Here is a 144,179-nt window from a genome sequence, read left to right on the forward strand (position 1 = left end):
TTAAGTAAAAACGCAGTGCACTTTGAAAGCAGCGATGCCGACGCGACGCGACGCTCGCAGCCAGCGCTAAAACAGAGCAGCAGCAGCAGCAGCTACTGCTACTGAGAAACAACCAACGAAGGCAAATAAAACTGAATTACATACAAATGCATTTTGTTTCAAAGCAGCAAAACTGAACAACAACAAGTGCAAAAGATAACTATGACAGTGAAGCTCAAGGCGATGTACGAGCATATGTATGTATGTATGTATGTATGTATTCATATAGTGAAACAAACTTACAAATGTACAGCGCAGTCAACGCTAGCGTCAGCGTTAGCAGTAGACGGAAATACCATACCAACGATGACGAACTTAAAAACTACGCACAAGCACAAGCAGAGCAACAACAATAAAACACGGCACGAAAAACAAACAAACAAGCAAGCAAGGCAGAGCGGTTGAGCATGCGGGCGGAGGAGAGCGCGGGCGAGTAAGTAAGAGAGCAAATTAATGGCAATATAGCGAGCGGAGTGGAGGCAGCACCTGCTTTGGCACACACCACTATCCCCCTCCTACTCCCGCAAAACCGCTGCTCGTGCACACTGACGAACGTTCAGATAACGAGCAAACAAAACTAAACAAAAACAAATACATACAATAACTAAGCAAATGGCAGTTTCAGGCAAAAAACATTTGTACTTTTTTTTTCATAACATATCAAGCTTTCGAAATTTTACTACGACGTAGTAGAAATTCTTTGTATATTTTTGGAGATTTTTTTATTGGCGCGCTGCGTTTTTGTGCTGCTCTCGTTCGTTCAACTTTGCCACTGCGGCGCCGCCGCAGCCGACACCCGCAGTCGCTATCAGCCCTGCTGAAGATATCCAAAATATAAAACCTGAACCGCTCCTGTCTACTTGTTTGTTTAATTTTTTGCCATTTCTGCTTCACATTTTATTTGTTTGTTTGACTCGCTGCGCATGTGTTAGTGCCAAGAAGCAACTAGCGTTTCAAGCGAGGGGCGGCACGAGAGTTGTCGGAAAGTGAAACGAGTCACATGTAATATGTGCGTGGAGGAAACTGTTTATTGTATAATTATATTATATAAATTTAAATAAAAACATTTATTCCATATGGAACGTATCATAATAAAAAGAATATTATTGAAGAAGAAATTCGATTAGACATCGACTTTTAGTTTTCACAAGTGTTGTAGCCATCCTCGTTTTTGTGTTTTGGCGCGTACTCAAATCGTCTGTTGTTGTTGCTGCTGCCTCTGTTGTTGTTGTTTTTTAAGCATGACAAAGCACCGTACAATTTCACAACAGCAACTTCATAATGATGTTCGGCTTGTTTTTCCACGAAACAACTGTTTACCGAACGTGGCTGCCTCTGCCGCAGCCAACGCCAGCAGCGCTGCCGCAGTGCATACATACATACATATGCGAAGCATTTGTGCGTTGTGCTCATTTCATTCAAACGGACAACGAGAAATTTCATTTCAATACGCAGCCAGTCTCAGTCGCTGTCGCAGTCGCAGCCGCGGTTGCAGTCGCAGTCACAGTAGTCGTTGTCGCATGGGTTCGTTACAAATCGATTTCAATAAGTTTGTCAGTGTTTGTCGGGAAAAAGCAAGGCACAGTTCAGACCTCAGACGTTAGCAGACGTTCGTGACGAGCGGTTGTAACGGAAAGTTTACGTTTATTTTGGATATCACGCGCGCGCGTCGTCTACAGCTGAAGAAAGTAACGGGTAAACGGAGTAAACAAGTGCGTGCGTGCAAGCAAGGGCGAGGCGAAATGCAATAAACATAGCAGCAGCCGCCCTCTCAGCTGAATGTTTGCTAAACAAATAACGGAATAAAAACAAATTCACAGTGGTACAAGTGTGCTCACTACGCACCGTGTGGCCAAAATCTTAGAAACATGTGCAAACTATTTCAAATTGTGTAAATACACATGCAAAAAAAAAAAGTACGCGCGAGTATTTTCAAAACATACAAAAATATTCTTAATAATATGCTATAATATTATTAGCTTGGCTTGAATGTGTGAGTGTGGTGCGTATTTACACATATGTATATATGTTTTTTGTTTTTATTTTGTATTTTTATGCGCGCCTTGAAATGTATTTTTAAGTTTTTGTGCTGATTTTTATGTTATTTACTTTTTGCGTTTTGTTTTCGCCTCTATTAGTATTTATTTATTTGTATTTTATTTTTTGTATTCGAGAACATTAAGTGGAAACGTTTGTCGCGTAAATTTGTATGCAAATTTCAAAAATAGTTTTTGGATTAGTTTCGAAATAAAAATACATCCCCACAAATACGACAATTATTTATACATACATACATATGTATGAACATATTGTCTTATAATTAGAACTCACGCATACAATGTTTGAAGACTGTGTCAAATGGAAAAACACTTGACTTCTATGGCAACTTGCAAGAAAAAACCAAATTACCTTTTAATTAACTGAATTCTTGAGAAATCAACCATAACAACATGATGTGCACACAAATGGCAAATATCTGGTTTATGCAAATGTATTTTGTGGAAAATCCAGTGTGATAAACACCAAAGCAAATAAACAACAACAAAAGTGACCGCAAAATTCCCAATAAATCCCTCAAAACTGTGCTATTTGAAAGGCAATAACAAGGCCGCCAAATACAATGAATAACATTTTAAAAATTTTCATAAAGCATGTTTCAAAAAGATTTAATAAAAGAATGCATTTCTATCGGGTAAACTTCAAATTACAAAATTTTGTTGATTTTTTCCATCAAAATAAAAGTTTAAAGTTTTCTTTACATTCGAGTTTATTCCAGAATCGACTTGACTTATTTACAAATGAATTATGGCCATGTGTGAATGCTTCTTTTGAGTCCTTCACGCGTGCGCAGCCTAAAACTTTGAATGCTTTAGTCTAATTGAAACACCCTGTAGTTCGTATCCACATACATATGCATGAGTTAGTGCTAAAATTCAATGCAATAATTTCGCAAAGACAAAAAGTACGCCTGTTGAGCAAATTGAATTTCTCTGAATGCGTGAACTACCCGAAAAGCTAAACAAAATCTAAAAATAACAAATAAAATGTGTCGCAGTGCAAAATAAACATGAAGAGAAAAGAAGTTTATAAAAAAGAAACAAAAGAAGAGTAAAAACAAACTAATGTTAAAGCGCGTAAGAGCGCAGTGCACTTGATGTGTTCCCCCTCACTCTTTTCACACATATGTACATACAGCTATTTCTATATGTGTGTGTGTAAGTGCAGTCGGCTTACCGTTATGATTCAGTCAGCTTTTTGCGCAGATTGCTGCGCAAATTGTTCTAAACAAAAGCAAATTACTAAACAATTTATTAAATGAATTGCAATGTATGCTTAAAATATACATAGTATGTATATTAGAACCAAAACTGTCTCCGAGAACATCGTACGGCGACCAGGAAGCACTCACTCGCTGCGACAAAGATTGATGCGAGAGCGAGATAGCAAGATATGCAGCCTACGCATGTGCGCGAGTGTAACGGAGCACATGTGTGTGTGTAAAATAAGCTTCCGTATATTGTGAATGGCGAGACTGTTATCGATGTTGTTGTTGTTATTATTTTCTAGTACGACTTGTGACATTTGCACACGCGTTTTTCACAGCGCAAAGAATTTTCTTTTGTGTTTTTTGCAAATATTGCGACATACGGAAAGTCATTTCACAATTGTTAAGAACCTGTACGAGAAAAGTGCTCCATCAATTAAAACGGTGCAGTTTTTCCAGACTTACATACATTCATATCTATGTATGATGTACGTACAGATGTATTATATGTACATATATAGAAATGCATTTCCTACAATGCGCTAAGTGCCCCTGACCTACGCATTATACAAACTTATTAAATTATGCTACTGATCTATATAGATGATAATGAGATCTTATCATCTTCAAAGCTTATTGCATCATTTCATTTAGAATACGATGTAACAATAATAATCAACTACATAAGTTTTAATATGGTCGTAAATAGCAATGATTATAACGTATTAAATACCGTTTTGATCGCTTATTTTTAATGTAATGCAATTTATTACGTATTATTTGATCTTACTTAAAATTGAATTTATTAATCCGTTGATTAAAAATCGACGATTTGGCCTCAAGTCAGAAATGAAATCAAATGAAAATGTGAGACATAAGACTTACCCGTGTACAGATTCACCAAAACTAAAGTCACAATCAAAATACGTGAATGAAATATACAAACAGACGATAGCACAATTTCATCAGGGTACTCAAAAATACATTTGCCAAGATCACATTCAACTTATCTAAAGACGTTAAGTGTTCAGATAAAGTTTACGGTAAACATACATATAGTACGAAGTATTTATAGATAGCAAACGACATTGTGACTGTCACTATTTAAACATAGAAGACCAAATTAAGGTGTTTTTTTTGTATTAAGTTGGAGCCTTTTCTTGAGGATGATACGCAAAAAAAAAACAATGGAATTGAGGGAGAGAGCAGGGGAAATGCAAATTAATTTACAACTTGGCTATAGCCAACGAATGAGAGCTGAAAGCTATTTTAGCATGATGATGAACTTGGACAAACATGTGGTCAACACGCTCCGGTTTATCACATAAAAATACCGCTGGAGGTTTAGCACCTAAATGCGAGAAACCGAATCAAATAATTAGAAAATACTTCAAACAGTGACTCACTCGTTGTTATCTGTATGAATGAATGTGTGTGTGTGTGCCCTAAACAAGCGAATAAATACAGTAGACTTTTGATGTTGAATATATCGAAATATTCTACTTAACGACAGGTGTTATTTATCGAACGTCTACTGTGTTTAAATTTTTAGTAATTTAATTTAACAGTATTAGGCAAAATCAATAACCGAACTTCTCGTTACTTTATGCTTGCAGTGCCAAAACGACGTGAAGGCAAGAGAATCAAACCAGAAAATGTTGATTGAGTGCATTTTGCAACACATTCCCCGATCATAAGACGAACACAAACGGCATAAAAAGCAAAGCTAAATCAGAATCAAAACAAACTGCCAAAAGGAAAGCTGGTCGTTAGAGGCAAGCAGGCAGCCACCCACCAACCAAGCTAAACAGTAGCGAGCGGAGTTTGAAGGTAACGAGTGTGAGCAGACGAGCGAGATACAGCTACAGCAAATGAACTACACCCAAGAGAGCGTTGTTGCAGCAGCCGTTGCAGCCGCCAATCAGCATCATCTCCAAGCACATCAGCATCAACACATTATCCCATTGCCCAACTACAGCGGCCCGTCGGCGTTGGGTTCAGGCGCTGGCAGTGGCAGCAACGCTGGCAGCGGAGTCGGTGGCGGGGGCGATAGCTCACCCAAAATCATGGAATGGACCAACGACGATGCACTGGAGTTGATCGAACAATATCGTTGCCACACTGAGCTATGGAATCGAGCCGATCCCAAGTACAAGGACAAGTTGTGTCGCTTTCGCGCCTGGTCGGAAATCGCCGATCGCTTTGGCTGCAGCAAGGCCGAGGTGGAGCGCAAGATGAACGTGCTGCTGACACAGTATCGACGCGAGAAGCACAAAATGTTCGTCAAACTCTATCAGGGCATACAGCCCAATCCGTCCAAGTGGTACGCCTTCAAGCGCTTCGACTTTATGGAAGCTGGCGGTGGCAGCTTGAGCGGACCGGTGGCCACGTCAGTTGCCGGTTCCGCAGCGCTCAACGGGCTAAATGGATTGGCTGCTGCAGCAGCCGCCTACGAGAGCAGCACTGTCAACGCCGCCGCCAACAGTGGCGCTGGTCTCCACCATCCCTTGGGGGGCGGAGGCACTACAACAACAACATCTAGAGCAGCAACGCCCGCATCGCAGCACAGACGCATCAAGACCAAAGAGCTCAAATATTTTGGCGCGGTGAGTAAGCAAAGCAAAAAATAAAACGAATGCGTAATCGTTATTCGTATGACCGACGCGCGATAGACAACAGCGAAGGGGGGCGGAGGTGTGGAGACAATGGCGGTGACAAACAACAACGACAGCCGTAGCGTTGACTAGCCAAACAAACAAACATACATACGTATGTATGTATGTGCGCTTAACCCTTTGTTAACCAAAGATTGTTTCAAGAGGAATTTCATCTTGGGTATTTCAGATTTACATTTATTTATTGCAACGAATAAGTATATGCACTTTATAATAATATTTGCCAAAGCAAAATACACTAAGTTGCACTTTCATTAAAATGATGAAATGCTCACTTTGCCTTGCATCAGAGCAGAGCGAGCGGATGAGCTTTTGTGACTTTGGGGTGTTAAATGAAATCAAAACAAGCGCAAAGTTAACTGTGCTTGTCGCAGAGAGAAAGAGAGACCAGCAAACCATGTGCGCAAGTGACTTGCTGTTTTTAACGATTGTATGTGCATACATACATATGTATGTGCATATGTATGTACATATAGTAGCAAAGAGTAAGTGAGAGCGTGCTGCTCTTTTCGTATGTCAGTGTGTGTGCGTTTTTGTTATTGACGATCAAAACAGAATTAAAATTTTACGCATAAATTTTTCTTAGAAATTTGCAGTTGTGTGCGTGAGGCATTGGCCTGAGCGCAAATGTGTGTGTGTGTGTGTGTGTGTCTGTTTGTTTGTGCGTGTGTGTGAGTTGTTTTTCTTTGCGCGTTGTCGTTGTCGCGCCAAGCAAAGCGAGCTTGACTGACTGAGTTTGTAGGTGTTAAAGCGGCCAGCGGGAGTAGAGAGCTGAGCAACACGAGTCGCCCGCTGCCCTGACATTTCGTCGCCGTTATTTGGCGCTCTCGCTCACACACATAAGATTTGGTTTGCCCCCGCGCCCTCCGGTTGCTCTGGTTTTGTCTGTGATGAAATGTTTGTTTTGCACGGCGAAATGCGCGTAGCACTTGCCAATAGTGTCGTTGTTACTGTTGCTCTTGCTGCTGCTGCTTCAGCTGTTGTTGTTGTTGATGTTGTTGTTGTTATTGTAATGTTTTGTTTTGTGGTTGCCCAGCACCAACCTCACCGCTCTGCTCCAAAGTACACAGACACTGCGTACATGCATACATAGATACATATATGTATATGTTATTGTTTGTGTGTGTGTGATTGTGATTCGTTTGCTGTACGTTTTCGCTCGGTGCGCTTTGTTTTTACTTTAGCTACAGAGCTTTTCACTTGTTCTGCTGCTGCCGCTGTCGCTGCCGCTGCGCTGTTGTTGCTGTTTGTCAGACTTATCATAACAAAATGCCAGGCTCTGGCGCTGGCTCCACTGCCACCACCACCGCTGCCGCTGCTTTTGTTTTCATTTGCTTTTGCTGTTGTTTCTAGAAAATAAATTAAATTTTGTGCGCAAATAATATGAAACTTTGCTAGCGACTAACTGTGTGCTAGTGTGTGGGCGGCGGGCGTGGTAAGCAATGCGTGCAAATCTCGTGCATTTTGTTTTGAAGCCAGGCCAAAGATTTATGTCTCTTTACCTGTGTGGCTTTTAGTTACCCCCCCCCCCCCACTCCCTATCACTTTAGCTGCCCTTGCAAGTTTGGCCAACTTGACTGCACTTTAACTGTTGTTGTTGGTTCTCTCATGAGCTGTCTGCGTCATTATTATTTGCGTGTGCAGGTAGCGCCACCCAAATGTCCGTGTGTGTGTGTGTGTGTGTGTACATATCTTTGGTCTTATTTTGCAATTGTGTTTTTCTGTGGTATTTTCTCCAAGACAGCAAATAACAACTTTGTTTTCTGCTGCTGCTTCTTCTTCTTCTGCCTTGGCAGCTCACGTCGCGTAGTGTGCTGCGGTTACGGGCGACGTCGAGTGACGTCGACTGCAGCCTGCAGCCACCAGTGCCGCCGCCACACGCATTGACTGCGCATTTGGCTACACTCCTCCCACAACTGGCCCCTACACCTCGCAGCCCCTCTCTCCTTCTCTACCTCTCGTTTGTTTGTGTTTATAAAATGCGCGGCTGTTTCCTATTGTTGTTGTAGCTGACAGCTACTGCCCTTGTTGTTGTTATTTTTGTAATTCGCATGGTTTTGTTTTCTCGCTCTCGCTCTTTTTGCTTGCACCCGCTTTAGCTGGAACTGCAAAAGTGCAAGGCAAATAAGACGGCAAAGTAGCTGCGACGCCGACGTCAGCTGAGACGCTGGCGTTTGTTTTTGTTTACTCATTCATTGTAAAGTTGTTTAGAGCCGTGTGCGCAGCGTTGCTAGCTCGACTGCAGCTACGAACTCCACTGGTGGGGCGGAACTGAGAGAGTGGGGGGTACCACACGTGGTCGGACAATTGGGGTTTGTTGCTTGCAAAAGTTACGCAAGAATTTTGAGTTTCTGGCTTTGTATCACGGCTGAAAAGGCTTAAGCTATGAGAAATACACAATAATTATTTATTAGGAATCGAAGGTGTTACGGAAATTTTAAGTAATTGTCCAAATTAGTGTAGGAGTATCAGTCATGCATAACAGAACAAAAAAATATGACTAAAAAATAACTGATTGATAATTCAATTTAAAAACTATTCCTAAATCAAGCAATGAAAGAAGTTTAGATTGTATTAAAAGATATGAAATTATTTAAAGAGATTGCAATTACTCGGGGATTGGGGACAAGTTAATCAGAGCTACCTTTAGATCAGAATTTCCAAATGTGTTGTCAAGAGACAACTCTACCACTTGTCAACATACAAAACATATACACAAACATATCATCGGAAAGCTGTTAATTTTACAACTTGCCTCCACTCTTTCTCGCTCTCTCCTCTGTAGAGTTGTGGGTAAATCCCCCTATCGGGACCAGGCACTGCGGGGAAAAACAAAAACAGACAACTAAAAAAAAACAACGCAAATGCTGCTCATTCACATTTACGCGACGTGTGACGACGTTGACGTCGCAGTCGCAGTCGCTGTCAACGCTGCGGTTTGCATGCAGTTTCATTAATGTTAGTGTATCTGCTTTAGTGTGTATGTGTGAAAACATTTGCGTGAGCAGCTCGCGATTGTCGCTGGAGTTTAAGGTAAGGCCCTGCTGGTAGAAGCGGGAGTAGGCGGGGGTGTTTGTTGTAGGGCATAGCGAAATAGTAAAAGGAGTAGCTAATGCATACAAGCATACATTTTGTACACATGCAGTAAATGTGCGTGTGTGTGTGTTATTTATTCATTGGATTGGATGATAATCAGTTTGTTTACATTTTTCAGTTGCACACACTTATAGTGGGTCCGTGTGTGTGTGTGTGCGAAAGAGATGGCGAGGCTTTTGTTTTTTTGGTGGGGCTGTCTGTTTTATTTTATTTGCCTTAACAAAATAATAATACAGACACGCAAACAATTCAAACAATATACACACATCCAAACATATGTACATATGTATGTATGTATGTTATGTACATATACAATGGCCCCGAATGCGTAAACAACACAGTCAAAGCAGCTGCAGCAATAACAATAAAGAAATGACGGCAAAACAGCGACAACAACAACAAGCAAGGCCCCCGACAGTTGTTTTTGTCAATTGTAGAAACTTCTAGGCGCCACAGCTACACACATACATACATATGTACACTACGGAAGACGAATTTCTTCCAGAGCGCGCATTATAAAAAAAAAAAAAACAAAGAGAGCGCCAAGAGCAAAAGCTCATTGGCTGATCGTGTTGACGTCACATAAAGTGGGGTAGGTTTCGCGTAAAAGCGTCACACCATGCAATTACATGACATGGACATAAAAAAAAAAATATACATACATATGCACATATTTACATACCAACATAGAATAATAATGTCCGTTGTAAATTCGTTTCTCTCTTTCTGCCCTCTCGCTTACAAGAATTGCTGCGCGGCGCTCTTTGCTGCTTTAGCTGCGCGCGCTTCTCGTCGACTCTCAATTTGTTTAGCTCTCGCGTCGCTGCTTTTTCAAAACATTTTTACTACGCCGCTAGAATGTTGTTTTTTTTTATTTCGGACAATTTGCGTTTCGTTGTCGTCGTCATCGCGTCGTGCCAGAGCTCTAAAACTACGAAAGCAGTGTAGAAATTTCAGTTAGTTTCAAACATTTGTAACAAAATTTGAGTTATGCATTACAATAATAGCAATATCAGCAAAAACAGCAGTAGCGGCAACTTTGGAGCGCCAACATTACAACAACGAGAACAGCAGCAGCAAGCGACAGCGGCAGCATCAAAAACAAATGTATGAACTAGTATACGCAAACATATGTATGTATGTATAGCATGTATGTATGTATGTATGAATATTCAGTATGTACCTGTCTGCTATCAAAGCTTTGCTCTTCCTCAACACTTTTTACATACATAGACAAATAAATACATACATACATGCATATATATTTATATATGTATGTGTGCGTTCAACACCCAGCTTGAGCTTTGTTAATTTGTTTTGATCGGTTCTCGTGGTGTGACTGTCATTTTGGCCGCAATTCAAACCGGGCTCGTTTCACGTTTATTTGTTTATGCTAAATTTTTCACCAAGACTTGAAATATGTATAAAAATCCATACATATAGTATATATTAATTGCCAATTTGATTACATTTGCTTATTAAATTTAAGCATGTTTTTGCATATGCTTAAGCACACCGCTACGAAACCTACTTCCCCATCCCCCAATTCTTACTCTCGCTGATATAACTAAAAAAAAAAACAACAGCTAGGGGCGCTTGACCGACATCGGAATGTTGATCAGGTGCTCGATCTGAATCAATAGCTAAATGGGTTCGATAAAGTCTTCTTAAAGTTTTATAAATTATTAGCTTTATCATCGCTGCTCAAACAAAAAGCATCGACATATTTAAGTAACAAAGCAATCTTTTTCGAATACTTATCAAATCAAAATGTTTTTAACTTTAGAGAATGCAAAAGGTAAATTGGGATGCTGAGAGTTTAATATGCATTCCTTGTTTTGGCATCATTAAATTTGCACGGTTATAGAAAATAAACCTCATAAAGTATATAATTTCTTGATCAGCAAGGCATGCTGAGTCAACTGAGTCATGTCTATTTATCCATCCATTTGGATAAGCTTCATAATCTCAGAGAATAAGAGCTAGATACTCCTATTTCGGAAGCAGATCGAATTCTTATTTATCGAATTTGATTTAAATTCATTACATATAAACTTTAGCATGCTCTCGACCGATGCTGAAAATTTTACTCCAATCGAATTGATAACTCATAATCTTTCTCCATTTGGGTATCTTAGAACAGTTCTGATGGTTTGCGAAGTCAATCCACAATCTTTTTTTTTTTTTTTTATTTATTTAAGGCATTTACGAGTGTCTATAGAAAAAACAGCTTAAGTTTTAGTACATTAAATTTGCTAGATTTCGAAATTCCATTCCGAAGATAGCTTGATTACGAAATAGTATAGATCGATGGAAATCATCTTCTTAAATGGACTAACAGAGTTTGGATACAGAGTTTGCTTTTGCAATCAATCATTTCAACGCGTACAAATTGTATTCAATTCCATCTTGCTTCGTTTCTTATTCTAATACAATATAATACAATATAGTATAATCCTGCAAAACCTAGTGTGTGTGAATTCACCGAAAGCTTTTTAGTGAAGAAATCAGCAACAAAATCACCAATTGCTATCAGTAGTTTACTGAAGAGCAAGAAGTAAAATATGAGTTTATGATTGCCGATAGTCGACAATCGAAAGATTATGAATTTGTGGAATTCGTGTTTCACACTTTGGGAGAGTTACATTTCTGTTTTGGGGCTTATCAGTCCATAAAAGCTGCGTCATAATGCTGATATGGTGATTTGAGTGTTTTCCCATAGATTGTGCGTGCTACACTTTGAACTTAAGTCATGGCTAATGAATATTCTTGATTTTGCTTGCAGATGGGCCTCAATATACCAATGCTGATAGCTAGCAGTCAAACAATGGACAACTGGAACACGGCGGGCCAATATTCACCACCTATAGGTGGCGCTGGTGGAGGCGCAGGAGGACCGGGAGGAGGGGCCAATGCTCAACAGCTGCGAGTGCCAATGCCCATGGCCTATGCAAGTGGCGGCGGCGGGGGTAGCAGCAGCAGCGATTTTCAACCCAGTCCGCACAAGACAATGGACACGTCGGACAATGAGGATAATAACAACAGAACTGAGGCAACCGCTGCGGCTCTGGGTCAGCTGGCGGCCAAGGTGGAGCGACGTTCGCCGTTGTCCTGTAACACGGGCGGCTGCAGCAGCAGCGTGGAAGGCGGCATGGGAGGTGGGGAGAGCACTAACAACGAGAGCATAAACATCGAACGCGACCCGGCGGCTTTGGTGACAACAGCACTAAGCGAAGCAGGTTCAAGTCCCATACCCAACACCAACATGCATGAGGCGCACAAGAATCACCTGCGACAAACGAGTCCAGCGTCGGTGCGTGCAGTGACGCCACGTCAAGCGCACGAGCAACTGCATCATGGTCATCATGCGCTACCTTCGCAACAGCAGCAGCAGCAGCCGGCGCATCAGCATGCCCACCACTCCGAGGACTTGGATATTAAGCAGGAGCTTGTGGATTACTTTCATGCCGCTCCGGGTGGTGGTGGTGGTGCACCAGCGCCACCGGACACACATCGTTCCTACAGCTCGGCGGGTGAGGAGAGTCGCATGCAGCTGGAAATGGCTCAGGATTTGCGTGTGGCCCAGGCCAAGGCCACCTTGGGCGGCTTTGTCCTGCCGCCGCGTTGCAGCAGCGCTCAGCTGACGAGTATGCCGCTCAACATGCGCAAACTGAGTCCTGGTCATATGCTCATGAATACGCTGCTCAACTCCAGGGAGAGCATGTCGGATGCCGATGGCGATGTGGACAACGACGAAGCCACCGAATCGGCCGCCAGTCCGGGCCACATCAAGAGCAGCGTCTCGGCCCAGGCAGCTTCAGCGGCAGCGCTCTATGCCGAGAGTCTTAATCGCGATGATTTCGATTTTGTCGGCTCGAACGTCTCGATGAAATTGCGCACCATGGATCGCACGCAGCGCATCATTGCCGAGAAGCTCATTAGTGAGGTGCTCTACTATGGACAGTTCAACGAGCTGGAGCGCACGGCGCGCATTCAGCCTAAGTGACAGTGTCGCCTCAAGAAGTGGACGGGCATGGGCGCTAGGATGGGTGCGGGTACGGGTACGGGTAAGGGTATGGGCGTCGGTATGAGAGTGGATATGGCATCGGGAGCTGGTGTTACAGCTGGACTGGCGTTGGCTTGGCACATGGCAAATAGACCTAACGAAATTCCATTGTAAAAATGAAATAGAAGACGGTCTGGAATAGCAAACCACAGCAGCAGCAGCAACAGTAACAACAGACAGTACAATTTTTATATATGTATATGTAATAGTTGGTCAGAGACATATATATAGTCCTACAATTTGTACAAATCAGAGAGGGGGCCTAGTTACTTAGAGATCCGAAAACGGTTTGGAGTCAAGACAGCATAACTATAAGCCAGAGCTATAAAAGAACACAATCATTCATTCAAATCGAATCGAATCGCATTTTAAATCAATGCAATTTTAAAAGTAAAGTAGTTGGAGTTAGATTGGAATCGAGCTTGCATTGATTTACAGCCCTGCAAACTAAAACTAAGAATGAAAAAACAAAAGTTACTCGCTGTTCTGCTTTCAGGCTGTTCAAGTGTTTCATCTTCAATATTACAAAATAGCTAATAGCATTATAAACAATACATACATAGGGTTAGTGTGGGTCGGTAACGGCATACCTGAGACATCTAACTAAACGGAATCTCAGTATTATTTATAAAATACAAATATATAGAATACCATTGAATGAGGGATACACACACACACACACTCATATATACATACATACTACACACTACAGGGAAGCATTTGCCATGCTTAGTTTTAGAAGCGCTCCGAAATCCATACTGTCCACTTCGATGCACCACGTTGGGCGCCAAGAACTACTAAAGACATTGTGAGGCACGCTTACAAATTTGATCAACTTAGAACATTGCAGCTTATATACAGCCTACACCTTATACTATACACTATATAGTTTGTAGTTTTTACAGTGTGTATGTTTCTTAAATGTATGTAAACAATAACACAAGAAGTAAAATAATTATATATCATTGTACCTTATTTGGAAACAGAAATGTTTTTTAGTCAATTAAGTCTGGTCGTCAAATTACCAACACCAATCAACACCGCAACTGAAACCAACCAACCAACAAATATAAATATAAAACTACATTAAATATATGTATATGTATATAATAAATGTATAAATACAAAATAAGCAACTATATACATAAATGTCAGCGTCACTAGTTTGTTAAAAAAGAAAAGAAAACAAAAAACCAACAGCAACATCAACAAACCAACAAAAAACATAAAATACATTATTATAAATAAATATTACTGTTAATTTTTTGCGTGCAAGTTTTTTTTAGGTAATGATTTTTGCATAATATTTAAGTAGTTTTATTTTTATATGCAGAGCAAAAAGAATACCTAAAACGAAAAACATTAAATTAATTTATACAAAAACAAATTATAAAATGGACAAACAACAACATAAAATGGACAAATTAGTCATTTAAATGAGAGAGAATGAGTAAGATGAAAGCTGATAATAATTATTGTTATCTTTATCGTGTAAATACATATAGCTATATCTTCATAATGACGATGATGATGATGATGATGATGATGATAATTATGTGCAGAGCTGCTTTTGCTGCTGCTGCATTTTTAGCCTAAGCGACAACATGTCCAAAGGGAAAAACAAAAGTCAAAACAATTTATGTTAAAAAATATGAAAACAAAAAAAAAACGAAGGAAAAATACGAACTTAGCAAAAAATTATTGGTTGTCAATACTATATATGTGCATTTTGTGAAATGCAAATGGAATTTGGTTTTGTGAATCTGCAAAAAGCTAAAAACGCAAATAAATGTGTACCTATTTGTCTGACAAGCACTGTATGCATTTTCTTTTCCTAACTGGTGTACAAGTTGGTTATCTGTTCATCCCACAGGTAAGGAAGCATATTTAATTTTATTCAATTTGTTGTATGACTATCTAAATAATGTAGATATTTATATTAGTAGGTCACAGATGGTTTCAAAGTCGCCGATAATTTCCACAGGGAGGTCGTTTGGAAGGTTAGGTTTCCTGTTCTGTTTATTGCAAATAGAATCAACCTAATTTCATGTTTGTGCACCAGATATTCAAGCTCGTTGAATTCTCCTGATTTGATTTTTGTGATTTTTATTTTTCGTAGCATTTGGCTTGACTTATATATTCAATGAATTGATTACTGGGTTTTCCCCAGGACTCCGGTGGCTGTCTCCGTATTTTTTTGGTTTTGTTCTAATATCCAATTTAGTGTTAAAAACTGGATATCTTTGTTTTGTTTCAAATCCCATTACTTTCAATTTCCTCATTGCAGCTTTTTAGGCTGCTTCTATCTTCGTTATTCCTCTGTCCGAAAAGCGTAACTCCGTCCAATCATATCTATATACTTATAATGCTAAAATGGAAAAATAAAGCCAGCTGCCGATTTGAACAGTCATACCCAGAAAGTATACATACATATTAGAAAGTTTAGAGCACTAACCAAGTCTAAATTAAAGTCTTAGCCATCCACCGCTGAGAAGGGTAAAGATCTCGATCGATAGAAATCGATGCATTTTCTACTCAATTTAACTAGCAAGTAAGATCAGAAAGAGATTATAATATGATATTTTCATAAATGAGAGTTAACGTAGCTGGCGTAGCCAGCGGACTGGAGAGTGACCGCCCTTTTGTTATATATAGAATACATTTTTTAATTTAAAGGATTAATTTCAATAACTGAAACTGATATAAGACAGAAAGTAAATTGTATTCTACAGAAAATCTAAACGGCGGGCCAAATATTTAATGCGAAAAACTGAGTGTTAACGGAGCATGCGAAGCGGCTGGACTTGATAATATATGTAGATCTCATAATTGAATAAAAGGTCTGTATATTTAAAATGAGTTATTGAGAGACTACAACTTTTGGTAGGTTGATATCGTGTTTTCAAGACTAGGTTGATATCTTGGTTTGTTAAAGCACAAGTCTATTTATATTTACATAACAGCTTTGGTTATTGTAAATTTTTTAGTTAATAGAAAATAGTAAACTACCTTTTAGTAGTATATGTCCAGTCTCGTGCTGAGATATGGTCTGTTTTTTATGGTCCAGTATGTTCATCTATTTTTACTGCAAATACTGTAACGATATTGGGTATGATATAGATATGTGACGATCTTGTTCGCCACAAACTAATTTTTGAAAAGCTCTACAAATTAAACTCCAAGGAGTTCCATAAGGAGCTATGCAATTAATTATAATCGAAGTCTCCATAGTGCAAGCTTGCTACGGGCTATGTGGAAAATTAAATTTTTATATTTCCGAAGTTACTTATCCGATCGCGCTCTAATTTCCATCAAGGCTGGAGCTAGTGTGTATCTGAAAACTTGAAATTGAAAAGTTCCGCTTAATATTGTGGGAGTAAATGGTTAATGAAGGAAATCCAAATTTAAAAAATATCAAATTTAACATATAACAAGCATGATTTCCTTAGTCAATGGGTCAATCAACACTTCAGCCACTCCACCTTGCATGCTTCAGCTGGCGATATGTTAAATGACTTTATGAAATATAATCAAAAATAAAAAAAAAATAATAAAAATAAAAAACGTTGTTGATTAGGTACAAGGTACATATTGTCGCCAAAAGTAACAAGTGGACAGGTTAAAGTTGGGCGCCACCAACCATTTAAATACACTTTGACTAGGGTATCGCAGCAAACACACGCATGCTACTCACAAACACACACACACACAAACACCAACGCGTCAAGCAGCTCGTATTCGCTAGTTCAGCGTCAGGCAGCGACGCCGCTCTTGCGTCCGGCAGCGACGTTTGAATGGCGCGTCAGCACGTGTACCCCCCGCTGTTATATTGAAAATTGAAATGTGAATAATTCCTAAGTTATTTGACCGATCGTTTTGAAATTTTCACAATCGGTCGAAACCATGATTAGGCAATTTGATTTATTTCAGATTTTTAAAGATTTTTCTACTGCCTTATATGTTTGTTTGTTTTTTTCGATTTGCGGGGGAGAGGGGAGGAAATAGAAAAAAAATAAAATAAAAGCGTTCGGGTTTGGATATAGGAGCACCTATATACCAAATTGGTTACTCTAGCTCTTAATAGTTGCTTAAATACACAGACACTCATACAGACGGAAAGACGGACATGGCTATATCGACTCGCTCGTCGAGCTGATCAAGAATAAATAACTTTATGGGTCTGCCACGCCTCCTTCTCCTGAAACTACAAATTTAGTTGTATATTTATATACCCACTTTTTCCATTTTTTACAAAAATGTCAAAGTGTATAAAAATAATGTTTATCGGGGATGAACAAATTTGTATTAAATTTCACAAATAATAGTTACTTCTAGAGATATCAGAAACTTGTAAAACTTAAAAAACTTCTACCCGCACTCAAACATGCTACTTTTGTTGTTATAGTAATCGGCCATTGTTTACCACATAACGAGCGGAAGAGCGATGTATTAAATTTTCGATTTAAATTGCATTTTTACCAATATTCTTCCGAATAGGTATTACCATCCATTTTACTGTCATCTTTAAAACAACATTGTGTTCTCCCAAAGATATTATTTTCCTGAATTTCCTAAAAGCCTAGGGCTTTACTTACGGGCTTTCAGTTCTTTGTTTGGTCCCGGGGTCGAACAAAAAGACGCTTCATTTCATTCATCCTCTGGCTTCTAGAATAAACGGGCAGGCAGACGAGCATATATAGCCATAGCGATTCAGTTTGTCTTGCTGATTAAGAATATATTTATTTTATGGATTCTGCTACGCTTTCCTCTCCCTATTCCATATAAAAATGTCAAAGTGTAAAAAAGGGATTCCTAAATAATATTTAACAGTTCGTAAGTATAGGTATAGAAAAATGTACTATGATAGCACTATTACTCTTTCTTAACATTGCTAACAATGTAGGATTTTATTTTCATATTTTAAAATTCTCAAATCAAATAGTAAAAAAAAAATAAAAATATTTGAATTACGTACAAAAACACAAAAAAATGGACATGATTTGACTCATGATCTTCAGATATTTTACAAATTGCTTACAGAAAGTACCTGTTGGGCCAAATACAAAAAAATATTCAAAAACAATACACGATTCCCATTTGCAAAAATAATCATATTTACTGTATTACTTAATTTCAACAATTCTCAATAATAAATCATTTGATATCATGCCTACGTATATAAATTATAGAACACATATGCTGTTAGTTACATAATATTCAATCTATATATTTTTGTTTCAAACTATGTTTAGTGTTTGACGATTGGATGTTTCTCTTTTTAAATACAGTGTTTTTATTGGTTTGCTTAAAGTATTGTTCCAACTTAAGAGTTAAACTTATGTGTACCGATGAGGTTACAAATAAAGGCAACGGCTTATTTCAAACTCAACTAATTGTTAACCCTTCGGAAACACACACACTCATAATGCTAAAAAGCCCAGACTCAGATCGGCAACAGCATCTATGTAATTTTAAATTTATTAAGTTATGTATAAAGTTAGTATTTGGTATTGTTTTGAAATGCCAAAATTGAAAGCAACACGCCCCACAACAAAATATTTCCTGGGAATAAACGATGTTTTTTTTACATTTTCTCTTTCGGGGGGAACTAACTCATGTCGAGAAGATTTCAGCAACGGGATTTGCGGGACAAAACAATATTTGTGTGCGTGCGTGTGTGTGTCTGTGAGTGTGTAAAACATACAATGACTACTGATTTGTGCGTCTGGTCTGGATGAGTCATTGCCTTCTCAGTTCAGGGTATACAGGCTGCGGGCCGACTTAATATTCGAAGTTGAAGGAGGCATTGCGACCGTTGAATTGGAAGAACGAGCGGAACATCTGGTTGGGATCGAAATCAGCTGGCGTAAGAAAGAAAAGAAAGAGTAAAAATATTTTCCATAAAAATGTATTAATGTGAGAACTAACCTTGCTCTTGATCTTCTATGTCCTGACCGCTGTCATAGCGTTGCTTCTTTCGCGTATCCGACAATATGGCATAGGCCTCTCCAATCTCCTTGAACTTGAGCTCCTCATCCTTGCGCTCCTCGGCGCTGCTATTGGCATGTCTGTCTGGATGATGCACCAATGCCTTTTTACGATAGGCCTTCTTGATTTCATCCTCTGAGGCGTTGCGCGCAATGCCCAATATTTTGTAGTAATCCTTGCGCTTCGACTTCTTGAGCGCAAACTTGGCATCACGCAACAGTCGCTTAATCTCTGGCGTCTTCTCCAGCTGAAGCGCCGTCTCATAGTCTGCCACCGCCTCCTCGAACTTCTCCAAATCATTGTAGCAGCGTGCGCGCAGCAGAATCGCCTTCAAGTAGTGCGCATTCAGTTCCAGCACACGATTGCAGTCGACCACCGCCTCTCGTAGCTGGTGAACGCGCGTGTTTACCAGAGCTCGATTATAAAGCAGCTTTGAGTTTATGTCCTTATTGAGTTCATCAATCTTCAACGCATCCGTGTACACAACGTGCGCCTCGCGATAGCGTCCCGACTTGAACAGCATATTGCCATTCTCCTTCATTTCCTTGAGCTGTTTGCACTTGCTGCGCATCAGCTTGGACTTCTGGTGATCGGGATCAAGCTGCAAGGCGCGCTCGAAGTGCAATATGCCCTTCTCCAGATTGTCTGTATAGTAGAGGCACAGGCCGCGCAGATAGATAGCGTCCGCCGAGGTGCTATCCACTACCATGACGCTCACAGCAATGTCCAGCGCCTCGTCGCAACGTCCCAGGTAGGCCAAGCATTCGCCTTTCAACAGTCGATATCTGTAAAATGGACAAACAGCGTTAATAAAAGGATTCGTGTCTCTCTCTTTGCTTCTCCCTCGCACACTAACCGCAAGCAGCCCGGGGCAATCTTGAGTGCGCTGTCCAAGTAAAATACCATATTGCGATAGGCTTGTGTGTCGTAGTTGCTCTGTATGGTGTTCTCCAGTTGTCGCAGCTTTAGCACCTGCTCATGCTCACTCTTCAGCGCCGTGCTCTGCGAGTTCAGCTCGGCCACGCATTTCACCGCCTGCTCGGCGCCAATTATGTCGCCCAGAGCCAGACAGCACTTGGCCACACGTACGTACGCCTTCTCGAAGGCCGGGTCCAGGCGTATGGCATGACGGGCATCCGTCAAGGCACTCTTGTAGTTGAGCAGCATCATGTAGCAGGCGGCGCGATTGCCGTAGTATGCCGCCGAGTCCGGGCATAGCGATATCGCATCCGAATACAGCTTGAGCGCATTCTGGTAGTTCTGTGCCTTATATTGGTCGTTGCCCAGTTTCTTTTTCTCTTCAGCAATGCTGCAGGCGATATATTCGAAAGGAGAACAGATGTTAAGTATGCAACCAATGACAGTTATTTTTATTTTTAATTTTCAATGCACATGTCTTTTGATGTTTCCCCCGAGAAATGGCACAACATAAAGCTACAGCAAGTAATCCGCTTTACAAGATGTTGCGTCACAGTGGAGCGGGTTTCCACCCAAAGAACAATATTCAGCAATATTGACTCATGGGGCTTCAAGAGACTTTAAATGTTACAATAAAACTGAAGACGATGACGACATTGATAATATCTATGTACAATTAATTAATACTGTGATTCTTAAGACATAGAATATAATATAGAAGAATAAACTGAATGTAAGGCTGCTTAAAATTACAAACTTTAGATACAATAAGTATTGAAATATTGATTATAATAATTAGAAAATCTTGGTAATAGTTCAAAAGAGCTTTTTTTGTTGAGTGTCTTGAAATACAAATGTTAAGAGTTTATATTTGTAACAAAACCTGAATATTTTTGAAATACAAATATGGTAAATTAATCAATAAATCGTACTTTAAAACTTGTCACTGTAACGATTTCTGGTGAAACTGTATTCGACTTCAAATATATATATTTATTTATACTTTAAATCGTAGAGTTATCTTCGATGAACTAATCTTTAATCCACTGTAAGCTAGAAAATAGGTTTGGTCCCAGTGCAACAACCTGGCGCCATCAAATGGGTCAAGAAATTCTAGGAGACGTTGCTGACAACAATAAAAACTTTTTGTGTGGACAACGACCACAAATTGGGCGACACTAATGCGCCACTAATGCCAAGGCATGGATGAAAGAAATTCAACACCCACCCGCCCACTTGGAGCCGCACAAGAGTGTTTACTGTAGCCCAAGCATAACAAATGCAGCTGGTTATTTATTTGCTTTCTATGCTTTTGTTCTGTTGCATTCAAATGCATATTCTTGAAATATTAGTGGGTGGCTCTGAAAGCTTTCTGTGGATTCCTGGGGGCTGGGGATGGATCTGGGCGAAGTAGAAGTCATTAGGTAAATGTGGTAATTGCGTGTGACCTAGAAGCGCTGCTTAGTAGACAAAAGCCTGGCTTATAAATTACAACCGACAAATAAAGATTTTTTCTACACAACGAACGAACAAAACAAAACAGAAGCAAACCAGCAAAAATGTTTGTTGGCATTTTTTCAAGCGTCGCTTGGTAGGAAAAACAAAATAAACTTTTAATTGCTGCCATAACTTGGTCGCGGCATGTGGCCAAAATTCTCCAAATTGAGGGCACTAGTGGGGAGTGAAATGAGTCTGACTGTCTGTACTTCAGTCAACAGCAGTTTGCATAACAATTAGAGAAACCAAGAGCGCCATGAAAGTCAAATTCTCGCCTGATTGGGAAGCATTTAGTAAACCAGAAAGTAGGCAACGTGAATTTACAGTCTGCAGTGGAAGTAAACACACACACACACTCACACACACACACACACACAAATAAATATAACAAGTGGGCACAACCAACTTTGATATACACTTTGACAGGCTATGTCGACTCTCTTTGTTTTGCTGATCAAGAATATATACACTTTGTGTGGTCTGCTACGCTTCCTTCTCTCTGTTACATAGATTTGCACAACTTCGTGATTCCCTCTTCCATTTTTTATAAAAACTGTCAAAGTGTATAAAAAGCCAGAAAACTGTTTTTTAAATTAGCTAGGGCAAGCAAACCGAAAATTGCAGTAAATAGAAGCTCTTTCAGCTTTTGACTACGTGAATAAAATGAAACTGAAAGCGTGGGCGAAACAAACAAAATAAAGCTCGCTAAAAAGAAATACGTATGCAAATCCAGCAGGTGAGTGTGTATAGGTGTGTCTGTGTGTGTGTTGCTTCGGGTCACAAGGCGAGTTCAATGCGCGATAAGCTTACTATAACGAGTTGCAGTCAATGTTTGGTGCAGGACTTTCGTCCTTTCGAGAGGAGAGTGTGTGAGAAGCTGCCCTCATGAATATGCAAGCATTTATCTTAGAAGTCTACGACTAGCACTGTGGGCCAATGAGTCGTTTTTCAGTCATTTATTACAAATCGATCTTCAAATTGTGTTTCTTTATTTAATGAAACTGTGGGAAGCAATTTCGTATTTATAAGAATTATTTTCAAGCGCAGTTATTTAATTAAAATGTTACCTATAGCACGCCAAAATATAAGCCCCTTACTGCTTAGCTAAATAATTTAATATTTATATACAACAGAAGTCAAATTTGATTCTTTGATAATAAAACATTTTTTAAAAATTTGTAGTATTTCTTTTTTAAATTTAATGCTTTTTAAATACTATAAAAACACTGGGAAAGTGTCAAATGTTACTCTTAACTTTACGAAAATTAGAAAATGAACTCATTAGTTCCATAGTGCACATGTGTATTTAAAAATTTACTTTGAATGGAAGTATTGGGCTTATGGTTTTTGTGGTGGTGATTGAAAGTTAGGCAAACCAATTGCGACTAGGTAATTTAATTAAAATTAAGCTCAAATGTAAGCTTTGGATGAATGCATGAGGAAGGGAAACTTCAAGGGCTGGGAACTTCAATTCAATTCGCATTTAATATCTATCTATCTATCTAGCGAATGTTTGACACTGATTGAGAATAGACTGACAGCAGCATCCTAGAAGTTCAGTGAATGTCGAGTCGACCTACCGTGGCAGAAATGTGAATTCTTCCGAAGTCATGTACAGTTTATTCGGCATTCAGCGTCAGTTTTGATTTTCGAGGCTTCTGATGTTTTGACGGTATATTGGAGGAGTCCATAAATACAGTTAGGAACACACGACAGACTTTGACTTTGCATCACAATCACATCACAAACTAATTGTTGCACAGTCTTTAACACGTTTCTAAAAATGTATTATGTCTTTAGGGAGTTCACTGCCTATTTTGTTTTATATATAAAACTACAAAAAGTTATAAAAAAAAACCCGCGGCTGTTGCCGTTGCCGTTGCTGGTGGTCTCGAACAGCCAACGGAAGCGACTGATGTTGATGCTGCTATTGCCCCAACGCCGTTGCAAGCGGTGGCAGCTGCTCTGCGATGATTTCAAATGCAGCGGCACGTTTTGTCACTGCGGTCGGGCTGCATCGACATCGAGAGCTGCGTTCGGCTGCCTGGTCGTTTACTTTTGGCACGCACTATGCCAGTGAGACTTTCAACGGCGTAGAGAGAGCGCGCGAGAGTCGATGACGTAGGCAATAACAAAGAGAGAGCAGCAGCTACTTGTGCATGCATTTCAGAGTGTGGAGTGTGCCCAGCATGTGGTGGCGGTGGTCAAAGCGAGCATTGAAAGTCTTTAAATAAGTGTTGATCAATTTTCTGTCTTAAGATGGAATTACGAATTTCAATACTAATTTCATATTTGGGCAAAACAATTAATGCTACTCAATAATTTAAATCTAGGATTTGCAGTTTTGGCACCAATGGTCCCAAATATTTTGCAGAAACTTTAAATATATTTATATTGTAATTATCAAATCTCTAGTAGGAATGGTCAAAAGTGTGTTTTCAATATTCTGCTAAATTTTGTCACATTGATTAATTTAAGGGGTATAAGAAAAGCTTTATTCCTTCATATACTGAGGACATGTGTAAAAAATGTAGATCCACATCGAATTATTTGCTTCCTATACATATTGATTGGAAATATGTTGCAAATGCTTTAAGCATTAAAAATAAATCTCAAACGGACTTAATAAAGGAATCGATATTTTCGCAACTTTTGTTCACTATTAGTTTAATGATTGTAATTATATTAGACTATGAAGCTGATGATGTTAGATACTCTAGTTCAAGTAGTGTATTGATTGCTTTGTCAAGCACTGCAACAAGCTTAAAAAGGGCGCTGGATGTGGCGGACATGACCTGCCTCAATTGAAATTGCTTGATGACAAGGTCCACAACAGCACACACACACAAACAGAAGAGAGAGAGGGAGAGAGGGAGAAAGGAAGGAGACAACACCATAGTAGTAAATTGGTGGGCGGCGCTGCAAATACAAAAAGCGGAAATGCGTGGCAACATAATCGCGCCAAGTACAAGCGTACGCTCTCTCCCGTCTGATCTGATTCGTCGTCCGTCTGTCGTTAAATGGGCGGAGCAACTTAAACGTGATATACACTCTGGACAAAAGTCTTACCACATAGACAGGTATTATAATGTTAACGAACCCCAATGAAAGTGTCACATTGTTTATGCCAATTAAAGGCAGAGCGTCTGAGAGCGACAGAGATAGATACAAAAGAGCGAGAGAGTGTCACATTATGCACTTTGAGCCATTGTCTGACAAGCTCTAGTGCAAACAATATGAAATACTTAATTGATTTCTGCTCGACAGACAGTTTATGTTCTATTGACACTTGCCCAGCAATTGAATTTATATGGAAAGTGGAATGGAGGGGCAGGGGGCCCGGGCCCGTCCCTTGCTTGGGGTCGTTGTCTCCAACACACAATTGAAATGGCTGTGCGCTATTTATGGTGCACACCTAATAATAAATAAAATAAAATACTTGTGTGCATATTTATCCACCACGACAACAAAAATATCTGCGTATGCCACGTGCTCTCGATTTGCTTTTTTCAATGCAACTGAGTGCCTAATTTTGCAGCCATATAAAATTTATAGCTAGCTAACATAAGCATAAGCATTTAACACAATTTACATTGCCACAGTTGTTAAATTATATGCATTGTTAATCTTTAACTGCCTAAAACTATAAAACATAAAATGTCGCCGACTAAAATTAAAGCCCACGCAACTAAGGTATACACTTTAGCGTAGAGTCAAGTTTACATTTAAATTGTAGTAAAATTACATAAATATTTTGATTATTTGTGTTCATCCTTAAAATGTACCGAAGCATTGTTTTGAATATAATGAAGTGCAAGAATTGAAATAGAATAGAGAATAGACCAGGGACCATTAAAACACCACACCTCGAATAAATGGTGGAAAACGTTTTTAAAGTATATAACCATGCTCAAATGCACATGTGTATATATATATATATATATGTAAGTTTAAGTGTACGCAATGAAAATTGCAGTGGCACTTTTATGTTGTCAACAGCTGCAACGTGCAACATTTTTGGAATACAAATTTTTGTATTATATGCACATAGCTGTAGTTTTGCCTGTGGTTTCGTTTCAGCGACCTGAATGCGCCACTGGCATTACAAATAAAAAGAGCTGAGAGCAATAATTTAAAAAGCGCACATGGCTGTAGAAAAGTCAGCGCCAAAGACAAACTACAAACTGTTTTGTTGAGAAATAAAATTATTTAGGCTATTAGAAGTGAGAAGGAGAGGAGGAGCGACAATAGCCCATGCGATGAAAAATCGAAAAGCAAACACAAAATTTTTTACTTCCACGAACTCGATCTTTCTTATCAAGTAAGCTATTAATTAAGGTATATTATTTATTTTTAAAGCAAGATAAATAAGAAAGTTTGTTTGTTCATCAATGAATTGTCAAAATTCAGTTTAAAACAAATAAAAGCGAATGAATAGTATTTAAAATGTTGTATAATCGAAAAGAATTGCAATGGTAACTTAGCCCAAAATAAATATGTAGATATGCGATTAAACACACACACAAGCAACTAACATATATACACACACATGTGTGCGCAAGTCCGAAAGTTCGTTCGTATCTAGAATTCTTGTGGTTTATTTTAATGAATTCTCTATATATTTCTTTGTACTCTGTACACAAACCTTATGTACTAGATATAAAATAAAAGCATGCTGACAATTATTTACAAATATAAACTGCGGTGAAATAAAAGCAACAAGTTGATAACTTACTATAACATTTTGCGACAATTTTCCTTTACGGCCCTTTATGGGAATAAAAGGACTCTCGAACTGCCGCCTTGCTTTTAGATTAAGGCACGTTGCACTTTGTTACAAATTCATAAAACGTTTTAAGTACTTGAAACAAATCGTTGTTTTTGTATAAGATGTAATATAAGCAGCTAAACCTAAAATTTTGATTTTAGTATTTGACAAATAACTCAACACTCGCCCGACAGACACTGAGAGAGACAGAGAAAGAGAGAGCAAGAAATAAAGTTAACACGAGAGCGCAGTGAACAATTTAAAATACAATAAAACGACATTTAAACTGTGTGGGGCTTAGCCGATAAGAGCTGAATAACATTTTATAGCAATCTGATTAATTACATATCCCACACACTTGGCCGATAAACAACAACGCAGACGATGCGCTCAACCAAACTGCACGACAATGAAACGAAAACGCACTGCGAGTGCAGAAACTGCACCGACATGTGCGACGACGAGCGACGATCGCTGAGAGCGAATTCGACAGTCGAAGAGAGCGAGAGTGCAACGAAAGCTTTTTTGCTGTGCTGGGTGCGCTTTGAAGAGCGTAAGCTCCACTATAAAATGAAATGGAACAACTTCGATAGAGAAATGGAAATCTGTCTGCATCTTAGTTTGTATACATTGAGATTATTAATGGTCGATACTTTTATTAAAACAAACATTTAAAACTGCAGTATAAATATTCTTTTTATTCTCAATATTTCCAAATGATTGCAGTTGATGATTGGTGAATTCATCTATGAAAAGCATGCAGGGAGTTGACCAATACTAATTTATCAACAATTCAAGCTTAATTAATGTATCGCCATTTTGTTCAGATATTCGAGGACCACGTTAATGTTTTCAATTAAAAAACAATGCAGGCGCGTGTTGATGAATTTAGTGGTGTGAATCGGTTAGTGGCACCAATTTTTAGTATGGGTAACGGTGGGTTAAAGAAAGTTAGTGAGAGTTACAATGAGTATTACAAATTACTGCAGGATAATTAAGCATATAATATTATCTCCATAGAATAAATCCATCTTGTTATTGTTAGTAACCTCTTCATCATGACGAAAAAGACGTACACTCTCTTCTTCTTCCTCTAATGAGCCATAGCTACCCAAATGTAAGAATTGTTATTCTTTATAATAAGTTTTCTAAATTTGTTCATTATCGCTAAAGCCATGCAGTCTCCTATCGTACATAGACGACTTATCGACTGTACGAAAAAATTAACAGAACGCATATCTTTCTACCCTTAATTTGTTTAAGTGTGCAGGGTTTGTTAATTTTTTTTTTAAATTAATTTTTTTTTATGAACTTCTAGACTTGATCTTTGTCGATGGTAAAATATTAAACATATCCACGCCGAGACATATAAATATAGTACAATATATTGATGATTTGTAGTCACTACAGCACCCTCTAACTGTGAAAGTGTCCGCAACCGGATCGACCAGCAGCACTCATCTGAACATAAGAGTGGTACTAGTAAATCAAGTGGCAGATAAGCGACGACAGTAATAGCTGACAGCTGCTTAAGCTTTCAGATATGCCACATGATACAGTTACAGTTATCGTTGCAAGCGCGACAAGTTGCAGGTGTGGTAATGTGCACTGCAATTGAAACTGAAGCGATAATGCTGTGATGAAAGCAACAAAGAAAGTTTGAAAGTAAAGCCGCTCATCGAAAATAGACTAGACTTTGCATATGTTTGGTACGCAGAAAAAAGGGTGAGAATTCCCTAATCTTGTAACATTCTTGATCTGCTGAGAGTCAACCTCTTATTGATGCTGAGAGTTCAATTTTAATTTTAATTTTCTGTACTGAGTTAGTTACCTAAGCCGGCAAATTACGCAATTCCAATAAAAACCAGACTGCACATATAAGTAGATCCAAAACCCACAACATCCGTCAAAGTAGCTTTAATTGAAAGACAGATCAAGAAGCTTTTGTGGGTGATGATGTTATGATGAGCGCATAACATAACAAGATGGATAAATAATTGAAAAATAACAAACAATAGAACATTAAACTAGAAATTCAAATACAACAAAATCTGCATGGCAGTCGCAACCTTCAAGCCGTAGTTGAATCGGTTTTAAGCGAAATTGAGGTCGCGTTTATTGAATAATTGTACTGAATTGAATAAATGTGGGCTGTGAGGTTCGCTGAACTTCACTCAAATTGATTGATGAACAATTTGCTGTCGATGGTAAATAGGACTCGCACGAATTAACAAAGAAATTAATAAATAATTTGTCATAGAAACCAATTGGTGTTTTCCATTTTGGTTTGAGTTTACAAACTGGTTGGGTTTCCAGCTAAGAGTTGACTCATATTATACTCAAAATTAACCAATAATAAACGAGTTTCCTTTATCTAATACGCAACGATACGATCGAACAGACTCTAGGTCGGGGCACTGTGGAATTGCTGCGTTAAATTCTGGCAAAATTTAAAAATAAATAATAACCAAAGCGCAGCTGTTAACATCCAAATCGCCCACTGTGCGCTGTTAAACGAGACTGGGACAAATGGAAGATACGCTGCTTTAGTATTATGACTCAGCTCAGTCAAGAGAAATTGGCTTGCTCGGGTCTTTTAGGCCTTGAATGCGATCGAATTGAAATTAGTTAAGTGCGTGTGGGCCAACAGACAATGCTAAATTTTGCCTCAAAACAAATTGAAATGTTTTTTTGTTTTATTTGCGCTTTGTGAATTGGAGCGTGACATTCGAAGTTCAGCGAACTTTTAATAGATTTTTTAAGCATTTTCGATGTCAAGGGTTCAGTGCAAAATGAACTGGATTTGAGTGCATGAGTCAACTAGTTCATATCGAAGCTAATTCTAGTCAAACTGTAAAATAACAAAGAAATATTTATAATTTTTGCTCCGATTTATTTTATGCTCAATACATGTAAACGTATGTGTGTATTAAAAAGTAGTTTGCCATTTAAGTAAATAAGCCTAATTAGGTAGCAACAAGTTTGTTGTCTGTTTGCTTGTTTGTTTTTGTCACCAGGTGGAGTCGCATTTAGAACACGGAAACTTTAGCAAAAGGTAAACATGTATGCATTTATATTGATTGCAATGTTCGATTTATATATAGTATACATATATAGGAAGAAAGTTAATGATGCGTTGCAAAATAAATATAACCTTATGAACAGTGTAATTCGAATTTAAATGAGATCCATTGGAACTGCTAGAAAAAAATGTTTTGCTTGCAGTGAAATTTAAAATTTAACGCTATCAAGCAATAAAACACATACACACACACACACACACATACAAGCAAAGAGCAAAGCAAATTGAAAATAAAACTTGTTTGTGCCAAGAACAATTCGCAGAGTAGAAACAAGTTGGGGCACGCGGTCGGCGAGAGTGAAGAGGGAGGGAAGGGGAGGGAAGGCAAGCGGTTGCTGTTTTGTTTCTGCTGCAGTTTGGGCGTGTATCTGTAGGTGCGTTGGTGTCGTTGGCAACGAAGATTGCCCCTGACCATGGCAGGTAAAAAAACGTCAGAGGCAACGATTATATAAAAAAGCTCCCACTGGCGCTAACTAGCTGTATGTATGTATGTAAATACACAGACAGGGCACACGTGTGTATACACTTTGGTTATCAACATGAAGATTTGATAAGTTCGTTCCATCTGTTCAATACACAATTGCCGAAGGGTTGGGACTGGGGGGGGTTTACTTACGTTTGCGCGTCCTTGGGCACAATCAGCTCAGCATCATCGGTGTTCATTTCTAGTATATCTGGGATATCCACTTCCATTTCTGAGGTTGATGAGTTGTCTTCGCGTTCGCTGTCGCTTATTTCAATGACGTCTTCCATTCGCATTTGATAACAATTGAAGGACTGATGCTTAGCTAACGACGGGGCGTGTGATATTCCAACTTGTGTATTTCGCAATTTCTCCTCTGAATCACAATTTTGTTGCTTGCTGTGTTTTCTGTTTGCTCACACGTTAGCGGCTTGTCTTTTTTGTTTCCCTCGTTTTAGCCACACGTCTGGAGTCGATTGTGCGAGCCAGAAATGTATTTACTGCTGCACAAGCAAACTATTTGCCAAATTAATAAATAGCCCGAAAATTTTGACCCGACAATGTCAGCCAGCGTGCGTTTAAAGTGAACGACAATGTGATTGTTTTAACAATTGCTTTTCTTGATTTTATTCTTTGGCGAACGAAAAACAAAAAGAGAATTCGAAAATATCGAGTCACTATCGATAGTGGTACAATCGATATTTCACATTTTAATTGATAATTGAATTAAATTGACTGAAAATAATAATATTTTCGATGTAAAATATGAAGGCAATTTTTTGTTTAAACAACTGCAAATTTATGATAACTATATTTCAATAATATGTTGTGAGTAGTATACTAAGATATTTCAGCCGTTAGCGTAAGCGAGATGCAAGTATATCAACAATGTCAACTCAGTGTCATCTACAGAAACCAGGGCTTCCAGTAAAATATTGGTATCACAGCCAACTTCACTTTAAATAAATTCAATGGCGCGAAATTCAAAATACCTGCTCCAGCAGCTCTTCAGAGAGAAACAACATGTTCGACTTGGACTTTGAGATGATTAATAGTATAAATACAATTGATTGATTTTTTATTATTTATATAGTTAATTCATTTAATAACTTTTTATTAGCAGTTAATTAGTCTCGTTAAAAATTCGTTTTAAATAAATCTTTCATATCGTATATATTTTTAATATTAAAATGGAAATTAAATTGACTTTTTCTTACAAATTATATAAGATTAACTAAATTAATTAACATTACATTACATGAACATTAGACTTTTCAATACCCCTCTAATAATCTACCAAAAAATTTTAAAATTTGATAAAATTTTTGTGATAACTGGATAACTTTGCAATTTTGTTGGATTTAAAATATAAGAAATGTTTTCAAAGCAAGACGGTACATTATTAGATATGAATATGAAAATATACATAAAAAAAATATACATATAAATTTTTTGTTTTAAATTTATTTTTCGAATTTAAATACGAATACTCATCAATTTTTTTTAGACCCGGGTTAACCATTAAAACAATATTATTTTAAATATGTCTTAGAAGCTTTTGACTAAAAGAAAATGCGTTAAATATATATGTGTAAAATATGTTAAAAATTAAGGGACACCCTAATGTCGCCCTACATGTATAAATACAAATTTACTTGACATAGAATAACATATGTACCAAACTCAATAGTTAGTTAAATAGTTAGACATTTCATATTGTATTTGTTTACATTACATTACTTTTTGTTAAAATATATTTTATCTATTTAGTAAAATGAATTGATACAGTTTTTTAAAAGTATGCTGATTTTTAGAATAATATTCTCAATCCAAGTTGAATATCCAAAAAAAAAAAGCTGGAAACCCCAATTAGGGTCGATACTATTGTAATTGTTATTTTCATTTAAAATTTTAAAATATCTATTTGTGGAAATTTCTACACATGTACATACATATTAGAATTAGAATTTTCGCATGCCAAATACCTAAGAATAAAATAAATATAATTATTTTTATTTTGATAAGTTTATATTATAATTCTTAGAATTTATTGAATCTCAACATTTACTTTATATTTGTATAGATATACGTAAATACAATACTAAACTACAACCTTTTTTGTTTGTTTTTAAAGCAATATTGTCGATTGCTTAAATACAGAATTAAATTTGTGATGGATACACGAAATACCTCAGATTTTAAAGTATAAATTATTCTTAAATTAGTATATGTATTTATCTTTATTTTTAATTGATTGTATTTTAATTCTTTACAGCATTAATTATATATTTGAATATATAAATGTGGCTATATATGGATAAATATATTAATATCGACGTCTAAAGGTACGTATGTATTTGTATATAAGTATTGTACGAAAATATATATATATATATATACTCAAAAGAGAGAACAAAAAAATAAGATAAGCAGAGAACGATTTCCGATTGGTTGTGCCAAATGAAATTGCAAAAGAAACACAAACACAGAACAGAAAGAAATGCCACGAGGAGCAAATAATAGAAAACGAGAAAATACACATACATATAATACATACATATTTATTTATATATACATATGTGTATATGTACATATGTCCAAAGATGCCAAAAGGTGCGACAACGACAAGCAGCATTTGGTCTGCTATATTATGGGAGCAGACACACATACAAACAAACATTCGTACACACACACATGTGCGTATATATACAACTGTAACTATTAACGCCCCGGGCCAGCCCCAAAGGCTGACATTCGTTCTCTTAGTGTGCGCCATCCATATCCATCCCCCAGCTCCAGATCCAGCTCCAGTGCGAATCCCAACCCCACCCGACAGATTTAAAAGGCTGGCAGGAGTGAGAGTGAGCGAGATGGCAGCGGCCCAAAACTGTTGCCGCACTGCTCAGAATCGAAGCAAAAAATTGCAAGAAATATAAATACAATGCGACGACCGAAGACGAAATGGAGAAATTGAAACGAATGAGAAACGAAAAGGAAAACGGTTGACAAACCCACAAATAGCATAAAAAAAACTTTGCTTTGCTTTGCACTCACTGCAGATGAGACGGCCATTGAAACGGGGCAGCAGCAGCTGTCTCGCTCGCGCAGCCAAAAGTTTAGTTAAATGATGAGCCGATGGTGTGGGCGTTAAAGAGGAGACGCTCCTATGGGTGGTGGTAGGGGGAGGGCTGATTGAACGTAGGTTGAGTGTGGCGCCCTCCCAAAAAAAGTTTGTCATTTACTTTTTTAATTGAAATTAAAATGCTTTTCCAATAAGAAAATGCGCGCTCTGCAGCAAACGAAAATAAAGCAAAAGAAACGCGCACTAAGCAGCTGCGCAAACGCTGGCGTCCGTCCTTCGGTCCGTCCGCCCGGGCACACGAAGTTTTTTGCAAATGCATTGCATTTATTTTAATTTACTTTGGCACAAAACGAAAAAAAAATAAAAAGCAAAAAGAAGTCAGGCAGGCAGGCAGCCAACGAACAGAAATGCAAAACAATTGTCATTTGTTTATATAAGCGGCGGCCATTGGAGTGAGTGAGTCGTTGGATCGTGCGCGCTCTCTCTCTCTCTCTCTCACACAAACACGCACACAGTCACACAATGCAAATATGTAAATGCTGACGCTCACTCATGTTTATTGGTTGCAGGCCACCTGCTCTGTCCGTGTGTGTGTGTTTATGTGAGTGTGTTTGTGCGAGAGTGTGAGCGAGAGCGAGAACGAGAGAGCGCGAGCGTTTGCGCCAGCAAGAGAGGGAACGACTGCTAAGTGAAACGAAATGAAATTGAAACGCAAATGAAATGAATTCGTCGCAATCAAAAAACGCCAGGCAAACGAAATGAAAAAATAAATAAAATAAAACTGTGTGTATGTAACAACAACAATATTGTGTAGGGCAGTCAGCAGTCGGCAGCGACGCAGCGTCAGCGTTGACGCTGGCGTTTTGATTGCCGGGCAGTGGGAGTGAGCGAGCACTGAATAAGAGAGTTTCTGTTTCAGTGTGTGTGTGAATCGTTCTGGTTCTGTCTGTTCTGTTTCTGTGTGTTTCATTTCATTTCATTTGTTTGTTTTTGTTTGCATTTTATTACGTTTGTCATTGTGTTTTCGGGGTTGCAGTTATACAGTTGGACAGCCAGCACACAATCATACACAAGACACACACACATACAGTGGCGGCAATGGTATACCACTCCCACTTTTTGCTTGTATTGGTGTACAATTCAAACGGCATAACATTGTATAATACATATCGTTTCGGGGTTTGCACAATCGCAGATACAGATACACTCACACACACACGCTCATTGTTGTTGGGGGCTGCTGCTGCCACAACTTCTGCTGCTGTTGCTGTTGCTGCTGCTGCTGCCGTGGACGTCGTCGAGGTAAGGTCTCTGGCTCGCGCTCTCTGGCAACGAAACGAAACACATTTGGCTCGCCTTTCATTACGAATTTGTCATTCGAAGGCAAAGGTAATGCAATAAAAATTTTGCGCGCGCATTTCCCATTTTTCGCACCGCCTCGCCTCGCGACGACGACTGACAATCGGTATAACGAGCATGAACCTCGGTATATAACGGCACTAGGCGTTTCTCATTGCTGTGGGTGGCTTAAAAAAATAACACTCGAATTCTATATGTGCACGTGTGCTTCTCTCTTCTGAGTGGGAGTGAGTGCTTTCTCTCGCTCGCTCGCTCATTCGCGCTTAAGCAATTGAAGTGTGGGAGTGAGTGACGATTCCCATTCGAATGCAATTCGTTTCGTTGATTTCTCGAATTCGCAGCAGCAGTCGGCGTCGTCGTCGTCGTCGTGCAGCCCAACAGCAGCAGCAGCAGCAGCAGTAGTCGTAGAGCTAACTGCAGCCCCAAAAGCTCAGTGACACGCCGTCGGTACGGTAACGAGTAACGGTGTGTTGAGTTGCGTTGCGTCTTCTCTCTCTCGCTGTCCGATTGGCGCTTCCCTCATTCGGTGTCGTATCGCAATCGCAGTCGCAATCGCAAATTCTGATTTGTGCAAAAGATGCACGCGTATTCTATTGAAAATGCCTTGAAAACGCAACTTCAATTTAGTTGAATTGTGAATGCAATTGAAGCAAGTTCAAGTAAACTATCAATCGAATTAATAGTAATTGTAAGATTAACAAAATTATACTTGCAAAAACCAAATACGCGAGTGTTATGAGAATTCAATTCAAAGTGTTGTGGTTTATTTAAATTTTAATTTGCTTGAGGTAAATTAACAAACTAAAAGTGTACAGAATGAAACGAAATTTATAGATTTTACATTTGCAATGCATAATTGGAAGTTGTAATAAAATTTGTTCGAATCATACTTTGAATAAAATTTTTCTATAATTTTATTTTGCACTAAGCTTGTTTCTTAAATAGGTTAAAAAAGGAATGCTTCGATTAAATTTTAGACTAAATCGAGAATTAGAAAGAACATTCCGATGCTGTCGCGTTTCGAATCTTCTTATTCATATCTTAAATAAATTGAACAATTTCACAGATTTAATGAAAATAGCTTCCATTTCATAGTTAGTTTACTAAACAATTTGCATAAAATAATAGCTTGGGTCCAAAATACACAATTAAAAATGAATTAAAAGTTCATTAATTATAATCTACGCGCTTACTCTTTTTCGCAGTGAAATCGAAACATGAAATTAACGCGCCATTAAATCAAAAAAATACACGAAAATAACAACAAATAATTAAACAAAACGCAGACAAAAGGCTAAACTACAAAAATTTTGTGTGCTGACCAAATGTCGAAGCATGGATTCTGTTAATGCCAAAAACCAATCGGCGACAAGTGAATACAGTGAACAGCAAACAGATGAACAGCCAATAAGCAAGAGCAATATTAACAACAACAACAACAATATAAACAACAACAATTCGTTGGCAATCAACCACAATCATTTGAGCTTCAGTCTTAACCAAAAGTTCTTGGCTGGTGGCAACATGAACACGACAGCAATGTTGATGCATCACAATCACAGTCATCACCAGCAACAGCAACAGCAGCAGCAGCAACAGCAGCAGCAGCAACGCGACGGCAGCAACAGTTCACGCGGCGCTGGTGACGAGCGTCCAAATGGACGCAACTCACACACAGGCAATGGACGCGGCTCCAGCTCGCCCCCCAGCAGTCCGACCAGACATGGCAGCGTAGTTAGTCCCAGTCCGGTCAGCTCACTGAATCACTCGATGATGGCCCAAATGCAGCAACAACAACAGCAGCAGCAGCAACAACAGCATCATCATCAGCTGAGTCCGCCGCCGCATGTAGGTGGCGCCCTGCCCACGGGCTTGGCGCCACGCATGCCACATGGACTGCCACCGCATTCACTGGGACTGCTCAACTCGCTGCAGATGATGCACCATGCCTCGTCGCCGCTGGAGCTGATGGCAGCGGCGCACCACCATGTGCCGCCGCGCTCCTACAACTCGCCGCCGCCCATCTCCACCTCGGACCCCAGCGCCAACGAGTGCAAGCTGGTGGAGTACCGCGGCCAGAAGGTCGCCGCCTTCATCATTAGCAATGAGACAATGCTCTGCCTGCCGCAGGCTTTCGAGCTCTTCCTCAAGCATCTGGTGGGCGGCCTGCATACGGTCTACACGAAGCTCAAGCGGCTGGACATAGTGCCGCTGGTTTGCAATGTAGAGCAGGTGCGCATTCTACGTGGCCTGGGCGCCATCCAGCCGGGCGTCAATCGCTGCAAGCTGCTTAGCTGCAAGGACTTTGATGTACTCTACAGGGACTGCACCACTGCCAGGTACGAATTCGCGCAAGTGCAAAATTTTGCTCATTTCCTGTTTCCGTTTAGCGCACACACACACACACACACACACAGCCCATTGCGTGAGCTAGCCACGCCTCCGCCCTGGTCCTCGCACTCGCCCCAGCCCCGGCCCACGCACTTGCAATGTAAATAGTTTTCGTAATCGACTCAATATCGAGATATCGATCGATGCGCTCGCCTCGCCTCCAACTAATCAAAAGAACTTTTCTCTCTGTTGACATTTGGCGGAAATACGCAATGCAAAAGTAAATGCAATGCCAGCCCACCCGCCCCCTTTGATTGCTCACTTGTTCAATCTCTTGTTAGCTACACGCGCGCCAAACAGACCGAACAGACTGCGTAAATTTCAAAAACGTTTCTAACTATAGTTGGCCAACAGTTTTTCAGCCTCTCCATTGCTCCACAATTGTTGTAGTTAGTTTTCTAAGCGGAAAAGCATTCGACGTGTGTGGTGCCTTGTCAAGAGCGTTTCCGTTCCAGCGGAAAAAACAACAGCGCGAAATAGTCGGAACCCCTTTTTGTAAACTCTATAAATAGCCGATATAGTTTAGCAAAGGTTAGCATTGGTAACAAGTAGCATTTAATTTGCGAATTTGAATTGGGATCAACTTGCACATATTTTTGGTATTTTTCAATTACAATTTATATATATTTAAAAAAAACAACAAAAATAATTGCATAGTCAAATCAAAATTTAGTTGCAATACTTAAACCAAACAAACTAAAAGTTATTAAGCCAAATTAGTCCCAATCCTTGCAATAAATGTTAAGTGTGTTTAACACTCCCAAACATATATTTTTGTAGGTATTTTTAAAGAATATTCAATTAATTAATCTTAAGGACTTTTTCGTAATCATATTTTCTTCATTGTCTTCTTCATTGTCGATATTTTTGAGGTCTAAACTAATAAGCAGAATAAAAGATTAATTCTCTATTTTATTTCATATATATATTTTTTTTTTGTATTTTATTTGAAGAAAAATTCTTTATGTTTTTTGTTTATTATTTTTAAGCTGTGAATCACTTTCGATTAAATGTCACTTCAATTTAATTTCTCTGTTTCTCACATCAATACGCGGAATAATTTGACGAGTGATTTTTGTGGTACCCCTGACTTATTCTACGATGACAACTTAATTTTTGAGGTTTCGAATTTGTTAATTAGCATTATCATGGGCTAAGTGAAGAATCCGAGAATGAATCTGGAAGTATTTTGGAATATAGAAGTCGTGTGTAAGCTTAGCTTAAATTATTCTTAATTATTCACTGCCTAGAGATCGGTTAGAGCTATTCCGAGGAATAATTGAGAGCCATCTAGTTAATTATAGAAAGACTGTTCCCAAAAGTGCGCACACCCATGCAGGACCATGCATGCTGACCAAAGTTTCAAAGTGGTTCCGAGTTATGCAGAAAACAAAGGGATTGGAAGTACATGCAACCAACTGAAAACTGAAAAACAGTTAAAAATGCGGTTAAACCTATTATTAGCTTGAAAGACTTGCGCTAAATTGAAACAAGTAGAGAATTGAGCGCTGACAGAGACCGAAAAATAAAACCCAATGCCCACATGTAAGCACATGTATGTTATATATATATATATATATATAGCTATATAGAGTGGAGCAAAAAGGGTAAACGCAAAAAACCGCTAAAGGCAGTTGGCAAATTTTTAGAGCCTGCTCCGTGGTCCGTGGTCCGGGGTCCGGTAGGTAGTTGCACCCCACTGCGTGTGCTCACTGAGACCTGGGGTAATTACAAACTGTTGTTGGGTTCTTGAGGAGCAGAGAGGGGCAAATGGTGGGCAAGGGTTAGGGCGTGTGCATTTTCACACCCGCTTGCCCGCCATGCGTCGTCCCATAACTGAAGCATTTTTCCCGCTGTTTGCCCCGTATTATATTTCATGTTTCCTTGCCTTGTTTCTCTCCCTTACCCTCTCCCTCCTCCTCTCTCTCGCTCTGTCGTTTAACAAATGTTATTGTTTCCATTTTTGCGTATAATACTTCACTTGTCTCTTATTCTTCTCTTTTTAATTGCAGATGCCTATCGATCAAGCCGCCAGAGAGGTAAACACACAAGTATAATACAAAAAAAATATATATAAAAAACTATGGCAATTTGCTGAAATCCAAAATCGATCGCATCAGAGCTGTGCACTTGAGAGTTTTTAGAGCGAAAACAAAACGAAAAAAAAATGAATTTTGTTAATCAATTAATTTTGACTAAATGCGGAAATGCCCACAGCCACGACCACCAAAAAAAAAAAAAAAACACAGCAGCAAGACAACAAATAGAGCGTGTCAATGGAATTTTCAGTGTGAGCTTTTTGGGCTTGTTAAGGATCATGGAGGATGCAGGAACTGAGCTCTGTTGAGTATTTGTGTTAAATGTTGTGCGGGGCTTTTCACTCTAAAAAACACTCTTAAGCGCTCAAATACGTTTTGTTTTTGTTAAGTTGCAATAATTTTTTTTATTATATTTGTTTGCCTCTTGTTGGTTTTCTTTTCTTCTGGGGGCTTGCTCAAGAGCTTTCTGTACCTTTGTATATAATTTTTCTGTTTTTTATGTGTGTGTTGCAATTAAAGACGCTGACAATCTGACAGTCAGTCAGTCAATCAGCCAGTCAGTCTGTCAGTTTACCTCAGTCAATTGGTTTTGGCAACGCATTAGCTGCAGTTCGCAATAAATTGAATTTGATATTTGCCGTCAGCTCGGCTGTCTGCTCGTTGCCCCCAAGAGTTGCAACAAGGTGTTGTGCCACACCTTTCAACTAAGGATTGAAGCATTTAGTTCGACTCCAAGTGAAATATGCAAATTGAAAGTGCAGCTGAGTTGCTTTTTTTTATTTGTGTTATCATCTAAAGGAATTGCAACAATTAAATGCATGAAATTGATTACAAATTACTTGACATAAATTACGACAGCGCCACTGATTCAACATGTGCATGTTTGTCTATAATTTATGCCAAAAAAAAAAATCAACAATCGTCAATTGTTTTATAGCTTGTGGCAAATGACAGCTTGGCAAATTTGAAATCAACTTGAATAATTGAGCTTGCCGGTTGCCAAGCTTGTTATAAATTGCGAAAATATTGTTTTTAAATTCTTTGTTTTAAATACATTGCAAACTCAACACAAGATTAATAATGTTTTCCAAATCGATTTTAACATGCAGATCCGGCTAGCTTTCTATTTAATATTTAATTTTAATCAAAAAACAAAAACTTGCAAATTTTACAGTTTGGCGCTCTGCAAGGTGTGAGTTTCATTTTATTAATTATTATTGTTGTTGTTGTTGTTGTGCGATTTGCATTTTGCAAATGCTACTTAATTGAGTGTAACCAAACAACAAAAGCAACATTGTTGTAAATATTATTAAAATGTAGCAACAATAGATCAATTTATTTTTATAATAAATAATTACAGAGACCCCAAATTAAAAAAGAAATACATACACATCTATTTGAAAGCCAAATGCAACTGGCATTCCCTCTCAGCAGCATCACTGCCCGAGGAGAATGACGCGCGGCAAGTGAAGTGGCTGCCACATCGGCAACTAGTCGCAAGTCGCAAGTAGCAGTAGCAACAAAAAGTGTAGATACCAACAAACGACGTAGCATGCTTGTAATTTTGTATGCGAACTAAATGAGTTATTAGCACGCCAATTGAAAATTGAAGTGAGCAAAAAGTAGAAACACATTCAAACCAACATAAAGCAGCCAACAACACAACACAACACAACACAACAACAACAACAAACAGCAGCAACCAGCAACAACGACAAGCGACATACATGAGCTCCAAAGTCGCAGACAAAAATTATAGTCATGCCTAGAAAAAAACTAACCGAATTCTTTAATTAACCAGTGCTGACTGCGCTTGCATTTGTTATTTACTCATATTAATGTTGTTCTTCTTATTGTTGCTTCACTTGAGAAGAAAAAGCACAAGGAGTGCTCAAAATTTGTGGGTGGCATTCCAAATTATTTTTGACTTCCATACGTTCACAATAAAATCTTTTAAAGACTACTTTTGATAATCGAAAGTATTCGACAGAATGCACAAGTGATAGTACAGATATTTTCCTTAGTATACAACTATACAACTCTGATTTTCCGTATACATAGTTTAGTGGCTGATAATAATTTGATGATAGAATTTTACTATATTAATTTCTGCTTAACTGGTCTGTAAGAAACATTGATTTTCAAACTTTTTTCCCTTCTTTCGCAATTGTTTTAAAATCGATTTAATAAACTTTTCATACATATATTTAAATCGATAATAAACCTTTCACACATAATAAACTCTTTTCATATAATGAATTGAACCGAATTTTGTCAAACATCGTTATGATTATCTTTATCGGGGCCTAAGTTAGCCACTTATTTAATTTAATTATTTTTTTTTTTTATTTTTTTAAAGCACATATAACTTATAACAATACTACTATTATTCTGAACTACGACTCACTGGTGAGCAGACAGTTATCAATCACCAGCGTTGCTTACCCCATCGTTTACCGTTACATAAAAAACATTGGTGAAATTAGCATGGAGATGTTATGACATCCAGCATATGGTCAGTAGGTCATTTATTGGTGTCATCAGTAAATTTACCAACAAAATTCCTTATTTTAAAAATCTAGAATTCGAGTATGTCATTCCTTGTAATGCAGTAGTATTTGCAAATTTACTGCTCATTGATCGAACCACCAATTGGTAGCTGCCGCTTTGAAGGGCACTAACGAACTCATGGCACAGTTTAGATCAACTCGGCAATGTAAACACTTTAGTCGCCCTTTGGCGAAGCGAATACAATTGGCAATGTTCATTGTGAATGCAGCTTGTTTACAATTCACAATTCACAATTGTTGTTGCCCAGCGGTTCGTTTTGTGCATTCTGCTCTAGCCACAATTCGCTGAGCTCGAACCCACAATTAGCATAGGAGCGTAAGCCTATCTTTAATGCCATGTCATTTGTGCATTTGCATGTCGCTTTACAATGCACTCTCGAGTTGGCTCCGACTCCGAGTCCCGAGTCCCGAGTCCAGTTGCGTATAGAGTTGCATGCAAATGCGATTGGGACTGCGATTGCTGAACTTGTGAACTGTCTTTTGAACTGTGGCGCCTTTTGGGACCCCGACCCCGGCCTACTCCCAAAATGTGGCATGAAGGTCCAGTGGGCTGTCTAATAGTTGGCTGGCATGCAATCGAGTTGTAAAAATCAATTACGAATGTCGATTCAATTAAAAGCTGGAATCTCTCAGCTGCCAACGACTTTGGCTTGCATAATTGAAATATGGAGATTTTGCTGGCACTTAATTGCTGCATTGATTCAACTGCAATCAAATGCAACGTGCAACGCGTAAGGTGGCAACGTGGCCATAAATTTAATTGATTTGCCAATTTGCGAAAGCGACAAACGCACACACACACACACACACTCACACAATTCGCCAATTGGCCCCCAAGGCAGTGGGTTAAGGCTCTGAGCTCTGAAGACAGGAACAGAGACAGAGACAGAGCGAGAGAGGGAGAGAGTCTCAGCTTGTGTGCTGACAAATGTTGGCAACGCCTCACGCGCGCAATTGCAATTGCAGCTATGTTGATGGCCTTATACAAGAGACGCCTGCCCCACTGAAGTGGCACATTTAGCACACATTTTGTTGCATATTTTGACTCGGCCGAACGTTTGTGCCACAAGTCAATAATTAACAGCTTCGGCTATCCCTTGATTATATTGAAATGAACTCGAACTCGACTCGACTCAGCTGCAGCTGCAAACAGGTTAACTCGCTCTCGACCGGTTTTCTTTTCTTTTGCTTTGCTCCTTTTTAGTTTGCCTTTTGTCTTTTGGCCGACTAAACGTCCCATACGCTTGTGGTTTGGGTCCTTCTGTCGAAATTTGGAATCAAATCTTCTATTGATACACTTGAGACTATCTTAGCTTGTGAGTCAAGAAACTAAACGAAGCTTAGTCGTTAATAAGCAACTAAACAATTTAATGCTAGACTGTTGGACTAGCTAACAAAGTGGAGATGTTAATCAAAAGCAGAATTATGGATGACAGATTTCAAGGAAACCCAATTTCATAGCAAACTCAAACAAGACAAATTGTGTGCATATTAGAGTGTGTGTGTGTGTGTGTGTGTGTGTGTGTGTGGACTTTTCATCACTCATGAAGCACGACATTCAACTGACAGAACTTTTCCAATGAAAGTTGTTAGCGCGCCCGCTCACTCATGCTATCTCGCTTCCACTCACGCCCTGTCCTTATCGCAGTCAGGTGTATTTTGTTCTGTTGTTGTTGTGTTGTTGTTGTAGTTTTCATAGTTGTAAATTCATTAGGTTGTGACTGACTGACACTAACACGAGTGTTTTGCACGTCATAGACGGTAACGACCTTCCGCTTGTTGTTCCAAAATAAGAAAAACACTTTCGCTGGCATTACAGCCACAACTTTTTTATTTGCATACACTTTGAAATGGAGCAGGGTATCATGATTTTGTGGGAATGCATGTAACAGGGAGAAGATTGCATTTGCAGTCTTGCTCAGATAGATAAGCTTAGTCGATTGCATCATGCTCGTCTGTACGTATGTATGAGCAACAAGCTCTCAGAGATTACAAAAGTTAGAGACACCAAATTTGGCATCTAGATACTTCTATGTCCGGCCCAAACTATGTTTGATTCTCCTTCCCTCTACTCCACTCCCGCTAGATGGCGCTGCAGCTCAAACTTGCTTGCACTACTAGTGGTGGGCGTGTCAAAGTGTATTATGAAGCTGGCCGTGCCAAGCTTTACTACGCTTCGGCTTTTTTGCATTTGCTTATGAGTCAGAGGCTCTGGGCTGGTGCCTAACCCGCCTAGGCCAAGCACACAAGTAGGTTATTGTTGTCGGAGGCACAATTAAATCTGTGGCGTTTTCTTTTACATGCAAATATTTATATTTACCATCATATTTGTTGTTGAAATAACTGTAAATATTTGGCATGCTCTGAGCTCTGAGCTCTGACTCCACGCCCCACGCCCCACGCACAATTATAAATTGTTCAATCCATGCTACCTGTATTTATTTGCCTTCAACGCTGTTTGCCGCCCTCAAACACTGAATCGAGCATAATTTATTTTTTGTTTTTAATTGTCTTGGCTCACTTGAGTAATGTTTGCTGATGTGGCTGCTATTGCTACCGCTAGTTTCTCAGTATTTGCTGCAGACGCAGACGTAGCTAGAGTTACCTTTTCTATTTGTATCTTTATCTTGTTTGTCATTGCTTCCCGCTGTGCTTAGAACGTCAAGTATTTGCCCAAGTCTTATTTAAATATTTGAAAAGCAAATAGCTGCAATTGCAGGCATAAATTACTGGAAAAAAATAGTTCTAGTTTTAGATACTAATTTAACCATTTTATTTGCTCCTGTACTACTTTAATGACAGATAATTACAATTGCAAGACATTTACGAGCAGCAGCCCATGGGGGGCCGTCTACGAACAAAAGCTAATTAACGTTCTAATTCGTGCTAGGAATGGGCAGTAGCAGATCTTAATAAACAATTGCTCAGGAACTATGAATGGCATGAATTGCGAAATGAACTTGAATAAAATACAAAATCATATTATCATATAAGTTCATTAATTAACTCTCTAAAGTTATTTTAATATATGTACAGCATATTAGTTTTCAAAAGGCTTTGCCTTTGTTAAAAAGCATTTTCGAAGAGATCTTAGTTCTAATAATAATAATAATAGAACTAATATCTGTGTATCATCGAAGTCCCCAAATAATTCTAACCTAATCTTTATTTTAGTCGTATATTTTCACAAAATCTGCTCACCTAGTTAAAGATCAAGAACAAATTTGTATAAACGGTTCCAAATTTGTATGGGTGTATATTATACGTATACAGGGTTAACCTTTGTACCTAACTTACTTAAATTGGTGGATATGGAAAGTCTATTATTGATTATAAATAATAGGATTGAACACAAAGCAACTTCTTATAAGATTTGCCTTTATATACAGATTTGCAACATATACAAATTCTAGCCAAATCGGTGACCCCATCCGCGAGGTGTCTCCTCGATAGATTTAGAATCAGCTGGGTAGCCTGATCAACGACTATATAGACATATTCTCTATGGGGTCTGCCTCGCCTGTATTTAACTAAATTATAAACTCCCTTTATACCATTTACAGTTGCCCTGAAAACTCTCAAGTAAGGAGTACGACTTAGTACTATATCTTTTATCATATAAAACTAACAAACTATGCGGCACAATATACAGACAGACTTTATTTATAAAAAATACATATAATTGCTTTAAGCCTATTTGGTCTGAGCTCTAAGTGTGCTTTAGCATATTGATACTGATACCAAGACAATTGTCATTGCTTTCAACCCAACAGTAACTCTCTGCAATTCCGCAGTTCCAGACCGGGTAGACCGCCCAAACGTGGCCCCGTTGGGCTGTCGCTGCCGCCCACGCATCTCTCACAGCATCCGCAGTTGAAGAAGCATCGCCTGGACAATGGTGACTATGCATATGAGAATGGCCATATTAGTGGTAAGTAAAACAAGAAATTTTCTCACAATACCAAAGGCCAAGGGCGCCGCCACAGCCACGGCCACGACCATAAATACAATTGCCAATTGGCCAAGAAACGCACTTGAAATGATAATGAAAACATTTGCGAACAAAAAACCACAAGCAAAAGAAGTAGAAGAGGAATTCGCTTGCTTTGGGTATCGCTGGCTTCAAAAATTTTCAATTCGCTGCTCGTTGCGGGCCAATGGCATTGTTGATGCCTTGATTATAAGTTAGCCCACAACGGATACAGATACATTCAGAGTTACAGATACACAATGCATACAATTGTCGATCTCTTCGAAATTCCCAGCTTGAAAATCACAGCTCGCCGCAGCTCGCAGCTCGCAGCTCACAACTCACAGCTCGCAACTCGGATAAATGGCCATTTGTTGAAGCCGCTGAAGCAATCAAAGCGAAAACGTTATAAGTTCCAAGCCAAGCCATGTGATTTGTACAGGAAATCGCATTCGAGTCTCGACTTCGACTTCGACTTCGGAGTCGGACTTGTAAACTTATGACTGCTTGTTGTAGTTGCCTGAGCTGCCATTGTAATTATGTTTAAGTACATTGCTTACAAAGATACGAGCAAGAAAAAAGTAATTTTCAGCTAAGATTTAATTGATTTTGTTTTTGTATTGTAGCTTGTGTGTTTTTCATATGCCAATAGGCAGCACTATGATTTGCTGATGCCTCTCGACAATATCAGTCACGCCCTGGACACTTACCTATTTCTATTAATGCGTAATATCATAAAACATAAAACATTTCATGTTCTTTCTACAGAACTAGACGCCGCCGGCGCCTTTGGAAGATCTCTCTTTAAAGTCTTTCTCATTTTCGCCAAGTCATTCTCGCACAGGGAAGAGAGTATTAAGGGGCGTTGATTTTTGAATGATATTGCACTATTCACACATATAGACACACAAATGCAACTGCAACTATTAGTTAATTGCATTTGCGGCACTTTAAGCGCTCAACATTCTTATTGACAACAACAACAACATATAATTGCATTTCATATATTTTGCATTTACATTAAATCAAATTATGGAATTTAGTGACGCTCTGCACGCATTAAAGAGCACACAAATTGCATGTTTCCCTCTGTATGTGTGTGTGTGTGTGCCTAGGCAAACAAATGGCTGCCGCAAATACTGTTGTTATATATTAACACATAGATATGTATACATATATATATATGATATATATATGTATGTATATCGGCAGCAAAAGCAGCTGTGGCGTGTTTTGTATTTTTAGTTTTTGTGTTTAGTCTGCGCGTGCAGACAATAGACTCTCTATATATACACACACACACACACACACACACACACACACACACACACACATGTTTTTGTATTTGCATCTGTAGGCATACAAACAGGTGGCAAACGGAATGTAAAGCTTATGTTAGAGTAGAGCTATAATTTGAACAGCATTTTACATATTTTGATACTTAACTTAAAATTGGATTCAAAAGTTATTCAAAATCTAATTTCAATTTCATTGGAAAGTATTTTTCATATACAACATTTCCTATCATAATTATAATAATTCAGAATAATTTTTAACAAACAAAAACTTCAATTTTAGCCAATTCATAGAATGATAGGAATGAAGCATCAGGGGAGACTTGTCTCAGTGGATGTGTTCACGTTTTGCCCTATATCTTCCGAAATAGTGCGAATTCAACATTTCGATTTTTAGACTCCCTTAAATTTCTGTATCCATCCAGTATATAACTGATTTCGGTTCATTTCGTTCATTTGTGAAAGTGAATGAATAAAGCTCCACGAATATGAACTTCTCATTTTCATTGTACTAAAAGATAAAAACAAGGACTAAAGGTTGTGATAAACCTAGAGACGAATAAGAGACGAACGATAACCGATTCGCTTACTAATTTGGGTTCTCGGTGTGGCTTCTAAGCTGACCAAAGAGTTTTTAATCTTTGTCTTTGCATATCCCTTGGTACAGCTCTAAGTTACTTACAGTCCCATCTAACTATATGCATATGCTAGAGAATATTATAATAATTAAAATATAATTTAGTTCCATCACTAAGATTATGGCAATAATAATAGGCGAACCAAATTAAATACATATTATAATATTTCAATTCATGAAATACATTCAAATCCATTGTTGCAGATATGAATCGATTGGAGAAGTCGCCGCTGTTGGCCAACGGCTACAATCCGCCGCCAATTAACCACATGGCCTTTATGCAAATGAACGCGCATCATCCGGGGGCTGCGGCGCTGATGTCGCCCGGAATGCCGCCGCATGGGCTGCACGCCAGGCCGGAGAGTCAGATGCTGAAGGCCGCAGCGCAGAACGCGGGCATGTCGGCAGCCAATATGGACGCACTGGCTCGGTCGGGGATTTGGGAGAATTGCCGGGCTGCCTACGAGGATATAGTGAAGCACTTGGAGCGCTTGCGGGAGGAGCGCACGGATGAGCGACAGCAGGCGATCTGCGCTGCGGCCAGCGAGCGGGTGGGCAGTCTGGTGGGCGAGCGTGAGGCCAAACCGAGGGATCTGAGCTCGAGCAACTGTAAGCGAGAGATGAAGTGGGCCGAGTGTGGGGCAGCGACTGAGTTGTTGTTGTCTTTTGTAGGCTCACCCACGCGACAGAGTCCGGTGCTGAACCTGAGCAAGTCCGGCGGGAACACCGACCATGGCGGCAGTAATTGTGATGCGGGCAGCGAGCGCAGCGATTGCCACTCGACGACCAACTCTCCACGCGGCTCACGCAGCTTGGACGAGCGCAGTCGCAGCGTGGGCGCTGGCGCTATCATCGGCGTGGAAGACGACGAGGAGGAGGAGAACCTGAGCGATGAGAATCAATCTGAAGTCGACGAACGCTGCCTGGCCAAAGACGACGAAGGTGAGTAAACTTTGCTTTCAGTCACAACAATCCAACGATAAGCATCTCACTGAATCTTTGCCCAACTGACTGACGTTCCTCTTCTTTTTGTTGTTGTTGTTATATCTTGCGACAGATTTGAGTGACACGGAGCGTGATAATCTATCAACGGGTTCGGCGGCCGCTGCCGCCGCCGCTGCTGCTGCCGCCGCTCACTTGCATCAGCAGGCTGCAGTCGTCTCGCATCATCATCAGGCCCAAGCTCATCATCTGGCCGTGGTTCATGGCACCCATGGCACCCATGGCTCACCCACTGCCGAGGTCGCTGCCGCGGCCGCCTTGCAGCATCAGCGTGCGCTCAACTACTCGCAGCTGGCCGCTGCTGCTGCTGCGGCCAATGGAGCTGCCAGCGCTGTGGTTGGCGCCTCGGTGGTGAACGGTCCGCCGGCCGCTGGCGGAGGCGCCCTCACGCCAAACGAGGCGCTGCTGGCTGCCAATGATGCCACTGCCGCTGCAGCCCTCGCGGGCGGCTTGGCCCTGGGTCCCCTCGGCATCGACGCGCACGCCGCCGTGCCCGCCAGCTCCACGGAAACGCTCTTGCGGAATATACAGAGTCTCCTTAAGGTGGCCGCCGACAATGCCAGACAACAGGAGCGCCAGATAAGCTACGAGAAAGGTAAGCTGGTGCCCCAAGTCAAAGTTTTGATATCAAAGCAAGGAAGAGTCGTGCTGCCTGTGACCGCCACTTGATATAAGCCTCTCCCCTGACTCTCTTTTTGCCTGCTTTTCTTCTTTTAGCCGAACTCAAAATGGATGTGCTACGCGAACGCGAGGTTAAAGATTCGCTGGAGCGGCAACTTGTCGATGAGCGTAAATTGCGTGGTAAGTTTGCCTTTCAGTTAAATTTGAGCATAAAGTAAAACTCCAAAATTAATAACTGATTTTCAACATACTCTTTGATTCAACTAATTCTTTCATAGGATATTTACTGAAATATTTATAGATCAATAAGTATTAATATTAAATATCCTTGCAAATTTTTATGGTGTACCTTGCCCATAGCACTCAGTAGGTTTAGCTAGCCGAGTTTTTGAACTTTCTCGTCTTTTTAATTTACTAACCAATTCAGCTTGATAGTAATTTTCAATGGGCTACTAATAATCTTTTGCGAAAATTATAATTTCTATCATATAGAAAATGCTCAGATATCATCTTTAATTATTTAAACCAGTACTCATATATTATAAGAAAATTTCCTTTTATACAACCCGGATATTAAGATTTGTAGTTACATATATTGAGTTTGATCTATAGTTGTTAGTTATCCAGTGAGCGAGAGCGTCTCCGTAAATGGTTCCGGTCAATTTTTCAAAGGCCCGATCCCGTCCCAATTCCGGCCCAATATAACTATAGAAATTAAATTTTATTTGTTTTACTCATGAATCGATAAGTATAAGAAAAATCGTTAAACATACCAGGTCTCCGATTTTTTCTTAGTCCGTATTTTTATCAGCGAATTTTATTAAGAGGTCCGCGGGACGCGAATTCTCTACTCACAAGTTATTAGTGAAATAGGATTCCACTGCAGTGGAATCAGTTCACTGATTTAATTTCGCGCAAAATATTGCGTGGATCGGTTCAGTTGAATGAAATAGAAGTAAAATTCAAGGGAAAGTAATTTCTGGGACGTAACAAGATTTTTTTTAGATATTTTATACTTATACTTTTTACTTTTCATTCCAGTACAAATTAAAGATTCGCTCTATGATAGCTGCTGCTATATTTCATTATTTGCTTACATTCTATTAAAAATTCAGGAAAATAGGAAATGAAATGTTTTCATTTAACAATAAAAGAAAATATCATATATTTTACGTCTAATTGTCAGTGCAAATGAGAAGGACGCCTGTTCGTTTTGAATATTTCTATTCCAAAGGGCACCACAGCTAAAATTTAAAATCTACTTAATTCAAATTGATTTATGACAAATCATGCTTGATCTGTGAGTTGGCCTTGCCCAGCCCTGAGACTGTGAACAAATCACAATGGACACAATGTCCAAGGATGCGATGTGAGTGAGCCTATGCCGACTCCAATCGTGCGCGCTTAATGCGGACTGACTCAAATGACAATGACACCTGATATGTTCACTGTACCCAAGTACACTCCCCCACACCCTTTTGACTCCACTCGCAGCGCGAGCAAGCTTGTAGATGTGGCGCTGTGGTGGTCGTAGCTTGGCTAAAAAGGGTTTAAGCTGCTGTACTGCTGAGCAGAGCGGGACCGGGGCCGGCGACGGAGCCGGCAGACCTTTTCAACAGAAATCACAATTCAAATGAATTTAATATCATTTCATTATTTAGTTACACTCGAATGATTGGCAAAAAGTAGCAACGACGATGCCACATCATAAGATGTTCGCTCTCCTGATGACTTGTTAAAGCGCTGGGCAAAGAGGGTGGGAGTGTGGAATTGAGTGTGGAATTTGAGTTGCTTTTGGTTACAGACAAAAAGTTTCATTTGGCATACACACAAAAATCTTTTAATTGGTTGTTGTTATGCTTTCGATGTGGATGACGCTAAAAACACTAAAAGGGTTGTCAAAACTTTTGCCCAAGGGGCGGGTTGGAACTCAGATCTATCGACTACATATGAAATTGGAAGCCAAGGAGCCAATTACTAAGGCGAGGCTGCTGTATTTATGAACGCTTATGGTTAAGCTCTAGCTTTAAGCTTTAATTATGCCAAATTGGCAAATTGCAGTTAATACATCATTTAATACTTCATTTAAGTTGAATGGAATTAAAGTTGCCTTTAAATTTGTAATGCCGTCAACACCTACAAAAAATGCATTTTTTTACTAAAGGCGCAATTTATTTCAATTCTCCACCAACTTTCAGCTCGGCTTCGACTTGAGTTGTAATTGCGGCTGAAAACTGACATGGCTGAGTTTAATTCTCTCGCTCTTTCTCCCTCTCGAGGTTTTTTTTGGCTCAGCACATAAATCAGTAAACGAAACTCTGCATTTAGAAATGTCGGAACCGTCGAGTCCAGCACTGTGTTTTGTTTTCCATTCTTTGTGCCAGCCCGTCCCACATTGAAGTTAGTTTTGTTGTTGCGCAAATTGCATGCAACTATGCAAAAGCCACACAGACATCTAATTGCAACTAATAATAACGCCAGCGATAAGCATCGAGTGCTTGTAGAACATGCCAGCAATTGGCCCAATGCATTTCCATAGGCTTTGGTGGTGCTCTCGGTGTGGGGGCACCACCTCTAAAAAACAGAGCGTGGGTGCAATGCCAAGCACTCATTGCTCATTCGAATCTCAATTGATGTGCTGCTTGCCTGTCGATGTCGATGTCGAAGTCGAAGTCGAAGTCGCTGGTTGTGCGAAATTGGCCAACAACAAACAAGGAAACCCCAAATTACTTTTGCATACTTGTGTAGATTGCAACGTCTGTCACCACGCTCGACTACTCTCCCGATCAGCGTTTTGACGATGACGAGACGTTTTGGTCTCTCGATCAGCGATTTCTGTTTCAATGTCTTGAGTCAGTCAGTCAGTCAGCCAACCAGCCAGTTAGTGAGTCAGTCAGCTAGTCAGGATCAATAAACATACATAATTGCGCCCACACACAGACACACGCACACAGATACACTTGGGCGGATGCGCACTTGAATTGGCACAGAGCAACAATGTTAAATCGATCGAATTACCAACTCACGATCTCTATCACTCATTTTACTCTTGATTCTCTTGGCGCTTGCCATAATCGTTTATTACAAAACAAATACGCGAATTGAGTTTGTGGCACGAATATTTCGATATGAATTCCGAACCCATATTCAATTTTATTTATGTTTCTTGCAAGTTGATAAAGATGACTTTATAATAAACAGGCTATATACATATGTAGCAAAAATTAAAATATTTACGTGTTATATTTCCATTTCTATTTTCTAAAATACATAAACTTTTTTATTATAACGTTTTTTTTTGGAGTATAAATAAGCAGCATTAGTTCTGGTAAAACAATTTTAAAAAAACTTTCAATGCGAATCTACAGATATTTGTTAATTTTAGCTTTTTCTCATTCCATATGGTCAGATCAGATTGTAAACGCTGTTTGACAGGGCTACAAAGTTAGCTCGTAATAATTGCTTTAAGTTTTCCCAATAAAATTGCAGTATAAAACACACACACTAAAGACTAATTTATTTATTAAAAATATATTTACTAATTAACAACTCTATGCTCCATTTCTCAATCCTTTACAGTTCTCTATCAAAAGCGATTTAGACGGGAGCGGAAGATCCGCATAAGATATCAGCAGCAACTGGGAGTTGGCGATAGCAAAGGCAACTCCAGTGCCAATGGCAACAGTGGCGCCAATAGCGACACTGACCAGTGCCCAAATAGCGGAGCGGATGCCAAGGCGAGCAGCATTGGCGGCGACGTGGCGGAGACGCTGAAAGGTAAGTGGACATCGGTGGTTAACTTGGTTACCATTTCTTTGTTGCTCTTAATCTCCTCCTTTGCGCCCTACGCATTGCTAACGTTACAGCGTCCTCTGCTCTCACTCTCACCCAATAGATAACGATGGCGCCAGTCGAAGCGGCAGCGACAAGTCCGAGAAGTCGGTGAGCGGCTCCCAGAGCGCCAGCGCAAACAATCGCTCCGACTCACCCACGCACTTCAAGCGCGAGCCTCACTCCGATCACGAGGGCTCCATGGAGCGACAATCGCGCGGCAGCGCCGCCCACGACACTGAAGCCCGCTGCTCCAGTCGCGAACACGATCGCGAAGACCGCGACCGTCCACCCAGCGCCGCCAATGTCCCCTTGCCCAATACTCCCGAAGGCAGCTTGGCAGCTGCTGCCGCGGCCGCCGCTGCTGCTGCTGCTGCTAGCAATGGCAAAGCGCCAGCCCCCTGGAGCTATCCCGGCATCGATTTGATGGCCACTGGAGCCTTCTGGCAAAATTACTCCGGTGAGTCTTAATTTGAAAACACTAAAGCGATTCAACTTCAAAATCGATCGATTGTCTCGACCTTTAAGCTTATGAAATAGAATTCTTTCTAGTAGTGATGAATTTTTCAAATACTTGTCAATATCAGATCAATGTGTAGTATTCAAATGGTTAGAATTATATTCTTCTTAACTTCATATATAAAAGATCCAATCAGTATAAAAACGTATAAAAAAAAAATGTCAGTGTATAAACAAAGATTTTTTTTCAACTTGTGTTTTTTTTTGTTAGAAGAAAATTGTATTATCTATATACATAATATATATACATTTATATGTTCAGAAGTTTAGAGATAGAAATTTTTGACATATATACACTTTGACATTTTTCTAATTCAAAATCTTATCCAAAGGCAGAGACTTGCAACAATTCTAATTCTATAGAAGTAGAAATATTTATAAATTGCTTATAGCAAACAAACTTCAAGAAATGAATTTTCTATAGTTTCTTTAACATTGTTCCGTCGGCATATTTGAGGGGCTCTAAGACTCTATTCATATTAAAAAATGTGCCAATTTTTGTGTTTTTATTTGCATTTCATAGAGTCCCTTGCTCAGGCGTGGAAAATGGAACGTGAAGACCGCGCGCTAGCGAACGCGGGACGGGATGTAAAAGTCACTCTACGGAGGCGGGCCCCGGCATTCTTAAGAACTCGGTGCTCTTTTGGAAGCCGCTTAACTAGGCGCTGATAGACAGTAAGCATCTTGGCGAAGCGGCTATAACGATATTTCGATTCCAAGTGCCTCCAGATTGGCGACGGTTTGTCGCAACAGAACCAAAATGCCAAACAAGAGAGAAGAGAGAAAGCACCTGCCTAATTTATGAGAATAAATAGAATAAGATAGTATACATAGAAAAAAACTATAAAAAAGAAAGAAATAATAACTAATTTAGAAGTGAGGGATGGAGAAAGTTCAATAATAAGACGAAAAAAATAGAGATATAGAAAGATAATAGGAGAAGGAAAAATAAAATTATTGATAATAGATAAATACAAATAAAATATAATAACCAAAAAACAATAGCGAAAAATACAAAAATGAGACAAATTCGAAAAAAATCGCGTAGAAGTTGAAGAACGAACTAACATGTGAAAGAAAATATATGATGAGATATGTGTGTAGCTGCCAGCATTTTGTATATAGTACTATATGTATGGGCAAGCAAAGACTTTTAAAAATTTGAGAGTGGTCTGCTATAATTAGTTGGCATAACTAGCATTTAGTATTAAGCCAGAGAACATTTTAGCATTGCTTCTAACTAAAGTAGCTTAGTTTTGATTCAAGAACAGTTTTTTATGAAATCGCTTTTTAGTATGTATTTTAACTAAAAACATGAACATGGGTAATTTAGTTAAGGCGTGAGTGAAGTTGAACTTAAATGCTAAGATTTTAATTTATTTAATAACCTAGCATTGCATTGACTACTTTAAGCGCTACTACTGTTAGTCTAATCTATTTGATAAACCACAATAAACTTCAAGTACTTCACTTGCCTAGACATTAAAAGAAAAAGCTAACTAAATTAGTAATATGACATATACACATATACATATACATATATAATATGCTAAAGCTAAATCAAAGTAAAGCGATTCCACAAAATAAGGCGCGTCATATAAAAGAAATTGAAACATGTTAAAAAACTTGACATTAAATAGCTATTTAAACGCTTCATATGCTATTATATACACACACACCCCACAATATATATACATACATATATATATGCCTATACATTAACTGTAGTCATAACAATAGTCATTGAGCAGTATATTAAAAAAACGTAAATAATAAAACCTAATGCAAGCATTTGTCGCTCGCTGCATAAACAACAAAAATTATTACAATAATTACCATTTAAAATAATATGATACTATTAAATGAACATACTACTAATAGCGAACAACAGCAAAGCCTTGCGTAAAGCGGCAAAGTTTACAAATAATATATATAATAAATTATTATTGCAAAAACAATACAGCAATATTTTTGTTTGCATTTTTTCTTTTGGTGCGAGGGAGTTGAGTTTAGTTTTTTTCTATATAAAAAGTCAATGCATTAAATGAAGCATTTGAATTTAATGAGGTGTTTAGCAAAATAATTGCAATTTAATTGGTTGAATCGGTTTTCAAGCAGACATTAAATTTTAAAAGCTTTTGTGTGTTTATACAATTTAAAATTTGTATAAAAAATGGAAAAGGTATCAAATGAATGTCACAGGCAGAAAAAGGCGCCGAAGACCCCATAAAGTATTCCTATTGATCTCTTATTGATCAGCAAGACAAGTTGAATAGAATGATTATGCTCGTTGGTCCGTCTCTCTGTATGAGCAACAAGAACTCACATAGGTACTCTTATACCCTATCGCTTTTTCGTTTTAAACATTTTATTTTCTCATGAAAATTGAAAAAAAAAATTTATTTATTTAAATTTTAAAATTATCAATAATAGTTCCTTAGAGGAATATATTATGTTTATGTTTTGAGTGGAAATTGAAAGATGGGACTAGAGAATAGAATTTTGAAAATAAGATTTTCTAATACTCGCTAATTCAGGACAGCCATCTGGTGATAACCGGACTATAAAGTTGACAAGTGAGTTTGGAGTCTCCTGTAAGGAGATGTGCGTGGGTTGCGTTTCAGTGTTCAATACGGAGTCGTACGAAGACGGTTAAGTTTGTACATGAACAGTTTCCGGGGTACACAGCTTGCCGGTTTGGGTTAACTGATTCGTATCCATGATTGAAGGATCCGCATTCCTCCAATTTCTGGTTGTTGACGTATGCCGAGAGTGCTCTCCTTACGTACTTTTGGTTCGACGGGATGACCGTAATTGTTGGTGTTATATCCATTTGCTTTGCTGCAGCGACCACTAGTTCGATATTAATTAATAATTATTTATTAGTCTTCCAGTTGTTGTGTATGTATATGTTAATTAATTTGGGGAACCGACTGAGAAGTCTTTAGCGTAGGACCAGTCTTGTACTAAGAGACCTAGCTGTGGTTTAACCACTGGCAAATAATATTCTTCCAGTTGCAATATTTGGTGTAGACTCTAGAGTCAAGATAATATTGCAACAGTGGTCTGAGAGTATCTCGAGGTAGGACAGCTGATCTGACTATAACTTAGTATGTTGCAAGTCCCGCTTAAAAATGATGTTTCAGTTTAAGTCAAGAGTCGACTCAGTCTATGAAATTTATCAAGTGGCTTTAATTCATTGGTGGAGCTATCGGCAAAAACAGTTTTATATTCTTCCATATTTTGTGACAGAAATGGACTTTGGAGAATGAGGCTTTTCCGACTTAAAAAGCATATATATTCATGGACCCTTTCTATAACTTCCCGTGCCAATTAAAGCAAGTGCTTTTCAGTTTTGTTTTAAGTGAAAGTTTATCCAAACATAAACTCACTTTATTTCAAAGCTCTTCATCTAATTCGTTTGTCTTTAATTAATTAGCAAATTAATAGATTGGAATCTATTTCTTTTTCAGAAGTGATATTTAATCAGTGATAGATTTTTTAAAGTACATGAAAACTCGATAACTTTGATGTGAGCATGAGAAATTTTTTTTTGAAAAATTAGTCTAGAAGTCCACAACTTCAAGATTACTAACTGTCGAATTTATTTTCTGTACCGGAGAATCAGTTCACCATTAACATGTGATTTTGATAGTGAAAAGGCAAAGGTTTCTATCAAAAATTGCCATTTTATCATTTTGATACCGAAACACTTTAAGCCTAGTATTAAAATTTTAGTTTTTATCATCAGGGGGGTCTGTTGCTCTCCCTCCCTGTACCTGGCTACGCCCATGAGTCGAGCCGTTCTTGTCTAAAATTAATTCCAATCGATCAGCGAATGCATTGGGAATAAAATGAGAAGAAAAAACATTTTTATATACATATACATATAAATATAGTTAATGGAGCTGAGTGGCGCGCGTTGGACTGACGAGTGGTTAGACACTTGGAATTAAACAGTTATTGATCAAAAAAATAGGATGAGAAAACGCTTTGCTTGATGATTTATGCGTCTGGGCTTTGGCTTAAGGGATTAGCTGAAGCCATCAAACTGAGTGGAGCCGTGGCGAAAAAGAGCGGGCGCGATGGAGATTTGAGTATCAACGAATCAGCGAAAAAATAAAGCAAAACTACATATTGTAATTATGCTTATTGGTAAATTATATTTAATTTACAGTTAAACGATCACGTATATGAGCCAAAGGCCCCGCGTTGCGCGTTTCGCCAAAAATGCCAGCCCGACTCCCGAGTCTGACCTCAATTATCGATTTAACTTTATTATTGGTTTTGATTTGGAAGTTTTTGATTTGGACCCCAGTCCTGTCCTGGCATGTACACATATGTTATATCTTATATTTCGTGTGTGCGAATGGTCAGCGCAAAAAGTGGAAATTAAATGGAATGCTGTTGATTGCCGGGTACGCTAACATAGAGAGTTTGGGATTGAGCCTGGGCCTGGGCTTGGGCTTGGGGAGGCTGCTCGAAGGCATGTGTCGCCGTCATTGGGCATTGGGTGGGCAGTTCGCTTAATTCTCGTTAATTTCTTCAAAAGGCAACGTGCAGCGTTTAGCTGATTGCCGGTTTACCTTACCACACTATTCTCCAAGCCGAAATTTGTGGCAATCATATTTTGAAATTTGTATTCTGACTGAATATAACTGTTATCGAACTGCCATTTAACTGGTTGACAATAAATTATTGAAAGCAGCACAGTGTGAGAACTTTAACGACTCTTGAGACTCACACACACACACACACACACATACACACGCACGCATACCTACTCATAAATAGCGAAGCGTGCAAAGGAGCAAAACAAATACTTGAAAGCCACACAAAGCAATTAAAGAAGCGCTGTGAACCGGTGGCCTTAAGCCTCGCCTAGTTACAATTAAAACTTCAATTTTTCATTTGTATCTGCAGAGCAAATGTATCTGCGATTGCGTTTTGTATCTCGTTGGCTGCCTTAATTCGTATCGCTGCAATCGATCGAGCGATTTGCTTTGGCAAATAAGCCTATAACTTTCAATTAGAATTGCTGTTCGATTGCCAATTGGTAAGTGGTTTGGCCTAGGCCTAACGATAGTGCAAGTTCTCTTTTCTCTCTCTCTTTTCTATACTTGGGTGGACGTGGTAGGCGTGGCAGTTCATTATCGTAACGAAATTCATTTCTTATACACTATGTTCAAAGAGTTGTCAAGGCTATAGGAATCATCTTGGCAGATATAAGAACAAGATTTAGAAATCAATTCGTGGTGCTCTTGGAATGTTGGCATTTGTATTATATTTTAAGATGAAGAGGTAAATACATATATTTGGCTTTGGATTTATTTAAAAGACAAGATACTGTGAAATAAATTGATTTATTAAAGTGGAACGTTCTATCTATTGGAATATTTCAATTTTTTTCAAGTGCCAATCGTGTTAGTGGACCACTTTTTCCAGGTATAGCTCCGCTAAAGTAAACCTATTACTTAAACTCGCCACTCTTCAGATATTGGATTGAAATTTTAAATTCGATTAGAATAGAAAATATATTAGCGATCATATGAATAAAATGCACGTAAAAATCGATAAAAAAGCATATTTAAAACAAATATTTCTATGAACTTTAAGATATGATATATGGTGATAAACTCTTTCTATATTCTATATTTCACTTACAGTTTTTTGATTTTGTAGCGTATATGAAGTTCACCATTTAGTTTCGTTTTCGGTCTCGAGATCTGGTTGCGTGCATTGGCAGTGGCTGCGTCGCGTTGCCAACTAATTCGATTTGTTGTTGTTGGGGAGAGGGGAGAGGATTTGGAGTTTGTGCGTTTATTTCGATTTTGCGACTGAGGTGAACATATGTTGCATTAATTGTTCATGTTGCTTAAAAGCAACTCATGTTCAATGAGTTTTTATTGCTGCTCAACACACACACACACGCAAACAACAACAGTAACAGCAGCAAGAATAATAACAATAACGAATAACAACGGCAACAAGATGAGAAGAAGCACGAAACAAATGAAAAGAAAAATTGCACACAAAACATTTTTCATTACGTGATTTTGAAGCAAGCGGCAAAGAGAGTCTCAGAGGAGGAGAGGCTCAAGCTGAGAGCGGCAGAAGTGGCGACAGCCGGCAAAGTGCCATGTATACAAGAACAACAAGAACAACAGCAGCAGGCCCAGACCCATGGATTGGGGTCGTTGCCAAGCCATAAGGATCGACGTCCAGCATCGGCATCGACATCAACATCGACATCGTGGCCGAGCTGCGTTCGCTTCGTCTGCATTCCCACACGCACACGTGATACCAATCGCCGCCTAGCAAAGCTTCAGCTCCAGCTTCAGCTTCAGCAGCAGCAGAAGCAGCGGCAGCAGTTTCTGAATCTTTAGCTGTAGCCGCAGACCTACAAATGTATCTATGAACTATGAGCACATGGCTAAGTCGCAACTCGCGACTCAATTACAATTTATTAAAAGCCGCACAATTGATTTATAACCCATAGCCCCCAAGTTCAGACCCTTACGGGCCAAATGTTCACGTGTCTGTTGTGCCTGTTGACGTCTTCTCAGCTCGGTGGGGGTAAATTGGCGGCTTATTTGTGTGGAAAGAGCCCGGCGAAACGAAAGAGCGACTGGCGTCGGGCGCTGGTGGTGACAGTGGCTTGTCAGCGAGCAAGTCCAAAGCAAGTACAAGCTGATAATGATCTATGGATCTGTAGTTAGCACGTCTTATAGAGAGATTAATAATAACCATTCCCTTTGTCAATGATCGGAAAAGTTTAGTTAGATTGATAACATCGTAAGACGAAACTTTGCTTATCCTATTCATACAGTAATCCAATCCAAATAATAAGTTCACCTCAGTATCCTTACTTTAATAATTTCAGCATACTATACCTTTGCTATTTCTATTTGAAAATCATTATCATCTTTTGAAGAATTCAGCATATTACAAAGTTCTATTTTGTATTGGCAATAAATATTTAAAACATACCTAATAATTTTATAAAATATATATCTCTGATCAGATCAACGTTGTTTTCTTGTAATATAAGGATCACAAAACTTTCAGGAATACAAATTGTATCTATCTGCAAATATGATAAAATATATTCAAAAATGAGTAACCATAAAAAAGTTTTTTTCTTTTAATGAAAAAGCTTATTGATAATAATAAGCTTGGCCGTCACAGCTTATTGGCCATCACTACCCTATCGGGTCATATCCTGATCAACTATCTGCATCTAGCTTGCTAGATGAAAAAATCACAAAAATTCGAACTAGGATCATGATTCGTGAATAAGAAGCCAACATACGAAGCGAACTTTATGCATTTTTTGTGAGCTCACATTTATACAATAAATTATAAATTTTAATGTTTATGAATAATTCAAATATTTTCAGCCTATAAAATCTATTTTTTTATAGTAACTTCTCGGTTCCCCCTATGCTAGTAAACTAAACCTGAAAAGAATCTCTCTTAGTACAATGGATCGTGTTTTCTTATTAGGGACTCCTATGTGGAATTCGAAAACCACTGATCCGACAGGTGCGGGCCAAACAATTGCTTGCCAATATGATTGCAATTGAACCGAAATAAAAAAGCAAAGGGAAAACCGCTTACCGCTCAAAATGCTCTGTTATCTTTTGTTAATGCACGCAAAAGGTAAAAAATGCAGGCACGTTGTATAAAAAGCAAATTTTGCGCCTATTATTTCATAAATCCTCGGGAATTGCTGGCAACGACCCCGATTGCATATGGATACGATTCTAATGCACTCAGGCGAACAGGCGAATTTTAATTTATTGTTTTTTTGCAGCGAAGAAATAAAAGACTTGTAAATGTAGCAACAACATGCAACAGCAACAGCAACAGCAACGGCAACAGGAACAGCAGCAACTCTAAGTGGGGATTAGAGGTTGCATATGTGTTGCGGTTTGATTTTGTTGTAAGCCTTTGGCAAAAAGGTCCTTGCAGCTGACGTACTGTGGGGTAATTACAACAATGACCATCCAAAGACCATGAGCGCATAAAGCAGCAGCAGCAGCAACAACAACAGCAACAGCAACAATGGGAAGCAGGAGCAGCAACCAGCAACCAGCAGCATGCCGCCAGGCAATTCAAGTGGAAGTGGCACTGCCAGCAGTAAGTAGTCGCCTTATACTTTCAGGATATCTGATATTATTGCGCTAATTCGATACTTTTATTTCAAGCAACGGGCCAAGAGTCTTTTGTTTACTCCATTTTTTGCCCATAAGAATTTTTTGCTTTGCTTTGGTTTTCTCTTATATGTGGTAGTAGCCATAAGGCTGATAATCATAATTTTAACGAAATATACATAAATTTTGTGTGAATGCAATATGATCCGTTATTTATTTGAATTATCCTTTATTGCGTAAAGCTGGCTGCGCTCTCGACTACAGTGTCTGCGGGCAGTTTATGGGCAAAGCAAATTTATTGAGTGTGCTCCAGCACTCGTTCTTAATATATGTTTACCAGACCACACACACACACACACACACAGATTATGTTAATACTACTCTCTCTTTTTTTTTCGGTGCATGGCAATTTACTGAGGTTGAGGTCTGGACACAGGTGACAACAGCTGTGGAGTGGGCCCCGGATAAGCAGTGAGCAGTGCTAAACTAAACGTGGTATTGGCGCTGAAATCGACAAAGCTGCCGGAGCCGTGTATCTGCGCTTCCGGTTGAAATGCTTTTCAAGCAAAACCAAACCGCAACTTGTGCACGTTTCGCTGCCTCTGAGTTTGTTGTTGTTGCTTCTGCTGCTGCTGCGTCGTGTTTAATTTCACAGTGCACACAGCCTCAGTACTATATCCATATCCTTATTCTTCCTGCTTAGCCGCTGGCATGTAGTTGGGTGTGGGCGCTCCGGAGGGGGTTGGGCTCAGACTAAAGAAAAGAATTGTTGAATTTCTTATAGGAAGTATGAATTACGAGCGCTCAGTTTTTCTGCATTTTCGTTTCGAGCATTTGAGAGGGGTGGAGGTGGAGTTGATGGCTGCCCTTATACGTCTTGATATTGGTCCTGTGCCTGTTAACAATGTCGGCCTTACATATATGAAATGAATATTGTTGCATAGTGAAGTCTTATAGGCACTGGTGCTTTGCATATTTGAAAGATTTCACCCAGAACACTCAAAGAAAAATAAGCTTAGTTGCTCATAACCTTTAATACACTTTAATTCACTATTTATTTAGATTTGTATTAACGAAAAATAAATTTTGAAATTTAAGATGTCTGTTAAAAATAAAAGCCACAAATTTTCTTTAATTTTTGCTTTTTTTCAGAACTTTTTACAACAAATACTCATAAATCGCTGCGTCTGTATAAAAGTTGCCATGTCGCTACACACACACACACACACACACACACACACACATGAACTCACACACATGCAATGTTGAGTAACTGTTAGTTTTTGTTTGAGTAAAATCAACACCATATTGTAGACATTGTTAAGGTTTTTGAAAATTTTATAATTAATTTTCTGGTTAACATGTTTTCCATCCATATGTAGGTGTGTGTGTGTGTGTAAATATGCGCAAAATCCATCCTTCGTTCTCTTTCTCCTCTCTCCTCTCTCCACTCTCTTTTGTTCTTTGTCATAGTTGGCTGTTTGGCAAAGTTCAGGAAGTGTGTTTTCAAAGAAAAGACTTTTATATAAGTATCAGATTCCTTTTGCTGATTAAACCAGCATTACATGTGCGAAACGGAAAGAGTAAGATAGAGAGAGAGAGAGAGAAGCGTATTAATATGTTCTAGTATGTGTATGCTAGGAATATTTATTAAAAATTTAAACATTATAAATGATTGTCTGTTCATATGCCGAGCTGCCGACTGACTGCGTCTTCTTGTGGCGCCATGACTCGACAATTTATCGAGCGCTGTATTAACCATTAAGGCATTAAATCTATAATAACAACAACCTCACACACACACATACGAAGTATGTCTTGTAAGTTTTGAACGTCATTTACTTGATTTCAATTCAATTTGAGACTTAAACTCTTTTGGTTGCGGCAACTGATTCAGCTGCTGTTGCTGCAGTGGCAGTGGCAGTGGCAAGGGCTGGGGCAGGGACAGGGACAGGGGCGCAAAGTGGCAGCCAAGCCATCGCAGTGACATGGGCCTGGAGTATATTAGGTAGCCAAATAGCCAAGTCATGATGCCGCTTACAGTGACGATTGCATCAAATGGCAAAGTCCGTTGAAAGATGCTGCGCGTGCTTCGGTTTCTTTTCAACTCGTCTTGTCGATTTTTTTTCCTGGCCGCTCTTTTTGTATTCCTTTTTTGCTTTTGATGTGCATGTATTTACAGTTGGCTTCAGCTTGATATACTTTATTTAGTTTTCTTCTCTTTTTTTGTGGCCGTCATGCCAAGTGATCCATCTTAATTCCTTCAACATTCGTCATCAGTTTTCAAAAATTGTATTGAGCAAGTCGTGTGTGTTTTTTATTGGGCTGTTCGCTTTCTGTTGCGTATTTTAATTTGTCAGCGCCTTGGCCAAATGTGCTGCATAGCATTGGGCGCTTAAGCAGCTGCCTTGCCAAGCTGATCGATGACATTTCCATTTGCCGGCACACAACTTTTGATGGATGGATGAATTGGATTGGATTGGATTGGATTGAGCTTAGTTCAGTTTGGGAGTAGTCTTGAAATTTATTTAATTTAAATTGCAAGTTGATTGTTGGAACAGTATTTATTTAAGTTAGTCAAATCAAGCTATAAAATTAAATTTAGTCATGTTTATCTAATCAGAAACATTTATAATTTTCAATGCAAATCTCTATAGATTTTCTCATATGCCAAACTCAAATCGAGCAGACATGTTGTGTTTTTTATTTGGGTTTCAGATAACCCTAAGTGAATTAGTATGCAACCCTTTTCCGAGTACTTTCGAGCCGACAAAAAAATTGGGAATGTCAAACGTGGTTTAGCGATACGTCATCGTGATTTGGCAAATTTGACAGGCGATAACACAGAGGATGAGAGCGTTCGAGCTAGGGATAAATTGAGGGTTGAACTTTTGCTGTGAATTTTGCATAAATTGTGGAACAATTGCGTAATCCTTATCGCATTCACAGAGGTTGCCTACTGAATGCTGCAGCTGAGATTACCAACATGATATGCAGGAACATCTACAACAACAACAACAACAACATTAACATCAACACTTTGACATAAACACAATTCTCAGCAAGTTGGCTTGCGTGTCAGTTGGAGATTTCTCATTTGGCCGCAAATCGAACTGCCAACTGCCAAATTGTTGCTGTTTCGATATGTTGTGCGTGTGTAACAGTTGTACAAATTGAATCCAAAGCAGAACATTCAACATTCAACGCAGAGCGTAAATACAGAGCAAAAATTGAATTATCAGTCGGAGCCGGATCAGGCTTAATTCGTTTTGGCGCTGTACGCGTGCGCACGCAAATTCTTCACCTATCCCTGCATTACTTGGGCGCCCTCAAAGGGACCCCACGCGGGGCCCTAAACACAACCGACTGACATAATCGTGATATATTGGCACGCATACAAACGCTTCTACATTGCCAATACTTTTGGATATTACAGATGTGTAATGAATGATGCATTTAAACCATATTGCAAATTTTCAATTAACTTAAGCAGGGTTAAATTTAAAACAAAAAATTAAACATATTTTGCTTATTTTTATATAAGATTAAACTTTTTAGGATTTTGTTTATTTATTAGGTATTGATTTAATTCATAATTCAATGCTTTATAAATTCATATTATTAGTTATTATTGGTATTTATGTTCTGTGCTTCAAAAAAATTGTTTATATCACTTTAGTAAAATAATTTTAATTCGGATCTCTTTAATATTTTCTAGACTTCAGAATATTCGATAGTTGACAAAGTTGCCTTATTCATAGTTTCCTATTTTTCTGGTAAGTTATTGAGCAGGGTTATATAAGTAAGGTAATTTTTTTTTTTTACAATTTTTCTTCGAAGAAAATGGGAAATTAACTTTTTTGTAATTAACCCATTTTCTTCAAAGAAATATAGTAAAAAAAAAAATACCTTACTTACATATATAAACGAATTGTATTAAAAAAATAAAAGGCATACATTATAAATAAATAAAAGTAGTGGTAGATATAAAAGGAGCTGTGGTTGCGATAAACTACAAAATTTAAAATATATAAACAAAAAAATGCGAGTATCGCGACGTTGGCGATGGAATTTATAGGACAAGAGCAACATTTTACCGTAAGTAGAACAATAAGGCATTAAGTTTGGTTTAAATCGAAGATTTTTCTATTTGCAGGGGCGGGACAGGAAAAAAGAAATAAAATCATACATACATACCCAATTTAGTGTCTTTCGCTCGTATACTTTTTGAAGTCTTGTTGCTCATACAGATGGACGGACGTACTGGCGAACAGGGCGAGACGATTGAGTCTCAGTTTACTTTGAGCATCAAAAATATATCAAAAGTATTTCATATTATTTAACAATCTAACAGATCTCTGTCACAAATGTTCGCTCTGCTTAACACTCCCACTATGTACATTTATTTTCTTTCTAAACTTAAATAAATAACTTTAAGTAAATATATAAATTAATTTTTAGTACTTTTTGTCGATAGTCGACTTTAATTAAAAAAAAATAAATATAAAATTGAGTTTATGTCAAATGTCAAAAAAGGAAGGTAAGGCTATCATTCAGAAATTGAGTCGGTGGAAGAATTGCATTCAGTCAAAAGTAAGTGGACTCTTATCTTTAACCAAATGAATTCATATTGGCTGAAATATATCTAAAAATGATTATAAATATTGCCAATTTAAAAACGTACATATATGTATGTATAATTCGAAGATTCCTTGAGTCTCATGAAATTGGCAACGTTGCGGTCTTTTGATTTACAAATGTTTACAAATGCGAATGTTAATGAAACGGTCTTGTGAAGCGAAGCAGGCTGTTGCTTTTACGAGTGTTTATTTGTGCATCTAAACATTTTTAATGGCAAATCATAATAAGTCCCGGATCGCCCCAAAGCAAACGTCGCCCACGCTGGGTGGCAGCCGGCGTTGTGGATTGTTTTTTGTTTCGCTCGTAGATTTCGTTTTTGATTTTAATGATACACTGGCAAGTATTTTTTGAGTTATTGCATACTATGTAAAGCGTGTGTGTGTGTGCGTGTGTACACGTAATAAAATCTCACCCAGACTCAATACCGATGTATGTAGTTTTTATTGTTGCTGCGTTCATTTAATTAAATTTCTAGAGCCAAAGCAAAGCGTGCCGCCAGCGACGTTGTTAGTTGGCCATTTACTTGCCGTTTATTTGTTTGTTTTAGGCGCGTCGTCATCAATTGGTCCCCCATTGCCAGCACCCAGCCCAAATCGGTCCCCTCCATACACAGACACAGATCCACAGACACCAGACACCACCCAATGCTTAGTCCTGCAATTGCAGTCAGCTTGTTGTCAGTTGGCTGGCTGATGCTCTTAATCCCAAACGTTTTACACGTTTTCTTGCACCGCGCTGTTTTTAGTGCAGCAATCAAAAACTTGTAAATGTTTATGTTCAATCTTCATTCTTATGGTGACCACAAGTCTAGGGCAGATTGTTTGTTTCTATATTCTGATTTAGCTAGGCAGACGACTTTGTATGTTGTCACCTTTTAAATGTTTCAGTATGTACATATATAAATTGTTAATTATTGTTGTCTTACCTTATATATCATACGTGGATGAAATATCTAAACTGGACAGTTTGATGGCTGGGAAACCATCGAATGCATTATCGATAGAATCGATCAATGGTGCTTTTTATCCATTGATAATGACCGACTTGGACTGAATCTTACATTAATATATATTAAGTATCATTGAACATCTCTAACTCTAAAATTTATATAAGGGTAAGAATTCTGCTTAAAAAGTTACCTAATACTTTCAATTACGATAATATGTTTTGAATTTTAAAAATTTTATTCAACTATTCACAATCGAGTGGAATTATTCTAACGCTTATATTTGTATATGTTTCAATAAAAATTTTCGTTTTTTATTAAACAATGTCTACAATAGAATAAAGATATACAGCACAGACTTTTATTCGTTTCGAATATCTATTTGATCATAATTTTGCTGGCATTGTTTCCACACATTCATAAATATACAAAATTCAATCTTCAAACTGCCGCACACGTTTCTTCATTAATTCCACGTGTTTATTTGTTTAAACTAACCTTTTATGACCCAGTGGCGCTACAACTCGATACACACATACATGTGGGAGTGGGAGTGAGTCTATGGCAATGAGCAGTGAGCACAACGGGGTTAGATATCCACATCATAGAACAACGCACGAGCTGCCGACAGCTAATTGAATTTAATTGGCGCGAAAAATCTGTAGAAAAATAAACAAAAGTTTTAATATTCCGTCTATGTGTGCGTGCTTGTGTGTGTGTGTGTGAATGTTTAGCGCTCTTATGCTTTTTTTTTTTGGTATAGCATAATTTTACGAGTTGTTTATTTCGTTTAGCAACAATAACTGGAAACTTGTGCCTGGCCACCATTTATGGCATAAAAAATTTTATTGTCGCTTGTTTATGAATAAAAATAAAAATAACAAGACACAAAAGCCAAAAACAAGAAACACAACCGAGAGTAACAAACAAGTAACAGCACAACTTTTAAAAATAATTGTGGTTGAACAGCCACGATCTGGGCGTTAAAAATCTATAAAACGCATCCAAATGGACGAGCCAGGAGTCGATGCGGCTTTTGGCGCCACTCACTTGACTTGACGGCATGTTTTAAATCATTTTGTCTGTGTGTGACAACCCGCTGACAATTGAGCGTTCAACGCTTGGCCTGAGCTTATAGCTCAATTCAATGACTCCAGCTGATCGGAGCTCCAGCTACAGCTTCCCGGCCAGGCGAGGTCAGAGTTCTTAACGATTCAGCCAGGCAGCTGCAGCAAGCGCGAGATGAAGACAGAGAGAGACAGAGCACAGACTTCATTGGGTTCATTATACAGGGTGAAACCATAAAGCCGCGTGGCTTATTTAAAATTAACAAAGCAATAAAAATGCAAAGCTCAACGCGAGCGAATTCAACGGATAACAATGAAAGACGCATGGGATAGCTGCAAGTAAGCTAAGAACGTGAAAAAAACACTAACCAAGTCTCAAGACCGTTCTTTTCTTAAAGGCAACAATAGTAATGAAAGGCAAGAAGTTTAAGGTGGTAAACTTATTAATGGGCTTATATGCGTTTGTGTGTATCTTAAGATATGTCCAGGCTTAAAAATTTTCAATGCGATGATCTACGTATTTATTGCATCAAGGCTCCTATTTATTTTATAATGCTAGTCACACATTTAACTCTCGGAATGGAGACCGTAGACAGACAAGTCGGAATATATTCATATTGAATGTTTGGGGCGTTAAGTAGATCGACCTACAATATTGGAAAATATAATATAGAATATATAAAATATTTTGTATTCTCATCTCAAATAAGGTAAGAAAAAAATTGGTTATTTTTTTTGAAGCCAAATTAATGGCGAACTTATGAATATACTTCGAAATTCGGAGTTGAACTCTATATATTATGCAACATTCAGTTGCCCCATTTATTATGAATGAAGTCAGACGAAATTTTTAACATTGAATTTGAAGTGAGTTATGCTTTGATCATTTTTTGAGCAGACTTCCAATGCGTATTAATGTTAAATTTGCTTCTATTTATGAAGTGTTGGAAAATGCAGTGAATATACTTGAAAAGCTGTTAAAAAAATTAAAAATAAAACGTGTTTCCTTATGTTTTTGTTTTACAAAATTTGATAAAAATTTACTATGGACGAAATGAATCCTTTACCAAAGATTTGTTTTTATTGTTTTCAGTCCGTCCTGACAGACAATTGAATTTGAAGAACTTTCGCAAACAAACGTTGCGTATTTTTTTTGATTTTCAAGCCAGTCGTGGATAGATCTAATAGATGGAATCAATACGTATGAGTCTATTTTTTTTCAAAATGATACAAAGCAAACTAAAGGAGAAAGCAAACACAGAAGTCTCACAACCCAGTGCAATATCTTACTCAGTCTATCTCACCGGCTTAAAGGAAAGGGAGATATCCCCACACACGGTGGTACCGATCAAACTCCTTGCTAATACTAGAAGACTACGTATCAACCTTAATTGCGCTCACCAACTGAGTGGGTTAACCCTTATAAGCTCGACAATGAATTGAGCTTGAAATGGGTGACACATTAGTTTGTATCGGGCCAAGGTTTACAGTTCTTAAATTGGAGACATAGATGTTTTTATTGCTGCTCAGCGTACGCTTATGTAATTTGGCAACATTTCCTTGGAAATTCTTACTGGCAGTGCAGTAGTTTATCATATTAGCTGCAGCTGGGGGTATTGGGGAAAATTTACCAAAATCTTGACTCCATGCCATGCACTGCATGTACGCCTTATCGCCATCGTGGGCATCAGTGACTAAGCCAAAACAATGCAACGCGCAATCAGCGACACTTCATCGGCCACCAAAAACAAAAACCAAACAGAAAGAGGCAGAAAAAAAAATGCAAGGCAAACAAAGGACACAGCGCGTAATGAGGGCGAAAATATCTTTATTTAAAGAGTTTGCCTCTGTGGAGCGTTCCACAGAAGGCAGCAAGGCGACTCCGCTTGGCGCAGCATATTTGTCATTCGCATGGGGCACAAGCTGAGGCTTGTAGCCAATAATCTCGGCAGAGCAAATATCATGCAGAGATCTTGTAGCCCCCAACCCCAGCCGCAACCAAAGTGCCTTAATTAGATGAGTCGACAAGCTGGCCCAGCGGGGCTAGTGCGGGGCAAATTGTTGTTGCTGTTGTTGTTGCAGTTGCAGTTGGAGTCGGAGTTGGAGTGCAGACCGCGACTAAGACACGATCGGCGATACTTTAGCAGGGCATATGGCACAACGGTCTGCTAAGCGCTCTGCAGACTCCAGACTAGAGCGCAGTCTGCTGTGCATAGCTGGCGACAGTTGGGGCTAAACAATGCCATGTTTACAAGTTGTAGGCATGCATATGCAGTCTGTAAAACACTTCTTAGCCCTTTTAACTAAGGCCAGCCTTAGACCTCTGGGTGTGAGTCTGGGAAGCAGCAGCAGCCCCAGACGATTGCACACTAATGGCATATTTTGCATTCCGAAAGGGCAGTGCGCCAATTGCAAATAATTTCAGAGTGTAGTTTGCTTAATAAGATCACGATTCACAGATAAGACGCATAGATAGCGGATAGAAAACTTTACTAGAGCTCACAGCCAATTCTACTGTTGAGAGTCGCACACAGGGGTAGTAATAGCTTTTGGACCTTTTGGTAGAAGATAATAAGGGATCTGTGGGTTCAAAAACAAAAAAAAAATACATCTTTGTTTTTTAAAGAAATTAAGTTATGTCGCGAAGTTGTCAAATATCTCGCAATCTTCATCTAAGAAAAAATATGGTACGATTTACATTCTTAACGAAACCGGAAAGATATTGGAAAAGTCGCTCTCCATAAAGTTATTGCAACGTAAAATTATAAAGCTGGGGTTACCACTAGAAGAAGCTTTATAGAGAAAAAGTTTCTTAATATTAATGAATTAAATAAATAATTTATTGTTAAAAATTTGTGTGCTGTTGTTTGTTCTTATAGTTGCTACTTAAAATTTTGATTGTTCATCTTGCTTATCGATAAATGTAATAATGCTATAACGTACAAGAGTATGTAATGTAAATAATTATTATATATTTACAATTGTTACTGAAGCATTGAAGCAAATTGAAAAATTGGTTGTCACAAATCTATTGCATGATGGCAATAATTTCTTTAGAGGATTTTGGCAGTGTATAAAAAGTTTGTTAAAGCTTAAGGCAATGCAGTTTAGCAACTCTCAAACAATAACTTAATTTAGTTGTCTTACATCGTGTCGTTGTCGTCGTCCACAGTCCAAAGTCAGTGAGGCTGGCCACAAGCCACCAAGTCTCAGTCGCAGTCGCAGTCGCAGTTTCAGTTTCAGTTGCAGCAGTGCCACTTCGAAGTTCAGTTGCTGCAGTTCGAAGCGTTTGCACGGGTGGTATGTCAGCGATGTTGTAAACAGACAGCGCATGCGCCACGCAGTCGACTGAAAGGGAGAGCTCGGAAGCTTTCCGGACAAACAACTACGCATAAGCGAGAGCGTATGGAGCCAACTATTGAGTGTAGCGCCAATTACACAAACTGAAACAAGCTGCGCCTTGGCAGAGCGATCACAAATACTTACATGTGTATACATGCTGTGTACATGTGTGCGTGTGTGTATGATAATCTCCAAAGCCAGGGCCAATAACATGCCCAATATCGAAGCCGTGGCTAATGGAAGGTCAGATGCTCTATCAACTTGGTAACTTTATGTAAATAAATATGTTTTAAATATGCTTCGATTGATTGTTGCTCATTCAATTCAATTTTATAAACAGCAAACTATATGGTATAGTATAAAATAGAATGGAACCTATTTATATTTTTTGCACTCTCTGTAATAAAAACGTTGCTGACATATAGATATTTTGCTTTGGTATTTCTATAGCTGTTCAACTTTAACTACGGGCACTTATCAATTAAGTATATATGTATTTATTTATATATATATACATATATTATATAATGTTATCAATTCTAAATTATTATTTGGGGAAGGTCTGAGATTATTCAAAATAATCTTTAGAAGTCGTCATATAATTTTTAGTTTCTTTAATTTATAATTGAGATAAGTCTTGATTATAGAAAATAACTTACTAAGTTTTGGCGCAAGAAAAATAATTTCAATATATTATTTGCAATTATTTAAGATATTTTGAAGAATCTCAATAATAATCGAATTATTTTAAATATTTGTATTCGTATAACCAAAACTGAAAATAATTGTAAATTAATCGTTTAATTCCGTTATAAAATCAAAATGATTTAATTATCTATCCAATTGACAGCTTTGTTTATTTGTAGCTAATATAATTTAGATTTAATTATCATTTTAATATTTATTAAGTACTGACTCTATCGTGAAGGAGTCATACGCGCTTCAATGTTGTTGTACCTTATGGAAGAGTATAAAAATAAAAAACTAAAATACCATTTGGTTAAGATCTTTGCCAGGCGATAAAGATTAAGCGAGCGTTGCGCCACTGGGTGCCAACAATCCCAGTCCCAGTCCCAATCCCGGTCTCAATCCCAATGTAAAAGGCAAAGACAATTAAAGCAACTGAGACACAGGCAATGGGCAAATGGTAAGATGCCGATGCCGATACCAATGGCAATGCCCAAAGCTTGGCTTAAGCCAGGTCAATGAATTAATTTGCGGCGCATTTTAGTTTACAAGTTTGTAATTAATTTGCAAAAAGGGACACAGGACAGTAGAGTAGAGCTACTGGGTGACATTTAGATAACAGGACTTAGAGTAGACGATACTTGATGGCGCGCAGCATGGGGAAGCGATCGCCAGTGCACTGACCACGGAAATCATCGAGCGTCAGATCGAAGAGCGCCACACCGCCCAGATTCTTGGCACGCACATACTGCGCCTTGCTAGAAGCAGTCTCCGGATCCTCATAGCTCACCCACATGCCAAACTCGCCGTTCTCATCAGCCGCGCGGTAGGCATAGCTGCCAAAGCGACGATTGGGATCGGCCACACGCTTCAGGGGCGCAAGTGCGCCTTTGTTGTGCATGTTGCTGGGATTCGGGAGCAGTTGGCAGACCTCAGCCCAGTTCAAGAGACCATCTGTCTTGGACTGCGCTCCAGCAGGCGCAGGGCCATTGGTGGCTTGCACGATGGGCTCGCCAGTGGTGCCAGAATCTGAGGTTAGCTTCCAGGCACGTCCAAAGCTGCCAATGCCAATGTTCAGCTTGCTGGCGGGCACGCGTTGGAGTAGCCAATGCTCCATCTGGAAGTTAACATTGTAGTGGGCCAGGCGGTTGCCATAGGCCTCGTAGAGCGGCGATGTAAAGTCGGCTTCCTCGGGATTGCGAGCGGGCGTAAGGAAGTCGAAGGTGCCCAGATTAATAAAGTCCACCTTTGAGGCAATGGCGGGCGCATCAAAGTACCCTAAGAGAGAATAAGTTAGACAGAGAGGATGGACTTCTACGGCCGTTGACTTACAGCTGGAGTTAACATTGGGGAGCACGGTCAGGCTTACAAGCAAATCATTGGCCTTGAACGCAGAGCTCAAGTCTCTGACCAGTTCCGTCATTTGAGTCTTGTGTTGCTCGGAATTGGTGTCCACAACGAAGTCGCCAGTGAAGAGCTTCTTGAAACTCTTCCAGGCCATGCCCACATCCGAATGCACCTTGCGTGGCTTATTGCGTGGCAGCTGGAAAGCCAAGTCCAGACCATCAAAGTTGAAGCGACGCACCACATCGCGCGCCGATTCAATAAAGCGCCGCTGACTCTGAGCACCTGCCTCCAAGAGATTTATATACTTCTCATCATGCACCACATCACGATCGCCTCCCACGCTCAAAAGAAACTTCACATAAGGATACTTCTCCTTGAGCGCAGTCACCTGCGAAAAGTGTCGACGCTCGAAGTCCAAAGGTTGGTTCAAGCTCTGCAGCTCATAGGTCTCGGCATGAATGCCCGCATAGCCATAGATCACATGCGTGCAGAACTGCAGTGCCAGCTCCATATCGGTCAGCGAGAACTGACCGAGGCCTAAGCAGACAGACCAGCAAAAAATAGAGAGAAAATCAACAACAAGTGAGAGAAAGCTCAGAGCGTAAGCAGAGCTTGTGCTCTATCTACCTTGACGCTCAAAGCCGCGGGAGTCGTAGTAGCAAACCAAATTAGGAGCAGCATTGATAAGCGGGCTGAGCAGCAAGCTCATCGCCAAGCCGAGCCACAGCGAGCGCATGGAGACTTTTGTGTTGGAGATTTGGAGACCGAGAGCGAGAGCAAGCAAGTGTCAGCGCGTGGGCTTTGCGTAGGCAGACAGATCACACAATTAAATACGTCCGCGCGTAGCGAGAGACAAACTGAAACTGAATTCGAATGGCAATGGAAATGGCAATGGCAATAGCGGAGCTTTGTCAAGTTTCTCCACATTTGGAAACTGAAACTGAACACAATAGGCTTCCTCGGGGGATTTATATTATCAACGAATTTCTGGAGAATTGTTTGTTTTGACTTAGGCAAAGTGTCAGTGTGACGTCGAGGTCAATGAGATCACCCACTGGCGAGTAATTTACAGAACAAAATGTAAGAAAAAATATAAAAAATACACTTATACTTAAGTGAATGCTCAGATGACTGATAATGAAAGTAAATTTCGTTGTTTGACTGCACAAACTTTAAGAGGCTGCTAAAAGTTTTGATAATGATTATTTGCTTGCTTGTATAATATATTGTTATATATTATGTATGTACTTGGGTGAATCACTGAAACAACTCAAATAGCTGCACAACAGTCGCTTGTGTACCTTAAATGTGTCATATTTATTTTAAGCTCGATTATTACAAACGATATTTGATGGCACGCAGTAGGGGATACTTGTCGCCATTGCAGAGTCCTCTGAAGTCGTCGTAGGACAAGTCGAACAAGGCCACACCGCCCAGATTCTTGCTGCGCACATAGGACGCCTTGTTGGAGGCTGACTCGGGATCATCGTAGCTTATCCAAATGCCCTCCGTTACAGCGCCCTCTACAGGGCGGTAAGCATAGTTGCCATACCGCTTGGTAGGGTCAGTCACACGCCTCAAAGGTGAATCGTTGCCCTTGAGGTATTGATTCTGAGGATTTTCCAGCTTAGAGCAGACTTCCGGATAGCTCAGTAGTCCGGGCTTTTGCGACTGCAGACCCTCGGGCCCAGCGCCGACCGTGTGACGGACGACAGGCGTGCCATCTGGACCCGTTTCGGCTGTGAGCTTCCAGGCATTTCCATAGCTAGCAACACCCAGATTAAGCTTGCTAGCGGGGAAGCCCTGCTGCAACCAATAGTTGACCTGAAACTCGGCATTAAGATGTGGCTGACGGTTTTGGGACTCGGGCTCGTAGAGCGGAGCGGTGAAGTCAGCTTCCTCCGGATTGCGTGCGGGTGTGAGGAAGTCAAAGGTGCCCAGATTGACAAAATCCACCAGACCATTCAAGGAGGGAATGTCAAAGTACCCTGAGAAAGAAAGAAACTTCATAGCAATCTTACCAAAACGGGAGATTGTTGTAACTTACAAGTGGAGTTCACATTGGGCAGGACTGTCAAGCTGAGCAGGAAACCATCGGCGCGTAGCGAGTCCTTAACGTAGCGAACGAAGGCGGTAAATTGTTCCTTGTGCAGCGCCGCTTGCGGGTCCACTACGAAATCGCCGGTGAAGATCTTTTTAAGACTCTTCCAGGCGGTGCCGAGCTCACCGTGCACCTTCCTCGGCTTGTTGCGTGGAAACTGATAGGCTAGATCGAGACCATCGAAGCCGTAGTTCTTCACCAGAGAGTAGACAGACTGCACGAAGCCCGTCTGCTTCACTTTGTCGCCCTCGAGCAGCTCGATGTACTTGTTGGGGTGATCCACATCGATGTCATGATCGCCGCCCACGCTCAGCAGCACTTTGAGATGCGGATACTTGCGTTTGAGTGCGGTCACCTCAGCATACTGATGCTTGTATACATCCAGATTCTCGTTCAAGCTGTGCGCCTGATAATTGTCACCGCGTATGCCCGCATAGCCGTACACCAAGTGAGAGCAGAATTGCAAGGCGATCTCCAAATCCGGCGTCAGCATCTTGCCCAGGCCTGTGTGGGAGTCAAAAGAGAAGAGACATGCGCTTAATTTAGTCACACAGCGATTTGCCCATATCTGACAGAAAGTCGGCGATGAAAGTCAAGACTGAGCATAATATTTCAGAATTTCATGCTAGGCTTATCTCTCAGCATGTCCATTCACAATTGCCAGTGCATATTGTAATCATTGTCTCACTGTGGCACAATTGAGTTTGTTGAATTTATTGTTCGTTTGTAATGCGCACAGTGTCCTGAGTACCATGTATAAATGTCAATTGGATTTTCATTTTCAACAGCTCCTAACTTATTGTAATTGAAAAAGCTGAATAATAACATTAGAACAAATTTGTGGATATTTTACTCTATTAAAAAACAAATTATAATAATGAAAAAAAAAAACATCTTCATATCGGTATTTTATATTTATAGTTTTGACATTTTGAAACTTGAATATGTTTGTGCTGTCAGGCCACTGTACATTGCCAAGTCACCAAGTCAATCACTTGTTTGGTCTCTACTTGTTGTGGCAGTTGTCGCGTTGGACTCGCTGCGTGTTGTACGCTCAGACTTGTTTTGCTAGTGCGTGTTTTCCACAATAAATTGAGACGAGCATAATTTTGTAAAATAATTTAATTTGCATTTGAACCTTAGGTAAGTTGCTAACTACATAAAATAACTAAGCGGCGATTTGAGTTCGTTTTGTTTGGCTTCGCTTGTACTAAGCAACAAACTCTTTCATCAAAACTAGTCTGATAAGCCACTGACCTCCAGACCTGTAGATCGAGAGCGAAAGAGAGCCAGAGAGAGAGAGAGAGAGAGGGAGTCGGCTTAAGCCTTGTCTCTACGCGATAAGCATTTTTAATTGATTTGAAACCGAGAGTTTTGAAACTGTTTTGCATATACTAAAACGTAGTTATGTAACCTTTGTTTAATTGTGTTTACTGTTCTTTTGCTTGGCTTGATTAGCAGCGAGCTTTTGTGTCTACATTTGGCACATGCTAATTAAAGAGCACTTTAGATCGTGAATGGGCTTTGATGAGCAATGTAAATATAGCTGACACTTCAAATGAGTTCTCGAGCTGATGGCTTGAGTAATTACTCTCACTCGAATGTGGCTGATGATCGCCTCACTTACCTTCTCGCGTATAACTGGATGAGTCATAGTAGCAGACCAGGTTGGAGGCGGCGTTGGTGGCGGCCACCAGTAGACACGCGATAAATGAGAACAAAAGCAGCAGCTTCATGTTGCTGTCAAGCTCTGGAAGTTACTTGGGGGAGCTCTACTATAAACACAACCGCAGCGTCGATCAAATGAAATTGAACTGAAGTTGAAATCGAAACCGAATACCGACTGGGCAAATGACAACTGAGGCTGTAAGTTGAACGATTGCGAGTGGCGATTGCGAAAGCTGCTGAGAGCAAAAGCTCTGCTTGAGCCATAGAGCAAGAACCAGTCTAGTTAAGCTTTGTTTTGTTTATTGCATTTGTAATTGCATAATTACTATTTCACGCTTTAACTTATTGAGTAAACAAAGTAATTGACGCAAGTTTGAGAGAACGAGGTCAGCAATTGTAACATTGAAATAAGTGCTGATTAGAATTGAAAATACGCAGACACAACATTCATTCATCCATTAGCCCAAAAAGTACTTCACAGAACGCACTAGGGGAAACTTTTCACCAGTGCAGAGGCCACGGAAATCGTCGTAGCTCAAATCGAAAATAGCTACACCTCCCAACTGCCTGCTCCTGGCATAGGTAGCCTTGATGCCCGCAAAGTCCGGATCGTCGTAGCTCACCCACACACCATGCCGGTCCTCTTCGTCGGCGGGACGTAGCGCATAGTTGCCATACTTTTGTGTGAGATCCGTGACCTTGCGAAGCGGAGCAGCCTCGCCACGATAGACAGCAGTTTGATTCTTCGCCAGCTTGGAGCAGATTTCTGGCCAGCTCAGCAAACCCTCAGTGCTGTTCACCTGCAGTCCGCCAGGAGCGGCGCCCACTGTGGCGGCCACAACAGGCGCACCACTTAGACCCGAGTCCTTTGTCAATTGCCAGGCACGTCCATAGCTGGCAATGCCCAGGTTTATCTTGTGGGAGGGGCAGTTGTTTTGCAGCCAATAGTTCAACTGATATTCCACATTGAGATGTGGCAGGCGATTTTGTTCGTCTAGGAAGAATATGGGTGCTGTGTAGTCTGCCTCCTGGGGATTGCGCAGTGGGGTTAGGAAATCAAAGGTGGCCAGATTGATCCAGTCCAGCTCGGCCTGCAGCTTGGGCACATCAAAGTACCCTGCAAAATTGAATAGAACACAATGAGCCGGATCTGATAAGAAATGTTTCTATGAAGGGCGCTGGGATCAGCTCCCAATGTTTTCTTTTATGTGGATTGCGATTTCGGTATTTTCTTCTACTTACACGTTGAGTTCACATTGGGCAAGACCGTCATGCTGAGCAGCAGATTGGCGCTTTGATAGGCGTGTCTAATATTCGTCACCAGCTCTGTAAGCTGTTGCTTGTGCTGCTCCGCAACGGGATCCACTATAAAGTTGCCCGTGAACAGCTTCTTGAACTGCTTCCAGTAGGTGCCAATGGTGCCGTGCACCTTTCTGGGCTTATTCTTTGGCAGCTGAAAGGCCAGGTCGAGTCCATCGAAGGCATTGCGACGCAGCATGATCATGCTGCTGTCTATGAAGTTCTGCTGTGCCGTGCGATTCGCCTCCAGGAGCTGCAGGTAGGTATTGCGCTCCAACGTCGTCCCATCCAGGTCTCGATCTCCGCCGACACTTAGGAGTATCTTCAAGTGGGGAAATTTGCTGCGCAGCAGGGTAATATCCTTGAAGTGGAACATGTCCAAGTCCACATTCAAGCTGTACATCTCGAAGGTGTCCGGCTTGATGCCCGCATAGCCGTAAACCAAGTGCGTGCAGAACTGCAGGGCGAACTCCAAGTAGTTGGTCGGCAGCTTGGCAAATCCTTGACGCAAATACGCCGCCGAGTCATAGTAGCAGACAAGCCTTGAGCTTGGATTTTGTTCTGCGCGTGCTAAGCAAAACACGCTGAGCATGCAAATCAGCAACAGTTTCATCTTCTGGGCCTCCAACTAGCAAGTATTTTAAGATTTACGTCTATTTCTACGTCTGTACTTTCTACCAGCAATTTAACAACTGTTTCATTGCTAAAAGCTCCGCAGCTAAGCTCAGCAGCTTATCTCCCAGGGCACAGTGATCGACGTAGCGCTGATGCCATTATCAAGTTTGAGGTATTACGTAGCCACAAAGCAAAGCTCTTGTTTTTTGTTTCGTGTGGCAATGAGACACAATTCTCTGGAATTGTTTTTGTTTATGTTTTGTATACACTTTATAGATTTTGACAAAGGCGGGGTGTTTTGCAACTGTACGAAACCCATATCAATTGATGAAATCAACATTCGTTCATAAACAGCTACTATATGTAATATATGTATAGTTACAGCTTTTCGGCAGTCTCAGAATAAAACATTCAGATACGGGGGTGTTATTCAAAATATCTATTCAAATATGTTATTTAAATATCTTTTAAACAGAAATAGAACAATAGCTTAGATAAATTTAATTGTTCGGAATGTTGAGTTATGGCTATAAAGAGTTGATACCATTCAAATGGAGTACCCAAGATTCTATCCATAGAAACGTATAAAAAAATCTAACCAATGCGTGCTACTTTTGTGGGTGCTGCACTATTTATGATATTTGTTGGGAAGCTCACTTTATACTTAGTGCGTCACATTTGATTAAGTTTCATTGTTTGTGCTATTTATTTTTTAAGTACTGGGTGTTACACTTAGACTAGAGTAAATGAATAAAAATATGTATATTTTAATGTCTCTGGGAGCTACAACTTTGTTAACTTGTCTTGATTTATTTCGTTCAGTTTTATGACTTTTTGCCATTGCAATTGTAAGTTCTCATTAGCGGCAATTGCTTATTTTTAGCAAAAACACATTAAATACAGATAGAGAATACAAGCTTGGATGCGTTTTGATTTGTTTGTGATCCGCTAGTTCATCCATAGAGCGCTGAGCATCAATGCTTAAGAGTGATCTTCAAGTCATCTTAAAGATCTTGGCAACCTGCTGGGCTTTTGAGAGGTACTGACTGTTTTTAGCGGCAGCTGCCGTCTGAGCCAACGGGGAGGCACTTAAATCAAAAAATCAATTGAAGCATTAAATACCCGAAATACATACAAAACGGGCTAATAGATGTTTCTGGGTTTTTTTTGGGCCTACAACTAGCTGAGCTGGGCTGGGGCTGGGGCTGCTAATCACATAGGTCACAACAATGGAAGCTGGATGAGCAGGATGCGCTTGTGACACAACCAATTATACAAAGGACATGCGAAGGCATTCACAATGGCAGAATACCAGGCTCGTTCAGACTACTCACATGTAATCCTCACACGCTGCTTAGCGTTGACAATGGGGCGGGTCCTGAAAGCGAAAGGCGTGTTGAGTGAGCGACTGAATCTGAGTGGGTGAGTGCTAACTGGCTGATATCTGCCATATACTCTTGATTTCTAGTGTCTCTGCCTGTGTGTGTGTGTGTGTCTCATTGTTGCTTGATTTATATCAGTTGTAGTGGCGTGCAAGTTAAACAGACGCTTCATGCGCTTAGTTCTAGTATTTTTGTATTGAGATTGAGTGTTGCTCACGGCATTTGCCTTTGTCTGCAGAGCAACAACAGCAAGTAGAACGAAAAAATATGGGTCAAGCAAATATGTGGGAAATATAAACCACTGGTAACAATCAACACATAATGCCTATTGTATATCAAGAGACGCAAAATCTCTCACTCCCTTGCCAAAATACTACTTCACATAATCTCTGTCCGAGTCGCACTAATGGATTGCAGTTTGGCTACTGATATTTGCTAACGATTTAGTTAATGAGTAAACATGTACACAAATACACATAACTGTAGTGGAGTCTATTGCTTCTGGCCCATATGGGATTGGCTTTGGCTTTGGCTTTGGCAAATATCATCAGTCATCCAAGGCTGCGAAATCGGTGCCAAATAATTGGAGCATTTAGTCGGGAAATTTTTTATTTATTTGCTTAGTTAGTTTGTACCATGTCAGCTTATAATTTAGCTTCATTTTATTTACATAACTTAACTTATACAAGACATTTAGTTATGTCCAATTTGCCTTCGATAGCCACAACCATTAACTTTAACAAAGATGCTATTAAATATATGACTTAACAGTGAACTAGGTTAAGTTGGGCGCCACCCAACATTAATACACTTTGACTAGGGTATCGCAACAAACAACGCATGCACTCACCAACACATACACACAAAACAGCCACGCGTCACAAGCTCGTTTCGCTGTACGTCAGCAAAGCGACGGCCCGCCGCTGCGTCGCAGCAACGTTGTATGGCGCTCAGCAATCACCCCGCTGTGTATATTGAAAATTCAAATGTAAATAATTCTAAGTTATTTATCCGATTGTTTTGAATTTTCACAATCGGTCGAAAACATGACAAAGCGTATTTGTGATTTTTTTTCAGATTTTTAAAAGATTTTTGTACTGCCTTAATTTTTTTTTTCGACTTGCGGGGGAGGGGGGAGGAAATAAAAAAAATAAAATAAAAGCGTAGTGTCCTGGATATAGGAGCACCTACATACCAAATTTGGTTGTTCTAGCTCTTATAGTTGCTGAGCAACACGCACTCATACAGACGGACAGACGGACAGACGGACGGACCGACAGACGGACATGGCTATAATCGAATCAGTTTGTCTTGCTGATCAAGAATATATATACTTATGGGGTCTGCCACGCCTCTTCTCCTGTTACATACATTTGCACAACTTTCATGATACCTTTTTTCCATTTTTTACAAAAATGTCAAAGTGTATAAAAATTTTATTGTTGCTTAATAATTATAATACATATTCTTATTTTATTACTAAGAAAAACTTAGCTAAAAGCTAAGCTTCTATGTGATTGGCAATTTTGCATAAACTGTAATTTAAGTAACTGAGCTGTAATATGTAATTTAATTTTGGATTTAGTTCTTTTAACTTTGTCATTGGACCAAAAATTTATAAAAATTTAAAAATTTATAAAAAATAATGCATAATTTTGAATATATCCTTTCCTTCAACCCCAAGGGCAAAATACAAAAATGGAGGAAATTATTTAAAAAAATTTGATTATTTCTCCTTTAGTTTGAAATTTGTTGATAAATATCTTAACAGTGCTAGTTCAGGAAATCATCAAAGTTGTACTATACATTTGTTGGATATCAGCTTTAAAAATACACTATCAATATTTGGGCTTAGAAATAGTTACGTTGATTATCGAGAACTCATAGATGGATTCAATTTTTCACATGTAGTAAGAAACATTTCTCTGTAAGGCTTTAAATAAGTTTAGTTTAGAACTATCCAAATCGATTATTTTCAGATAGCTGAAATACTGGTTTACATCATAAAATCGACTATTACACATTATATATATAGTTTTCTATAGTTATTTTTAATTATGTCGGAAATGATTAAAAATGAATTGTTAAGCTTGAAAATAACTAATAAATAACTAATAACTAAGAATTTCTCCGTGAGCAACAGAACAGCTTTTGAGATTGTCTGAATAAAGTTTTTCGTTTACTAATGAATTTAAAACATTTTGAATTTTTACAAAAATTATAATAATTAAATGTAAGAAATTTTTATAAAAACTGAGTATATATCATTGCTAATACTTAATGAATATATGTTATTAGACTTTTTAAACATTTCTTTCATGGCAACATTCCTTTGATTTCCTTTCCTATAATGGACATTCGAATCAGTCATGTAACATAATTATAATGATTTATGTATATAGGATATGAAAATTTATTTTAACTTATAGATCGTTTTCGTGGTCGTACCTTAACTTTTTATCACTTAAAGATTCGCCTATGCTTTAAGTTCTCATTAAGGAATATTTGCTCTCTTCAGTTTTTCCTGTTTATATCAATTTGAAATTGGCTTCTATTTAGCTTACATTCGTCTTCCCTCTTGGCATAATTAAGTCCAATAATAATTTAAGCAAATACCTTTGCCAATTTGGCGCCCCATCTAGTTTCATTCACCTTTCATAATTATCTGTGTTCCTTTGGCAGCAGGTGCAGCAAACCGCAAAGTATTTGCGTTTTTTCTCCGTCTTCACTGCTATTCGTAATTAGAAAGCCCAGCAAAAGTGGCAGCAAGAGAGCTTCCCTTACAATGCAATGTGAGATACAAAAGAAAATTCAATTTTCACTAAACAATTGCCATTAGGAGCGGTCGCAAGCCGACTCCAGAGTGCTGCTGCCCAATTGATGTGCTTAATCAGTTTATCAGCAGACCAAGACCAAGCCCAAGCGGGATTGCTACCCTAAAAAGCAAATTCATCATTGTCAAATGTGGCTTGACATTTTTCAAAAGGCGGCAATGGCAACGGCAGCAGTGAAAACCAGAAAAAATCCATCGAGAAAATGCGGAAAAATTTAAACTTTTAGAGGGTTTTTTGCTATCTGTTTTTGTTGGTATAATTACAAATTCATAATGAATTCTTATTTACTTGTAGTCGCAGTTAAAAAAATGCGACGCGACGTCGAATGTTGAATGTGTCTTTGTTGTTGTTTTTTTGTCTCAAAATTGACGCGCATTTTTGTGCAAATAGAATTACAGCACCTCGACCCCGTCGCTGGCCTCGGAGCGCATCAAGGCATATCAAATTATCAGCCAAGGGCTGGCCAGTCTGACAGTCAGTCAGTCAGTCAATGAAATGAATGAGGGCGGAGAGGTTGGGCGTGTGGAAGGGGCGGGTGTTAATGCGGCTGCAGGTACAAGTATCAAAGCGCCGCATCGTTTGAAAAATGAAATTAAAAATTGTTGTTGACTCAAGGAAATGAGCAGACAAATAGAGAGAGAGAGAGAGAGAGAGAGAGAGAGAGAGAGAGAGAGAGAGAGAGAGAGAGAGAGGGAAGGAGAAATGGAGAAACCGAAGATAGTGAATATTGCATGCTCTTTATTTGATTTGAAGGAAACTTTAATACATTAAGTTAAAATCGTTATCGACTTATCCACACTTTATCGATCTTATCTTGATAACTGACAGATTCATATGCATTATTGATACAAAGTTACGTTCAATGGAAGATTTATAAGCCTAATCAAACAAATAACTTTCAAAATACTCAAGCTTAAATTTTCTTTATTATCCAAAGGTCTGCGCTGTCGGCTACGCCCTACTATCTTTTTGTTTGCGTTTTTTCTAAATTCAATATTTTTAATGAGTCAAAGTGCTGCTTCTTGCTCCGCTGAACTGTCATTCATTAGATACTTTTCGCTCATCTTCATTAGACAGTGCATCAAAAGGAAAAAGCCTTAAATATATTTCTTGTGGGTCTTAAGGCTTTTGCCAGGAACGGAAATGACTTAGTTTCTGCTGGCGCCACATGTCACCAAAAAATATAAGAAAATAAGTATATTTAACTTGAAGGACTTCGCTGACCTTCATGCTGTTGCTCATATTATCATTATAAGCCTAAATAACTGTTGTTTACACGCCGCATCGATGGCGACGGCGACAGTGGCAAGTGTCAAAATACCAGGCAGCAACCCTTGCCTGGATGCCAACTGCCCAGAGATTGACCAAAGACTGGGTTCGCAACTGGCGCCTTCTGGTTTTCTGCTCAATTTGTTGTCATCTTTGGTGCTCGGGTCTCGGTCTCGGGTTACTTTGCTGAAAGCTAACCTCTGTTTGGTTTTGATTTGTGCAGAGGGGGGAAAGTTGTCCGTGGTGGGGGCTTAGCTCCTCTGCTCGTTCGAGTGTCAGTGTCAGAAACCTTACCTTGGCGCCCAGACAACAGTTGTGCATTAAAATTTGGTTATGGTTATTGCAGATTGTTGTTGTAAATCAATACAACATGTGCTGGTATTAAATTATTAATTAGTTTTTTGTATTGAATATAAAAGAAAACTTGCAAAAAATATGCACATAAATTAAATGACAAAGTATAATCATAAATAATAATTAATGCCACTTAATGAAAAAGCCTTTTTCAATATCAATAAAAATAAAAGCAACAACTATGCATATGCATAAAATATTGAATAAAAATAATCGAAAAAGAAGTGCATCATTTTTATATACAAATAATTTATATTTATGCGAGTTTTTTTCACGTATACAATCTATTGTTTGATTTGTGCTGTTGGTAAGTCGCAGCGTGGATTTTTAATTTCATATTTAATGACGGCGTGCAGAATGTAATTAAATCAGAATCTGATTAAATAAAAACAAATTAAGTGGTTAGTAAATAAATTAAAAAATAGCCAAACACTGCCGCGGTTAATACTAGAGTATAGATTATAAATTAAAGCCCGAGCATAAATAAATGATGTGGACTGTATTTAAGCTTAAGCTTTGTGATATAAACAAAATACAGACGGGCTTTAATTTCAAACTTAGTTGCACTTAAGCAAAAAGTTAAAATAATATTGTTCCTAGATCTGAGCCTTCCCAACCCTTGAATCATTTTGCTCTAGGCCAACTTTATGTCTATTTTTCTATGCAAATGCCAAGAACTCAGAGCCGGAGCCGGAATCGCAGCCAAACCCAATCGCAACCCTTTGAGCATAATGCGTAAATCTAAAAATGTTTTCTTTGGCTCTGCTTATTTTTTAATTGTTAAGTTTTTATTCCTGCCCAAGACACGAGCACAGACACATAGACAACCCCAACCCTTAAACGACTTAGGACTGCCCCTCCCACCGTCCGAAAAAGTTCAACGAAGTGAATAAAGTTCCTTTGCTGGCATTAAAATTTGTGTAAATGGATTTTGCTAATGGATCCAATAATTCATTTAGAATTTACTTTTCAGCTGGCAAATGTTGTTTGCGCCAAAAGGTAAATAGGCAAATAACTTGCCAACACTGCTCTGTGGTCTCTCCAAGCTAAGACATCGCTACCGTTCACCCTCACTCACATCTACTCACATGTTGGAAAGATTTTTCTAGCTTGGATATAAACTCTCTTAATGACATACTTATTTCTAAAAGCGCACCTATGGAGTACTCCAATGGAAGCAAATTTGGACCTACACCTCAAGCACCCTATGATTGGGTCGGATTTTTCAAGCCAACTAATCTCTTTTTTAATGGTTCTAGTTTATAATTCAATACTTTATTTATATTATAAAGAAAATATTATAGATTTATATGTTATAAATATAAGATAACGAATTTCCATGGATGAGAGCCTACTAAATTTTACAGTTAACTTACGAGGAATTGTCTTCAGAGTCTGCCCATAAATTTCAGTGTTTACTAATGTTCCCTTTGGTCAGCAGTGTATGTATTGTCATAAGTCCTGCAAATATCCAAAGGAAACGTCTTAGATGGTCTCTTAAAATGGTTATATACATATAAAGTGTATTGAAAAGTCGGTTGGGTCTATTTTTTTCTTCACTGCTTGTTTATGTCCCCCAATCGTTTTTTCTATGCTTGTCTGTGATTCACCTTTACCCACAATCAAATCCAAACACATAATTAAATATAATTTTTACGCTCAATAAATTTATTGCAAAATACTTGTGTCTACCAACCAATATATGAAATATGAAAAGCTGACCATTTTTTTCACGCGCTGGACACGGACACGGAGGAATAACGGTTCAGAGCACATGCCTCTGCCCAAAAGCGTTCAAACAATGAACGCCACTTTGTCTTTTGTTGACACACACGCACGGCATTTATATATACACACACATACATGTGTGTGTGTGTGTATTAAAATATAAAAAATAAAATCAGTGCCGCATAACGGAGTCCTTTTTGTTGTTCCTGCTGCACCATTATTTTGGTTAATTATTTACATGAGTAAACAGTTGAGTTGCGTTGCGTTCCGTTGCGTTGCGGGGAGAGTTGAGGCGTGTACGTTGCTGCTGCGTGTTTGTGTTAGTGTTGGTGTAAACCAACGCGTCCAAAAGCTTTTTATGCATTTATATCTATAAATCCAGGGTATATATATTTGCGTATGGTCGATTCACTCGAATATTCAAATTTTATTCTCAAATATTTTATTCATAAAAAACTAAGAAATTTCATAATATTCTATAATTGCAATAAATAATATTTTATAATGAAAATTTTTGTAAATTTAATGAAGATCTCTGAACTTTATCAATAACCACTCAATCGTTTCGTTACAGACCAGATCGATTAGCACGTGAATTAGCAAGAATTATATTTTCCATAAACTAAAAGCACTCTTTTCATTTCGGATTTCGGTCCTCTTAACAAATATTAAGTTTGAATAACTTAATGAAGTTTTTGCAAGAGAATATTTCTGATATTTATTGCATAGCTGAAATTATTTTATTGTACTTTAATTATTCAAATCCCAAATTTGCATAGAATATTTGTTAGTCGTGCATATCGCATATTGTACTATATGCCATTTAATATACATATATTTTTTTTTTTTTACATGTGTCTGTTGGAAGCGGAGGGCAATATGAGAATACACTCATGTAAATAACCGCAAGGGCGGCGGAAAATTGGTCAAAAGCCCATTTACTGGGTCGCTGCGTGCGAAGATTGTTGCGAGTTTTGACTAAAGATAAAGAGGGAAAGGGAGAGGGAGAGTGAAAGAGAGAGAGAGAGTGGTAATAATGTTACATTTTGTGGGCGACAAAACAAAAAAAAATTATATCATAAATATGAGCATCGTTATATGAGCAATCGCTAAGTAGTTAGAGCTGCATGCCAGACCAGGCTCTGGGGTCACGCCCATGAGGTATTCTCTGGTAGGGCGCTAATGTCTTTTCACAGCGAATCAAATCGAAAAAAGCCAGCGGAAAGCAAAAGACTTCCAATCAGACATATAACTGACAACAACAACAACAATTTGCAGTGTTGTTGTTGTTGCTGTTATTGTTGAACAACCTGAGAGCCATCAACGCCATCAGAAACGGCGCGCGCAGCATCTTTAGAGGATTTCATCTGCTGCTGCTGCTGCTCCTCCGCTTCTTCCCTCACCCTCAATCTCAATGCTGGCAATAATAATTTTAAAATTACAAATTCACAAAACGTACGCGAAATTATGCGCAATGTCTGCACTCAGTCCTTCGGTTCTCCTTTTCTTACCTTACAGGGGGCAGGCCTACTCGTAGTCGTTGCCAGACTCTTCCATCCCGTCCCTCCCCTCCCTGCCCTCCACCATCATCTCATCTCCGCTGTAGTATGTGTATCTTTGCATCTTTCTGCTGCCATCTGCCGCTGCTGTGCCGCGCCTAAAGCACTTTTTATGCAACAAATACTAATAACAGACCCATGTAATCAATATATATATATATATAAATGTATGTGTGTGCGTGTGATTCTATATATATATTGTACTTATATATTTATATTTCTGTGCCGCCATGACACATGCAGGATTACGCGGTGCTCAAGTTGCATCCACATCCCCGTTGCGATTAAAAGAACAGTGTGCAGTGAGTGAAAAAAATATATTTTAATAAATGTATAGAAATAATTAATTATATTTTTCGAAAAACATACTTGTTTGATATGTCCAAATGTCCATATCATGTCACGTTTTCGAAAAAAAAAACGAGTTAACAATTTGTTTTGCACTTTATGTATTTAATATTCATTGATTTGACAGCATGTATCGAAGTATTTCAACCACTGTGCTGTGTCTACTCGTTCGCCTTATATAAAATGCATAAGACTCGCGTTTAGTAGTTCTTGTTGCCTGATATAGTCGTGTCTTCATTGCTTTGACTATGTCTGGGTATCGCGACTGTTATTCATCATTCATTCATTGCTTCAGCTCCTCTGCAGAGATTTTTCATTGCAACTTCGAGGCGAGTCGCGAGTCGCAAGTCGAGTCAATCAAATGCTGCAAGTTCATTATGAGCTGCCAGAGTTGTTTGGTGAGTAATAAGCAACCATATTGCTGGCAATTCTTTCACTTTTAGAGTATGTGTTGTTGTTGTTGTAATAGTTGTTGGACTGCTGAAATAGTTGGCGATGCATAGGCAAGACACGTCAAGCCGCCTTCGTCATCATCATCATCATCATCATCGTCATCGTCATCGTCATTATCATCGCATCGTCGTCCATTTTCGGTTGCTACTTTGTGCCAAGTTAATGTTGCCTCCGTTCGCTCGGCGACTGCCACTGCCACTGCCACAGCCTCTGCTGCTGAGGATGTGGATGAGCTTGATGCATGTTTTGTTAGCTTCTGTTGTTGATTTGGAATGCAGTTTGGTAGTATGGCCCGCAGCCATGTTGCTGCTGCCGCATCCGCCGCTACCGCTGCGCTCAGCATTTTGATTACCTTATACTTTATATATATACTTTTTATTATTTTTATTCGCTGCAAACTTTCTGCCAAGGAAGCCAAGTTTTCCTTACTTCTGCCGTTCTTTTGCATGCCTGCCTACTGGGGATTTTCTTGCTAACAAAAGAGGTTCATCGTGTGTGTGAGATATGTATATATAGATATTTATATAGATGTATATATATATATATATGTATATTTGAAAGCTTGTGGCTTTTGCTGTGGTATTTCCAACTAGGTTGCTCACAGTTTTAAATGCAGAGCTTCTTTATTTTATTCTGAGCCGAATTTGAATTAATATTTTTCAATAGATTTATTTTAAATTTCAAAGTTCCACTCCCCAAATTTATTTTTACATTTCATTGAATTTTCGGCAAAACCCTTCTCGTTTCTGTTTATAATTGTTTGAGCTGTTGCTTAACTTTTTAATGGACTGCTGCAACATGAAAAATGAAATGCATTAAAAAATGTTTGTCTACTTTTATACACTTTGAAAATTGTTTTAAAATGTAAGGGGTATTTTAAATTTTTACTAAAGGAACGAACCTTGGATTTCAAAAAAAAGGCTAACGAAATTCGGTATTTGATAAGTGTATATGGAGCAAAGTACAATTTATAGATCCTAATTTTGGATTGGATCTTATATTTAATTTTAAATTTATATAGAGTAAGCACAGACGAGTCCACTAGAGGTATGAGTTCGTTCTAAGCCGAAGTGTATGTATAGTTGGATGAGTCCAAAATTAGCAAAGCTACTTTGTGCTGTCAATTTATTTCTGGGGTGTTTTCAGCGGCAATTTTAATTAAACTGTTTTCTATTTTTTATTTTTATTTGCTTCTGTTAGTAATTTTGGGCAATGACATAAATTAATTTGGATCTCTCGTGTTGCAAGCAAGTTTGTGGCAAGTACAAAATGGCGTTGTCAGGGGGCATGCAAAATGTTGTTGCATACATTTGCATATTTCGAGCATTCGACGACATTTTATTTCGGAAAAGTGCAGCGCAGGGCGCCAAAATGGCCGTCAGAGTGGGAAAAAAAGTGTCAACCATGTGGGCAACCAACCAAACTGCGATAGCACACTAGCCTGGTGGGTCTCTCGCCCCCCATGGTCGTGGTTGAGCAGTTAGCCGGGCCGGGCCGGGCCGGGCCGGCCATGCAATGTGCTAGGCGGTGTGGCCGTAGAAGTCGTAATTATGCTGTAGACCAAAGCAAAATAATTACTTTGATCGCAAATGATATTATTTTGTCGGCCATGGGTGTGTGTGTGTGCGTGCAGTGGGAGGCGTGGTCAATTCTCTGTTCTCTGCATGCAATTGAGCTGTGCAATGGCCGCCTGCAACCATCAAGCCAGCAACCAACAACCGGCGACCAGCGACGACAACAGCGATGTTGGCCGCCATTAGCCAAAAGTGCATTGCATTTGGTAAAATTTGCATATGCGCGAAATGGTTTGGGATGTGTTTGAGTGTGTGTGTGTGTATGTGTGTGTGTTGTGGGCAGGGGCGAGGCTCGGGGGTTGTAGTTGAGCTTGTAGTTTAGCCCAGCCACAAGTTAATTACTTTTTCGTACATTTTCGATGGCTGGCTCGCACAAAAATTTTATTTATTTCACTGCGCACGTAGCCTGCCTCAACTTTTCAGCTGCATCCACAGCCAGAGCCAGAGCCACATTCGCCGTTGCTACTGCTCTGTTGCTCCACTTGCCACTTGCCACTTGCCACTTTGCCAGTTTGGCTCGTTGTTAGTTTGAATGCGTTTTCGCATTTATATGCAAATTTTTGGTTTGCATGCTGAAAATATTGCTTTCGTTGTCGGATGCAAGAGAGTTCGACAAATGGATGCATAGCACTCACTACCTATGTATATGTGTCTGTGTGTGTGTGTGTGAAATCGTTAGCCAGGTATTTTCAGGTGCAAAGCGCACCACGGAATTGGCTGCAAGTTCGCCAACCAATGGGCGATCGCAATTCGCCATTGTGGGTTGGCACTCAATTGAAAACTGAAATGAATATTCTTGATTTATGACAGTATTCCAAAATACAAAAATTGTAGTTGATTCTCCTTTTCTTTTAAATTATATTTTACCATTCAATACGCTTCACATTCGCCTCGAAAATCCCTCACCCCTCTCTCTTCCCCATTCGTTGTATTAACAGTCAAATGTTTATAATTCAAGAGCAAAATGGGCGTCAAATTTATGGCGTTTGTAAAAAGCTGCAATTAATGCAGGCATAAATTAACAGCCTTTCACACACTGCGGCTCTGTTCGTAATTAAAACGCAACAGCCCGGGCAAGTCTCAGGCTGTTTATAAATTATAAATGAATATAACACATACGCAGCGTGGGCGTTGACATCTTCTGCTTACATTAATGAGCCATTGAAAAATTACAAATGAGTCCTTAGTCTAGAGTCCACAGAGATGTAGAAAAAAAAAACAGTGGGCAATATAAATATATATTTTAAGGCTAACACTGGCATTTGCTTAGCGGACTAAGGGTAAACTTTCTAGGATCACAGTCTCTTCCCCAACATATATTCTTTTTATTTTTGTCAAATTTTATTTGTTGGTCAAGTTTAGTGTCCTCATTGATTTGTTCAGTATGTTGCTCGTGTGTAATTTTAAATATATACTAACCAGCTTCCATGAGCTTCCATGAGTATTACTTATGTATAGAAGCAAGGTTTAAATTTACTCGAATATTTATTATTAATGCAGTTATGCCGCTCCCATGCATAGTAAGTATATAAGATAAAGTCAAAAAAATGTTGTCAGAGCTTTCCATATTATGAGCTTGATGTGTGTGTGTTAAGTTTTAGCTCTATGCTTTGAAATTAGACTTTCTGGTAACATTTTCGACTTTTTATATAATATTTGACATTTTTATAAAAAATGGAAAAGTTTATTATGTGTGCAAATGTGTGTAACAGGGATAAAGAGGCAGACCCCATAAGGAATATATATTCTCGATCACCAAGATTGCAATTTCCCATCTAATGCTTTTATTTTATTATTTTTTATTTGCTCCCCCTCTTCGAAAATCGAAAAAAAAACGATTTACGACCACAATTTTCAACGGAAAAATCGAAAATAAAAAACAAAAATGCTTTGATTTTGACCTAGTTACCAAATATTTTGCATAGTTTCTTTCCTATTTTTAATATTATATGTAAATTAATTGTTTTATGTCGACTATGTATAGAAAATTATTTGTAAAAACTATTTAAAATTACTTAAGATAAATGCCTAAAATTAAATGTGCTTTAAAAAGTAAATGGGGAAAACTAAATTTATAGTATTATTTATATTATTATATTACTATATTATTATATACTATAATCATATATTATATTATTATTTATGGAAAAAGAACATTTTGAAAATGAGCTTCCTTGTAATGTATGTGCAATCGTAAATTGAGTTGTATGTGTGTGTGAAGTGCAAATCATAAATAGAGCGGTCTCTTGTTCTCTGCTTTACCGATGCAATTCATAAATTTCAACAATGATAATCGAGGCCCACTGGACACAAGTGTTGCAATAGAATGGGAATCATAGGCTATTGTGGTTGAGGGTGGCGGGAGTGGGGTGGGGCACCAAGATTGCCGAGTGCATATTCAGCAAGTGTAGCATATTGCCAGAGCCCGGAGTAGAGCCGAGGGGGAGGGCTGGGTGGATGGATGGATGCATATGCATATGCATATGCATTGGTCCTTTGTGGCTGGCAAAGTGATGGGGCGAGAGGGGGCGTGGCAGGCGACGCGACGCCACCCAAACAAACACTCGACGCTTTTGTTCTTGCTGATGGAATTATTTGTTCGCACATTGTCAACTTGCTGACATCCCACTCATTCTTATATCTGCTTATGTGCATCTCTCTCCTTCCCTCTATGTGTGTGTGCGTGTGTGTGCGTGTGTGTGTGTGTGTGCACCCTCAGCCCACTTGCACCATAGAACGATTCAGTTTGCATGTAAAATGCAATTTGCCGCCACCACTGCCAAGGTTTTTTGACTGTGGCCAGAGCATCGACTCGACTCGGCGCTTATCTTTGCTTTCATTTCATAAACCAGCGACTGGTTGCAGGCTCAGGTCCAGCAATTGCTTCACCCCCAACTGCTCCTGCTCCTGCTACTGCTACTGCGTTCGGGCATTTGGTTACAGTTTGTACATTTTTGAACCACAGCACCAGCTCAAAAACCGAAACAATGAACAACGACGATAATGTTTGCTGCTGTTGCTGCAACTGCAATTGAGTGACTCTAGCTGTGTGCACGTGCATGTGTGTGTGTGTATCTGTGTGAGTGGACTGCAGCTGTTGCCTCAATGTATCATCAGAGTTGAACTTTTGTGAGGCTGTCATAGTCAGAAATTGGTTGCATGCAGGCAAACACTGGCAAATTCCAAGCCCAGACTGCGACTTGATTTGTAACTTCATTAAGTGTTGGTAGATTTTAGTAGAGTTGGAAGATACAAACACACCACACACACTCTCACAGGCACAGATGACAGTTGCTAGATACTTACGAGCTGGGCTCGGGGTTCGGGTAGGCTGCACTATAAATCATGCAAAAAATGTTTGGCTAACCCTTTGGCAGTGTGATTGGTTTTTGATAAGATCTTAAGACTTTGATTTGTTATACAAACGCGCCAAATTGCAAACGAGCTTAATTTTCAACAGAAAAGCGACATTTGATATTTAAAATTTAACATTCTCTAATTCTTTCATTTAAATGTGCGAATAAATTGCAAGCAAAGGATTAAAAGAGCTATTTTATGTGTTTCTTGGTAACATTTAAATATAAATAAATATAATTTAATAATATTACTTTTGATATTGTAATAATAAATTAAAGACAGGAAAAATAACAAATTGATTTATTATATAAACTATATTTAATTTAAATTTAAATATTCTAGACAAATAAATAATAATACGGATGACCAGAAGAATATCACTAGTGTGATTTTTGTGATCATATTTTAAATTTGCATTAATTGATCTTATTTAAATCTTTGATATTACAAAATATTTGACAAACACATGTTGGAAGAATATCTCTAGACTTTGCCTTTAATCCACTGTCATGTCAAACCGAAGCTAAAACATTATGCTTTCCTTATCTAAGTTTGGACTTTACGACGACCTTTAGACCTTTAGACTTACACACATATTTGTAATATTTTTAAACAACGATTTTCAAAGTTTTCATAAATTACCACGTCTTTAGATTGGGTTACACGTCGTCATAGAATGATCCTTTTTTGACTACACTGGACGAGTGACTGGTCGGGTTGGAGAAATTTAATACAGTTTCGCTCAACTAAATAGGTTCAATAATTGTCAGCTGTAAAATTGTATAAATGTTATTTATGCAAATAAATTTTATTTGGTAACTAGCGGGTGACTAGAGGGAACACTTAAGAGGTAGAAGGATGTATTTTTCACAAAAATTTATCAAATATATCTAAGGCGTTGAAAATTTTTGAATTTTCACCCGAAAATAGGCTAAAATTAATCAAAAATTATTAAATTATTCGTGAGTGTATCAGCTTGGTATCGTTTTACCAGCCGAATAAAAAACTTCTTTACAATAAACTTCTTGTTCACCTACTTTTAATGTAATTCGAATAGGTCTTGATAGAGCTCGCAAATCGAGTGAAGTAATAGGCGCATCCCAATCAGGTCTGGGTTAGTGTTTATTATTAATAGTTAAAAAAGTTAAAATAAATCTTTTAGTATTGCAATCAGAGGACTCTGCTTTAATAACTGAATAAAGTTTGTTGTAATCAGCACAGAGTACTCGAAGGGGTTCATGCAGTGAATAATTAGTGGTACAAACATTAAGTGATAAAGAACAAAATTTCGAGTGTACCTAGCAGGAGCTGAGAAATTAAGTTGACTCAACAAGTAATTTCCTCCTTAACTAATTTAATCATAAACATGGCGCCGGTGCTTAGCTAACGATGGGAGATAAATTAAAAGTAGTCGATTAGTATAAGATAGCAGATCAACTCCAGTTAAAGCCTCGCAAAGCAAATTATAAAAATTATTTTTCGACAGATTCAGATTCTGGTGGTTGGAGTATTGTGGAGACCAAGCACAAGAGCCATATTAAAGAATCGGACGAACAAGAGATGTATAAAGTAATTTAGTTGTGTAAGGGTCACAAATTCTTTAGCCCATCTTTTAAATAAAGCCGAGAACTTTCAAACTTTACAACGAGAGATTTGGTTAACATAGATTAAATTTGAAGGTGCCATTTGCCTAGTATTAATTTGCAAATACAAAAGTAGATTCATTGTAGGTTGGGATAACAAAAGTTGCAGGATAAATAAAATTGACTTGGTGACGGTCATTCGGTCAATCGCTCAAGGTTTTGGGGATAACTTGTCAATAACATCTCCCAATAGTACTTAAGGTCCTGGGTAAGTCTCCGGCTATTAGGGTCAATAAAACTGATGGGGGTTTGGGGTTTTAGTGTTCCTATAACATATTGTTATATTACTAGAAAATCTTAGCTCTCACACACTGAAGAATCTAATTTATTAAAATTCACACACTACAAACTAAAATTACATTTATACATATTATTCATATAAAAATTAAATGCATAAGTATATGCATATATATTAGTATATATGTGTATATATAGCATATATATAAAGTTGCGCTAATATCGCGCTAACATGCAAATTGCTCATTTATATATAATTTTTTAATCGTCACAGAAAGTTTATTTTCCAGCCAAGTCTCCTTATGATATTATAATTAATACACTGAAAGAAAGCTCGCAATACTTTGTGACTAAAGCACGATTAATTGTTAATTTAATAAATTTGAATGCAAATTTTGACATGCAATGCAATATGAAATATTATCATTAATAAGAAATTACTTTGCACCTCTTCTCTGACTGTAGCTGGTTTTTTTAACTACAGATTGAGCGACTGTGTATATAATATTAAAATATATATTAAATATAATATTTATTAGGTTGAAGGCCCGACTTCTCGACTTCTAGACATACGATATGTAAGTCAGACACCTCGGGTAGCCAAATAGACTGTAAACTGCAGAAACAGCAACAGCAAATGCTAATGGCAACAAGTACTTCACATGGGGCTCTTCTGCTAATACGATATCATGTCAAACAGACATTTCAATTCAATTAGGTTTTGTACTTACAAATTCGCCTTTTCGCTGGCAAAATGGAGTTGAGACTTTGATGCAACAATTTTCTGTTTCAGTTCAAAGCCGCATAAATTAATTAACAAACAAACGCTAGACGGTCGAGTGTGTGTTTTATTTAATGCCACGCCCACACTCGCCCCATTGATGAGAATCACAGTGAGATCTGCAAATCAGTGTACGGCAAAAGCATAAATCGATTAAATTTGCTGTCGTTTTAAATTTGACACATGAAACAAAATGTGCCCCGCTTAGCTCAGTTCAAGGGTTGGGGTCATAGTAAGGGCTGCTAACGGGTAACGGCATTGGGTATTGGGCTGTCACATGTATTGTCGGTTGGCGTGAAAACAACAACTGAGACAACAGACACATGCCAGGAGGGACTGTGAGAGAGTGGATGAAATGAGGGGGGGAGGTGGGGGCTCGAGAAACGCAAACGTATGCTCAGCTTTTTTGTCGGCAACCCTTTGATGAAACCTAGGTTGTTGGTTGGAAAATAAAAGTTGCTTGCCTCGCAGTTAAATCTGTTGGTATGGCGGCTGTTTAGGTGAGCGGTAGAGGAGCGGGGGAGGGAGTGTGAGGTGGTGGCGCACATTGTCGCAACGCTTATGCAAATTGTCAGCCGTTTGACTGTGAAAACATTGCGAAGCCATTTGATCTTTGGCCCCACACTGCGCCCAAGTGTTGGAAAATGTGCAAAGGCGCTTTTCACGGGAAAACAACAACAGTAAGCGTTACTAATTCTTTCAACGAAAGTGCATCCATATTTCTAAGAAACGGAGCGCCCAGAGCCGCAGAGAAACTATAAATCAAAACAAGAAATAAAACTAACTCTATCTGTTGGTTAACAATAAATCTGTTGGTTAATAAATAAATTTATTAGCAATAGACTATTTAAACTATTAAATGTTCAATATGTTGAGCTCTTAAGTAAATACAGTGTCCAACAGATTATTTGAGAATGAATTTCAAATTGAACTTTGGATCATGGACAGATAAAGGCTTGTCGCTTAAGTTTGAACGCTTTATTATAAGAACTCTATTTTATAATTTATTTAGTGTGTCAAACATTGATGAATTGTATAAACTTCTAGAAAAAGACTTACGTCCCAGTTTCAAACTCATCATCACTCTTGACCTTGGACGATTTTAGATTAATAGCTTGGGCAATGTTCGGGCTTACCGCTAGGTGGCGTTGCAGTGAAAGCGGACATGTGAGCTTGCAGCAGTTTCATAGACAAAGTGTATTGAAAAGTTGGCTGTGTTCTTCTTTAGCTGGGCGCTTGACTTAAATAACATAATTCAATTTTTCTATTTCGTTCTTAAATTTGAAATTGTGATTCTCAAAATTATGCATGTCCATTGACTTTCATGAAAATATTTGAACTCAACTCGATAGCTGTAGTTAAAATATAATTGGCTCACTTTGAAGCTTTGTTTGCCGTAGCCAAAGCTCCCTCATTATCATTAGCTTTACATCTTGTGGAAATGGCTGAAAATGCAATTGGAACGCACTTCCGACCTGTGTAGTGCCCGTTGCCGTCACGCCCCATTCACAGCTTGATTTAAGGCACCTTGACTGCAATACCGAAGCCGAAACCGAAGCTGAAACTGAAGCAGAAGCAGAAGCAGAAACTTGAGCTCAACACTAGCGACAACTTAATTTTAGCGAAACATGCGAAAAGTCTTGGAGAGCGACTGCTGCGACTAACTATAATTTAAATTAATCAAGGCGAAGCTGTTGCATTCCCACCTGACATTTGCGTGCTGTTCACTAATTTATGTGCGTTCTAATGAATTTTTAATTGTTTTGGCAACGGGAAAGGCAAACCCAAAGACTAAGATTCGATCGACTACACACGACGCAATTGCAACTACTTTGGGCCCCACCCACTCTCACCCACTCCCACCCACACTTTGGCAGCCACTGTCTCGAATGCGACCACATACACACACATAAATAAATTGCTAGCAATTACGGCGTTAACAAGTTTTATTGACTGACTAAATGTGCTGGGAGTCCATGACCAGTTGCCAGATTTATTTTGTACTCTCTTTTTGTTGTTTTTTTTTTTTTTTTTTGTTGCTGTTGCTTCGGTGCTTCGCTTCGTTGTCGTTTGTCTTTTGGGCAAGGACATTTCATGGGCTTGTACAAACGTTTAAATGTCTGTTAAGCTGCCCTCCACTTCCTCCCACGCCCCGCAGACCGAACAAGCGTCCAAGCGAAAATTTATTTTCGCTTTGTCGCCGTCTGGCCAAGTTTTTGTTTTTGGACACACTGGGCGGCCACTCCGAGGGTGTGTGCCCCTTTTGTTGGGGACTGGGCGACAACAATGAATAATACTCGCAGTCAACCAGTCAACCCCAACAAGCACCCACCAGTGGCTGGCTGTACTGCCATTCATTCCGCTAGATCAATCTTCGTTGAACTTCTGTCCATGTCGATGTCGCATAGTTGTCTATCAGTTCGACACTTTGTTGCATTTGAAATTTATTAGCAGCACTCACTTCCGTTCCCCTTCCCCTTCCCCCTCCCTCCTTATGCCAGCCCTGTGCTCCCAAGTGTATAGCCGATATGCCAGCCATTGTAATCCCATATATGCGCCCACATTTCGCACATTATAAATATTCACAAAAAACGGCAAATACCCGTTAATGTGGCATTGATTTTTTCGCAAACTCTCCTGTGTCTTGGCGGGTGCTAGCCGCCACGCCAGGCCAGCCAATAAAAAGATAAAGCGCCGCCGTCTGGCAAAGTCCATATGCCTTGGTCTCGGTCTCGGGTGGGTTCTCACCCAGGCACTCGGCCTTCCTTATCCTTATCCACAGTGCCACAGTGGAGCGGAGGTGGGTGGGGCGCTATCAGCATATGCGGTTTAAGTTGCGGTTGACATTTATTTTACGCATCATTGCACAAATAAATGCGTTGCGGCTTTTCCATTTCTCTGGTGCATGCCACACACCGAACAACTCGCCACTCACCACTCACCACTTTAGCCCTGTCAAGTGGGTGAGTTACAAACTTTTGGCCAAACTTGTGCCAAAACTGCGGTAAACGCCAAATGAACATTTTACAAAACATTTTTATTTTAGCAAACATTGCCTTATGTATGCATCGAGTCCTATATCGAACTAAAATGTAAATGTTCTGCCTATGACTGTAATCCGAAAGAAGCCAAAAATATAAATAACTCATTACTATCATCATATCGACGGTGACTGTCATCTTTAAAAATGCTGAATTAAACAAAATATTAATTAATTAAAATTATGAAAATTGATACATATCTTGGCAATTAAGTGAGAACAAACAATTATCATTATTTAGGTCCTTGATCTTATCTACAGACAACTTAAAAAATAATCATTACGCACCAATAAAAATTTTTTCTAGATTCATTTAGAAGAATAGAGAATATTAAATAAATTCTTTATACAAAGTTATGGGGGTATTAATATTAATTAATTAGCAATAAATTTAATTTATTAGCAATAAATAAGATTCAACATTTAATTTAAGCGCCTTGTTGATAATGTTTAAAGTAGTTAATAATGCTTTAAATATATATAAATTAGAATACCCGTACTTATTGTATAATGCTCAAGTAAAAATTTTCTGGTAAAATATTGCGATTACAAATAATTTAAAAATAATGTGGCATGACTGAGATAATAAGTAATTAAAAATAATTAGAATATAATATAAATAATAATAATAATAAATACATAAATAAATAAAATTTATGTCATACAATTAAAAACAAATTAAAAAAATATTAAAAAATTATTTTCAATTATTGTTAGTTTATATAATCAAATTATTATTATCTTATTAGCAACAACTACAATTATTAATTAGTTATTTAACATATATTGTGTTAAGTATCTAAAGTACTTATTTTTGATCATTTTAAATCTATTGAACAAACTTCTATTGAGCAAGCTAAAGTCAAATGTGGAATCCATGTGAACAGTTGAATAAGCAAATGAAAAAGAGATGGCCTAAAGCATGGATTAACTCTCTTTCTCTTTTCTTAAACAAGCGATATGAAAACTATTGGATTCGTCTTCTTCTTCTTCTTGTGTATGTTTGTGTGTGTGTGCAACATGTGAGCAACGCCCACAGTTCTTGCCCCCCGTTTTTCGGGTCAAACGAATTCTTGGAGATGTTGGCTTGGCCGCTCGTCTCTGACGATTTTTAATTTTACGCTTCAAAATTTTATAATTTTTACACTTTGTGCTGTTGTTGTAAAGTTTTTCTGTTGCTTCTCAAAATTCTTGTCACGTACACAAAATTTTAATTGATGCCATTAGGCCATGGAGGCCAGCAGGAAGGCAGGCAGCGAGTTAGGATAGAAAGATAGTGGGATACACTTGAAAGGAGCGCAGAAAACATTTGTGTCTGAGAAATGAATTTAAATTTTTCATTTCACCAATGGGGCTGAGCACAAAAGCCGCTGAGAGGCGTGGCCCAATGCGATGTCCAGATATTCCAGTGGGGAATATCATTTCGATGAACTCTCTGAGTCTCTCTGATACCGTTTGAGGGTGTCAGTGTCAGTCAGTCAATTAACTGAATGATTGAGCGAAATGTAGTGAAGAGCTTTCCATGAAAGTTTGAGATAGAGCCAAGGCCGTTGCCAATTCGTTGCCCAATGGATTCGATGGCGTTAATTAACAAAGATAGTGTGTATATCTACTACAGTAGATATAGTATGCTTAGCCATATATCATATGACAAGCCAAAGCGAGTGGGAAACTTTGTTAGAGCTATGAAATTTTAATTACGTCCCCACGGGTGCGCTCTGTTGACTTTAATTGTGTGAAAAAGCAAAAACATTCTAATTTACGTTGCTATGCTTATTAAGTGCGCCAAAAAGGATGCAGGACATGCTCGCACACACACACACGCAGTCTGTCTGTCCGTGTGTGTGTGTTTGCAATGCGATAGTGTAATTACTATGCGGTTTTGGTGTGAACAGTGAGAAGGTTTGGCTTTCAAGAGCCGCCGTCGTAGGCAAGATAACTCGGCTTAGCCGTTACGCCCCTTTGGCCTTGTCCCTTTGCATACACACACACACAAGCGCGCGATTGTCGGCAGTTGGCATAACAATGCGTATTTGTATCTTGTGCAATTTGCCTTTTGTTTGGCATTGTAATTAAGTTGACAATCCATCATCATACATCATCATCAGGGCATTCAAAGATTCCACTGCATTTGTTTATTTTTTGTTTGCAATGCTCATTTGCTTTTCATGCTCTCTCTAATCGCTTACGAATTCCCACTTTGTTTAATGAGTTTCCCGCAGGATTCCCAAATTTGCATCGCATTGACAGTTTTGCTGCGTGAGGTTCCAGCTGTGGTCAGGATTTGGCTAAAGTCATATGTGGCACGAGCTATAAGCTGACGAGTTAATTTCCCAGCTAGGCAAACACATTTAAACTCAAGTTAAAGTTGATCGGCAATCTGCAGCTGGCAGAAGCGCTTTCCAATTCATTTTAGTCGAACCGCAAATAAGACGAAGCGAGTGACTACAAAAATACGAGTGAAAGAAGTCTGAATAAAGAGGGTGAGAGAGAGAGAGAGAGAGAGAGAGAGAGAGAGAGATAGAGAGAGAGAGGAAGATAGAGATGAGAGAGAGAGAGAGGGAGGGAGGGGATGTAAGTGTGTTTAAACTCAATTAGCATAAAGTGCAATCCATCATATAAAATGTCAAAAACTGCTGAGCAAAGTTTCCACAAGTCAGTCAGCAAACTGATAAAAAAAAAACAAAGTAGAATGTATGGAAAATGGCCATGGCCAGGGGTTGGCAAGCGGTGAACGGGTGCTGGCTGGGCTCGAAAGAAATTCTAATATATTAAGCAAATATGATAATCAAGCTGGACGGTTTGGCTTTGTCTGGAACAGAGTAGAGGGGGAGTTCGAGTGGGAGTGGCATTGCCAAATGCAGGAAACTATAAAAAGTTGGGTGCAAAATAAGTTTTGCATAAGTTGAGCGGCAAGCGTCGAAGGATTCTTGCGAGCTATTTACGATCCTTATGCACCATAAAAATGTGCCGTTTTGCTGGATATCGTGGGCTCAAACATGTGCCCGGGGTGGTGGGTGGGGGCGCATAAATATTCCAGGTGAGACGAGCTAGCCTTTTGTCTGCTCTTGAATTATTGTTACTGCTCGATGGCCGTATTGGCCATAAACTTGCAACAAAGCGTGGCGAGCAGGTGGTCAGAGTAGGCAAATACACACACACATCCATAAGTATACATATATGTATTTGTGTCGTTGTAATAGGTGGGTAAGTGGGTGGGTTGGTGGTTTGAGTACAAAGTCTTATCGATGATCGTTTGATGCGCTCCAGAAGCTAATAAAAAATAGAAAATATGTTTAGGATTTGGCATTCTTTTGCTGGCTGCGCTATCTAAATTACGCTCTTCCTTGGGCATATCCTGGCGCGCATAAAAGCGGCAACGGCAAAGGGCGTTGCATACGCCAAGGCGCGTTTAAGATGTGAATTACGCATTATGTGTGAGGCTGAGGCAACTTTTAAACTCTCAGCTCTGAGAGCTCGCTAACCGCAATCGAGGGGGTGGGGCAAGGCTAAATGTTTGTCTTAATACGCCCATTCAGCCGGCACGTCTGGCAAACATAAATCCTGTGCGGATGCAGCTAAGAAATTAAAATGGCCGTCGCCTGCAGTAAAAACTGCACAGAAATAAAGAAAGCACGAAAGCAACAAAAGGAAGTTTTCAGTGCAAGAGCCAAGAAAAAGAAAATTGCATTACGCAGATGTTGCCAACTGCCAGTGTGGGAGTTAAGCAGAAGCAGGAGCAGCAGCCGAAGCAGTGGGCGTGGCAGGTTAAAGAAAAATACATAAAATGCAGGAAAAGAAAATAGCAAATGAAATGCGAAGAGCAAGCAAATAAAATGGCGGCCAGAGTAGAGCTAAAGAAAACGAAGCTTCTCAAGAAACTCATTGCAATATAAATATCCTATCCTATCCTATTCCTATGCATGGCTCATCATCATAAAGTTTGCGTCTAAAAAGTAAAAACTACAAGAGCCGTCCAACTACAAGCTTAAATTGCCCAACAAAATTTGAAAAGCATAAATTTTAAATTAGTTGGGTCGTAGAAGGAGACAGAGAGAGTGCAAAGCGCGCAGCTCTCAGGCCAGAGGCCAAAATTAAGCAGAGACTAAAACCAAAATATTATTTTTACCTTGCAAGTAAAATATTTATTCAATATACAATATTTTTTGTAATTTATTTTGACGTGCTGGGGGAGCTGGGGAGTTGGGGAGCGGAAGAGCGCGCCGCACAGGCAGCTCAAAGGAAATGCCTTTAAATAGTGAAACGAGACGCATAAACAAATGCACAGCAGGACTACAGCAGCAACAACAAGAACAACAACAACAACATATATCATTATAGTATGTATCTGAAATTTTATATGAACGAAAGCAACTCTTAAGTAAATAATAAAAAAGTATGCGCTCTTAACTGCACAAAGCGACGCAAATTCAAACACACACAGAGCCAAAGCAAAAGCAAAAGCAAATACAAAATGCAAACACACTGCCAAAGACGTTTCAGTACATAAGCAACGAAATGGAACTGGAACTGGAACGACACGTTTCGGGGCGGAGCTACACTTGAAGCGGGAACGCATGAAATAGAAATGAAATTGAAACGCACGCTCAGAGAGCGAAGTGACACACACACACACACACACACACACACACACACACATGCATATATATATTTAATTGTGTATGCATGTGTGTGTGTGCTTGCTCAGGGCTTCTGCATTGGTTGCCAAAAAGATACTGAGCATTGCTATTGTTGTTGCTGGTGCTGCTCAGTCGACGACGGGCTGCAGGCAGCTGCTTTTTGATTATTTTAATGCAGCCCAAAACATTTCACTGCAGCTACAATACGTGTTAACAAATAACAAAAGGAAATAAGCGATGCAAACCGGCAGAGACCGAGTATATGTTGTAGTATATGCAGTAAAAGCGCTTAAACGTTTGCAGCAGCTCTTCGCAATCCAAATTGTATAAATTCCATTTTGTGACGCTATTCGGTTGCTCTTGCTCTTGCTCTTACTGTTGTTGTTGCTACTGTAAATGCTACTGTGTTGTCTCGAGCTAACATTACACCGCCCATTTAGCTGCCCCAAAACGTCAGCCCCTTCGGCTTTGTTTTTAACCATTTGCTGCTAGACACAACGCATCCACATCCAGTGCATGACATCGAGGTTGGTTTTCTTGTAGTTTTTTGTTGATAATATTGTTGCTGTTCCTGTTGTTGTTGTTGCTATTGCTGAGTCTTGCATAAAATTATAGCACAATGTTACAAGTTTTTGCAACGTCTGTCGGTATTTTTTGTAAGCCAAATTTACATTTGTAACAGCTGCTTTTAATTACAAACATTTCCAAGACGATTCAGTCAATATAATTATTTAACTGCTCAATTGAAATTAACTTAAGTTTCACTTACTCATTTCTTTTAATTTCTGCAATTATTTGTTTATTATTGAAACAATTTCTAGAACTTTTCTGAAATATTGTCAATTATTTTGAATAATCTCAAATTATCTCTACGTAATCCCCGTCAATAAATAAATGAGCAGCACCAAAAATTACTGTAATTTTTACATTTAAAATTAAAATATTTTAATTAATAGAAATTACAGATATGAATTAAAGCTAAACTATAATTTCCGTTTGATCCATTCTAATTGGAATTTAGTTTTGAGCTGCCCTAAGACATTTGCATTTCCGCTTAATATATTTTTATTTTGTTAAATTATAGCTCAATAAGCTTGACCAGACATTCTAATAACCCCACAACTCGCGCACTAAACGCCATCTGGCGTCTATATTGTGTAGCTCACTCCAACCAACTCCAGCCGTCGGCTGTCCCATTCCTGAGTTATAACTACTATATGTACATATATGACTATATGGATATGCTAACTGGAGAGCAACAGCAACAATGATGATGGTTGTGGGCATTTTCTTTTGAGTGGCCCTAAAATTGAGTTGAATTTTTCGCTTACAACTAAATCAAATGTTTTGATAAATTGCATTACACACGCAAACTCAACGTGCAACAAAATGGCCGAGCGGCTTTCGATGTTTATCTGGCATTAAAATGGGGCCAAAATATAAGTATGCAGTTCACTCTCCCCCTTTCCCCCCTTGACCAACTCACTTGGCAATTTACGTGATTTTTAATGTCTTGTCTGCGTTTTGCATTGCGATTCGCCAACTTGCGTTTTGTATTGCGTTAGCTGCTTGGTTAAGCAACTGCAACTGCAACTGCAACTGCGATATGCACAAAAGATATATCTATGTATATATATATGTATATATATATTTATAAATATTTACATTAAGCGAAACGCTGCTTGTCAACACAATTGAGCAATTAGACGCGCAGTGTGCAGCTCTCCCAGCAGTTAGCCATCTCGCTCGACAGTCCACAGCATTTCCCAGGGCAGAGTTGAAGAATTTTCATTTGAAGAAAACACGCTCGCAAATTATCCATGATTTAAAGCGCAACGTGCTGCGGCCTAAGGCATTTTAGCTGTCCGCCAGCCAACTTGGCAGCAGCCAGATAAGGGGTTTAGGCCTCGCTCGCAGCTAGAGCTTGTCATCGGCATTGGCCTGGCCTGGCTTGGCTTTGGCTTTGGCTTTGGCCATACGCGAAAAGAGAATCGCAAACAAGCGGCAAGCCAAAAGGCGAAGGTGGACGACGCCAAACACAAATACACTTTACGAAAAGATCTTATACTACCAATGTAACTAGCATAGACAATTGATTAAAATAAAATAACAACGTTAAATAAATAATCATATAGTAGTAAATCAATAAGTTATGTAGATATGTTATAATAAATTGGATTTATTATATACATTAAAGTTCAAAAAGTATGGCAATTGAACAAAATAAAATAGGAAATGATTTATCTATATAAAAAAAAAGGGAATTCGTTTGTTAACTGAAATCAAATTTCAGAATCAGTGTTGCCTCATTAGTAAATTTATAGCTAGACTTAGCCATTTTTTAAATTTCAAAATGCGAAAACAACTAGACTATTGATATACATATATTGATGTTGTCTACACACATAGTAGAGATATGTAGACTATATATTTGTAAACATAGACATATTTGCCAAAAGAATGCTGTCAAATGATTTAAGAATACGAAAATATTCTGTCTACAACATATCGATAGTGTTTATTTATAAATATCTATTTTGCAATCTAAATTTGAATGTGTATTTTTTTGTGGATTTAAACATTTGTTCGTTAACTAATTGTTGACTGTATATGAATAATTAGGACAACATGTGAACACGATTTAGAGAAGTTTGAATTATCAAAATTTTTTGCTCAGCGTACTTCTGGGGATTATGATTGGAACTCGATCTTAAGCTTTGAACTTTGTACAATTCATAGGAAATTATTGAAATTGCATTGGCATTGGCGCACAGTTTGTTCGAAGAGTATGTGGACAGGGTTGAATTTTTGGCCAGCTGAGAATCTATGGAGAAGCGTTGGCCCTAACAACGACTGGTTTGGCTTTAGCTTTTCTATTTTCTATTTTTATGCGGCGCGTGTGCGGAATCAACGAGTGGAAGATAATTGCACAGAGCATTTGCATTATTATTATTAACATTCACATTAACATTAACACGAACAGCAACAACAACAGCAGCAGCAACAACAACAACAACAACAATCGCTTTGAGCAGGTGCAAAAGCAAATGGGAGCAACACGTGTGAAAATCAAATTCCATGGCATCACCTACGCAAATTACAAAATGAGCACACGCATCGCAAATACATAAGAGAAGCGTAGAGGTATGAGGGGGGTAGGGGTGTAGGGTTGGGGGGTCCAGCTGAGCGCATGCCTGGGCGCCAATGGGTTAAACGGGCTCATCAAGCAGCCAAGCAGGGGCTCTGCCGCATTCATTCATCGATGATTATTGCGTTAATTATTATCCTGTTGGCTGGTTGGCTGCCTCAGGCTGGCAAGGACCTCGCCGGACTCGCTCTCGCACTCGTAGTCGTAGTCGGACATATTTGTGCGTAAACTTCAAAAGGAATGCCAGCTATTTTCGTATAAGGCCTCGAACGCTTAACCCTTTGCTGCCAGGCGCATGCCAATGAGCGAGCGAACCGAGCCGAGCCAAGAAGCAGCGCCTGTTCCCCTCTGCTCCAGCTCCAGCTTCAGCTCCAGCTGTCAGCAACTGACCCAATAATCATTTCCAGAAAAATGTTGGCCTGCTGCTCGTATTGTTAGCTTGGTTTATTTCATTCGCACTCGGCCAGCACTTTGGGTCCAAGGGGAGGGATTGGGTTGGGGGTGGCCGTTATTGTTCAGTTCTAAACGCTTGGAAAATAGCCTTTTATCCTTTTCGATTTAGCTGCTATTGTTGTAGTTTAAGCCCATCGGCTAGCCACCTGGACTGTGAGCTACGGACCCGGACACAAGGTGTGAGTAAAGCTTTCGAACAGCTCTCGGGGCATAATTCCCACGCATAAATTCAAAGCCAAAATGCGACTGACGGCCTCAAGAAATTAACGAAACTTAAAGTTGTGCGAGGGCAGCTTGTAAACTCAACAGCGGCTTTGTTGATAGTATCGAATTGAAACTCTTTTGCCGCTTGCCGTGTTTCGAGACAATTCTCACACTAAGACTCAATCAGTCAGTCAGTCGGTCAGTCAATCATAGAAACAGATGCAGTTTGAGCTTCATTAACAACTGTTGGGCGTTTTGATATCTCAAGCTAAAGCGATTATTAATCAAATACATGTAATCGAAATGAAACAGAAGAAAAGATTAAATATGGAATGAGAGGGAGAAGGAGAGAGGGTGAATATAATTTCTTGATCAATGAGTTATACATGAACAATTTAACGAATTTTGGTTCGTGGTGCACGACTGAAGTTGCAGTTGCCACATTTTGTTGCAAGTGACATTCTGCACGCGCTTCTCAGGTGCCAATTAAGCATTTTGTTCATTTCAAAGGTGACAATTACGTTCGGCTTGAGCTCAGTTTGGGTTTTCAATTAGAGCTTGAGGTCAGGTGTTCACACACACACACACACACACGCACACACAGGTTATTAAAGTCGCGTCACATTTGCTCGCTTCATTTATTTGTATGTCTGTCTGTCTGGCAAAATGTTTGCTTGCGGACTAATCGAAATTAAATGATGTGTGAATGTTGGCAGCTGTTGCACATAGCTTTCGGTTTCGAGTCGAAACCACTCCGCTCCGCTTCGACTCCGTTGACTGTTGACTCTTGCCAATTGCCCGATTCCCCAATTGCCGGTGGCAGTTTGTTACAATTGGTTTGTGTTTTTTTTTGTTGCCTGCCTGTTGATTGTCGTCAATGTCTGCTGTTGTCTGTCAATTTTGTGGTTTTTATCAATTTTGTCGTTTGGCTGTGGCCCCATAAATTATGACAATTGTTGATTACGTGTACAAATGCAAAGAACTCTGACGATTATGATTACCAACTGCTGTTTTGCAGCTTTCCTATCGAATTCATCAATAACTCTGTGGACACTTCATTAGTGTTAAAAACAAAAAAACAAAAAACACACGTGTGGGCTGCCTCAAGTTATTCTTGCCATGGGAAACTATGAGAAAACTAACGCCCCATATGCTTATTTATATGAACTATCGATCAAGCAAGCGGCGTGTTATAATTTCGCTATTTGTTTATTTATTTGCCTTAAACATATTTCGGCTCTGAACTCCGTTGAACTTTATCTTAAATTGCCCATTTTTATGCCTGATTCGTTATGCTAACTTAACAATTTTATATATAGATATATATAGATGGCATACTATAATATATTTTCCATAATTTATTTAACAATCAGTTGAGGGCTTTATGCTGCACAGCAGTCCATCGATTAGGGCTCAGGACTGACTGCAACTGTCATTAAATTGCACTCAATGTCTCATTATTTGCAGTTTTGTACTCTTAAGTTTTAATATTTTTATTTTTTCTTTCAGCTCTCGGCTCAAGTTGACAGCCGTCTGAACGCGGTAGCTAATTTACATATAAATTAAAACTAAAAAGTGGCTCACACACACAAACACACTCACACACGCATAGTCAGGAGGCAGTTTGTTAACCTTGTCTTGTTGCTTTCTGGGCTTGGGATTCGACTTTCAAGTTGCTCGCCAGCAAATTCCACACGAAATTTCATAAATGCGAAGCTGTGGGGCGAACTTATAGACAAGTGTAGTCAGTGTCTGGCATAAATCTAACATTAGTATGGCTGTGGCATATATGGCATATAAAAAAAAGGTTGGCTCTTGCCACATATGCTAGCTGCCACTTTGTTGCACATGTCCTGCCCGGGCAAGGACTAACGCCAGCCAGTGCATGCACAAAAACCGCAAAATGCTTAAATGTCTTTGATGGGTTGTTACTGAACAAGGGACAATCACACACTCACACTCACTCACACACACACACACGGTCTGTTCGGCATTTGTGTGCTTCAAAGAATGTTAACGGTTCGAATTTTAAATATTTTGCGTTAAACTATAACGTTATAAATTCTAAGCTAGCTTGGCACACAAATTCCAAATTCCATTCCACGACCAGGTATGGGAGCTAGACAAGACCCGATTGCCGATTGGCGGCGACGTTCACTAACTTGGCCTGAAACCCGATTGATATATCAGATCATTCGAATTGTCTTTCAGTTTCTTGTAGCTCATGTGGCGCCCAATTTCTTTCGAAAATTCATTTCAACTACTCATTGGGATTAGCATTTGTGGCATTGCCTAATGATGATTGCTGGCTGCTTAATTAGTTTTGCCTTTTGTAATGACTAGCAAATCCAAAGCGCAGAAAATTGTATACAAATTGTTAACAAGAGTTCAAAATGTAGCACCAAGCACTAAAGCGTTGCCAAACTTTAATTATTTTGAGCTTCAGTTAACACTGTGCAACATAAATGCTTATTTTAGCTTAATGGATTTTCTATAAGTCCTATTTATTAGTTAGTTATTAGTTAATAAACGTTGAAGCTTTACCAATGCTCACATACACATAAGTTTTTAAATTTCTTTTAAATAATGTCTGATAATCACTGGTAAAAAAAAATTCAATCATGTTTTCCATTTTTCTATCAATTTTCTAAGGAATTTAATTAAAATTTTTTAAATGAAGAAAATATTATAAAGCGGTGTATATCTATTATTATGATTAGATATTTAGTGATTTTATGTTAAATTCAACAAATGTTTCAGCATGTATTTCGTTAATTCTTTCTTCCAAGCAATGTTTCAATCTCTGTAAAATTAATAATTTTCATTATATAAAGCTTAGCTTCTTGTTAACTTTGGGGTGAGATATAATCTGGAGAGTGCAGTTTAAATTAGATTTGTTAACACGCAGCCCATATTCGAAATTTCGGTAGAGGTGCCCAATCGCACGATTTTCATTCAATAGCACAGCTGACAAAATCTATTTGAAACACAAGTTTTATATAATTATTTTGTGTTTTGTTTTTTTTACCTTACAAGCAATGATCACCTACGAATAGCATCTTAAAATCACATTTAGAGGGAAGTCTCAAGTAGTTCAAGAGAGATAAATCTTTGATTCATTGTTACAGTAGTCACTAATTCATATATTACTCTGAAATGCTCTTATACTTCTCAATGTATAATAAATAAAACAGACTTCTTATCGAATTCTCAACGGTAACCATGCCATATCTAATATATCTAATATTTTCGCCATAAGTTCATTTCTGCATATTTATCTATCTACCAATAATTTTTTTCTCCACTATTATATCGTTTAATAGCGGACTTTATATGCTTTATCCCCAATTGTATTCGGCTCTAATGCATTTTGATGACTATCTATTAAGTTGTGGCGCATGTTTTTTATGCAAAACCACACTCCGCACCCCCACAGCAATACACCCACACACACACACACATACACACTCTAATTGCCATAATCCATTTATAGAAAGTAGTCGGCGTACAATGCGGGGCGACCCCGTCGACAACAATGGGACAGCAAGTAGAAAAACAAACAAAATAAGTCTAAAGTCGAGGTAGTTGCAATATGACAAGTCGTGTAAATAATAAAGAAAAAAAAATGGGAAATGCGAAATACGGGAAGCAAAGACCGACCGACCGACCGACCGCCCGCCTAGTGGGTGGGGGCATATAATATAATGATAAAAAGAAATACGAGACGCCTGCGTTGAAAATCCTTTTTATTAGTACGATAAATGTACGAGAGAGTGGAGCGAGAGTTAAGGCTAAGGCGAGCAGACGATTTGCATTGCCTACTTTGCGGCGTCTTTTATTTTCCGCTCTTGTTCGTTCGCTGGAATCGTACATGAGCCAAAGCCAAAGCCCTGTATGCTTATTATAATTTGCTTTTTGCATTAGTCGACATCACTCACTCACTCAGTGTACAGACCTACCCACTGTGCACAGTGGGCCAAATGCCATTTCCTTGTACACGTCTGCTTTTTATGTTTCTCTCTCTCTACCATTCACAGCTAAGTGCAGTCGTTCTAATGTTATTCAAATGCATTGACCAACCCCAAACCAGAACACGCCAAGTCGCTTAACTTTTTAATAAGACTTGCGGTATTTTGGTAAACAAATTCGGAAAAGCAAACCCCAAAAAAGAAAACACTTACAACGCACGTGCTGCGCTAATAAGCTGAAGACACCGCACTGCCCTTTCATAAAAATTTTGTACAGAAATTACCCCAAAAAAAGAAATGGCAGAGAAATTGGTGCTTTTGGTTTTCCGTTTCATTACGGCTTAGCTTGAATTTGATTTGTGTGTTTATCTTTTCTTAAGCTCCCGCCATGCTGTTGATATTTAAATGAGCGGAAATGATGCTGTACAAATATCTGCTGCCATAGCTATGGATATTCACCTTATAGACAGCTGTTCAGCAAGTGCAATTCACGTGGCTGGCAACTCGCCCAGTCACAGCTGTCGATTTGAAGTATTCGGCAAATAGAGACAGGCAGCGCAGACTGATTAGAGGCACTGTTGACAATGTTGTCTAGTCAAATGCAAATGCGCATTGGGCGGCGGGCTTAGCTTATCAATGAGCACAATAGTCATAGTGTCTGCATGAGTGATTGGCGAGGTTGGTAGTTGGCATTGGCAACAAAGTTGCCAGCGGCACTTTGAAGTTGAAGTTGAAGTTGACCGGGCCAAAAGGCATTCAATTAGCCAGATTCACGCCTGTTCGGAAGCCCACACAAAGCGTCGCCGAGTTCCAAAGAAGCAGAAAGCCCCGCAATTCAACAAACATTCAAATTCACAACACACACTGACAAAGCGTTTTGGCCATTTCGTTTATTGATCGTTAAACATGATTTAGGCCTGACAATGAGACATTGTTAGTAGCAAGCGGGCTCATAAACGCTTGCGGTTACTCTCTGTCGGTCTCTCGACTCTCGACTGTTCCCCAGCCACAGTCACAGCCGCAGCCACTTTACGGAGCCAAACAATTCGTGCTTCAAATTAAATAATTTTACTTATTGTTGTTGTTCTGCTTGCCGACAAAAGGCTTTAAAGAAAACCATCGAACAGCTACCGTTGGGTTTGCGGCTAAGACCGAACAGCAAGTGTTTCGGAAAGAATTGCCAAGAAGCCTGACACAAGTGCAAGTCTATATTATTTATTTACTTGAAAAATATCTCAACACAGAAACAGATTAGCCATATATGTAAATAAGAATACTTATTATGAATTAACACGAGCACGGGTGTTATCGATAGAATCGATATATAGACATAATCCAATGTGTACACACTCACAATGTGCTTAGCTGTTAATTAATGCTTAGTTCCCAAAATCATCAGAAATTATATTAAAATTATTCTTGCAAACTTATTAGTTGATTTCGATTGTTAGTAATCGCAAATAGATCGGAACATCTCAAATCGTTCAAATAGTAATGTGCAAAATAATCAAAACTATTTTTTACTATCGGGATATTTTTGTATTTTATTTCTGTGCTATTATAATACTACATGCCTTAGCTTTCAAAATTAAAATAAGTCGAAACTAAATAATCCTTACATATCATAATCTCAAATAGTGCACATTATCTTTGCGTTATTTGTAATCTTTAGCAATGGATTATTTTTCACCTGGGTATTATTTAATCATTACGTTTATGCCCATAAGTAATTTAATTGATTAGTATTCATTATTGCAATTTAAATGTTTTTATCTAAGGCAGAAAAACTGAAAGCTAAGTATATCGATATTTTTTTGGCTCTTCCATTTAAATTTTTTAAACTAGAACGCGCTTGGCTGTGCTGACTTTGAAGTGATTTATTTATAACTTCCGACTATATGCCCAACAAATTAATTTTGTCGAAACACGCGCAGGCTTGTAAACTGTCTAAGCTGTGCAGTTCTTCTGACGATGTTTTTTCTTTCTTTTTTGGCAGGCAGCCTGGGAAAGAAGCTGCCAGAGGATCAACACTGCACGCACAGCAACAACAACAAGAACAACAAAAACAGCAACGACGACAAGGCTTATTCGCCTGCCGCTTACCTCTTTTATATCGTTTATGTGTGTGTAAGTGCGTGTGTGTTGATGTTGTTGTTGTTGTTGTTGTATTTGTAGCACGCTTAAATGCCTTCTAAGTGGCGTAAATCTTAAATTGTTGCCCCCAAGGCGTAACGTTCTTTGTTTTTGTTGCTACAGAGTTGCAGTTGTGCTTGAAGATTTGTTGGATTAGTTTCAGTAGTTTGGCATTTTTTGAACTAATTTCATATGCAAATTTGTATTATGAAGCTAAAAAGCAAAAGCTAATTTATATAATGAAGCTGTTCTTAGAAGAGCCGTTCGGGACTTTTTTACTTTGCTAGCACGACTTAAAATCAATATGTGGCTTTTGCCAAAAGCCACAATAACTTTTGTTTAATAAATAATGCAACATGATTGATTGTCACCCAGCAGTCGCAGCAGAGGAATTAGCAGTTCAAAACGCGCCAAACTTTTGCCATTCGGCCATCAAACAAAGTCAGCATAAAGTCAAAAGCGAAGTCAAAATCGCTGAGGCTATCGACGACACAGCTGTCAGGACGATGCATCAAATAAATGATAGAGACAGTCAGAAAGAAAAAAGAACAAAAATATTTTTGTCACGCAGCAGCACAAAAGCGTTTTGGCGGGCGTAATCAGTTCCGCTTACGCAAGTCACAAGTGGCAAGTGGCAAGCGACAAGCGGCAGCAGCAGTAGTAAAGTTGCAACTAGCTCAAGTGCTCGCTGAGCTGGCTGTAGCTAGGAAGCTTACCATGGTCCTGGCCAGATGATGTTGATGATGATGATGACAGTCGAAACATTTGTGTGGCAGTGGCAAAAGGCTGTGTGGGTGTGGCATGTGACGCGTGTGATTGACAAGGATTTATGATTGTTGTGCAAATGCTTTTAGGCAGTTGAAAATTTTAATATCGACATCGCTCGTCACCAAATGTGAATGACCTGCTTAGGAGGAGACGACTCGAGAGCGTGGCATTCAACGCTGCAACTGATGCTGTGAAAATTGCACATTATGCGGCAGTTCAGTCAACTTGCCACAGCCGCAAGTTAAACAAGCTGTGCAAATATTTGCAAGGAACAATTTTTTCTATGCCCATTGCATTTCATCTCTAAAACAAGATATGGCAGAGTCCTTTTGAAGCCCAGCCACACATACACACAGACACAAGAGTCTCATGCGCATCTGTATCTATGTGTGTGTGTGTGTATGTGTTTGTGTGTGTGCATGAATATTCATGCCTTATTTATGCATATTTGCGTGTCAAGTGATTTGCCCTCCTTGCAACTTGTCGTATGCGCAATGTTTCCTGCTCCTGCTTCTTCGTCTCCGTCTCCTTCACACGATTCGAAACGGAACACTTTTCAAGTTTGTTTACCTTGGCAAATGTGACGCTGTGTGAAAAATTTCTGTTTATGCTCACATTTCATTTGAACGTGAGATTGTTTGTTTACCAATTTGAAGTGCTAAAATGTAAGCACCGGCCATGGGGGTTGCCTTTTTTTTTGAATGCATTCTCACATCTACGGTTCCATGTGGGAGTTCGACAAGCTGCAGTGCCGGCAAGCCAGACTTTGAGTGTAATTTGTGCTGAGCATGCGAAAAAGACCGCAAACTGAAATTAGCTTTGCTTTCAGGGACAGCTAAGCGAAGAATTATATAAAGAAAGCTTAACGAAATTAAATGTATCGATAGTATCGATAGTAATACTGCATTATGAGTGTGTAATTGCATTTATTTCGAGACAGAGTCTTTGACTATTCGTATCGCTTCTTATAATAACTTATTTATTATTACTATTGCTTCAGCTAAGCAAAGCGCATTAATTTCGGAACTCCAACGTATTACTTTATTTATCGATACTGACGATTGTATAGTTTGCATCTTCTCAGCCATAAGGGACTGTATGTTGAGCTTTTGAGATATATCAACTTGATAATTAAATTATTACAAAGTTGATGATGAACTTGACAAGTTGCCAAATTGCAGCATTAGAAATATAAGACTCTGAGAGATGAAGAATTCTTAGAGTTAATTGTTAATTGCTCTTATGCTGCGCCGATATTATTTTATATTAAGTAGAAGACTGGCTTAAGAGTTGGGGACTTCTAAAATTGCATTCTGGTTAATTTGGCTACGAAGCCAAGCACTGAACTTTGATAGAAACTTAATTGCTGAAACGCAACTTTGAAATTGAAAATAATAAACGTCATGCTAACTGATTTCAATTATATGCCCAAAAAGCCGTTTGCTGCTTTTGTTGTTGTTGTTGCCCTAACAGATTTACATAGAGCTCATTTGGATAACCATTAAAGGCAACAAATGAGCTTTGATAGTGTCAAAACAAACAAACCATAAAGCTTGAAGGCAAAAATACTACAGCATATTGTGCGTGGATAATTGAACTGAGCACCGAGCACTGAGCATTGAGCCCAACTAAGTTAAAAGAAATGGCCAGCAAAACAAACAACAAACAATACGCGTAGCACTCACAGCAGCAGCAAAGGCAGCAGCAACAGCAACAACAACAACTAATTAAATGCCACAACCCCCCACAAAGTCAAAGTTGCTGAACTCGTTTTCATTACGAGTTAATTTGAATGTAAATGAACACAGAACACAGAACAGTCAGCGAAAAGAGAGTGAGAGGGAAGAGGAGAGTGGGACAGAGAGATGAAATGTTTTTGGCTAATGCTTCAATTAAGCAGACAGTGAAAAATTTAATTTTCTTTCATTTGGCTAGCAATGTGGAAATGAAAATTTGTTGCAAAGTGCCACACAAGTTGCAACTCCTCGGCTCAACCCCACGCCACCCCACCCTACCCACTTAGCAACTTTGGTTGTCCTGGGCGATGTTCACAAGGAATTTCAATGTTCCACTCATAATTTCATGTAATTTTCATTAATTGTATAAAATTAATACCGCCGACTAGCCAAGCTGAGGCCAAAGCTCGGCAGTAGCCATTTTCATGATTTTCTACGCACTTTGGCAATGGCTGCAAGTGCAGCGAATGAAATGCCAGAGCAACAAGCTTGCAACCATAAGTTGCATGCACAGCAGCACAGCAGCCAACTGCCTATGCTAATTTCGGTGCGACTGATGACTAGCCAGAGCTCTGGCTACTGGCTACTGGCAACTGGCAACTGGCAAGTTGCAACTGTAGCAACAACAAGCTACCTTTTGATTTCAAGGCGAAACGTAACCACCTTTTGGACACGATCATGGCTGCCTGGCCCGATCCGATCCGATCCGATCCCTGCCGCTCCCATCAACTCTCATCAGTGTCCACCTCTTTGGCTGCTGCTTTGCATAGATCACTCAGGGGCATCTGTTCTGGCTTTTGTTCTGCTCATGCCACAACAAGCGGCAATATGCTAAAACCTAAAACCTCTGTGCAACATGAAGCGTAACGCCCATTTTGACTGCTCGTCACTGCCAATTGTCATGGGCTCATGGTTAAACGCATGACTTCAGATCAAGGCCAGTGGCAAAGCGAACTTAATAGTTGCTGAGAGAAAATCTCAAAGGTTTCCCAAAGAAACTTCCCTAGTAGGCAATACTTTCATTTATTTCATTTTTCAAATATTTAAACTTGCACGAAAAAAGAAAAGTCTGATATAAGCTTAATACCTGTTTCCCTAAAACACTTATAGGGGTAGGAATGGCTTAGAAATCTCGAGAGACTTAAGTATGAAATCTCTCAAGCCAAATCGTAAGAGGCACAACACCCAGAGATATTTTATTGACCTACCACTCATTAAAAATGTCTCAAAGCTGATTATGGATTAGTTTGAGGTTGATTTGAAACTCTGTAACACCCCAGATAGTTTTATAGTTACCAATGTCTTACTTCAGCCTCAGATGTATAAATCTAATATTTATATAAATTTAAATAATAAAATTACCAATTGATGCTAGCCATACCAAAGAGACATTTAATTTTGAGCTGTTGAAATCCTATTAATGTCAAAAGAGAAAAATAAAAGGAAAGCCACAGTCTCACGTTATAGTATTGAAAAGATATCAAATGATGTTATGGGTTTTCAATTGAATACATATATGTGTATGTGTAATTCTTTTTACTATAGAGTTTCGATTTGGTGACAGCTCATATAATATTTCCATACGCTGAGAATTTAAGGAGAGTAACAGCAAAAAATTGGCTCCACTGTTATTAGAAAGTAATATAATAATAATAATATACAAAACACAATTTAGCGTATTCTCACGCTGAGTTAATATCCTACGCCGTTGCACTTGCTGCTGATGGTTGCCACATCTAATGGCAAATTGTTGGCAGCGGAACAAAAATTGGCAAACAGCAACACGTGACCATTTTAATTAAAATAAATAAATACAGACACAAGCGCCAGGCAGTGCCAGAAATGATTGTGGAAAAGTTAGTTGCAAGGGCGTTGCCCAAGCTCCTTGACGTTGGCGTTGCCATTAACGTTTTCATTTTTCCCACTTACAGTAGCGACCAAAATTGTGCGTACTATTGAATTTCATGCGTCTATTCGATTCGAAGTCAGGGTAAGAAGAGGGTGGCCCTGGGCCAAAGAGTTAAAGGGTGTGTGTATGCTGGCTGAACGCCTACAGCTATGCAATGTTATTTTACTTTTTTTTGGCGGCAAATGTATTTTTTGTTATGATGAAACGTGCGTATTCGTATTTGAGGCGCATTATTATTTGAGTAGCGTAGGCAGCGTGCCTTTGGGGCAAGTTGAGCGTTTCTTGGAAAACAACATTGCCGAACAACTTAATTTCTCTTGTTGTTGTTGCTATTGCCGTTACTCCTGTATAGTCAGCAATTTGCATGCGGCGGCGTATAATTTACAATAAATAAATCAAATGCAAAGCGCATATAAAAAAGAGGAGCAACAACACCCACACCCACACCCAAACTCTCGCCCAGACGCTCAGACATTTTTGGTAGCAGTTTGAGTGAGCTATTATATCAAGGTGGGAGCTTTCTTTGGTCCTTTGCGTCTTTTGTGCAGCCCTTTGTCTGGCCAGGATTATGAACATTTATTTGCCTGGCTAGTCGTACAAAAGTATTTACCATTCGTTGTTAGCCAACTCGACTCGGGGTGTGCAGTCTAGGCAAAAGTTTCTGCCCGAAGGCGATTTAACGTCGCACTGCAAGAAATCAAAATCAATGAAGATTTGTGTGCCAACAATGGCCTCGGCCCCAGCTGGAGCCATGGCATGAACATGGCTTCCAGTTGCCTTTGAGCCAGCTACGGTTTACGCATCGCTTAGCCTTAGTGGCTACAAACTTTTTGACAAACTCAAATTATTTATTATTAATTGAGAGAACTTTGAGCGCGTTAACTTTCCTATTGACTTCTGATTAGACTTGCTTCCCTTGCTGCCTTCGCAGTTAATTAAAGCTGCAGCCGACCATTTCCTGCAGACCAATCAGACAGACTTTAAAGCTCAAGACAGCCACATAATTCATATAGGCGTACATATGTTCATATGTATATAGCATATACATATATAACTAAGCGCGCTTTTGATTGATTCAATCAAAGTGTGTAGAATGCAAACGTCGATCGCTGCTGCTGCTGCTGCTGCCCCTGTTGCTGTTGTTGTTGTTGCCACATGGAGGCATCAGGTTTTCTGCATGCCTGTCACGTAATTTATTGATTTAGCTCTTGGGATCGAGGCAGAGCAAAAGCAAATCGTGAAAAATGAAATGTTTGCCACCGCATTGCCCGTAGCCAGCGGCCCCCGACGGTCCCCGAAGTGGAGTGCGGAGAGCGGCAGAGCAAGTGGCCTGCTTTGTGGCCGAGTGGAGTTGAGTTGGCTTGGCTTGGCTTGGCTGATTGGTTCGATCGGTTGCTTGATGCGATCATTTCGCTGGCGGCTGCAAATTCAAATGCATTGAGCCCAGCATCTGTAAATGCAACTGCGTATGGGGCAAGAGATGTGGCAAGACTTACGCATGTACGCCTCAAACGATACACAAGACTTGCTCTGTTTGCAACATCCGAGTTGGCGATCATCGATCCACAGACAGTCAGACAGACAGACAAACAGAGACAGAGACAGAGAGAGTGTGAGCGAGTGAGCGCGACTGAAGGTAATGGCCGGCTTGCCATTTTGCATTTTTGCATTTGTAATCAAACTGGGAAACCAGAATGAAATGTAATTTGGTTTTTTTTCTGCGAAATCTACCGCCAGTCATATATAAATATACATGTACATACGTGTACATATATTATACAGTATGTATGTATGAGAGAAGATGCATACAGACAAACGATAAACGATCAACAACAGCAACGATGGAATAAGTGATTTGTTTTGCTTTTCTTTCTGATGCTTCAAATCGAAGCTGAACCAGGACAGCACATTGAACTTCATTTGTTGCACAGTAAGGGCAAATTTATAGCTTAGTTAAAGTCACACCAGTGTCATTTTCATAGTTTCGAGCACAACATATTTCGTTCTGGACAAGGCTTAAAAAATTGTAATTTAATTTGGCGAAAATTAGCGCAATGTTTCGTTTTGTAACTTTTTATTTCTTCAAGTTATAATTCCAAATTTCGTATGCTCTAGTTATAATCGTTCAGAAATAATTGTAATATTATTTCATACCAAATTCGTAATGCATTTTTTAGTGTGAAGATTAATTTGAATTAACTAATTTTTTTTATAATTTAGAAATGCATTGAAAAATGCTTTCAAGGTACTAGCCAACGCTTCAGAAATTATTTCGGAATACTTCGGAATACTTTCAATTTAAATTTATGTATGACTGTCCCTGCCAAGATGCAATTCCCATACAAAATTTTACTAACATAAATTTCATACCGTACATAGATAACATTTCATAGATAACTTTGATATTCAAATTTGAAAGACTTAAATGAAATAAATAAAAATAAATCAGTTTGAAAAAACCAAACTAATATCTAGGTCGTGGCCGACCCACAGTATGAGACTCTGTTCATAGGTTCCGGGTTATCCATTAAATATAATAATTACAACAATATATATGAATATTTAGTATGAATTAAACAGAATTGAAATTTATCTTCGTAAATTCCCTGATATAGTAAAATCTGAGCAGGCAATAATAATAATAAAATTACCCAAAGATTATAATTTAAAATCAAATTATACTTTAAAATCACAATGTTTGGTAAGTCTATTAGACTTGCGTTTATTTGTTTCTCTTGGAATTGGAGATGACAAAAAACTTAATTCTTGATTTGGAGTCCACCTATCAGTAAATACCCTTGAAAAGGCCATAAAGCTTGAAGCCAGTTGGGAACCCTGCAATCCATAACTCTCAGCATAAAGGTTATCTTTGTTGTTTCTTTTGCTCCAGAAAAAATTTTTGGCTGGCCAACGGCAGGCAGATCATCTCGCATTTGCTTTCGCGCTCAGCAGCAGTAATTTGATTCATTTTTTTCGAGCTTATGCGTTTTTGCAGCGTTTTGCAAAATGGTTTAATATTATGCAGAAATCGAGCGAGTTGCGTAGTAAATTGCAGTTTATTAACTCGAGACAGGCTGGCAACCATCACGGCAGTAGGCAGGTAGTTTGGCAAAATGGCCAAGACTATGCCGACGGGTGCTAATGGTGGGGCGTTAATTGCAACTAGAGCAGGCATGGGCATAGTTCCAATGAATTTGCCCGACTGCTGCTACCTGCTGCCGACGACAGCAGCAGAAGCAGCTACAGCTAGAGCAATAGCAATAGCAACAGCTGCTGCTGGGCAGAGCAATCAGGTCAACTCATTTGTTTAAACATCTAATTGCAGCGCGCCTAGTCGCATCGGTCGCATCAGTCGTTGCCTAAGCTGAAGTGCAGCATGTCGTCGGTGCCGTTGCTGCTCTTGCTGATGCTCAATCTGCTGCTGCCCTGCAGCCTGCAGGAAGAGAATGTGAATGTGAATGTGACTAGGAGTGCGGCCACAGTGGAGCCCGCTGCCGCCAGCTACACTACCAAGGCGGGCTGTGAGGCGCTGCTGCAGGGCAACAATGAGTGCGAGTGCCAGGATCAGCGCATCAAGTGTGGCACGGTGACGTTGAGCAGCGCCAAGCAGCTTTATAGCATTAGCTGCAGCATCTTTGATGCTCGTGGCTTTGGCTACTTGCCGCCCCTTAAGGCTGGTCGGATTGGACGGCTGAACCATCGACAACTGCGCCATTCCCAGGTGCGATGACCATCAGCGATCTGCTGGACAAGCTGGGCATAACCAACTATACAGAGCTGAAGCTGTCCAACTACTACGAGACGCGCGAGGAGCAGGACGAGTTGCTGCAGCAGCGCTTCACCAATTATCCGGGGCTGAAAAGGCTATCGCTCATCGGCTTCAAGTCCAACCTGCCACCCAACTTTCTCGAGAGGGTCTCGGACATAACAGACCTCACGCTCAAAGGACGCAGCGATCTGCCGCCCACACTGCTGCATCCTCTAAAGAAGCTTACGCAACTCTCCATAGCAGTGAGAAACATGGCGAGTGTTGCCAGCGAGATCTTCGCCCATCAGACTGAGTTGCAGCAGCTCTCGCTGGACTGTTCGCTCAAGAACAGCAGCGTGGAGATGTCCTTGCTAAGCTCGCAGGAGCTCTGGCATATGACCAAGCTGCGTGGCTTCGAGCTCCACAACTGTGGCGACAATGTGCCCGCCGAGCTGTTCTGGAAGTCCGAGAATCTCTCCTACATCGGCATACGCAGCAACATTAGCTACCTGGGCAGGGACTTTCTCAAGGCCCAAAAGCAGCTTTTGCTGCTCCACTTAGAGCGCAATAACATAGCTCGACTGCCCAATGAGCTGTTCCATCATTCGCCACTGCTGCTGGAGATTCACTTGGCGCACAACAATCTGGATCGCATTCAAGGGTGAGTGAGCATCTGAGTTGTAAGTCAATCGTCAGTCAGTGGTCGGTCTGATTTAAATCGTTTCCACTTCGTTATAAATTCAAGAAATTCGGATATAAATAAGCGAATTGCTATTTCTATTTTAGTTCAAAATAATTTGAATTTATTCAATATAATTAATGAACGAAATGCGATCTTTCTAACAGGTACAAAAAAATCACAAACTAACAAAATTCAAATTTTATTTTTTTTTTTAATTTTTAGGGTTTTTAGTACATAATGTTTTATATAGAGAGTTACAATAAACCGTCCCATTCTTGTGGAATTATCGTGTTTTTCACTATATTGAGTTTTTAATGCAAAGCTCTAACGCATTAAAGTTGGGCGAAGCCAATACACTGATAATACACTTTAGCTAGGGGATCCAACAAGAACGTTTCTATCCGATCGACATCGGTCTAGAACATGATAAATTTGAAGCACGTCCTTAAATTATTTTGTATATGTACTAGTATAGAAGAATTTCATTTAATTTCATTTATTTTAAAATACAATGGTTTTACAAAATATGGCAGATTTTATAGATAGATTTATAGGTAGACGGTTCCAATTGTGTGAACTTTTGAAATTTGTTTTAAAACTCAATAGATTGCAATTATTAGGATAGGGATATCTAATGGAAATAGTATTATAGTAATGATATATTATTCCCACGTAAACAATATAAGTACAAAAACTAATTCACTGCGATTATGAAATACAAGTATTTGACTTATATCTGATCTGAAACTACCTAAACTTACTTTTCCCTTATTTGTAATCGAATCAATTAGTAACTTTTAATTAGAAAGCAGCAGATCAGCCATTAAATAAAAATAATTTAATCAATATAGTGCTAATAAATTTGGTTTCCTCGCTTCTTAGGGGACTATTTGACAAGCTGGGAAATCTGCAAGTACTAAATCTGGAGCATAATCCCATAAGCACCATAGCCCCGACCGCCTTTGTAGCGGTATCTACCGCACGGATTTACATAGGTGCGCTCTATAAAAAGATTCAAGCTGCGGACTGGGCACGTGCTACGAATGCGACGCTCTGCGAGGAGGAGTTTATTTATGGCGTATGCCTCTACTGCAAGCGCGACGACTACCTGGACCACTTCGCCGAGAAGGAGACCTGCAACAAGGCCAACGATCCTGGCAAGCTCATCGAGCGGCTCGCCCGCAAGGCCTTTGAGTATCACTCGAAGTCCACCAAAATACCGCACGACAGTGAGTACGAAAAGTAAACCGTTAGCCCAAAATCAATAAAGCGAACTCTCGCTTTGCGCTGCTATATTAAATTTGACATGTCGACTCACCCAGCACCCAGTACCCAACACACAACCCCCACTCCCGACTCCCCTGCACTGAGCTTGTCTCGAATTCCATTGAAAATGAAATAAAAAAGACAAACAATATTAATATTTGTTGCTTGCTTTCAACGCCATGCGATAAGAACAGTACCTAACTACCAAGTCCACATATACATATACATATACATATACATATACATAAATATATATAAATCATGAACAAAAACAATTTATCTTCTGATTTGTAGCAAGGGATGCTCTGCACCCCGAACTAAACTTTCCTTGGCTGTTTGCTGTTGCTTTGGCTGCTGCCACATGTCAAAATCTAATAAGGCCTAATGTTGCAAGCAAAAGTTGCAAGCGAAAAGAAAAAAGAAATCTTTCGAATTATGCGGGTTAAACGGAAGTTGAGATTGCTATCAGAGCTTGTAAAAAATGAAATGCTACAGACCGACGAACTGACTCACTGACTGTCTGACTGCTTTTACTTTCAGTTATGTAAATCACATTTGACATTTGTTATTGTTGCCCCTGCGCCTGCAACACACTGTGAGCCCAGGGGGTGGTGACAACTCATAAATGTCAAGCATTTCACATGTTACATCGCTTACCGACAATAAAAGTAAATTTCAGTAAGTGCACAGCAAAATGAATTTAAATGCAAATTGAACAATTTGGAGTTTCGCTTCATTTTGTTTTGACTACTTAAAGTGCGCTTAAGTAGAGTTTCTTAACACCAAGCAATCTCTGAAAGTCAAGCAGTCACACTCCAAGCTAGAAGCTCCAGCAATCTTTAGGGCACACTTAATGCAGTCCATAACTCATGGCTCTAACCAAATGCATCTTTGAGCCGTGTCGGCACTCTAATCTTAATTCCCTGTTCGAGGTGCCACTAATAAAACGCTTCACAAACGCACAAGCCGTGCGGGGTGGGCCTAAGACTCAGACTCCTCAACTCAGACTCAGTCCAGTCCTCGGATTCGCATTGGCAAATGAGTGTGTGTAGCATTCGATTCCGATAAGTAGAATTTGTCGCGTGACGTGTCGAGTCGGAGTTGGGGAATCTTAGGGTTGCAGATCAGCAGCAATCCCACAGACTGGACTGCTTTTTATATTTTAAATTAAATTAAACATTTAAAATATTTTTAATTAGGTATGGCCCCTTTCTATAGTTATTAGTTTAACACAAATACTTAAACAGTCTTCAACTTAAGCACACGTGAATTTAAATAGAACGATATCCTATCACAAAATAAAATCAAAATAGCTCTGGTATCTGCATTTCAACGGCTGGCCAATACTCTAACCCAACCCTAACTGGGAGCAGCAACCAAGCTTTGGCTTAGAGTAAGCAGCCAACAACATATGGCGAATTCATTTCAAAGCAATGCCAACTGGCCAAATTGTGGCCTCGTGGGCCACAGCGTGAGTTTATCGTTTGGTAGTCAACAGCCCAACAGACAGATAAATAGACAGACGGACAGACAGCGAGTGAGAGAGAGAGAGGGGGAGAAACTGAGCCTGGGCAGCAAGTCTGAGGCCAGAAACAAACAAAAAGGTAGAAGAAAAACAAACCGAAAGCTAAAAACGCCGTATGTGAAATTTATGGGCATCAACGTTGATTTTGAAGCGGGCCACTGACTGGCCACTGAGCATGGATATGCTGGAGCTCTGGATATGGAGCTGGAGCTGGAGTTGGAGAGTAGCTAGTCAGTGGCTGACTTGGCATTTGTAATGCCTAAATGCTTTGCTGAATTGATTTTTGGTGTAAACGATGTGCAATTTTAATGGATTGTGCTGCCAGATAAGCCACAAAGCAGACTGCAGGCCCAGCCTGAGCGCGAGCTGAGTCTACTGGGCTTGGTGAGAATGAGAAGTGAGGGGAAGGGTGCAAGTGGAAGTGGAAGTTCGAGCCGCAATGCGTGTCGTTTAATTGAATTTGTTTTGATTAGTTGTTGTAGCAGTGAGTAGCATTCAACAAATGCAACTTTAAGTGGAATTTTAAAGTTCTTGCAACAACTTCCATCACAACTACATAGCATAGGTGTGTGCGTGTGTTAGTGTGTGTGTGTGTGCCTTGAGGCTGTTGCGGCAACAAATTGACATTGTTCATAGTCACAGCATTGAGGCTCTGTATGCAAAAAAAAATGTGACAAAAATGTCAATTTAAATATTTTTAAATATTTTAACAGGCACGCAAGGATGTCGCGCTAATTTGTCTCCAAATGAAAAAGGAAAAGCATCGAGCGAGTGTGCGAAACAAAAATTGTGCACATTTTTAGCTAAAAGGAACACTCATAAAAAATGTGTAAAAAGTTGGCTGGTGAAAAGTTTTTAATTAATTAAAGCGCGGAGCTAGCAAAATATTATATGGAAAATTTCAACAATGCTGCAATTTCAGTCTGGCCCAGGGCTGAGCTTGACCCAAAACAAAGCTCAGCCAAGCGAGAGTCAAAATCCCAAAATGCAGTCAATGCAATGTTAACTTGTTGATTTAGATTGCCAACTCCTTGCCAATTTCAATTGTTTGTGCGTAAAAGTCAATTTGTTAGCCCAGACAGCCTGCAATCTTCCACTGCCTCTCTCCCTCTCCTCTCACTCTCTTATTCCCTCTGTGTGTGTGTGTGTGTTTCTGTGTACATTTCAATTAGAATAAGATTGACAGCTGAGCGTTCCGGCTTGACCAAAACAATGGGAGCTTGTGCAACGCACTTCAACTTCATAGGCTGCGATATCGTTGAAGCGTCTAGGCCAAGAGAAATGCACTTGGCTTGTGGTTTTACGAATTTAATTGAATTTAATTGATTTGGTTTTGTGCCCAACAGGGTAAGCTGCTCTTTAAGGCAAGTGTGAGAGAGCCAGAGGGAAGGAATGAAGGGAGGGAGAGAGCCTGTTTTCCTTGGGGTTGCTTTGCTCAACTTTAAGCCTTGCCACATGCACCAAATGTTGCATGACTTCTAGGTGAAAAATTGCAGCTGTCAGCGTTGGCCAGGCCAGCACATATGATTTGTTGTTGTTGTTTTTTTTTGTTTTCTGTCCAACAGTGGGGGCTGGACAACAGTGAGCTGCATAAATCATTTAACGTCATACCTCTACCTGTGCATTGCTCCATATTTAAACAACTTAACTTAAATGTCGAGCAATTATTTCCATTGTGCCAACACTGCCCCGAAGAGTTTACCAAGTGTGCTTAAATATTAAACAAATGCGCTAACTGAAACCCAATTTTCTTCAATCTTACAGTTTTCGAGGAAAGCTAAGTTCCAACTGAGCGAAAGAGGAGCGAGGAGTGACCATAATCCAAAATATTAAATGCATTTCCGTATTAGTTTTTAATTTAATGTCAATGGAATAGATCTTGCTAAATACTCATATGTGTAAAGTCTAAAATTTGTAAGCATATTACTGAAATAAATCGATTTGCTTCTAATGATTCTCGAAAATAAATAAATAAAGCAAATGTTTGTTTTATTTAAGAAATTAGAGCTATATAATATGTGTGTAAGTGTATGTGTATTATATATATGTATATATATTATATTGTTATTTAATATATCATTGTATATACCATATGACAGGGCTTAAAATTGTTTAATAGGAAAAATTTGATTAGTGTTTTCGAAAATTCGTCAGCTTTTAATATATATAGTTTGACAAACGATTCGCAATTTTGAACTATCCAATTGATGACTATAATATGGGTACAGTCTCGTCGATTTTCAACTGGAACATTTAAATTTTAAAGGTGGCGCACGAAGTGGGTTTGTATTGATCTGAAATTGAAAATTACTTATACGTGTTCCAGTGAATAAATTCTGTGTGAATAACGATGAAACGGAACCATAATGCGATACTTGTTGTATCCCGCCATGAAGTCAACCCGGCAGAATGTATGTATATTACTCTTTTAACTGAAATTTTAAAATATTAGCTCAATTTGAAGAAGGAAATTTCTGTACATACGTACGTGACAACTTATCACTGAAAAGCAACAATCCAAGATCGTAGCTGAAATAGATTAAGAAAATTATAATTGATTATTATTGAACATTATTGCCAATATTAATAATTTACAACTTAACCGACTCTGATACAAATTATATGCACTGCAGAAAAAATGACAGTATCTGCTCAGCTGTTGGCTTACATCACTCTCTTCACATCGCTAACAGCAGCTGATCAATAACATAAACTTAACATAGTGCATATGTTAACTGCACGCAGTTAATCGTTCTCTCTCTCTCTTTTATTCTCGAGCTTTTCCAGCGACAACATCAGTTCACTACACTTTTGTAACTTTAAACATTAAATATATTAGCAGTGTGTATCGATCAATACTTGTTTATAATCACAACTGAACTGCATTTAACTATATATATAATTCAATGTTATCAAATTGTTGTAATTCAATGAAGTCAAGAATAAGCTAAAACGCATTCCATTTGCTTAAACGAGTCGGCGATATATTGAAACTAATATTTGCCAATATGCCAAAGCAAAGCGACTAACATAAAAATCGAAATAAAATAAGACAAAGCAGGAGCACGGGCCATCAAAAGGAAGCATTTACCCAAACACACACCCACACACACAGGGAAAGGTTTGGGTAAGGGGTAAGACTGAAAGCTTTTACGTCGTCGGTGTTATTGTTGTTGCTGTTGCTGTTATGCTCTGAATGCCTTTGTCTTGAGCAAAATCTCCCTCTCTGTTTACATATGAGTTTTTTGGCACGCGATAATTCGTTTGGCTGTTTGTTCGTTGTGTCTGGCCATAACTATTTGTATGTCAGTCTGTTTGCCGCTCTGTCTTTGCGGCTGTCATACACGTTGGCTCTATTGTTTGCCATTGGGCGAAACTTGGTTGGTGGGCTCAATTCTTTGGCTGATTGCAATATTTCAGGCATTGCATTGTGCCAGCAACAACAAAGGGCTGCAACAACATTAGTCTGTCTGCATTAGAATCGATTTATTAGCATTAGCAATGTTAATGGCAGTTAATAAGCGACGGCTTGGTCCAAGGCTCGAATGCTTGTGCCACTTGCTACAAAAACTCTTTATGTGCCATGTCTTCATTGGGGCAAACAACAATATTTACACAAAATTTATGCACGCACATGCAGCTGGCTGCATTTTTCACAGGGCCGGGTCATGTTGCATGCCCCACGCTTTGTTCAGTTGAGTGTGGGTGGCACAGCTTACAACATGAGAGTGCAACGAGTGCCAGTCAACATCAAATGTGCAATGAAAACGAAAGTAGAGGCTGATAGAACTAATTGAGTACTGCAAGCTGAATCAAACAATAGGTAGCCAACTTTACGATACACTTTAACCAAAGCATTGCAGAGAACACATACACATATCGTTCTGAAATCGGCATCGGGAGAGAACATAATAACGCTTGAGTGTGATTTATTTGAAGCTTTTTCCTTAAATAATGTGGTCGTATTCGATTATCAAACCGGTTTAGAAATAGACGCACCCAAATACCAAATTTGGTTACTCTATCTCTGAGTTCCTATTGATCATACAGAAGGACAGGGACACGCCTGTTACATACATTCGCGCAACTTATGATACCCTTTTTCATTATACATAAATATGTCAAAGTGTATACAAAGCTTAAATACATTTCATAAATTTTATAGTATACATTCAATTTCATTCTCTCACATCAGACATCTATATTTTGTTATATGAAATTAACCAAATTTGGTATATAGGTTTTCCTATTTCCGAAGCAATTTGCTTATATTATTGAATGTTGTTTTTCCTGTCATTTGTGTATTTAGCCCGACTTAAAATGTATATAAATGTTTTCTTACTTGTTTCTAAAGATATACACATATTAATTAATATACACATATTAGTCTAAGATATTGAATTTAAATTTAATTTATATTTGACAATAAAATGCAATTTGAAATTCAAAGTTTCGTCAAGATGATTCAGTGGCTTTAGTACTAATCACGTCTTTGCTGGCTTCAGAGTCAATCATGCACAAATTTTCTGCTGTCGGCAACACAGCACAAACAGCAACGGCAAGCAGAGCATGTGGCATTCCACATAAACATATCAAATATGCAACGTTGACCGTCGCTGCCGCTGCCGCCACCTGAAGCCATTGACTAAGCAACAAATTAGCGCAATGCAATTAAAAATGCTTGAATGCATTTAATTATTTTGTTGATTGTTAGTGCAAATACATGGCCAAAATCTAATCAAAATTGCAATGCAGAAATACTTTGTCAAATATTAATTAAAATTATCGAGCCGAGCAAATCAACTAATCAAAAAATGCACAAATGAAACAAATCGAGAACAAAACAAAACAAAGCAAGCACACAAAGCAACTAATTAATTACTTGATTAATAAACAATTAAGCCGAATGTGCAAAAAATAGTCTAGAGTGCAGTCTATTGAAATTGATGAGGTTATAATTGACGCCCACACACGTAACCACGTAACCGTAACTGTTAAAACGCCTGGCTTGTAAATCAGGCAACGGACTTTGAGTCGAGCTTGGGCTGCTTAGCTCAGATTTAGTGCTAGATACTCATACCCAAAAATGTATGCAGTAGGCAAAAATGGGCAAAAGTGGGCGTGCCCAGCCACTGTAGTTGGCTTCTGCAGTTGCAAATTTCTTACTTGCCCGTCTAAGCCGATCACGCCCACTCAACTTGAACGTCAAGTTTTCAGCCGTTTCAGCTTCAGTTTCGCCCGCAGCCTTTCAGCTGGTCGGTGCTCAAGCAATAGATCGTTAGATAAGTGGCACGACTAGTGAGTCAGGCTGGCAAGCAGCTTGTTGCAAGCTCTGAGCGCCATATGTTAATTCGATAAGCATTAAAGTTCAAATAGAAATTAAACGCGTTAATTGAAACATTAGAGGCAAAAACATTTTGATGCCTAATTTACATGCAAATTAACTAGCACGCAGCAATAGAAATCACAGAAAGCCTGACAAAGCAACAAAGAGGCCAAAAGGAATGCGGACCAGATAGCTAAAGTCTAGACCCAGAACCATTCGCACCCGAACCAGAACTACCCCAAGAGCAGAGCTCATAAAGACGCAGGCATTAAGACGTTTTAATTCTTGATTTCGCACCCCAACCGAGTAAGCTGACCCCAGATCCCAGGTCCGGGACATCTCAACCCCACTGCTCTGATAAGTTCCAGTTCACAGTTGCCCGCTAGCGACCCAGGCGCTGTCAATTTTTGTGCTTTATGCCTTGATGCACGCCAAATGTTTGTCACCCCTGGTTTGATGAGCGAATACCCTGAGCCAGGGTCTAACTGCTATGAGCTTAGGCTCCACACATTGTTCAAAAGTATTCAAAATATACTTGAACATCTAGTATTGAGTATCTTGAAACACTCAGTTTGAAGATGAATCTTTTTGCAAACATGTCTCAAGGATTGGAATCGACGTCGGTCGTATTTAGCGTAACCACAGTTCGTCTTCTTTTTCTTTTTAGGGCGATTTCATTGCGTTTTTATTTTTAATTTTGTGCGTCTTTCGCTTTCTTTTCTTTATGCCGTCGAGGCTCATTAGATTTGCAAAATGTTTTGAGACTAGCCGTGGCCGCGGCAGCGGTCCTAGCGGTCGTTAATGTTATTAGGTCCTTGTCCTTGGCCGCGAAGCCATGCAATTGGATTAATAAATGCCATTAAGCATAGATATTGCAAGTGTTTTATTTTTATTCCATTAATTCTGAGCATGGGTGCTTGGGTGGGCGCATAATTTGTATTTATGCCATAATTTTATGCTACATTTAAGACAAGTTATGTTTCCTTCTCCTGGCAGTGTGAGAGCCAGGCGGAAATGAAAATAAACAAAGCACACGTCACATTGTCAAAACATCCGCTAGACTAAATTTCCCATTTGCATTTTTTTCTTCTTCCTGTTATTCCTGTTGTTGTTGTTGGCCAGAGGTGTGGCCTTGTGGGAGTTGGCCAACACTTAACAAACAACATTTTTCGACAGCAATTAGAGCAGCGAATGTGCTTGCTTTTGTTTTTTTCGCTTGCGCTGTTCGCTTTTTAATATAAATGAAACGAAATTAAAGGCAACTGTTGACAAAGGCGGAATTGAATTCGTCACCAGACCCTAATGGTCATTCACATACGTATGCATATGAAGCGCTGTCGTTCGTGGTCAGCTGCAAAATACACATGCGAGCACAGCTTTTGTAAATGAAAGGCGCCTTTTCCTGGCATCAAAGCCCACACACACACACACACACACACACACACTCGCACGTGCCTGGGCGTTGAAGTTGGTCTGCAGTCAACTTGGCAGCAAATGCTTTTGACACCTTCCACAAAAGGTCACAAAGCAGCGCAAACAATTAGACAGGTCAGACTGCTGACCAGCTCACCGGCTGGCCATAAACATTAACTGACAACAGCGCCGACCCCAAGTTCGGCTTTAGCCTCAAACCAACGGCAACACTCTGCCTGAGTTGATAATTATCAAAATCATAGACTTTTAAATCTGCATTAATTTGGGGTTAATATGAGATTTGCTACTTCCACTCGTAAAGATGAAAGTATTGTAAGCGCTCAATACATTGTTCTCAAAATTAAATCTCCACATGCTGTGCTGCGAATAATATTTATCGCAGTTCTTAAGCCACATTTTAAATAGAAGTCTAACTGTTTTCTTTAACTAGGCTTGCTCAAAGTTCCGTTACGAACGTTACAAAAAATGGAAGTCTACTCTGATTGTGAGACTTATGTGTATCTGTGAATTTGTTAACGATCAAGATAAGATAAAACTAAAAACACTAAGAAAGCCGTATTGTATACCTAAAATTATAATAATATAATTGTTCATTAAATTTAAATACATGGTTATTTTTGATAAGTCGATAAACGACACTATATTCACTTTTTCTGGCCAATATGTAATTGGTATTATTATGAAATAAACTATTTATTTAATTTAAAATAAATCTGAATTTTTTAATACATAATACGAATTGCATTTTAATTATATTACAAAAAGAATTATAATAGATAAAAACAAATTTTTAATTTTTTTATTACAATAAAGAAAAATGAAGTGTTTTTTCGATATATATTTTAAAAATTTTATTTTTTGCTTTAATAAATTTAAATCTCTAAATAAATCGTTTTTTATTAATAAAGGTTGGAAATAAAAACTATTTACTGATTCTTACAAGAAAAGAAGTTAATTTCGAACTCATATTTATAATTTTAATTTTTTTCTCTTTTAATTCTTGCATACTTCTAGGGTTGTGTAAATACTATAAATACTCTTTGAGATCAGTTATCTGATTAAATATAGAACAATAATAAAACACGCAGAATACATGTGTTAAATAATACTTGATTCGTGATAAATATTCTTTCTAATATTCTTTCGACTAAAAACTCAAATGCCCTTCTCATTAATTTAGAAGGCCTCGCTATTAAAACACGTGTTGATTAAATCAGTCTGCGAATATTCAGGCTCACCTCAACTCTTTATCAAGGCAGCCCCACTCGTCGAGCCTGGGCTGTAACCAAATCAGAGCATATCCTTGGGGATTACGTCTGCAATTTGGCAATCTACTAGCAACAAATTTTGGCGAGAAACAACAAAATTGAATTCTTTTCGGCAAATGAAACTAATCAAATTAAATGTGCACAATAAAGAAATATACTTACTCACCAAACATACACACATAGACCTTGTAGTGGGCAGACCACGCCCAGCTTGTTGTACTCTTGTTTGCTTGTGCTGCGTAGCAGGCAAAGGCAAAAAATAATTAAATGATAAACTAATCTGTGCCCAAGCCTTTAATAAGCACCCACAAAACCAAGAAGGAGACACAGCGGCAAAAACTGATAGAGTTACACTTATTAGAGTCTGTGTGCGGTGGATGCTCCAGTGCTTAGATGGAACTCGGCCCACTCGATGGGCGTTGAGATGAGTTGTTGTTGTCGTTCTCAGTCTCGTTGTCGTTGGGGCTTATATGTCTCCGTGTCCGCGCACTCTTGTGCCTCGTGCAAATAATTATTATTTTTCGAAACTATAAATCTGCTTACAAAATATTTTCATGCATTTTTCTCTCTCCTTCTCTATCGCTCACTCTATGCTGTGTGCCTCTCTTGTGACGTGAGGCGAATAGAGAATGGGGGTGGGCTGAGTACACTGGTGCTGGTGGCATCAGGCTGTGCAGCTGCGAGCTTTGGCAATGATATACAGTTTTCAATTAAAAATTATAGTCTAATGAAATTTTGAAGCAACGCCGGCTGGAGCTTGTCAGGCTTGTGTAGCCCTGAGGCATATACTGCTTACTATGGCGTGAGAGTTAACGGGTTTCTATGGTTACTCCAAACTCCATAAAAAAGAAGCAAGTTGTTGAAGAATATTATTTATTGATTATAAGCTGCTCTCTTATATAAGTAAAGGATATACCTCCTCAATATTATGTATCCCGTTTCAAGAGAGCCTTATATTCAATCTATACGTTATGTACTTTAATTGAAATTTCATTGTTTTCTAGCAGGTGTATTTTTGGTATGCCCTTGCTAAAATATTTGTGATAGAAAAATTTCAAATATCAAGTGAAAAATGTGTTCACTTGCCTCGGCTTGCTTTTTGTTTGCTTTTGCTTTTGCTTTATACGAAATGTGTCTTGCCCCTTGACAAAAAACAAACCACAAAACGGAGCACCTGTCCAGTTCCAGGTCCAGGAAGGGAAAGGATTATGGCTGGGCCACTATTTGTATGGTGTACCCCATTCTACTGCTTCCTCTGCCTTGTCCAAGCCCAACAACTTCTCTCTAGTAATCTGAAACAATGTTGTTTGTAGTGGCGCTAGGCTTTATTTATAGTTTGAGTAATTTGCTTTTAAGCGGTTTTTAATATCAAAGTGCGTTGGGTAACATTATTTGCCAAATATTTTATTACTCAAAAATAGCTAACAAATAAGGTTGAGCCGAAAGTTCGCCAACGTGGAAAATCTGTTGGAAATTGTTACGACATTTTTATGCAAAATATTTATAAAAAAAAAAAGAAACAAAACTGCTGAGCAGGCCAAAGAGAAACCCTCACGCGCTGTGACAGTCATAAAAGCTTAATAATTTTCTTTTCTTTCTCAACATTTTAAAGCTGCTTCTTTTGAACGTAATGTCGGCTATCATAGACCCAGGCGAAAGTAAAGAAGTCATCAAAATGTAACTCAAGACACTCGCCGCGACGGGGTGCGACTAATTTGTGTCCTGTCCAAGGCAAAAGTTGCCCATCAAGTGCTGTCAAGAGGCAAAAACAAAAACAGGCCTCATTTTGCCATTCGACACAGTTTTTTCTGTCTACGGTTGCGGGTGTAGCAAGGCAAGTTTTGTTATTGGGGCTCGGCCCCCACCCAACAGTTCATTAGCCAGAATTTACAATTACTTTAAAACAAAAAATGCGAGCAAACCCAATGCAATGGGGCAGGTGGAAAAGGTAGATTCAGCGCTTTTAAGTTTTATGGTTTTAGATGCTACAAGGGGTAGGCAGAGAGAGTGATTGAGAAAGAGAGTGTGAGAGAGTCTTACAGTTATTACCACACAGCTGAGCCCTCAGCCTGTACAATTACCATGAATATAAAGCCACAATAGCCAAATACGGAATGTTAAGCTTGAAGTTGGAGTTGGAAATTGGCCAAGTCACAGCTGTGCTATATGTGTGTGTGTGTGCACTCAACATGGCAGGGTTGGTCAACAAAAGTTTTTGAGAGCTGCCGCAAATGCATTTTTAATGAAATTTATGGCTGTTTGCATTAGTAATGGAAATGAAAATGTAAGTTGAATCAAATGTGGTTACGACATTATAATATAGCATAGCAAGTAGATGCATTAGTAAACCGCTAATGGAAGGTGCAAAGCTTATATCCGAATAAAAATAATGTAATACTAGGGAATTCTTCTTGACTTCTAAACATTCATTTTACACACAACTCTTATTTTTCTCCAGTTTTTTGTTCATTCAGTTGAACTTTTTAATACCAATTAATCATTTGCTAAAAACTATTATTGACAGTACCAGCAACTAATTCCTATTTATATTGAATGTTGTAGTCAAATTTAAAAAGTGACATACACGATGTGTGTGTATTACACATACATACTGGAGCAGAATTAATCAAACATGACTGATAACTTAAATTGAAAGTAAAATATTGAGTTGCACTCGAGCTAATAAAACAATTTCCCCAGAGAAAATAGCACACATTTCATAAATACCTGACAACATTGCAAATATCGAGAATCTTTCAAGCGCACAAAGCTCCCCCCAGACACACACGTTACTTACACCCCTCGCAGCAACAGTTAGACTAAACTACCCATTACATACGCAGTTAACTCGATTTTTGTTTTGTCTGTCCGCAAAACTTTAAGCGCTTGGCAGCCAAATTGAATTCAAATTCAATTTGAACTTTTCAATTTGCTTCACAAAAATACAGAAAAAAAACAAATTTTCACATTTCGAATGCGTAGAGTGTAATGAGAGTTATGAGTTAGCCAGTCATCAAGAAAAAAGTCGAGTTTATATACTTGTGCAAAAAATGAAATGAAATTTTACAAGCCAAATTGTTCATGCGCTTTTGAGCAGCACTTTTAGCGTTAACAGACAGATATAGAGACAGACAGACTGACAGACAGAGTTTTGTGTAATATAAATGAAATGTAGCATAAATTGAAAAATGAAACCCAGAAACGCCCCGAGCAGCTGCCTTTGAAGCCTTGCGCCTGTTTCCTTGCTGTCATACAAAATGGTGCTAGATGATGTATGTTGGTCAACAGCGTCTGGCGAGGCTATATGGCTAGTTGTGTTTTATCAGATAGCGAGCTCTTAAATTTATGTATACTAGGTAAAGCTTTGGTTCACAGGTAAGCATGTCGCACATTGCTGAGCAAACATAAAAAGAAATGTCCTGCGAGTCCTTTGCGCTTAGCTGTCAATCGCGCTATGCACTGGCGATGCAGCTGCAGCCATCAGGCTGGGGGCCAGAGAGCAACAATTATTATTTTACAAATTGATATTTATGAAGCAATTTACAAAATGTTTTTACGCCAAACGACTTTTTCTCCACCCTCTGGCCCTCTGCCCACCGTGCATGTGTTGCCAGTGCCCGAGGCAGAGCACTCCACTTGGCATTCTGAGGCTTGCACAAACATTGCACAGATTGCATTGCAGTTCAATGTCATTGCATCCAGGCCAGAAAAATGCAATGAATTTTCATGCGACACACACACACGCAGGAAAAGTACGAGCCCGAAAGCAACAGCGTTGACTTTCAGTCCAGTCGTTGGCTGCCACAAATGTTTATTAATTTTATTGAACAATTAATTAAATGCGGCAAAATGTTTTGCCAAAAGCCCCAACACCCCTTGACAATGACGACAGCTGCAGACGACGATGCTTTACCCGTTAGTCGTTGCAATTGCCTCAGCGAGCCGTTAGGCTGGCACCATGCTGCAGCCTGCAAGTATGCAACACAATATTAAAATACCACAAAAACGAGCCTCAATCCCAACAGAGTGTGACATTCCAAGCAAACGTTTCCGCTGACAATTCGCTAGCCCATGTCGCTAACTTTTTTTCCCGAATTTATAAATATAATAATTTAAATACAGTATTTAGTTAATCGAAATTGCATCGATTTAAGCATGTAATGAAATGTTTGCAGACCACTTTTTTTCAAGTGCAATTATTCAGATTTTGAGAACACCATTGGGGCTAACATTTTATGCTTGTTAAAATAACTGCAGCAAGTGCAACAGCAGTTGCAGCAATAACAACAATAACAATTCGTTTGCAGTGCCAAATTGTTTTTATGAATATGGCAAATTGTCGATGGGCAATTGTTATTGATATATATAGCGGAGAGCAAACAGCTTCAGGTTTATTCAAGCTTTATTTGCCAGCGATTCAGCATTAGAATTCCACTCATACATACGAATACTTGTGTACATATGTACACATACATAATATGTATATATGTAGTATGCTACTGGGGTTGCTCCCCATCAACGGAAGAAAAAATGCTGTTTAGCGGCCTCGACTCGCTTAAACAAATAGAAATTTACATTTCGCTGCCATAAACACTTTTAAATTTGAATTGCGCTTTCTGTTTTTTAATGCACACATGCAAATTGAAATTGATGCTAAGGTAAACAAATTTCGAGATTCCAGACAGAGGGCACGCACCCAGAACATATGCTATAGCATATATACGGCCCAAAGGCATTGTGTTGACAACATGACCGGTCTTGACCAGACTACACTCAGTTGCTTTCCCTCCTCTCACTAAAAAATATTAAAAAACTTCTGCGCAACGCACAGCTTGTGGGGTTCCTTTTGTACAGTGCAGTGCGTCTGGCATTTCTTTGACTTTGGCAGCTGCTGAAGTATGGTATGAAAGTTCATATCTTGACCTTTGTTGCTTGTCATAAGCATACGAAAAGTAGCTTTATGTTGGAATAAAAATATGCCTATATGTGTTGTGTTAAGAAAAATGAATATATTGCTCTTTTAATAATTTCAGCCTAATTTAAATAATTGGAGAAGAGATGAAAAATTTTTGAAGTTAGTAAATTCAATTTTATTTCCGAAGCTCTTGCCCTTCAGATCCAAGCCGACTTCCAACCAAACCGACTTTGATTACAAAAATCAAGCATACTGAATTTACTTCAGAAAGTTTTTAATTTTAATTTTTTTTAGTACTATTATATAATTAATAAATAATTAATTAAATGCAGTCGCGTATTGCATAATCAAAAGAAAAAAGATCTAGCGAATATCATCTCCTTGCCCACAGCCTGCGGGTAAGTCAGGAGTAAGACCAGGGCTAATGTTATCTTCTCTTCTCATTTCAGTAATGAAGACCGAACGGTAGCACTATGCGAATGGAGGAACGGGCCCAACCTATACCTGGCATCGACGCATATAGGGGCAACCACTTCACCTTCTGCAACAAGAACCGAGCAGAACGGCAAGTGCGAAAGGGAGTGTCCAGAGTCCCCACAGCTCATTCATTCCATGTTGCCACGCTGCTGAAAACAGAAATGAGACTACCATCCGCACGCTCAGCGGGTACCCCAAGAGTCAGATAAACATAGCAGGGCCCTAATAGATAAAACAAAAACCGTAGAGAAGGTATTCTGGACTATCAGTAGATCCATCCAACCAATCTGCAAGACCAGCCATGCTACAAGCGGTATGAATATACCTTATAGTACGTCTCTTAGAAATCTTCAGTGAAGACCAACACGTCTACATCAAAGGTAGATCAGGTATTTTGCTTTTCTAGTGGTTTGCCACTTGTTGCTCCAGGTCCTTTTTCTTCGGGCAGAGAAGTCAAAAGTTTTGCAAAGCGATTGTTGCTAGTTTTTGGTGGTTGTTTAGCTCACACATACACACGCACACATATAAAAGCAAATATATGTTTACAGTGAGTGAAATAAGAAAAACGTCGCATAAAAAGGGGCGTTTAGTGTGGAAAAAATATCAAGTGTGTTGCTGAGGGTGTGTGCGTCCCTTGTTGTTTTTGTTAAATTTTGCAGAAAGTCCTTGTCGGCTGTACCACCCTACACACGGTTGTTCTTGTTATTGCCTTGGTTATTGTTGGTGTTGTGTTTTTTTGGCTGCGTGCTGGGCTTTGGTGGTTTCTTTTTCGGTTTAGCCTTTCGGGTATTTAAACTAAGCGGATTGTGTGGGTGACATGAGTAGGTGTTAAGTGGCTTTGTCACTTGCCAGTTAGCCCATCGAGCTGTCAAGTGTGGGAAAATGTTTTAGCTACAATTACACAAAGCATTTTGTTAGCACTTGTAGTTTGGATACCTACCTATATACTTCATGTGTACTTTTACCTCAACGGCAGCAGCAATAGTCAAGTGTGCAACTGAATGCTAGCTGCTGCATTTTCGCACTCAATTTGATGCTTTAATTGCTTTACGCAATTCGTTGTGAAATCTCATAAAATTAATCAGACCCATCTCAGACTCTGTGCAATTAATCTAACTCAAATGGCTGACTGACTGAAAGCTCACTCAATTCCAATGCCAATACTCAGAGTTCATAAACACAAAGTCCAATCCTTAGACTGAGCAATAAATCGTGGTGTTGGTGCTGTTGCTGTTGCTTTTGCTGTTATTGCTGCCTGTGATTGCTGCTCTTAATTTGCAATTCCGATTTCAATTTTAGCTACATTTTTGCAATGAAAAATATGCCCACTGGCTGTTGGCCTATGAGTTTGGAGTTAGGGCATCCCAACCGCAAACAGTCGACGTGTTCGGTCAGCATAGCCGCTAGCTATGGCTGGGTGCGTGTGGTTTCCTGTCCGCAGTGCCAGTGTCTGTCCGTTTGTAAGCCATTCATTTGTCCAATCATTCAACCGGAAGCTATACCGTTTGACACACATATACCTCATGGTGCACACACTTCCTGACAGCACGCCCCTCCACCCTCCTTCGACTGGGTGGCATATGAAACTGAAACACCCGCACTCGAACGCTTTCATGACACATGCAAATTTCTAGCAGCTTAGTTGCCCCACAACGCTAGCTCCTGCCACATCCTCTTCCAGTGGCATCCCAATACACATCCTGTCTGCATGTGTTATGCGAGACGCGTTTGCCGCTGTGCGCCACTTAATTCATTTGATGCCGTAATTTGGCAATTTCTCGCAGATTTCAGTCAGACATTCGGATTTGATCAATTAATTTGAATAACACCGGTCATTTATCATGTCGCCGGCAAAGGGTTGCCGCCATCTGTGCGCACCAACGACCTCCTGCAATTGTTGGCAGCAGAGCCATAGAAGCAACCTAAGTTGGTGCTTCACTTTTTTACGCTGCTTGCTATGGCTGGATTTAAGGTTTGTTTTTCAGTTAAGCCATTTACCTTCCGGTTAATAGAGCGCAATGGAACGGTGAGAAATATTATCTCAAAACTCTAATGCAATTAAAATTAATATTTGTACTTTTAGTTTAATCTTACCCGATGCAGTTGAGTGTAATCTAAAATTATCTAAACTGGAATTTGTTGTGTGGGCGGAGAGAATGTAGAAACCAAAAATCAAAAAGCTAAAATAATCAATAATATTCTAAATGAATCAATTTGGTATAGAGTAGCTTGAATTTCAGTAGTTTTTATAAGAATTTTAGTTTTGATATATATACAAAAACAATATTCAAAGAAACTTGATTTTGAGAAAATTTCAAATTTTGATAAAATTGAAAAAATCAATTGATGGCTAGGCAACTTTCATATATAGAATTTATGTTTATAGAGTTATGCTTAACCTTAATCCTAATGCCTGTAAATCAATCCACAAATATATTTATGCAAATTCTCTAACCAAGATTCGAAACTTTGTCACAAATAATGATAATAAATGACAGAGAAAATGTTCAAATTACGGTTTTTAATAAGACCAACAATACTTTATGGCAATGCACAGCCGCTGTGCTTTCATCATTTGTTCTTTTCCATGAACATAAATGCTGCTTTTCTTGGCATTTTCCTTGGCTTTTGTAATACACACAATGCCCACACCGCTGCCCCCGCCCTGGTTCAGTCAAAAGTCAGAAGACAACGCATTATAAGCGTAACAACAAAGTTACAACCAAAGACATGGACGCTTAGATAAATGAATGCTGAAATTACGGTAAGACACGACTTGCCTCTGCCGCAGTTAGTTGCAATTCCACATGCTTTGCATACTTTCCGGAGCTACGGCCGCATTAGAAGTACGGATTTCAAGTAACAAGCGTGAAGCAAGCTGGCAAGAAAAAAATCCAACCACAACGCCAACGCCAACAGCAACTGCGTAAAATTTTGAACGAAAAAAATATACAAATGACTTTTTATGTTGATTTCATGGCCGCAGCTGTTCACGCAACCAATTTTTTTTCCTTTTTGCTTGCGCTCATAATTTATGATGTTGCACGATTGTTTCATGAACTTTAAATAAAAATTTATTAAGCAACAGAAAGAGAAAGCATCTTCGGTATAGCTTGATTTATATTAATATTTTGCAAAAAATATCGGCTTAGACATCAAAAACGTCGACTGCTCATACTTATGTTTAAACAAATACTTCAACTGCTTTTCAGCAGCCGACAAAGGCGAACAATCTATGTAATACAATCTTACAATTTAACGCTACTTATTCACGGCGTATGAATTTCATGCCTTTTGTGAAAAAGGGAAGAAAAGCGCACAAAGCAGACAAACCTGCTATAAGCAGTAAAATCAACAAAATATTAGCTCTGTTTGTATTAAACTTTTTTTCAGTCACGGTACAATCCGAAATGGCAATTGCCGTAAAATGTAACAGCATTTCAGATTTTTTGACGCTCAGTATGGATTCTAAAGATTTCAGACTTATTGCATATTGATAAAAGCGTGCCGACAACCAGTTTTTGAAATGAATGAACTAAATGTCTTCATAATTAATAAATGTGAAACAAAAATTTATCTTCACATTTATTGTTACTTCTGAAAGAGATTAACTTCAGATCACGAATGGAATATTTTTAGGAAACGAAACAAAGTCAGAAAACAAAGAATAAATTTAAGACGCTCTAATAATATTATTGCCATTTTAAAATATTTTCATCCGCTCATTTACACTTAACATGGAAAAGATAATCATGAAGTTGTAAAAACTTATGTAACAGAGAGAAGGCCGGGCAGGCTTCATGAGCTTCAAACTTAGATTTTAAGCCCTGAATTTAGGGACTATAAAAGCAACACACCTTAAATTTGATATACACCTATATCCGAAACAGGTTGCTTTTATCTATTAAAACAATTTGCTAAGCCCCACCGCCCTCACCACACCACAATCAAAAAGAATAGATTTTCTTGTCTAGTCAAAACGAGAGATTTTTAAATATATAAAATATAATTATTGCAATCTTTTTCAAGGATTAGTTTTTTTTGGTATCATTTCAAACTATTTTTAGTATCTCAATAAATAGGGCAATATTAAACTGAAATTGTCAGGTAACAGTTATTGAAATTTAGTTTTAGATACCAAAAATTGTAATATTCGCTCTCACATTGAGTCACATTGTGATTTGATCAATTTTTCGCTTATGTTAGATATAACTAATAGTAAACATAATTTGATGGCAGCTCAGCAAAAAGTCGCTTAGAAATCAAATGAAAGTCGCGCATAATTGTTCCCCAAAGTGGCATATGGCCTGGTGGCGTTTTACATTTTTTCAAGCGAGCTCAAATCTCACACGAACCAAATGTTGTACGGCAATTTTATTAACTGCAAAACCTTATTTGCATGCTCATTTTGCATAATGTGCCGAAAAACAGGCGTCAAGTCAAATGGGTGACACCCTCTCCCCTCAGAAATAAGAGTTTGCTGCTCTTTGTATTTTTACATTTTTAGCGTCGCACTGCTCTGCTTACGATAAAGCAAATATTTTGGTATGATTCGATTTGAGTGTTTGTCAGCCGGAGAGTAAGAGAAAGAGAAAGCGAACGAGATAGAGATAGAGATATAGAGAAAGCACCGGTAACGAGTAGCAGAAAACAAATTTCACGCTTAACAACGCGGTTTCTCCGTCAAACGCGGAGACAACGATTTGCATACGAAATTTGAGTGTCGCTGCGGGAGTAGCTAGTGAGTTGGGAGTGAGAATGGGTGTGGGTGTGGGTGTGGGCAATCCGAGGGGTTGTTGCAACAATTACAGTTGGCCGCCTCTAAGCGTTTTTATGCATTTTCCACGTGTCAAATCGCGCGTCAATCAATCGGCGTTTGCCCGTTTGTTCTGGCAAACTGTTTAATTTGAAAATTCATATTTCGTCGCCCCAAAATTGCCAAAACATTGACTGACTTTTTCAGTGGGCTCACTTCATT

The 144,179-nt window shown here is 39.0% G+C and overlaps 5 protein-coding genes across 10 annotated transcripts; 3 read left to right on the forward strand and 2 right to left on the reverse strand.

Moving 5' to 3' along the window:
* The first annotated feature begins 886 nt into the window (after positions 1-886).
* Positions 887-13,801, forward strand: LOC108607870 (AF4/FMR2 family member 4). 4 transcript variants are annotated; one of them, XM_017998964.2, is made up of 3 exons: positions 887-893; positions 5,444-5,910; positions 11,861-13,801. In XM_017998964.2, exons 2-3 carry the CDS (start codon positions 5,539-5,541, stop codon positions 13,079-13,081), a joined length of 1,593 nt encoding a protein of 530 aa, XP_017854453.2. In that variant the 5' UTR covers positions 887-893; positions 5,444-5,538; the 3' UTR covers positions 13,082-13,801. The 4 variants fall into 4 exon arrangements, with proteins under 4 accessions (XP_017854453.2, XP_017854452.2, XP_017854451.2 ...); XM_017998963.2 differs by lacking the exon at positions 887-893 and adding an exon at positions 1,586-1,955 and having other exon boundaries at positions 4,921-5,910; XM_017998962.2 differs by lacking the exon at positions 887-893 and adding an exon at positions 1,956-2,041 and having other exon boundaries at positions 4,921-5,910.
* A 4,601-nt stretch (positions 13,802-18,402) lies between these two features.
* LOC108608288 (dnaJ homolog subfamily C member 7) lies at positions 18,403-30,455 on the reverse strand. Of its 3 annotated transcripts, none has more exons than XM_017999607.2 (4): positions 30,011-30,455; positions 19,986-20,438; positions 19,070-19,914; positions 18,403-19,002 (listed from the first exon to the last, which is right to left on the reverse strand). In XM_017999607.2, the coding sequence occupies exons 1-4, from the start codon at positions 30,151-30,153 to the stop codon at positions 18,923-18,925; spliced, it is 1,521 nt and encodes a 506-aa protein (XP_017855096.1). In that variant the 5' UTR covers positions 30,154-30,455; the 3' UTR covers positions 18,403-18,922. The 3 variants fall into 3 exon arrangements, with proteins under 3 accessions (XP_017855096.1, XP_017855098.1, XP_017855097.1); XM_017999609.2 differs by lacking the exon at positions 30,011-30,455 and adding an exon at positions 26,280-26,479; XM_017999608.2 differs by lacking the exon at positions 30,011-30,455 and adding an exon at positions 23,125-23,189.
* Positions 30,456-34,358: 3,903 nt separating this feature from the next.
* On the forward strand, positions 34,359-55,829 carry LOC108608177. The gene is made up of 11 exons (XM_033294753.1): positions 34,359-35,086; positions 35,504-36,637; positions 38,702-38,728; positions 45,093-45,229; positions 47,405-47,809; positions 47,873-48,142; positions 48,258-48,797; positions 48,920-49,003; positions 52,403-52,600; positions 52,719-53,114; positions 55,711-55,829. Exons 2-11 carry the CDS (start codon positions 35,634-35,636, stop codon positions 55,827-55,829), a joined length of 3,180 nt encoding a protein of 1,059 aa, XP_033150644.1. The 5' UTR covers positions 34,359-35,086; positions 35,504-35,633.
* A 16,808-nt stretch (positions 55,830-72,637) lies between these two features.
* LOC108608037 lies at positions 72,638-79,100 on the reverse strand. The gene is made up of 8 exons (XM_017999218.2): positions 78,371-79,100; positions 77,596-78,245; positions 77,088-77,217; positions 75,407-75,964; positions 74,699-75,347; positions 73,987-74,147; positions 73,345-73,896; positions 72,638-73,290 (listed from the first exon to the last, which is right to left on the reverse strand). The coding sequence occupies exons 1-8, from the start codon at positions 79,038-79,040 to the stop codon at positions 72,638-72,640; spliced, it is 4,023 nt and encodes a 1,340-aa protein (XP_017854707.2). The 5' UTR covers positions 79,041-79,100.
* LOC108608036 (protein toll) lies at positions 76,488-127,738 on the forward strand. Its single transcript, XM_017999215.2, is given in 6 exon segments — positions 76,488-76,603; positions 121,886-122,254; positions 122,256-122,276; positions 122,278-122,969; positions 123,873-124,219; positions 127,546-127,738. Coding segments are annotated over 5 exon segments (1,395 nt in total). The 5' UTR covers positions 76,488-76,603; positions 121,886-121,936; the 3' UTR covers positions 127,563-127,738.
* Positions 127,739-144,179: the final 16,441 nt, after the last annotated feature.

This window comes from Drosophila busckii, unplaced genomic scaffold, assembly GCF_011750605.1.
Source record: "Drosophila busckii strain San Diego stock center, stock number 13000-0081.31 unplaced genomic scaffold, ASM1175060v1 chrUn_07, whole genome shotgun sequence".
Lineage (NCBI taxonomy): Eukaryota > Metazoa > Arthropoda > Insecta > Diptera > Drosophilidae > Drosophila > Drosophila busckii.

Excerpts from the sequence above, each read along its gene's own strand:
- LOC108607870 (XM_017998963.2), top strand. The coding sequence starts at position 5,176 with ATGAACTACACCCAAGAGAGCGTTGTTGCAGCAGCCGTTGCAGCCGCC. Across the intron at positions 5,911-11,860 it reads AGCTCAAATATTTTGGCGCG|ATGGGCCTCAATATACCAAT; the intron begins GTGAGTAAGCAA and ends TTTTGCTTGCAG.
- LOC108608288 (XM_017999607.2), bottom strand. The coding sequence starts at position 30,153 with ATGCGAATGGAAGACGTCATTGAAATAAGCGACAGCGAACGCGAAGAC. Across the intron at positions 20,439-30,010 it reads GTGCCCAAGGACGCGCAAAC|CATTGCTGAAGAGAAAAAGA; the intron begins GTAAGTAAACCC and ends TATCGCCTGCAG. Across the intron at positions 19,003-19,069 it reads CATAGAAGATCAAGAGCAAG|CTGATTTCGATCCCAACCAG; the intron begins GTTAGTTCTCAC and ends TTCTTACGCCAG.
- LOC108608177 (XM_033294753.1), top strand. The coding sequence starts at position 35,634 with ATGGATTCTGTTAATGCCAAAAACCAATCGGCGACAAGTGAATACAGT. Across the intron at positions 49,004-52,402 it reads CGATGAGCGTAAATTGCGTG|TTCTCTATCAAAAGCGATTT; the intron begins GTAAGTTTGCCT and ends AATCCTTTACAG. Across the intron at positions 52,601-52,718 it reads CGTGGCGGAGACGCTGAAAG|ATAACGATGGCGCCAGTCGA; the intron begins GTAAGTGGACAT and ends CTCACCCAATAG.
- LOC108608037 (XM_017999218.2), bottom strand. The coding sequence starts at position 79,040 with ATGAAACTGTTGCTGATTTGCATGCTCAGCGTGTTTTGCTTAGCACGC. Across the intron at positions 78,246-78,370 it reads GCCCAATGTGAACTCAACGT|GGTACTTTGATGTGCCCAAG; the intron begins GTAAGTAGAAGA and ends TCAATTTTGCAG. Across the intron at positions 73,291-73,344 it reads CCCCAATGTTAACTCCAGCT|GGTACTTTGATGCGCCCGCC; the intron begins GTAAGTCAACGG and ends ATTCTCTCTTAG.